Consider the following 144,179-nt stretch of genomic DNA (forward strand, 5'->3'; position numbering starts at 1 on the left):
CTCAAACTCTGGCTGAATTACTGAAGTCCTCAAATCATGGTTTAAAGACAAGTTACAGAGAATTCACCATTTACACTAGTTCAAACCTGCCAATGACCTGTGCCCCATGCTGCAGGGGAAGGCAAAAAAAACCTCATGGTCTTTGCCAATCTGATCTGGGGGAAAATTCCTTCCTGACCCCAAATATGGCTATCTATTATATCCTGAGCATGTGGGCAAAACCCTCCAGGCAGATACCTGGGAAAGAATTATCTGTAGTAACTCACAGCCCTCCCCATCTAATGTTCCATCTCCAGCTCTTGGAGATTTTTGCTTCTGGCAGTCGCCGATGAGTCACATGCCATTGTAGGCAGTTCCATCATACCATCCTCTCCATAAACTTATCAAGCTCAATCTTGGAAGCCAGTTAGTTTTTTGCCCTCATGTTCCCCTTGGAAGACTGTTGGTTAGAAACATTTGCCTAATTTCAAATCTAAACCCACCCCCCCCAATACCTAGCTCTTCACCTCCTTTGAACTCATCTGCACCCTCATAATCCTTCCCCCTTCTTAAAAGCCTGGGAGAACAGGCAAGCCTTGCAGTGCATTCAGAAGGGCATTTAAATTGATACTATTGTACTTTCATAATAAAATGTAATTGAAAAATCTTGCTTAATGAAGTTCTTTGTACAACATCTCAGATGAACTTAGTGTGGGACAATTTTTGCCCAATTCCTATTAAATCCATGAATTATTTGGCCCCACCAGTCAAATCCTGGCCTTTTGAAGTTAATATCAAGATTTCCATTGGCTTCAGTTGAAGCAGGTTTTGGCTCTGATTTTGTTAATTCTGTGTGTGTTTGAGAATCTATCTTGAGGTAGTGGCTGAGGCCAAATGTTCCAGGCCGAGTGTCTATGATTATAATGGTATCAAAGAAGTGTTTCAGTTTTTAAGGTGTTGCAGCCCAGTGATACTTGAGCTGTGATATTCTACAATTGCACGACACTCTTTATGGGGCCTGATCCAAAGGCCACTGAAGTAAAAAGAAAGCTTCCCTTTGGGTTGGTCTGCACTCGTGGCAGTTGTAGAGTATGGACATTGTATGTCCAGTTAGCATGGGTATAAATATCAGTGTAGATATTGTGAGGCAGTCCTTAGGTGAGTAGACATGCCAGAACCCATGGGTATGTACCCTACATGGCTCTCTAAACGCCCAGCCAATGTATCCCACATCTATACTGCGACCTTTAGCAGTGTAGTGTCCTGCTGTCCCTCCACTGCCAGAGCCTTTCCTCGCTGCACAGAAAGACTCTGGCAGCAGAGAAAGGCTTTTGCAGGAGGAAGGCACCAGGAAAAGGCACCGGCAGCTTCCCACTGCCGGAGCCTTTCCCGGCTGCTTCTTCTCTACTGGAGTCTTTCCCTGCAGCTTGTAGCTACACATCACAGTGTAATTAATTCATCTTAATTAATTAGCCTCTTACCTTTTCATGTTCTCTGTATATATATCTCTTTATTATATGTTCCATTCTATGTGCCGGGGATCTCTCTTATCCCGGACGGCTTAGGTTTCGTTGTCCCACCACAAAGAGACAGGCAACGACCAGCAAGGATCCAACTATCAAGTTCTTTATTGTAGCATGCCACACAACAGAGAACTGCCCATCTCACTCCATACAGAACCAGCCCCCCTTTACAAATTCAGACTGCTTTTTATTAGCTACTCCGTCGCATCATCACTTACGTCGTGTCATCACTGTACCTTCCCAGTTATACTTTCCCAGCATATGTTCCCAGCATACAAGAGAGGAACAAAGAATAACTGTTATGTCCTGATAACTTCATGGTTAGTACAAAAAAAAATACATGTTACTTCAAAAAGTGTCTGCAAGCATTTTTTCCAGCATCTACAAGCATTCTCTTATCTAACAAGGTCACACAGCTGGCCTGTCTACCGCAGCCAGTAAATTTTTCAGTAGGCCTTGATCTGTTGCTAAGCTGAACTGGGTTGCTAAGCAGAACTAGGCCAAAACCACACTCATCATATGAATCCAATGAAGTGGGCTGTAGCCCACAAAAGCTTGTGCTCAAATAAATTTGTTAGTCTCTAAGGTGCCACAAGTACTCCTGTTCTTATCACAGAAAGTGTGGATACAAGCAGCCTTTCACTGTGGCGTGTACCCTATACGGTGCCACAAGTGCAGACAAGGCCTTTGACTTCAGTGGGAATCAGATCAAGCCCCTGTGTAGACTCCTCTTCCATGTAAGTGCCTTAAAGTGTCATGTGATGCTATGATCAGCTGTGATCACAATATGGTGGCTGCCCTAGGAAAAACAATGACAATTTGAAACAGGTAGAAAGAGGCGGAAAGAAATACATACATATGGGTGGCAGGGAACCAACAGAGGCAGAGTTCTCATGCTTGATCTGTCAAGCAGCCCTGGACAATAGGGTTCCTATCGCAACCTTTACTCATCTCTTTTGGTGGCTATATATTGAAGTGGATTGTCTTAGTGATTGGAGCAGGACCCTGGTTGCTACACTGGCTAACTCAGGTTGTGAACAGCTACAACACGAGTTTGTCTTCCTCTTTGGATATTTATGGTATAACCAAGTTAAGGAATTACATAGCCTAAATATCCACCACGTTTAAAACAAAACACCTGCCAACATATAACTCGTATTTTATCAAGAAAGACATCTGCACCTGAATACAATTCTGAAATGCAGATAGAGGCCAGAGTCTGCTATGCTAGTGGATGAGATTGAGAACCAGAAACTATTAACAAAGGTGGAAGTGAGGAGTCTGTTTTTATTTTCCAGACTGAGTAAAACACAAAGACCATAAACAGTGAGAATAAAATGCCATGTTTAAATGTGTTACCAGTTTAATAGAACAGAAGGTATGGTCACTAACAGAATAACAGTTATGAAATCTGTAACACAGAACATTAAATACAGACACTCACTTAGGTCCCCAAGCTGGCAAACACTTTCACACGTGCTTCATTTTTATTATCCCTCCCTGAGTATCAGTGGCACTATTCAGATCGCTCCAGATGCACATTTGTTCCTGCAAACGCCTTTACTTTTTGCTAGTCTTGCCCGCCAGTTTTTCAGAAATGTGTACCCGGGCTTCAGCAGAGGAATCCTTCCCGCGGCAACTCTCGAGAGCCCAACCAAAGGCTTGTGAGTGGCAGACGGACACGCCGGCCGGGATACAGCGGATGCAGAAAGCTCCCCGGGTATCCAGGGAGCTGGGGCTGTCCGAGAAGCAGAGGCTGACACCGGGTCCCGCCTCCAGCCGGGCGGGCTGGTTCTCAGGGCTGCAAGGCAGGAAGGGTTACGCCCGGCCGGGCGGGCTGGGAGCTGCTGCCTGCTCCATGCTGATGCTCACGTAGCCCCGGGAGGGGGAGCTGTCCTGCTGCTGCTGGGCTCGGCACCCCCGGGACCCGGCGGGGGAGAGGAGGAGCCTGGCGCGATCAGAGCCAGCCCCAAAGGGACTGTCCCGGGCGCTGCGCAGACTCCGGAGCCTGTCAACAGAGCGATTGTCCCCTCTAGGTGTCCCTGCCGAGCGGCTCGTCCTCCGGGGCAGGGTAGGGCTCTCTTCCCCGCTAGCTGTGCGGGGGTCAGCAGCCCCCTCTAGCATGATCCGCGGAGACCCCCTCTGCAGGCACAGGCTGAGCCATTTCCTGGCGCTGAGGCTGCCGCGGCCGCGGCCGGGGCTGGACACAATGGGAGAGGAAGCGGCGGAGTGAAGGGCTGAACCCCACCGTGCAGGGAGGCTCCCCTAATGACCTGCCAGCGCGACCCAGGAGACGCGCAGCGGCCGATCCCGGGAGGTGAGACCCGGGGAAGGGACGGGCATGGGCGTAGCTCTCGGTGGGACTCCCCCGCCCCAACCCCCACCCCCGCACGGTACCCTGACTCTGATCCCGGCCCCCACCTCGGTCCCCGAGATGTCTGACTTGGGGCAGCCGCTCCCCGGCCCCCAGAGCCGGTGATTTGGTTACTTGTGGAGTTAGTTGCCAGCCCATCACATGATCGCCCTCCCTTTTGTTTCCGAAATGAAAACGAAAGAGGGATGGTGGAGTCGCCGCCTGCCTTGCTCCTGCCCTCTGCCCCTCACGCCTGGTCATTTTGTGGGTGCTGAATCCAGCATCCAGGCAGAAGTTACCCATCGGGGGCTCAGAGTCTGCTTCCAACATAAGGGCCTGGGAACCTGGGGGGTGGGCGGGAAGGCAGGGAGAGGAAACCGTGGCCCAGCTGTGTTCACACTGGGATCCACAGTCAAACTCTCCTCTCCCCTTCCTTCTGGTGCCTTTGCGGCATTACAAAAATGAGAGAGAGAGAGAACAGACAACTCCAGGGAACCAGGATTTTTTGCTCCCATCTCAGCTCTACAAGGGAGATAAAGCACAATGAGAAGTCAAGTGAAGAAAGGGCCTAAGGGCACCTCTGGCACCAGATCAAAATCATGGACAGTCCAGGGGTTTCACCCAGTTACAGGGAGCCCTCCTCCACCCTACATCTTAACACTCCGTGACATCCAGCCCCCAAGTGGCTTGTCATAGAAATGGGGCTTCAGGCCAATATGTGACAGAGGGGGGAATGGGCAGGGGCGAGCAAACAGATGTGCTTTGTGGGATGTATTCCCACCCTTCCCACAGACTGATATCCAAGTTAAAACTGGTGGGGGAGAGTATTAATTCTTCTCTGAAGCTATCCCTGCTCTGAGTGTTTTCGGAGGGAGAGGGTAGCACTGTACAGGCAGTGGCTGCTAGCCATGTCAACACAACCTGAGGCCCACAGCTGGAGACTGAAAGGATTATGGAGGTATCTCCCTCCAGACCTTGGCTAGGCTCACAAATGTTTAGAGAGATGAGAATTTCCTACGGGTGCTAATTTCTTCAATCTTCACCCCGTCACCCATCCTTCCCTCTATCATGTAAATCTCCCACTGCTTCCATCTTCAGTAAGTAAAACTTACCTTATTACTGCTGCTTCGAGATCCAAGGTTTAGTCCACTGAGGGAATGGGGCACCACGTGTGACAGCATATCCCTGTGAGTGGCTCTACCCCATCAGGGTGCCTGGGGATCCACGGTTGTGACCAGGGATTCCTGACCTATATGGCCTACCCTGGCCCCATCATCCTGCTGTCAGCCCTGTGCAGAGGATGGTGTGTCTGAAATGTAGCTCCCTTATTCTCATGCACCACTTGGGTAAATGTTGCCAGCTGCACCTCTTTGTGGGAACAAAGGAGCCAGAGACAAGAGAAGGAAATGAACTGTTGAATCATTTGGTCCATTCTCCGGCTGTGGCAGGATTACTCTGTGCCATGTAATTTTAAAGAATGCGGTGCTTCAAGACAGAAGATTGGAAATGGATTTCAGTAAGAATCATTTGTAAATGTAATAGGTGAGAGAGAGAGAGCTGTTCTGTTAATCACTTGGAGTGCCAAGTTTGCACATACAGTATTTTGGGAAGTATAGTTACTTTTATTGCCAATATTCATTTTTCTGTATTAAGAATTGCTTCTATTTAATTTTAAATTGTTTTTATTTTATTCTTTAAACAAGGAGCAGGGATATGTCAGCGTATATCAGAAAGTGGCCTGACCATTTCCCTTTGGTTACATTGGCATCAGTTCTAGTTTCAAACACTCCCTTTGGTTAACTGTTGGGGCTTTCAGTTCTGATGCTCTTTTATACCCAGTACCAATTAAAGCCAAAGTCATGTGCATTATTTTTGCCTTTAGCGGGGGAGGGGAAAAACATTTCATGGCATTTCAGCTTTGGAAATGTAGAGTAGTTTCCAGAAGATTAATGGAGGGTTAGAATACTTAACTGAGCTGCTGAAAATAGTGATGAGAGCTTCTGGGAAGCCAGGAGGAGGAAGCCACAGTCCACAGGTCTTTATAATAAAGAAAAGAAGTAGAGAACTTAAAATTTGTCAAAATCAACCCTGGGTTCTGTTTCACAGGTGAAACACTATTTCCATGTTCATGCTCTTTTCTTTCAGCTTCTCAAGTGGCACTGAAATGTAAGCATTAAAATCTTTAATTTCAGCTTGTCAATGAAGTTCACATTTCTTGATACCCAAGTGTAAGTAAGTGTTTTGACTGGTTAGAGGTGATTTTTCTAAAGCAATGTTATTAGTTTAAAATTTTATTTTTAACAATCAAATTTCCTTACCTGTGTTACTAATAGCATCCAAGATTAAAACAACAAACGGAATTTTTTAAATCTAGTTTATTTTTCATTAGCTTGGCTGTTTGCATCTTTGCATTGCTTTCTGTTTGACTAATGGAAACAGACTCACCAGTGTCATTTCTGGTTCTCAGGTCTTGGCTACACTGGCGCTTTACAGCGCTGCAACTTTCTCGCTCAGGGCTGTGGAAAAACACACCCCTGAGCGCAGCAAGTTACAGTGCTGCAAAGCGCCAGTGTAAACACTGCCCCAGCGCTGGGAGCACGGCTCCCAGCGCTGTAAGCTAATCCCCAAGGGAGGTGGAGTACGTGCAGCGCTGCGACCACACTCGCACTTCAAAGCGCTGCCACGGGAGCGCTCCCACAGCAGCGCTGTATGGCTGCAAGTGTAGCTATACCCTCAGTCACTAGCACTAGACTGTAAAGTTTAGATTCCAAACACTGCAATCGAAGTTTTATCTTGGTTTAAGCAAAACTTTTCCCCCTGGAATTATAAAACCTCATTAAAAACAATTTTATTCACCTTAGGTTTTGTGGACAACAAAGCAAACAAGGATGTTGAACCTGTTTACCTTAAACTAGAACTCCAGGCCTCTGTTTTCCAAAACCTTTAATGTAGCAGTTAATAGATTTTTTGTTTTAAAAGCTAGTTAGGAACCTAATTTTATTTAAAGAGCGTGTGAGCCCAGTAGTAGGTAGTCCTCCATTAGAAGGCTACTGCAAGTATTTATGCAGCTTGTGAAGAAAAGCTCTTGGCTGCATAGTTGTTCAGTTGTCTGAGGTTCTTTCATCATGGATCTGCTTCTGCTTTCGTGGAAGTTAATGGCAAAATCGTCATGAACTGGCATGAAAGCAAGACTTGGTCCTACCTCTTAACATCTTTGGACAACAGACAAGTAGCAAGGACATTCTCTAGGTAGTTCTCAACATTTTAAAGTTGAAGAAGCCACTATGAAAAAAATCCTCATATAGTTTTCAGGAGTTGTGATGTTTTATAATGCTTCCGTTTTCCTTGGTTTAGATAGCTGTGCCTACCTGGGAAACTGGCCCAGCCACTCGTTGCTATGAAGTGTACCGGATCTTCTGAGAGTCAGAGATTTCCGTTCCTACTAGAGAATGCCCTAACAAGAGAGGCCAGGAATTGGAAGGTGCCAGTTTTTTGGAATTTCACACTGAAGGTATTCTTTCCTCTTTTCTTTGGAAATGCATTAGGATTCCAGAAGTTTTTCTGCAAAATACAGCCCCAATTCTGCTATCTAATCCATGTGTCCACATCGCATATGACTAGATACCAGGATTGGGATGTGTGTCTGTCCAGGTTTCAATTTAGTTTAACAAGATGCACAATGTCTAAAACACAATTGATCCAAAAGGAAAATCCAGAGAATATCCTTGCACAAATGGGAACCTGGGAGTGGCAATCGGATGACAGGGGAGTGTGTTTATTTGGGTTAAATCAACGGTCCTATATGTAAGTAATCCTAAAATCTACAGTGCTTTGTCACTTTTTATTCCCCACCCCCCACTTTCACTCAGATGAGAGTAAGCGGGGATGAACTGTGATCTAACGGTTAGGAGTCAGGAAACTAAATTCTGTTCTTGGCTCTGCCATTGGCTCACTCTGTTACCTTGGGAAGCCACTTAACCTTGCTCAGTTTTTCTGATTGTAATATGGGGATAATAATGCTTACCACATCTGTAAAGTGCTTTGAGATCAAAGTGCAAAATTGCCCTTGAAAAGCATTTCAGGCTATGTCCCTTCTCTTCACAATCTAATGGAGTGCTATACAAGTGCAAGGTATTATTATTTATTTTATTAATGAACCGGCACTATCATCTGAATGCATAATTTGAGATCAATACAATACAAGTTAATGGTGGATGTTATTATCTGAATCATCCCCTAATTTAGACTGTGGGCCTATCTCACAGCTCTAGTTGCTTTTACATTAACATTTAAATGCATTCCATAAATCATTTACAATAATACAATGTCAACAAGACTTATAGTCTGTCCTGTCCTCGGAACACATCCTCCCAAGAAAAGCCTGAGTAGACAGGTAGGTTTTGCAGCATGTGCTGCATGGTAGCAAACTTGGCTTCTATCCAGTCTAGGGGTAGCGCAAATCTGAGAGACAAGGAGCTGCACAAAGAACCTGTAGATGTAAAAAATCAGCTCCAGCCCTCAAGATGATCTCTACTGTTGGACTAAGAGTATAACTGAGCTGTTGATTAGAGCATTTAAATAGATGGATTTTTAAATTCTATTCCTCAAAGGTAAGTGTGTTGTTTAACAAGCCACCAATTATGTTTTAACTTTCTTCCTCCATCTCAGGGCACAGATATCTCTCCATCACACTATGAGAAAGCAGTTATCTGGATTGCAGAATTAAGCTCCCAGTTCCAATTTTACTCTGAAACGTTTGCCTTGGCTACCAACATTCTTAACCGGTTATTGGCATCAGTAAAGGTAGAGATTCTGTTTGGAAGCTTTCTTTTATGATTTTATTATTAACTACGGCTGCTGCGAATGTCGAATTAGGATTCAGTTACAAATCTAGCTGGACTGGAGGTATTTTGGAATCACTCCGATAGTGAACCTCTAGAAAGCACAGAACTCAGATAGCAATCAAGGCTCTGGCACGTGCTAAACTTTAAGTCAGTAGGACATAAGCAGGAGCTTCATTTAAGCACATACTTGAGTGCTGTCCTAAATAGGGATTTCCCCTGAATTATAGTCCAAATGTAGTTATAAACATGAAGGCTTTGGGTTCGTGCAACCACTTTTCACTGCTATTTTACACAAACTATGGGCCTGATTGCTCTTCCCTTGAAATCAATGGCAAAACTTCCCATTGGCTTTGGTGTGAGCAGGACAGGACCCTCTCTTACGTATTATTACTCAGATTCATAATCGGCATCAGGCAAAAGTTCAAGGCTAGTATTCAGTACCCACCAATTTACAATAAATAAATGGAATCATCACATTCTGACTGGTAACACTGCAGCTTAGGGCTGACGGTATTGCATGACCTAAGTATGGAATGCTGTGATATCTGCGCTCAGGAGGGGATTCCTTCCATTGTAATTTTCCTGTTTTTGCTTTGTTTGAGTATAAAATGATCTTTTACTAATAGAAACTACAATGTAGGTCAAAGCAGGTTTAATGCAAACGAAAGGTGAAGATTTGGGCCTCTATCTGAATGATCATTGTTTATTTTAAGCTAGAACGTTGTCTTCTATGGTCAGTGTTTTGCTCTTTCCCCTTCAGGCACAAGTAAAATACCTTCGGTGCATAGCAATTACCTGCCTCATCCTTGCAGCAAAAACCAACGAAGAAGATGAGGTCTGTATGTTTTATTTAAATACAGTAAATCAACTTCTGGTCATTCTTGGAAGTCATTCGTGTTTCCAGGCTTTTACCAATGTATCCTCTCTGTCTTTCGGTTAGCTAATAACAACAACATTTGTCTTGTCTTGATATTGCTTAACCATCATTTGGAAAGTGTCATGAGTCCCTTAAATGAAATATGTATATTATTAAAGCTCTGCCCTTCACTTGTGCTGCTGTGATGGGAAATTGGGAGATTAAAGAAGCCAAGACAGGGTAATAGTTCTTCAAAGGAAGGTTAGAAGTATGTATTTTCCTGAGGGTAGGAGATGTGGCTCGACTTCCATCCAATTAAATCCCAGTGGTTTGGGGCAGATAACTTAAACATGGGTTGGTTCCCAGTCCATTCATTAAAACACTTAAATCAGCAACTGCTCACCTGGATATGAGATAATCTCTGAGAGATAATTACCCAGTTATAATCATGTGGCTAAAACCTCTTGCATCATTTTGAAAGCACACCTCAAAAATCACGTAAATCATTTTGGACTAGTTGCATTTCAAATTTAGAGTTAAAAAAAAATCAAAGGCTTGTAATAATAGCTCAAAATTGCCTTTGAAGAGCATAGACTGTATCCTCTCCTCTTCATTATCTAAATGTGGCCAAAGCTTTTCTTTTTCAAACTGTAATGAAAGGAGAAGAGCTCTGGGCTCAAGGCCTTTCTAAAGGTCATGAAATAGAAGAACTCAGTATTGTAAAAACTAGAGTCAGAAGTGTGTTTCTCCTTGAACATGTCAGCATCCTTGAAATGCTCTGCAGGGATGCACACAAGCCTTCACACAGTACATACTGTAAGGTTGTGCTTTGCAGTATTTTCCCAGTAGACAGGAGAAGTTGAGTCATAGGCCACCGGAAATAAGAGAACCACAAATAAAGAAAAAGCACCGAGAAACAGGCTAGCAGGAGGCTTCAGAGAGACCGTCACAACAGCAAAATAATAAGGTTGGGGAAGCAGTGCTCTTGAATCTCTAATTTCATATGCAACAGGGTCACATTCCCTCTTGGTGTTGTCAGGAGGTATTTAGAAATCGGGTAACCTGAATTTAAACAATTCTTGGCTCCTCACGGCACCCGTGTGTTAAATCAGTTCCCTTTGCACGCACAGACAAAAAAGGTAGCACACAACGTTGTGTAGTAAGGTGGCTTCTTTATTATTAATTATTATTATTATTTTCAAATTTCACAGGTAATACCATCAGTGAAGAAGCTTGCAGTGCAGAGTGGTTGTAAATGCTCTCCAGCTGAGATTTTGAGAATGGAAAGAATTATACTAGATAAGCTTCACTGGGATCTTTACACAGCGACACCTATGGATTTCTTAAACATTGTAAGCACTAAGAATTTTGCAAAAGTCTAAACTAGTTTTGTTTCTTGTTTAAGGAAACAGCTCTTTTACCAAATAAGACTATAAAACACAAATGCACGTGCGCTCACACCTCCCTCTCCACAGTAACTTTTAAGCCACACATTCTTAGCTATCTGCAAGTCTTCTGAAGAATGTTACAGTGAAAAATGTCGACTCTTTTAAACACACTGCTATTAAAAACCTTCCATTTTTGTTTTAAAATTATTCAAGCAGGCCCCCATTTTTAAAGGACAACTAAAATGGACTTGAAAAAGATTCCTGTACTGCACAACTAAACTCCATTTTTATTTTTTTAAATACACACTGCAAAAATATTTCTAACTATTTCCATTCTATTAATACTGTACATAGAAAGCGGTCGGAATTTTTGCTACATTTCACACACAGGTTCTCTCAAACCATCTCTTGCCCCTACTGAACCTGGACCCCAGTTTTGGGCAATTAGACCATACTGATCTGGCACTTAGTCACATAATTTGCTAAACACTTCATAAAAACAATCACACTTTTCTTAATAAATGATCATGTGTTTATAAGGCAAAAATCACGTGATCTGAACATACCCTGGGCTCTCTTTTTATGGTAACGGGTGGATATTTAAACCATATTAAGCTGCTGATTGTTTGAAAACCACCTACCATAGCCAGGTGCTTGGACTATGAAATTACTGAGGAAACAGAAGCATTACAACTGAATTTACTCCTATCTGCTGGCCTGAATATCACTTGGCTTTTGTTGGCAATCAGGATAATGCAGTGACTTCAGAATTTGTTAGAAAACACAGACCTTTTACATTCATTATAAGCTTTAAAACAGTTTGATGGTTGGCAAGTACAACACAAACCAAGTAACACATGGTAACAGGGAAAATATTTCTACACTTCCTGATGTGGATTGAAATTAGTTTGCACTTCTGGTCAATAACATATGAAACGTACAAAGTTCACTGTTGACCTCTGCTATTTTTGTTTATATATATATATATATATGTGTATGTATATATTTATCTTCTCTCCAGTTCCATGCCATGGTGATGTCCAACTGGCCTCATCTACTAAATGGGCTGCCTCAGATGAATCCTTCCCGCCATGTTGCATTCTTGACCAGACAGCTACAGCACTGTATGGCATGCCACCAACTACTGCAGTTTAAGGGCTCCACATTGGCTTTGGTGATCATCACCTTAGAGTTGGAGAGGCTGACTCCTGACTGGTTTCCTGTTATTACTGATCTGCTAAAAAAAGCACAGGTAGGAGTCAACATGGCCTCACACCACAAATTTGAGGCCAGTGCACAGATAAATGAGTAAAGCTTGCGGCATATTTACAACAACATTGCACGTTTTTAATGTACTTCTCAGGAGTGCACGTATGTGTCAGGGTCTGTTCTCCCTTTGATACCAAGCCCCTTAATGTTAATGGGAGTTAGGTACTCCTGGAGGAGAGAGTGCACTGCATTTTGTTATGGGGGTCTTTTATTGTGAAAGGTGGGTTGATAACATTAGACCCAATTTTCGAGACATCTCAGTGCTCATTTGCTCTCAAAGAGGAAGAGGTTCTCCATAGTTCTTAGTGGGAACTGCTGGATGCTGAGCAGGATTGAAAATCTGCCCATTTATATGATTTAGGAATGCCAGGATCTTTCAGTGCATTTACTTTAGCTAAAAACAGTCTTTTGAAGATATGGATAGAGGAAGGCCAAACCCTACCTCCTGGGCATTTCTGTTTGTCTTGAAATGGAGACATTTTCTCTGATTTACAGAACACACATGTGCAGTGAGTATGGAGGTAGTCTGGGAGTCAAAAAACCTAGAATCTGTTCTTAACTTTGCCATTTGCTCATCAAGTGACCTTGGGCTCGCCAGTGACTGAACCCCCTACATCCTAGTTTCCCCGTCAGTAACATTGGGATAATAATGTTCACCCACCTTTTGTAAAATGCTTTGAAAGCTACTGATGAGAAGCTCTATAAATGCTCAGCTATTATTATAAGCCTTGTATACTGGAAAATTTGATATGGGTTTTTTTCCTTTCACTGAGCTTACTTAGAATTGCACTTCAATTAAAGCTTTCACCAGAGGACAGAATCATTTACAAACTAGAGAAAAACGGTTCTGTATCTTTCCTTACAGGTTAGTAGCACCAAATTCATCCATTGTAAAGAGCTTGTGGATCAGCAGCTAATACATTTACAACCATCCAATGCTGTTTATATCTTTAATCCTGCCAACCAAGCCATCCGAGCTCATCCCAAGGAAAAGTTACCCTACTGTTATTCTGAATGGAAGAATTCAAGTCAAATTAGTTCAAGGGTCATTGTGAGTCAGCCAGTTCCAGCAACTTTCACACCTACTTCCGTCAAAATTCAAGAAGACAGCATGGAGACAGATGAATTCTATGATGGATTTAGGCACCTATACAATGAGGAGGGTGTCCCAGAAGGTGGAAGGGTCAGCATCACTGGCTCATGTAATAATCTGAGGCAAGGAGAAAGTAGTTCCCCTTGTCCTCCATTACAGCCACCTGAAATTAACTAGAGGAGGCCATAATTGTGTAGGAACTAGCAAATGTAGTTGCCAACAGGTCAGATGAATGGAATGCTAGATGCTGTCAAATGAAGGCATTCCTTGTTTTGGATAGAGCAATGCCAAAAACATTAACTTGCTGCCTTTTAAGTGTGTCCTAAAACAATGTTTGCTACTTCCCCACCATTTGTGTGTGATCTGAGCATAAAGCTGGGTAAAAACCTCAACAGCTATGGATAGCTGAAGTCATACAACTCAGGGATCCAAAATCAGCAGATGGGCTTCACACTGCACTTGGAGGAACTGATGGGACCACATTCCTTGGGCAGCTATTATTTAGGCTCTCTCCCAGCACGCATTGTGACTTCAGCCCTTCCAGACTATAACATTGTTCTCCTCTACAAGCTGTTTCCATAATTTGAACAGCTGTAGGTGAGTTGCCTTGTGGGGAAGGGAGGTCCGATTGCATGGACCATTAGGTCTACTAATATATTCCTAGGTGGGACCAAACTTCTGATTTAACAGTGAACAAAAATGTGTCATGAGAACAGCCTAAGCCTCTGTGTAAGAAATTCCAGTTTTACTTAAGGGCTGATCCTGAACTCAAAAGATGCTCTGAGTGCTTTGGCACCTTTCAGAATCAAGCTTTTAGGGACTGATTCAGAGTCCATTGCAACCAATGGGAAGACCCAGTGGGTTTTGCATCAGACCACAGATTATGTGGTGCAACTGAATTTTGTTCATATTGTAGCTTGCAAACGGTGTCTTTTTTTTTTAACTAACTTTTACAATTTATATATTTTTAAAAACATTTGGTTATTTGCCTTAACTACTAATTCCCACAGTGAGGCAGCGAAACTGACTTCTGTAATGTGTACCCGTTTTAAAGCAGCCTGGCAAATGTTTTAAAGGATGAGTCCTGAAAGGGTGATTGTTACTTTTTTATTTAAAATGGGGGCCAGCACTTAAGTGAACTTTTTTTTTGTATACTAATTTGAAAGTGTAATCAGACCAATACTGTAGGGAAAACAGATTAGGCCTTGATCCTGCAAGTTGTGGCCCAGTATGAAAGCTAGTTGCGAGCCTTTGTATGAGCGCAGGTAAGGCTGAGCATCAGGCATAACTCATCAGAGTGAGAGCCCCGGCCCATTCATTCTCAGTTGCGCAAGGGTAAAAATTGGGTGGGGCTATGCAGAGACCTGGATGTAAGTGCCATCCTCATACTACGAGAGGGTTTACCCAAGCCTCACACAAGCCTTGCAGCAGCATTCTTCTTAATGAAGGATGAGGTTTCCTGGCAATCCTTGTCCTGCTCATCTCTTTTTACCTTGTGCTTATGTGAAGCATCTCCCACAGCTACGCTGTGCAGGCTTAAAGCTGTTAGTGGCTGAATGAACAGATTTAGTTTTAGAAATGTTCTGTTAAAATGTTGACTGCGTAAGCACTGTGCTAAGGTCGGCTTTGTGTGTGTGCGCGTGTGCACATGCGCGGATGTGTAAGCCAAATTTCTTTTAAACTGCAAAAAATAGGGTGCTAAATGTACCAAAAAAATGTTATAGCAAGGTAGCGAATTAATGCAAGTGAGAGATGTGAGTATGAGTGCATTTGGACACCCATTGGAACACATGATGGAGTTGTATGGCAAGGCAAAGGCTACCACAAACTGTGAATGTTGCGCTTTATACTAGTTTAAACCACAGCCCTCCTTACAGATTGAACAGGGTGGTTTGCCAGTGTGTCTGATTGCAAAGCTGTAGTGAATAAGTTTTGAAATGGGAATGAAAAAACGATGCACTGTACCAGAAGAGAAAACTGTTTACAAGCCTTTCCATGCATCTCGAGGGCTAGTTTATGGAGGGACTTGGAATGTTTATTTATTAATCCTGCCTAAGTAGCATAAGGAAGGTTTTCATTTTGTGGCAGGACCAAAAAAAAGAAAAAAAATGAAAAGAAAAAAAAAAGCAGCACCTTCCTTTTCTATCACAAACTGTGACTTGACTGCCTGACTTTTAAAGAGGCAAGTTATCTTTTGTAGTTTTCATTAAATAAACTGTAATCTACGTTCTAGTTTTCTGAGTGTGTTCCTTAAGGTTAAGAATGTAATAAAATTGGAATAGGGCCAGAATCTGCCCTGATGCGAATCCATGCAATCCCCTTAAAGGCAACAGGATTCAGGGGGTGTTTGTCAAGGGACCGTTTGGTCCCAGGGCCATTTCATTTTCTATGCTGTTTCTTATGCATCCTCAGCAGCAGTGGCACAGCTGTAACTGGGCCTAAAACACTCAGACACATTGCACATCTGCCCTCCTGTCTAGCTTTGAGCTTGTGGGTAGTTTCCTGCCGCTCAGCTGCACAATTCATCCTACACTACTGAACAAAGCCAAATTTTAACCTCTCTGTATTCTGGTCCAAGTGGGGCTAAGCAGAGACCTGGTATACTTATCCCACTTTGTATACGGTTTCTTCATTCTGAAAGGCAAACTCACACTGAAAAACCTATTCAGAGATGTCACCATTTCCCCAGTTAGGAACATGACTTGACACTAAAAGTGAACAGCAAAATCTACAAAGAGTGCCCATTGCAACGAAGGTATTCTGGCAGCTCTGTACCTTTGGGAGCATGCATCACCTCTCAAACACGTATTCTAAGGTTACAGCTGTATCATAAATGTACTTGTTAGACTTCTGCGCAGCCTCAACAGAAACAAAATGTCACGTCAGCTAGCCACGGCTATGTTATCTACGTAAAGATCATCCATTAGAACTTGTAAAACTCCACGATATATCGCTCAGACATACTTCCTGTTCTTTTAAGGACAGAAGAGCTGCTGCAATGGTCTGACTCGAGCTCTAAGGAAGACAGTATTATCTTTGGTGTTATGCGATACATGTAAATTTCCACACCTGTAAGAGAATACAGCCTGAGCTTGTTAGCACCGGTTCCCTTATTGACTGAGCAACTAATCAGCATGGGAAGGTTGTGTATACTGTTTAGTCAAGCATCCTAAGGATCAGTAATACCAGAATTTAGAATCATGTTGCCAAGTTCAATTTCATGGATCAGTATTTTCCTTTTGCCGCCCTTCCCGCCCCCCCCTTTTTTTTAGGTACAAGTCATCAATCACAGATTACTCTCATTCCAAGCAAGATTTGCACTGGTCTCTCTTCACAGCATTATGAAGGACTTCAGCGTATTCTGTTGCCAAGTCATTGCGGCAATAGCAGCTATGGCTAAACTGTTGTGTATCATTATCAGATTAAAGAACCACTTTATTATAGAGGTTCTACCTGCCATTGCTCCTGGGCAGAGTTGTACCGATTCAGCCAGCTTTGCACTGGCTTGTGAAGGCCTGGTGTGGTTAGAGCTGGTTTTGGCAGGACCACTATTTTGCCAGAGGCTTGGCGTGTGCATATTTATACCTGTGTAAAGCCAGGCATAGGTCTCTCATAACCTATGGGGAAAATGTATATTCAGTGGTGCTTACCCAAGACTATCAAAGCTTCTGCTAACCAAACCCAGCCAGTAACACGTTTCTAGCAGAGAAGCAGCTTGGGCTATAAGACTGAGCATAGGACAGAGAATCAGGAACGCCTCATGTCTAATCCTGGCTCTGCTACTGACTGACCATGTGATCTTGGGAAAGTTATTGAACTTTTGTGTCTGTTTCCTTATTTGGAAGATGGGGATAAAATACTGATTTCTCTCTCTCACAGAGCGCTGTGAGGATCATAATTAATGACACTCATTTGTGGAGGGAGTGGTTTGTTCTTTAGTGGAATGTTCTCCTATGCCAATGTGTCACACCAGGAGAGATCTGGATGCAGAATATTATTGCAACATAAGATATGAGAGAAGGGCCTGCTTTTCTTCTCTCCTACGCCACTGCAGCTCTATTGACTTCAGCAGAGTTACTCCTGATTTACACTGGGATAACAGAGCAGAACCTGGCTTCAGGGTTTTTTTTTTCTATATTTTAATACAAGGTGAAGTTTTGGTAGTGGAAAAAACTCTTCCTGAGCCCTTACTCGATTATTATACTTAATTCTGTAATTAGGGAAATGGAGAATTTGGGGGAGGGGGGTGGGGGGGGGGAGTATACCACAGTTGATTCTGGATCCCTTTGCTGATAGTCTGTATGGATGGCCTAGCCTGGGTTTCCACATTGACAGTCCTCGTAAAGAAATGCCAGAGACTAATTAAAGAATATTCCCAAAGAGCAACATAGCTCAGCAAGACAGAGCACCTTGTCCAGTATGGTGAAAAGGCTTAGGTCTGCTCTCACCCCTCAATTCTGAGCAAAAACACAAATTATTTTGGATTTAGCCTCCTTCAAATGTTCAAACCAAGGCTCGGCAGCTTTATCCTGCCCTGGACAAGGGAAAGGCAGTTTGGGATTTTGGACATTGAGCTGCTTTCCATTCACACTCAGACATTAATGCATCATTGTGGCATGAGCTTGGCCACTGGTCATTCACATTAAGGTTCAATCCCTCAGCTAACATCAAATCACAACAACTGAGTCATATGGGAAAATGAGCCAAAACACTTTCACTATGTGATCAGAAAGGGGTCCTGTTTCCACCTGGTTTTAGGAGAGAGACAGAATGGAGTTTTTCAGTCCTGTGGACACACCCTCTTCTTTTGAATGGTGTATTTAGCAGGCAATTTTTCCTGGTGTGAAACAGCATTTAATGGCACACTAAGGGCTTCTCTACACTAAACAGCTATTAGGGACAAGCGACACAGCCTTGTCACTAAAAGTCAGCATGTGTAAACGCTGTTGGTATTTTGCCGACAAAATACTTCCACCTTGTGAGCAGCACTCCTGCCGACAAAGCTGCGTTCACACTACCACTTGCATCGGCAAAACTTTTGTCTTTTGCGGGGGGGGGGGAGGGAGAAGGGGCTTTTTTAAGTACCCATGAAAGACAAAAGTTTTGTCAACAACATCGCAGTGTAGACAAGCCCTAAGAACTAAACCATGGCCGTTCTCCAGCAGATTGAGAAAGCAGAAAGCATAACAAGGATAGCATTCAACTGGAGGGGTGAGGTTTGTTTTTGTTGTAAGCCTTCAATGCACAACTAATGACACGTCCCAACTTCTGCACACTGCAAAATAGGTCAGCGTCTGAAGGTCTGATAAAGGCCTATCGCAAACCTTTCTAAGCTGATTTTTGCATTAGGTATCTCATTTAATTCTGAAATTTCTTGTATTAGGAAAATTATTTTTTTAATACTAAAATATTCAAATATGCACACCTCCACATCAGTTAAAAACAAGTAACTGTCCAGAGTGCATCTGGACAGTTCTAAGTGAGCTCCACAGTGATGGATATGGGCAGTACCTATGCCAAGGCAGCCTGGTGGTCAATTAAAATCCTGGATAATCAACATCAACTATCAGAGATGGGGTCGTCTCTGCCTCTTGCCTTACCCTGGTCAGACCTCCCACACACCAGAACATACAATGCAAGTACCTTTTACACAGACGTGCCATAATATAGGAAATCATCTACTATAAGTAATTTGTGGGACTGCTTAGCCTGTAAGCTGTTTTCTGATAAATCCTTCAGATACTGTTGCCTTCCAAGCAGCTTGAGATTCTGAATCAGAATCAAAACATGAACATGAACTGAATGTAGAAGCACATGCATACAGAGTGAAATAGTTTCCCATCAATGTGGTTGTGTTTCTCCTTCATTAAATGTGTGCCACAGAGATTGGCTGTATACCGCAGTTAACATAGTATATTACAAACAATCAGATCTAAATGTAAAGATGCTTTGCTATGGACCTGTATCCACTAGCATCAGGGCATTTCATATAATAGTCCAACCTTTGATCACTACTTGCTGCACACGTTGTGCAGTTAATCTAAAAGAGAAGGTAATTTACACAGTTACACATATTTGGAAACTCCTGTGGTCAGACCAAGAAGAGATCCAGAAGCAGAGCAATAAAGAAGAAAGATTTGAGATTCAAAATTCTTTTGCCCTTACACAGGTTTCTGAGAGGAACAGATGTGCTGAAACTTGAAGCAAAAGTACATGGCTACAATGGGCTAAAACTTCTCCCCTTTAATAACAGTAACATAAGAACACTCATAACATTTAGTCCCATATCCCGTCTACAGCTGTGAACAATACCAATGCTTCAAGAGAAGATGAAAAACCTCTAAGTAGAAAATTATGCAGCAATGTACCTGTGGAAACAGTCTTCTCTCAAACGCCACAGAGTTAGTGGCTGGCTTATGTTTTGAAGCATGGTTGATATTACTTATAAATTTTACCCTACTTAGTGTAATTGACAATATCATATAAACACCTAATCCTTTTTTGAACCCTGCTATGCTCTTTTGTCTTAATAGACAGCACGTTCCATATGGTAATTATATTTTATATAAAATGTTTCCTTCTACATCAGTTTTAGATTAGTTTTGTTGGCTTGTCTATGCAATTCTTTCTAACCTGTCTTCACTGCTTTTTAGTTCAGTAACGTAATGGTGCACATGGTTCAATGTTCTGTACTCTAACAATGCAGAAGAGGACCCCTTCATCGTCTGCTTTTGGTACTGCAGCACCCTCTAGGAGTTTTCAGCAGGTCTCCCATAATCTTTTCTCTGCTAGGCTTGTGGTTATTATAACTGCATTCTTCTTCTTGAAAGATGTAGTCATGGCCTCCCAACAAGAATTACACAGACTTTCCGATAGTATTCACTTTCAATCCATCTGTCCAGCTATGAGACTATCAGGATTAATTTACCTTTGCAAGACGCCATCTTTATTTCAAGACTTGTCTATGGAGTTAGTCTGTCTTAAAAAACCAACAACCCATCCACTTATATTTAAAATATAGTAAAAGGCCAGGTAAAACTTGTTCCGTTGGAGGCAGGGACACAGACTGTCACCCCCAGGGTACCCAAAGGAGACAGTGAGAGGGGCAATCTTAGACAGGCTGCCAGCTCTGAATTCACCATCAGTGAAAAATAAATAAATACTCAGAACCTGGCCTCTTCTTGGCCCCAATCCCACTTCCATTGGCATGCGTGGGCATTTTGCTATTGACTTATGTGAGCAGGAGCAGACAATGGCGGGCAATGCAAGAGGCATGCACTTGCCTAAGGTTTTTTCCTTCTTGTTCTTTACTGACTGTAGGAGTTGAGATTCACCTTACAGTAAGTCTCCCAGCAGGTACTGCCCAGGATCTGGTACCTCAGGGAGTTTGCTTTGGTCATTGCTGGGGAGTTGCAGGGTGTGTGCCTGAGACTTTCAGTAAATGTATCTCTGTGATCGAGTGTATGTAAAAGGCACCAATGCTCTGGTGATGGGAGCATTCAGTGCATGTTGTGATAACAAGAACTTTGAGCCCTCTCTGGAGCAGGCAGCACACACGCACTACCCGTCTCAATATGCACACACGTTTGCTCATTCATGCAAATTCTGGGCACATTCTGTTCAATGGGCGCTTCGTGACAGACTCTAAGATTTGGCACATTGTGGAGATCACAGAAAGCTACGTTTCTTTCCATCCTGTGGGCCAGCTCACTGGCTCCACTTGGCTCTTTGCACCATTTAAGCACTACAAAGAGAGTAGAAACCTCCCTCAAGACACTTGCCAGGGTCTGCCCTCAGATGAAGGGAGCCCCCAGCAGACATAGCTAGCTCCTGCTCCCACCTCCTCACAGGCCTACCGCAAGGCACGTGTTGGGGCAGGGATAGTGGCCAGAACAGGATGTGCTCTGGCTATCTCCATCTGGTGTATAGGTAAGAAAGTTTAGAGCAGCACCAATGTTGCTGAAAACCTGCACCCCAGAGAGAGAGGGAGAATCAGGGAGCTGTAACCAGCTCCTTATTAGCCCCGACTCTGCTTCTATCAGGTTTTTATTCTTATCTATTTTGAAAGAGACAAACAGGGTAAAGGGAACTAGATTTATGGCTAGGGTTATGAATTGGGACACATAGCTTCATTTTTTCACTGAACATATTTAGGTTTACTAGAAAGTACACTTTTAAAGTATATATTCATTTCACAATTCAGCTTTTTATTAAACCTACCTTTGGTGCAGTGAAGATTATTCCTGTAACTAGTTTATGCATGTTTTTAAACAAAAATAAAAAATGGGCTTCTGCGTATTTCTATACATTTGGTTTGGTGCAGAGAAAGTGTAGTCTTTTAACAGTATTTGCTTTTAGGGGAAGTGGCCCTCTGGCAGAAACATATAACCTACAATCCTGAACCCTACAATGTTCAGATTTCTAGCTTTAGGCCCTAGTGCAGAAAACTAATCCCCGTCATTAACTACTGTAATTACATTTAGTTGTCCTTTAAAATGGTTCCATTATCACTCAACACATCAACAGATAATTTGCAGATAGAGAAGAATTCTGGAATTGCAATCCAATATTACCTGGAACTGAAGAATCGGGTGCAAGCACAGAAATTGGGGACAGAGGAAGTTTTAGGAGAGGATTTTTAAATATGAGGCACATGTATTATCATTGGGAAAATTGAACAAATAAAGGGGTTCTTTTGGCTATAAAAGTTTTCACTGATAAGCTACATTAAAAAAATTATACAAAGTAGTTATTGCTAAGAAATATTAGAATCCGGCTGATATGTTAAGGACATTAGAAAGGTCTCTAATTACAATCGAAAAATCAAATTAAGAGGAACATATCAAAATCCCATTACTGTACAATGGCTGCTTAAGCAGCAAGCTGAAAATCCGATTCATGCTAACAGACCAAGTCGGTTCCTCTGCTACTTGGAAACTTTAACAGTGTAAATGCTTATGACTACTTTGTATAGGCTCTTAACCCAGAGATGATTAGTATCTTGGTTTTAGTGCACGTCATGCATTAGCCGTAATTAGCAATTTATCTTTTAGTGAGTATCTTAGATTTCATTTATCAAGAAACCTGTTCAAGAGAACTTGTCCAAATCAAAAGATACAGTATGTCTTAGTCCTTGCTATATACTCTCTTCTGTGCAATATATTGCAAGCATAAAGGTGAAAGCACCAATTAATTTCTTCTGCATGAGATGTTTTGGCCTTAACAAATCTTCTAATTAACATGTCTTCCTGATGTTATGGAGCAGGCACTGGGAAGACTAAAAAAGCTACAGAAAGAACAAGAGAGAGTCAATATTTAAGTTGCAGGTAAATTGCATCAAGTGTAGAGAGCATAAAAGGTCAAAGTAGCACAAAACCTACAGTTGCACATAGGCTGGTAACATGCAGCGCTAGCCATGCACAAGGCACACCTGACTTGAATGGTGGTGTATTTGCGGAAGATTTCATGTTGGAACTGGGATTTTTAAATCAACTGGAGAAATGTGACCATCATCACACTGAAAAAAATCTCTAAAATAAAAGATATTCCACAGAGACAGTAGGAAAGTGGAGCCCGTCTCCCTTGTACTCAAGTTTAACCATAATGGAGGACCTCTGGAGACTAGCTAGTTCAATGAAAACACAATTTTCTAAGATTAAGTGCCAAGAGGCCAAACCTGTCTGTGCCTTAGAGACTCTATAAACTTAACCACTACACAATCCTCCCTCTTAAATATCACAGAACTAGGAGGCAAGAAATCTGGGTTTTGCTGCAGAGCCAGATATAGGTTTGCTGTGTGACCCAGTTGTTTGATCTCTTGTTTTCTATCTTCCCCAGCTGTAAACTGCAGATAATACTTACCTCATCTGGGTGTAGTGAGGCTTAACATCCACTAATGTTTATAAAAAAAGCTTTGAGATCCTTCGAAGATGGTACAGAAATGCAAAATATTATTATAAAGGTTACTTCTGTGGGAGAGAGAAGCCACCCTGAGAACTATTTTACCAGGTCACAAAGTGTTCACCATTAATTATTACCAGTGCAGCTACTAAAGAACTATGTACACTCTTCCATCACCTTCTTTACACAGAGACTTTAGAGGCCAATGTTTCTTTAAATTCCAGTTTAGGATGTGATTAAGTCACATCTGCTGCTTGGGATTCTGTGGGAAGTGTACTCATCTAATAACTCCAACATTTAACAATTCCTAACTCTGTGATCCAGGCTGGGCTCCCAGGCCGGGTTGCGATAGTATCGTCAAGGCCATCAAAGGTCGGTCAATGGTCATCTGCACACTGCACATGCCTTCCTTCTTTCACTCATATCCATTCAAATCCCCAAAGCACCAACTATTATGGAACACTTTTTATTTTTAAAGGTCAGAACAGCTTTGGCCAAAAACACAACTGGAGCAAGTGTGGCATGTTAAGGTCAAATTCTGCCTGGGGCTGGAATTAAGGTTGTTACTTATTAAGTGCAACTGTAATTTCTGAGTCCAGTAGCTTAGGCCAAACAGACAGAGACACTAATTCCTCAAGTTATACTTGATTTAAGAGTTAGCAGGGCCCCATGGAAGATGCATTCAGAAACAGACTCCAGTTAGATTTTTAATTAGCAAGTCTCTGCAAAATAATTTTGTGCATTTGTTTTCTAGGGTTGCTGAGTGAACTAAGGGCACGTTGTGCCCCTGCCTAAATGTATGTAGCTTCCATTAACATTGAGAGGAAGTGTTCAGAAGAAGACTAAATCCCCCATCTTTTCATGGAGATCCTGTAATGAGAGTCTGGCCAACGTTATATCAGAGAAACATCTGATAGACCTATTCTTAGAGAATTACACAGTGAAAGACTGCTTATAAGCATCTTGAAAAGCATCATTTGCCTAACAGGAGAGAAACTTAAGTTAATACTTAAGAATTTTCCCCAAGATAGAAAAGCATCTTTTTGTACACCATATGATACATTTACTAGTTAGTTATTTTTATTTCATCAAGAGCCCAATTCAGGAGGGGAGGGATAGCTCAGTGGTTTGAGCACTGGCCTGCTAAACCCAGGGTTATGAGTTCAATCCTTGTGGCAGACATTTAAGAAATTGGGTTAAAAATCTATCTGGGGATTGGTCCTGCTTTGAGCAGGGGGGTTGGATTAGATGAGGTCCCTTCCAACCCTGATATTCTATGATTCAAAGTCATAACAGAAAACAAATACTGTATTTGGGTAAGCTTGCAATAATTACACTGTTATTTCATTAGGATGCTATTAGAGGACTGAAGTTTTAGAAAAGTACTGTCAAATAAACGACACCACAAAACTCAAAATAAATGTGAGATTTAATAAAAGAAATAAGTACAAAGTGAACAGAAAGAATTGAAAGTCAAAAAACCAGTATGAATGACAAAGTGAATGAATGCAACACTTTCCGAGAAGCATGTTAACTTTACAAAAGAGCAGTTCCACAAATATCTCCATATTCTTGCCAAATTAAAAACAAAAAAACCCAGTACCCACTTCTGTGTAGAATCTGCTTCATGCACACATAAAAAGTTTATAAAATTTAGAGACATCCAAAATACATTTTAACTTAAAAAGCAGAAACAATACATGGTAATGGGTGTTTAAATGACAGAAAATGAATAACTTTTCCATTAATGCCAACATTTTAGAGATGTATGTTAAAAAAATAACCAGGAAAGATATTCTAATTGGATTGCTCATTCTGAGTATAATTTCTGAAGCAATCTTTATTTTCTTCTAACCTACAACACAAGAGGTAAATCTTCAGCTTGGAGTGAGATTAGTGTCACATTACATTGATAACTTGTTAAATAAAAAGTAAGTACATAACTAGCTTAATGCACCAAACATTTAAATTTGGTCTCAGGCAAAAATGAAAAATCAAGTACTAACAAAAGAAGAAGCATATACTGACTTCTGTTGGGGGAGAATATTATGGTCTATCAATTCAAGAGGTTAATAATGACCAGGGGAGTTGAGGTCAGTATTTAACTAAAAGGACAAGGATGTTTACCACAACATGAAGTCAATGTATATGTAATAATAATAATTAATAATTAATATATTGTTACATACATTCTGAATGTCTTCAGAAATATCTGGAAATCTCTCTTATGGCCACGGATATTAAGCTTTTATTTTTATCATTATTATTATTATTTTTAACTAACATACTAAGAAAACAATAGTTACAGCTCTAGGAATAAAAGTATTCTGATCGCTGATGAGTCAATCAGGAAGAAAATATTTGCATAGATGATCTTGTTGGCTGCAGCATGAGATCAGGAGAAAACTACTGACTGAAATCCAATCATAATGCATTTATTTGCATGTGTGATCTAATTAGCTAACTTTATTCCAACTCTCAGTACTGTTGGCCTTTGAGAAAGTAAAATAATATAAACCAGAAGCTATTGCTTTATTCATGTGATTAGTCCACTGATCTTTATGGAACTTCTCACATTCACATGAGTAAGAATACCATGATTTGCTACTAATTTGCCACATGATTATTTTCAGCCAATCATTGTTAGGATTGTCATGTATGTAACAATATGCTATATTCTTTGAGCATCTATTCTAAAAAACATATTAACCCTCAACTTTTGACAGTTATTCTTTACAATATATTTAGTTTAAAGAGGCACAGCCTTAAAATTAAATGGTCAGATCTCAGCGAAGTCCTCAATAAATGTTAATACTCACTATTAACTCTTTCTTTTTAAAATGGCCTGTCTTCAAAAGTACCTGTATAATTTTCATGAGGTTCTTACTTACAAATATCAAGTAATACTGTGACATGATTTTCAATATATTCATATAAAAGGCCAACATCTGTAAGAAAATATTTCAACACCTGAGCATGTATTAAAAAAACTGCTTTATCAAGACATGCAAGTTGAAGAACCTCAGTATACAATACAGCTAAATGCTACCTCTGAACAGACCTGCTAAAGGCTCAGCTTACAAGGCTATAACATCATCATTTAAAAGTCAGATAAGGAATTTGCCAGCATGTTTGTTTAAAGACTAAGAGATCTCTAAAAATGATTAGAAGAAATGAATGCTAAATAAAATGGACATGCTCACAATCAACACCTAATTAGCCAGTGTTTGCTGAACCAGTTAACCAAAACTCTAAAGGCACTAAGTGGGAGCTAGTATAAAATATTTGTTTTCTTTTAGACCAGTATCTGATGAAATTTTTGAGTCTACTTATTTTTAGCAAACACAACCACGTCTAAATGAAAAAGATACAATCTACCTAACACACCCATATTCACCAATTGCCTTGCCTACATCATGCAAAGGGTGGGGCCACTGGCCACTGCCTGAAATAGTATTGTTCCCTATACAGCCCTGTGGGCTAAACAATGGTTTCCAAATATCAAAACAATGCTGAAGAGAAAAAATTGTGAGAGGAGGGGACTAATGGGGCTTGGAGGTCCGTAGCCCTGCTTAGGATCAGGCTACTTGTATTCATTACACATCTGTTTGTGCCTTCATTTTTTTACATTGGAAACAATTTAAAAGTACAAGATGAATGATCAAACATCTTGACAGCAAAACGCACTGGTTAAGTTACAAGTGGAGTTACAAAAATTCTATCATTCCACATAATATAACAAACCCTAAGGAAAGGAAAATCTTCCTATTTAAATGTTCCATGTTAGCAGTAAAAAAAAATCAAAACGTTGTCGTAGGACTTGTATTGCCACTCTCTTTATATTATGCACAGCACAAAGTGTTTAGAGAAATTAGGGTGTTTTTTTTTAAATGACCTGAGAGTAGGTTACTCAGCCTAGAGCACTGAGGCCGTGTTAGGAAATTCAAAGTGTTTTTTTCAATTCTAAACTTATTCAAGTTGTGACTTTTCTTAGAAAAATAAAAGTGTGTTCTTCACACTACTTATAACTGTAGAAAAAAAATCAAATCAGGAGTCCCATTAAGCATTAAAAATTAATGTAATCTGTAAAGTAACTATCAATTAGTAACATTAATTCTGATAAAACAATTATGGTCACTTCACAAGTGGATGTTTGCCCATCAGGTCTGAAACAAAACAAGCCTGCTCATTTTCAGGATTAGTTGACTGTGTGTCAGAAAATTTACACAGTATGACATTTACTTCCTTAAAAAACTATTCATAAGTCCTGTACAGATAACAATAAATTGTTACACTGTAAACACTGAAGAGGCTCATTTTCTCTTTCACTTTGGTCCACTCACACAATGTTATGACAGAAGTAACACAAGGTAGGAAACTCAAGCAACTTAACACATGAAAGTACAAAGTCCACTCTTGGCCTGTGTGCGATTAACTGAAAGAAACAAAAACATAAACAAAAACAGCATGGATTAATGTTATGGAAATTAAACAAAAGCAAACTCTAGTGAAGATATATACAATGAAGAAGACCTGGCATTTCAGGACTCGCTAACTGCATTCTAAACTAAAGGTGGTGCGAAAGCATAATCTGGTTAACAATTGCATTTGTGAAAGCCAACCTCCCTGTCGAAAAATTTTATCTGATTATCTGCAATCCTTAATCCCCGATTTTACTAATCAAAGCTATGAAAAAAATTAACTCTATCAAAATTTAAAACCAAATGTCAGATTTAACGAGCCATCGTACAAGAACTTCAATGAAACAGAATTAGTAAAGCATTTCTGCCAAGGATTCCTACTCTATCTCCCCCATTCCTTCTCCCTGGGCTTACTTATCTCCCACTCCCAGAGGCCCACAGAATATCTATCTGTTCAAGAACAGGCGGATGGTCCTCTGTTCAGATGCCATTCCTACATCCACCAAATGGGCTGAGGAAGCATCCTTCAGGGCTACCTTTGTGGCATTCTCGGGTCCTGATTTCCCAACGCCTGCACCTTGGGTAGTCGGTGAGTGTAAAACACTACCATTATGAGTTGGTGGCATTTCACTCTCTCTTTTCACTGGTGTAAATGACTGCACAAGTGCAGCATAACAGAACTGGACCGTCAGCCTTTGCCAGTTAAGAGAGCAGGAATCAAGACTCCACAAATCCAACCCAGGTCTCTTGTGTGACAGTGCTCTGTACTAACTACAGAGTCAGCTTTATAGAGTGTTAGCCTGACTGAAGTGTTCCACACACAACCCAACCGCACAATCTGGAAGAGGCATCAAAACATGTTTTCAGTAGTATCCACCAGAGGTCACTGCTTGCACACCTAAAACCTATCAGGATTCCGGCACTTTGCTAGTTGAGCTTTTGGTGAAACAGCCCAAATTAAAGACACTGGATAATCAGGCATTTAAACATACAGCTTCCATTAATTTCAATGAGCCTTGTGTGGCTAAATCTCCTAGTCCTCTTGGGAAAAGTTTGCTTAGTTTACTACTAAGCATATTATAACTTGGGCTGGGCAGGACAATGTTTTTTCCATTCCAGGAGATCCTGAAAATTTTTCCCATCCTAAATCAGGATGGAACAAACAAACAAAAAAATCAAATCACAAATTTTCATGAACTGACAAATAAAAAAATTGTTTTTGTTTGGGTCAATCAAAATATTTCATTTCAACTTTTTTTCTTTTTTAAAAAAACCTGTTCAGCATAAATTAAGTTAAATTTTGAAAGGAAAAAAGTCATTTTGACCCAAAAACACAAAAAAACCCTTTTCATTTAAATAACGTCAAAAGGGGATGTTTCAACGATTTCAAAATGTTTTTCCCAACATTTTTTAAGTCAGGAAACTCATCAAACCGACCCTTTCTTGCAAGCAGCTTTGGTTTTGACAAATCAGCATTTTTTGGTGAAAAAATGTTTTGTCAAAAAATTGCTGACCAGCTGTAATTATAACATTCCCTATAAGGGCAGAGCTGGGTGGGATGGATTGAGACATATGACTACATTAATGCTCTCCCATACTCCCTCCTGTCTCCACATGGATATGCAATAATGGTATTTTAAAAAAAAAGAAAAAAAGAAAAAAAAGGATGGAAATACCATTCCAGACAAAATATTAAAAAAGTCAGAGTATTGGCACCCAATGGAGGGAGAATGCAACCTTTTCCAGCTCGAAATTCTTACGTTCTCTACCACACAATCCTGCTTGAGCAGAAAACATTTTGCTATTCTGTACAAACAGCATTCTGGAACTTGCCCCCATATTTATTGCCTCACAATGACTTCTGTAGCAGGCGTAAAGTAAAAAGAGGTGATATTTCTCAAAATGCCAAACTGAACCCAGAATCTGAGATTCAAGACAGAATCTTTCTGGTTTTTCAGTCACAGTTAGTACTAAAGACCCCACAACTGGAACTTATTTAACAAACCTCTCGATGCACAAACCACAAAAGAATCCAGCTCAGTCTCCCATCAGTGCATTCAGAAGTACTTACGTCAGCCCGAATAAATAGTCTGTAATTTTTTCAGTTAGATTCTTACTCTGTTAATCTGTCGTCATTTTTCCACAGTCTCATTTCTGACTGTAACCACCTTGTAATGACAGTGGCAAAACTCAGACTATACAGTCATGGGTTAGTGACGACGGTGTTTCAAATCACATCTCAGATAGACTGTTAAATAATGATTTGACATCTATTTCTAAATGAAGAGCTAGATAATGCATCATGGCTGAGATGCGAACCGTCTGGCTTCTGCTCGCCCAGACTATAGCCACCAATACTACTGCTGATGAGGAATGCAATTCGCGCACATCCCATATTCAAATAAATTAAGTCATAAAATATATGTAAATTAGCACATTTGTGTTTTTTTAACAAAATATTAAACACTGCAAAATTATTAGAGAGAGAAACTGAGGCAGCAAGTGCCAAGTCACCCAGGGATTTAAATGTTCATTTTAAATTCACCCATGAATTTGGGTGCTTGTTAAACAGTAGGCAGGCCTGCAAACTCCCCTTCACAGTTTAATGTACCTCCCTCTTTATCCGCAGCATCCTCTTCAATTGCATTGACTCACACAATCAGGACAAGATGCAACTCAACCTGTTATTCCTGTCTCAGTACAGCTCTTGAGCAGAGGTGGTCAACAAGGCCACACTATGTACTGCTAATGATGATTAATTATAACTCCCAGGTACTGAAGACTATGTCATCAAATCAACACACTAAGCTGTGACGGCCTGAACTACATTTAGTAGCATCCTCCAGTCACAAGATGTACAGAACATTATGCAACATTCAGAGCCGCAACAAAGGCAGCTATTCAGCCATGGACTATATTCACTATATCCAAGGGCAGAGTATCAAGTCATTCTAGTCTTTAAAGATTCTTTATCCTGTAAGGGCAGGGCCAGATTCTGATCTCTCTTATGTTAGTTTCAGTTTACACATGCGTAACTGAGAACAGAATTAGGCCCATTGTCTTTTGTCTAAAAAGCCCCATGACATTATTCAAATCATTTTCATGCAAAATCATTGCTGACATTTGAAGGCTTGAAATAAATTTAGCCCAAAGATCTCAGAGGGCCTTAATTTGCACTACATTTGAATGGATGATCCTTTCATTATAATGTAATATTTTATAACCAGCGCTTGGATTCTAGCTGCAGGCAGCATGTGCACAAAGCATGCGGGACAGAACCAGAATTGGTTTTTACTACATCAGGAAAATGTTAATACAAAGTAAATGCATTAAATAATAGAAACAGTCTTCCCTGGGAGGAAACAAACTACCAACTGAAGTGTTAGTGTACACTGTACTGAAGTTAGCATCACAGAGATAATATATTGGCTTGTAGTACAATATTTCATAGGCAATCTCAAACCTGAAAGCCTGTTGTCAAGAGTAAACTTCAATTATGATTGCTACACCTGATCTTTTTTTTTCTTTCCATTGTCAAAAGCTTGCTCTGGATCTTATGGAACATAAAGAGACTATTTAAGTTTCTCTGTGCAGGAGAAAACAACGTAAGATGTTAGAACAGCGGAGAAGTATAGCAGTTTGTAGGGTGACCCCTTTTCCATTTTGTTCCCAATCCTGCACTCATAGAACACGGAATTCAATGGGAGCAGGAGCAGACCATTTGTTTCACTGTTTTCTCTTTTCCCCTGTCACTTGCATAGGGCTATATTCTGAAAACCATTATTCTCACTGATGAGCACTCTTACTGCAGAAGCATTACTGTTGAACTCAGTGGGAATGCCTAAGAGGCCAGTCACAGAGATACCAGAGTCTGGCCCATAGGGTAGAAGAAAAATCTTCCTCATATCTAAAGGTCAGTGATTCCAAAATAGGCAGGAACAAGACCCAGGGGACCATGATGAATTCATACCTTCCCTTCATTTTTAGGTTCCCTTTTTTTAAAAAAAATTCTTTACTGTCCAGCAAAACCAACAGCCCATCAGCATCCTACAGACACAGCCCCAAACCCTGCAGCTCACAATAATGCTATTGCACTGCCTGAGGCCAGGCCTGAAGAACACTGCACTATTTGATTGTTCTGGAATCCTCCTCTTCTCTCTCCTGGGAAAGAGAGACAACTCGTTTCCCCAGGCTAAACAAGCTAAGCCAGTCCTTGAATCGGCCATCAAGGAGGTGGGCATAAATGTCACCTGACTCTCTCATTCATAAAAAGAACAGGAGTACTTGTGGCACCTTAGAGACTAACCAATTTATTCGAGCGTAAGCTTTCATAGGCTACAGCCCACTTCATCAGATGCATGTAGTGGAAAATACAGTACAAAGTTGTATATATATATACACCCACACAGAGAACATGAAACAATGGGTGTTACCATACACACTCTAATGAGAGTGACCAGTTAAGGTGAGCTATTACCGGCAGGAAAGAAAAAAACCTTTTTGTAGTGGTAATCAAAATGGTCCATTTGCAGCAGTTAACAATAAGTTGTGAGGAACGGGGGGGGCAGGGGGAATAAACACGGGGAAATAGTTTTACTTTGTGTAATGACCCATCCACTCCCAGTCTTTATTCAAGCCTAATTTAATGGTGTCCATTTTGCAAATAAATTCCGATTCAGCAGTCTCTCATTGGAGTCTGTTTTTGAAGTTTTTTTGTTGTAATATTGCGACTTTTAGGCCTGTAATCGAATGACCAGGGAGACTGAAGTGTTCTCCGACTGGTTTTTGAATGTTATAATTCTTGACGTCTGATTTGTATCCATTTATTCTTTTACATAGAGACGTATGTCGTATGCTCAAATAAATTTGTTAGTCTCTAAGGTGCCACAAGTACTCTTGTTCTTTTTGCAGATACAGACCTACACGGCTGCTGCTCTGAAACCTCTCGTTCTTAACAGGCCTGAAAAGGGACAAGTCCATTTTCTCTCCACTCACCCAGGCTTCTATAGGGGGCAGATATAACCGGACCATTTCAGGAGGATTGGAAGGATGTTGGCTTAAGATTTAAAATCCCCTTTAATTTACTAGCTTTACAGCTTCCTTCGTGTGGCGTTTTATTGTGTTTGTTTCTGTCTCAAATGACCACGCTGTTGAAAGAATAAAATGTTTTGAATGGCTGGAAAAGGTTCAAGTTAAACTGCTTACTTTTTCTTGTCTTTATCCTTCTTCAGCGACTGTTGCGAAGTAGCTTGCAAGGACTGAGATTGCAGGGTTTCAACTGCTAGTTTCCGCTTGTTGAAGGCATTCATCTCCTCCTCCAGCTCTCTCCTCTTCTCCTCCACCTTCCTCTTTTCTTCCTGATGTATCCTCTTTAAATGCTCAAACTTTTCGTGTAGCTAGTAGAAGACAGACTCCATTAGCATTGCCTCCATGACTGTCTGCTGGGCTACTGCCCCAAGCCCCACTTCTCCCCAAGGAGCAGCAATCACAGGCTCTTGCTGCTGTGCAGAGTCCCACTGAGGTCACAGAGCTTCACCAAAGGACTGAGGGGCTGAAATTGCTGCTCTCTCTGCAAGACAGGAGCCTAAACTACCTGCTCTGTGCATATTACTAGCCTTTGTATGTAAAGTGCAAGACATGACAAACTCAACATTGTCTGTCTCAATCTCTCTCTCTAGCTCAGGGGTAGGCAACCTATGGCACGGGTGCCGAAGGCAGCATGTGAGCTGATTTTCAGTGGCACTCCCACTGCCTGGGTCCTGGCCAATGGTCTGGGGGGGCTCTGCATTTTAATTTAATTTTAAATGAAGCTTCTTAAACATTTTAAAAGCCTTATTTACTTTACATACAACAATAGTTTAGTTATATATTATAGACTTCTAGAAAGAGACCTTCTAAAAACGTTAAAATGTATTACTGGCACGCAAAACCTTAAATTAGAGTGAATAAATGAAGACTCGGCACACCACTTCTGAAAAGTTGCCGACCCCTGCTCTAGCTGCTCATTCTAATGTAGAACAGCAAGAGGGGAAGGAGGTCTCAGGGCCAGGGCACTGGATTAGGACTCAAAAGATCACGATTCAGTTCCCAGCTTTATCACAGGCTTCCTCTGGGATCTCAGTCATGATACTACGTGCCTGATTTTCATAGCCCCCGTTGGTACCAACTGGAGTTGGGGGTGCCCAGCTCCTCTCAGAAGCCTTAATTTTCAGAAGCATCAAAGTGGCTTAGGAGCCTATGACCTCACTGAGACTTAAGCAATTATTCCCATTGTACAGAATGGGGAGGAGGGAGGCACAGAGAATAACATTTCCAGAAGAATCTGAGCCCCCGCTGACATTCAATGGGACTTACGCTTTTAAGTCACTTAGGGTATGTCTACACAGCATTTTGGAGTGAGCCCCCGCAGTCTGGGTCAACAGGCTCCGGCTAGCCGCACTTGCACTAGTGTCTAGACAGCACTGTGCAGCTGCAGCTTGAGCTGGAGCTTGGGCAATGAAGTCCACCTACTCCAGCAGTTCTCCGAGTTTTCTGTCGGTGACCCCTTTCAAGCAGCAAGCCTCTGAGTGAGACCCCCCTTATAAATCAAAACCACATTTGTAACTACTGAACACTATTATAAATACTGGAGGTGAAGCGGGGTTTGTGGGTAGAGGTTGAAAGCTCAGGACCCTCACATAATAACGTCACGACTTCCTGAGCGACCCCCAGTTTGAGAATCTCTGGCCTACTCCCTAGGTTTCAGAGCCTGAGCGTCCACTCACTCCCGCTTGCTCCAAAATGCTGTGTGGACATAACCTTAGGTAGTTTTCAAAATGTCATCCTCTGTGCATCCCTCTCTGATCTGTACAGGAGAAATAATTTCCTATCATGCCAGGCTACTTCAGGGAGAAATTCATTAACGTTTGTGAGGTGTCCAGATCCCACGGCGATGGGGCCCATGTGAGCATCTAGCTAGATACCACTGCGTACATTTGAGACTCATCCTCAGGTGCTGGGACATGCTACTTGGGGAGACTGTTACGTTACTCTGCTCACAGTATTCAGCTCACAGCTTTCAAGTGCTCACACTTCATCCACATCTGGACCTCAGAGCTGAACGTGTGGCTTGGGCTCATCTCACAGGTCTGATATACTCACCTCTCTTTCCTTCTCTTTCAGTTCTGATTCAGTCTCCTTGACTTTGTTCACAAACATTTGCCTCATTTCTTCCTCTTTCTTCTGCAGTTCACCAAGGAACTCTTTTCTTTTGGTCTCATAGGTTTCTTGAAGGCTGGATAAAAAGCAAATGAGACACTATGGTATTATTCAATAGTGACTAGCAAGGCTACGCCCATCTAAATTGCTTGAAGGCAGAGGCGACAGAGAAGAGAAAAGTATCTCAATCAGCAGAGAGGTTCAAAATCAGTGTTAGCAGGTCTCAGTCTAGTGGCCTGATGTTGCAAGCTCTCTGCCCAAGGGGATTCCAGCTGATGGAAGGTTTGCAGGATCACTATTGGAAATGGATTGGGAAGATAAGGGTCACTCACCTGAATGGCTGACTGTCAGGATCTGTGTCCTTGAACCCCATCTCCTCCAGCTTGCACCGTCTGTACAGCTCATAGTGGCGGGTGTGAGTCTGTTCCCGAAGATCTTCCATATTGACTCGAATCAGCATTTCTCGCAGTTTCACAAAGTCACAATGACTTTCATTCTCGACTAATTAAACAGAAGGGAAGAAATTTCAGCAAACACTGGGTGAGGGGGATTGAGGGGCGGGGAGGATTGCAAGAATACGGGCAGGACAGATTAACCCCAGCGAGATCTCTCAGGGAATGTGTACCTCTGGTGCAATGAGCGAAGCTTTCCAACAGGAGAGCATCGCAGAAGCAGGGCCTTTCCATTTCAGAAGCATCTGCCTAGGCAAGAGACTGCTCTTTACCAGGGTTCAAGGGTCTAGGGCTAGGACAGCATTTCCAAGAGCAAGGGTCATGAGCACAAAAGGAATTAATGGCAGACCTATGAGAGGACCTATGGGACTTGGTGCCTTCCATACACTGCTGGCCAAGGCCATGGGTGTCATAAAAGGATGATGGGGCATGTGCACAAAGGTGGGTGGGAGTGGTTCTGTCACCAGGACTCTGCCTCACTCAAGGAAAAGAGGAAATAAAATCCAGGAAAAATACATTTCCCTTCAACCCAGTTCTATGTGCCGTTCTGAGCTGTTACTTCGACAGTGTGGGGCTCAGGTGAAAGATCCTGCCCAGACTGCAGCACACGCGTTTTGAGAGGGGCTCCAAAAGGAGGAGCAGCACTCGAGGGAGGGCACTTGTACTGCATTAAACATCCCAGCACAGCACAGAGTGAACGCCTCCGAAGCACCTGAACAAGCTAGGAAGGGTTACAGTCCCCCACCTAGACATTCAGCACAGAGCCAGCATTGCTGGGAGGGTCACTGGAAGAGAGAGAGAAGCAGAAAGACCCTCAGGAGCAGCTGAAGTTCCCACCCTGCTCTGAGAAGAGTTCTCGCACACTGTATAAAGCCAACTCTCCTTCCAAGGCTTGAGTTGCATTGGTTACAAAGGCTCTTCATAAACTTCAGTCTAAGCTTTCACCCTAAAATTGGCTGCTCCTAGGATCTTCCCTGCTGGAACCTCTCTGACCCAGAGCTTAGCTCTCTCTGTTCAGAACCCTGCTCCAGCCTGGTTGGAGCAAAGGGAATGCACCTGCCGGTATGACCCAACCGTAACCACACTGCACCTTCAGGCACCTGATGACTTGATTCAACAAAGGAGCCATGAATGGTGATAGAGTCCTCGGGTCTCTTGCCCTGGCACCCACACACTGACATGGCGGTAGAAGGAAGATGTGCAGGAGAGAGCGTGAGCACACACACATGCTGAGAGGCTTCACAGCTCTGAAATGTGCCCTGCTGTTGACTTCCTTACCTTGCACCACCCCCCATGGGTACTGCCGAGCTCTCACCAGCTTGTTTCCAACTTTCACCTCCTCTGTGCTGCCAACAACGGCAAAGGGCAGATGAGCCTGAAACAGAATCAGCCCAGGGATTCAGTGCACATGCTAGAATCTCTCACAGGCATCAGTCTTACAAAGCGACCATGAGCTGCTTCTAGCCAGGCACAAAATCTGTTTCAAAATCATTTATCTCAAGCACAGAATCTTCATTACTCAGCGTGAAAACAATCTCCACTCTGAAACGGCATAGGGCATCCTGCATCGTGCCCAACACCTGCTTGCCATGGAGCGGTGCAGTGCGGCTTGGAGCCAGAGCATGGCACAGCAGGTTCAGGTACCGGCTTTGGCACTGAGTCAGTTAGAGAGAGATTTTGTTAATGCCCTGGACAGTTACTTCCAAACTACAGCTGTTCCCAACACATAAAGCATCACTGGCTTCCATGGCCAGCAAGTAGAGAACCCTCCCTAACAGACTGTTTTTATTGCTGTAGCATCCCCAGTGTGCTAAGCCCTGTCTGCACACAGAGGGTGGGACAAGGCCTTCCTTGAAGAACATACAAACAAAGACACTTGTTAGTGGTGATCTGCACAGCAGCTCACATGAAGGCACAGGATGGGGCGTTTGCAGGACATGTCACATGCTGGTTTAGTTATTAGAGACATAGTGTCCAAGAGTGAGGGCGGAGGGGAAATCACAACACATTTAGGGAACGTGGTATCAAGATGACGTCATCAGCTTTATAAGTGCTGTAAAGTAGGGCGTTGGTTGGACACAGCCCTTACATAGAGAGCTACAGGCACTGTCAGTCGCTCTGTTCCATCCCAAGGCAAATATCAATTAGAGAACGTGTGTTACATTCTCACTACCCTCCTCACATCACCGCTTCTCCCCTCTGTCGTGGCACTAATGCTGGAGCTTGGAAAGCCACGCTGCAATAAGTGTTATGGCAATTACCAGTACAGAATGACCACCCAGCCACACACTAAGCACCAGACAGCTGATCTTCCCCAAACACCAGCACGTGCAGGGTTTTACTATTATAGATACAAAACTGGTCCAATTACCTGCTGGTCAGCCGGCAAAGCTCTCAATAGTCAATGGGAACTTTGCTGGAACAAGGAGCACAGAAAACACTAGGAGGTAGGTATTACAGTGGTAACCAGATGTGGATAGGTATTATGCTCCCTGTTACAGCCAGTATCCAGAGTTCACCACACTGTTACACGTACTGCAATCTTGTTCTGCTTCCCAGGGATTTCAATGGGGAGAGGTTAACAGAGGTCCTTAATTAATAGGAGGAAGTAGACTCAAAAGTAGAACCCATGGAGAAATGTTCCCTCTTCCTCTCACCATGAACAATTTTAACAAAAGCAAAAGAATTTTCATTTTAAACTTTTTTCTGCCTTTTTCAGTTTTTTTATAAAAAAAAAAAAAAAAAAAAAACAAAAAACCAGCAACCAAAACCCAAAATATTTCAGCCAATAGGGCAAAAACATTTTTTGTTTATATTGCAAAATTTTGCCCAATTTTTTCAGTTTTTGGTTGCCAGAACACACCCTCACCCCATTTCCATATTTGTGTTTTTTTGGTTAGAGACAAACACATTTAATCAAAAATGGAAATTTACTGTGGAAAAAGCCAATTTTAGTTTAAAAACCACGAACATCCTACTTCAGATGAAAAATGTCAACCAACTCTACTCAAAAGCACAATTCAGATTCCAGATAGCCCAGTTCATGGAAATAAGCAAGACTCACACTCACTTAAACCAGGGCTGAATTTGGCCTTAAAAAAACCCAACAATACAGCAGAGCACAATCATCTCTATTTTTATTTTATGTCGAGCTCAATCTATTTGGCTTCCTTGGCTTAGGAGACTCTAAACTAGAGCTGGTTGAAATTCTTCATTCAAAGCTTCCCCTCCCCGCCATGAAAAATGACTTTTTTTAAAAAAAGAAAGACGAACAATTTCGGCGCAAAGTTTCCTGTTTCAAAATCTATTAAGTCTTCAACAAAAAATTAAAACTCAAAAATGTTTCAGTTTTTCTCCTCTCCCTCCAACTCTTCTCCATTTTCTCCTTTTTTCCACTTTGCTTCTGAAAAAGGATGGGGAAAAACCCCAAACTTCAAAAACTGAACACTTTTCTGTTTTCTCACCCCTAAAGTCAGAAAATGTCTAATTTTTTCTAAACATTTAAAAAACAAGAAAAAATTTGCAAAAAACGTGTTACGACTTGCTGCAAACCCAGCCTTGAAATATCAGCATGCAATCTATTTTAGAGCAGAACATGGCCTCTCATAAGAACTGTATGAGGTAAGTAACTGTCACACTTTAATTAAATTCCTGTACAGTGAGGTTGAAAGGCACAAACAAAATAATGTCTCTTCCTCTCTTTAGCAATAGCCGAAGGCCTCTGTCAGATGCACTGCTCATCTTTAAAACACATCTAGTATCCACACAACCCCCTTGAGGACCCACTTTGAAATGCGTCATTGTCCAGCAGTTTCCTTTGTTACAATATTCAGAGGAAAGGCAATAAGCAGCATTACTCACATTCATTACGGAGTTGATCTCTGCGACAGCTTCATCATCCGTGGGGAACTGATAGATCTGCACTCCGTTACTGACCAGCTCACTCATTATCTTTATCTTAAACTTGTGCAGCTCGCTCTTGGAAATGGTGTCTGCTTTGGCGATGATGGGGATAATATTCACCTACAATGGAAGCAGGGGAGAAACCAGGGGAACTATTATAGGGCAGATCCGGGAGCAGCAGCCAATCATTGTCCCTGGCTGAGCATCATATTGATGGGTTTAGAGCCGCTATGACACGGACCCTCTTAGAATAGCTGCGCCACCTGGACGGCCCCTTTAAATTTCTTAACATCCCATACATGTTATACTTTGCATGTAATAAGTCAGGCAGCAGCACCAGTACAGCTAAGCACTGGATGGTGTAGGATGCCACCATCTAACTACGTTTTCTGCAACAGTAACTCCTGGAGAAGCTAAACGACAAATGCCCCGTGATTAATGTGGACAATGAGTAGATCAAACTTTCTGCAACACACAGAAAAATCAGCCAAGATGTTATCTTCAGAAATTCTTTTCCTGGTTTTCACCTCAGCCCAGCGAGCAAAGGGACAAGACTTCAGTAGTTCGCTAGTTCCTGTAGGTACAGCTATGATCAATAAAGCTCATACTTTTGTGCTTCACTATTGTCTTGTTTAGGCCATTTCATCCCTGAAATGTTACAGATAGTGTGAAATAAGACAGCGTGATTCAATGGGGGAAGAGCAGAGACTTGCTGTCAGAATCTTTGCAGCAATTTATTTTAACGCTTGTTAAAACGCCCCTTGAGTGCCACACTATGTGTGTGTCCTGCAGATTAAGTGAGCGACTGGGAAATGACACCCAGCTGGGAAGTGCCCGTGTTCTTACTCTTGGCATTACTTAACAGTGTTTTCACATCAGCAACTCAGACCCAAAACAAACACTGTACAGTTATCTCCCTCCAGGTTCTGCAAAGCCATTTCCCACAGCTACGCTAACCTCCACAGGGAGAGAAAGTCATTCATATTCACTGCGTAGCACAGTCTAGCAAAACCTAGGGCCGTTTTGACATTTCTCAGGCAGGAAGCCATTTCACTATCATCTAACACTGTACAGAGCTGGGAAGCCTGGTACACAAGGCAGTGTTGGAGTTAGGGTGGAAAGTCTTCTCTTGTCCTCCCTCTGGAGGGTTCGTGAAGGAGAAAGCACGACGGGGGAGGAAGGGGAGTCTTGGGGGAAGTAAGGAAACAGGCTTTGCTTTCTCTCTGGGGGACCTGACACAAGGAAAGGCAGCAAGTTGTGAATGATTTGTGATGTCTGGGGCTTTTATAGGCCACCCTTGGAGGTGCTGTGTGTCTGATGCTAGACCACACGAAGTCTGAAGACAGCTGGAGTCGTGGGAGTAAGGAAAAATCAGTTTACAGATCTGTCTGGGTCCTCTGGGATACAGGAGGTGACAGCTGATGGTGGTGAATGGCAAGTGCTTCCTGGGGAGCAGGACCCTTTTCAGCAAGTGCTTTTAAATAATTTCCCTCAGCCCAGAAAAGTTACAAACGACCACTGAAAACTTCTGTACTGGTTCCATACTCCAAACAGGGGAACACCAGACTTCAGACAAATTAAGGGAAAGTCTGATCTGTCACCCAATGTTTTTCTATTTCCCGTATTTTTGACCTGCAGAGGTTGGAATTCAAAACTGTCGCTTGGTCTGTCTATTGACACCCATTAAAATAAACAAGGCTGCTCTCCCAGCTCTGAATCTCTTTGTAACTCGCTAGGTGGATTTCCCCAGCTTTCATGCCATCCCCTGCTTAGCTCTCTGGTAGAAGGGAGACCACTTATTGGATAAAAAAAAGTGACCCAATTCGCTAGCTGCCCCATCATGATATTTTCCCATATTAGGCTTTTGTGAGTGACATATCTACTCATGAAAGTAAACAACAAACAGCTGGACTCTGGCAAATGTTCCTGCCCAGCTCCCATGACATACCTCAGTCCTGTCCTATGAGATCTTTGCAACTCAGTCCCAAGCTTCTCCTGACTAGAACCAGAGGTTAGGCAGGACAGTCCAGTGGTTAGGCTGATGAACCTGATTCTCCCAAGCCCCAGGTTAATTCTCTGCTCTACTACAGATTTCCTGCATGACCCCAGGAAACTCACTTAGGGCTTGTCTACACTAAGGCCAGGTCAACACTAAATACTTAGGTTGAGCCAGCTACGTCACTCAAGAATATGACGTAGTTAAGCCAAACTAAACCCCAGTGTAGACGGCACTAGGCTGGTGGAAGAATTCTCTTGGTGAGATGGATTAACTATAGCAACAGGAGAACCTGTTCCTGAAGCAGCACTTCTAGTGAAGACATAGCTGCAGGAAAGTTAATCTGAATTAACTGCCAAGGTGAGTTAGTTAAACCACATTAAACCCTTGTGGGGACACGCTGATTCAGAATTAGAGTGCCTTTAGCTCAACGGAGCTTAATTCATTTCCAAAGGTTTAACTAATCCACTTTAAATTCATACCATTAGTTAATAAAGATTAACTTCCCTGAGTGTCCTTGTATAGACAAGCCCTTATTCTTTCTGGGCCTCGGAGCCCCCTCTACAGAATGGGAGAATAGCACTTCCCCACTTCGCAGCGGTGTTAAAGGATAAACATATCATTCAGAAACTATGGCAACAGAGGCCATACAAGTACCTAAGACAGACAGACAGCCTAGAATGCAGTCTGGCTGTCTTGTTCCAGTTGCCAGGGGCCAAATGTCCCTCTTGTGAAAAAAACCATCACCACAATGGGCTATCTGGTTAACCATCTGAGCAGAGACAGAAAGGACTGAGTAGACCCAGAACTCCCAGTGCTGGTCTCTCCAGGTCTGGTATAAGGCCCATTTACCTGTGTGGAAGAAAGCATGACCTTGGGAGGAAAGCCCAGGACAGAGTGTATGCAGTGTTGCACCCTCCAGCATTTCCGGAAGTTTGTGCTGACAATTCAGCAGGGCTTGTGCTTTTAGAAACATTGTTTAGTCATTCCATTTTTCGACAAATTAATCATCCTGTTTCCTAACATACCCTCTTCTCAACAACCCAAATCCACCAGAGAAACGATCGGAACCTGGGGCTCTCTCTGACAATATGTCCCATAGCAGCTAATGAAGGATTAGAACACTGAAACTCAAAACAGGGATCAATTTGGCTCAATTGTCTTTATTAGTATTAAATAGTATAATCTGACCACGCAGTCAGGTCCTCCTCCTTAGAATTAGCTAAGCTCAGCCTTCTACCTATAACAATGCAGGAGGCAAAGGGCCCCACACAGTTTGGTATGCCCTTCCAGTGGGAATGAGGAAGCAGAGATTGTGTTAACAGCTGTTTCCCCTGGTATTTTCCTGGGCCCCTGCACTGCTCAGATAAAGTGCAGGCCAAGGCTCCTAGGATTTGGTTCTAATCCCCGCTGATCAGATTCTGTTTGCCTTGAAAAGGCATTTCAAGGAGAATCCTCTGCTCCACAATTTGAGATCCAAGAGGCTTTTTAAATAGATGATACGTCCAACAATCAGTAGCCAATACAAATATGAATGCCAGCAATTAGCTAACAGCAAAAAATAATGGTGCTTCAGTTGAATTAGTCCTGGATTATTCCACCTTTTCCTGACATCTGGCAAAAATATGAATAGCTGTTTAAAAAAAAAAAAAAAAAAAAAAAAACTGCATCAGGAAGGTATCAGAAAGTGTCCTGTTACAATGATTATGTCATCTCCTTCAAACCAAGTTTCACTTTCCAAGAACTTGTCAACTAACGATCTATACAGGAGGCCTGGATGAAAAGCAGGAGGTAACCCCGCCACACACACTCTCCCTATCCCCATTCCTCTCTGTCTACTACTCCCTTCCTCTACTCTTTTCCCTCCTGACTTTGATTTCCTTCATTTTATTATTTGTTTGTTTTGATACGTGTCATAAGAACCCCTGTCCCGGGAATATTGCTGTTAATGCACAGAAGAATCCATGGCTGTGTAAAACATCTTGGTCTTTTCTGATGGATTTCCTTTCGTACTTGCTTTATATGTTGGCTTCTAGAATTTGTTTGGTTTGTTGTACCAAAAAAAAAAAAAAAAAAAAATTGAAAAAGTCTAATAAATCAAAAACAACAACAAAACAAATGGGGTTTCAAGTGCTGTGGAGCTTGATCTACCCACCAATGTACATCACTCCTCTTACAATGGCCTTCGTGTATCTACTTGCAGTGTGAAGGACACAGCCCCAATCGACTGATATATAGTTTAGGGAGGAGTCAGAGCCAGTCTCATCTCACTCCTGACTACGTTTATAAAGCCAGAACAAGCCCATCTCAACAAAGCGAACATGGTTGAAAGAGGTTTATCCTTCCACTACCTGAGTAGACCCTAACAACACAACACTAATAATGCTTTGCATGTACACAGCGTTTTCATTCTAGGATTCCACAGTGATTTACAAACAATAATTGAGCCTCATAGAACCTATACGGGGCAGGTGTTATCCCCATTTTAAAGACAGAGAAACTGATGCACAGGAGTTTACCATCTGGTTTTCAGCTCCCAACAAAATCGATGGGCGCTCAGCACCTCGGTAAAATCAGGTTACAAGTGTCTGAAGTCAATGGCCTAGCTGGGAATAGGATCCAAGGATCCCTGTGTTCTCACGCTGCTGCTCTAACCTCTGCACAGTCTGGGAGAGGAGTGATTATATGTAAGGGTAGCGCTTACTGATTCGTTCTGCTCAGACCCCTACTTGCCAGGCCTCAGAAGTAAAGCTTTCTGAGATCTAATGGTAATCACATTCATGCCCCTTTCTGATGTGATCCAGGTATTTGCTGTGTATTCAGAATTCCTAAAAACGATGCAGCCTTTACTCAAATATCATTGGCTCATTCCACAATGTTAAAGCTTAGGAATAAAAGGGCTATAAAGCACTCCATTTAGAAACCTTGCAATAGGGGGAAAGCCCTTGGTCAAATAGGATCCCAGAGCGAAGCAGTAATTGTTGCCTCTCTCCTCGCCCCCAACAAGAAAAGGGAGGTGAATATTCTTCTCCAGCTCCAACAGCATCTCACTTTATTCTGTACCCTGGAGGTGACCCGAATGATCCCACTCACTTTGCCCTTCCACAGCACTGGGTTGCTCCAGTGTAAAAAAACCAAGGCCTAGGAGGCCATAAAGTATAGTACTGAATAAGCAGCAATAAACTACCAGGACACCAAACAGGGCTGGCTAGTGAGGGTTGCTTCAAACACGTTCTGCAGAAAGCAAAACTCCTGCACCTTTGAATTTAGTTTTCATTAAAGTGCCATTGCGCCCTGAAAAAGGACTGTGGAAAACTGCACCTTCTTACTCCTCCGTTCTGTAAATCAATACAAATTAATAGGTTTTAATTTTTTCACACTCCTGTTAGCACCGTAGAGTTAACACAGCTGGATTCTATTTTAGCTTGTGCACCATCAATCAAACTGTTCCCCGAGTTCCAGTTACACCTGTGGATCCTCACTGACGGCAACGGAGTGGTACAGGTGTCACTGAAAGCAGAGTCTGGAAATGCACAGAAACAATTAAGGGCATAAATTGGCCTGCAGAACCTCTCTGACTGGTGATGACATGCAAGTAGTAAAAAGTCCATCTGGGATCTCTGAACTCAGGTAGGGCAAGCAGTTAGCTTTATCTTGTAAATGGAGCACGTTGATTGGGAAATCATGGAGAGATGATAAACATGGAGCCCCAGGATGCCAGTTTTACAGAGTAACTTTCTAGGACAGAACGGCACTTTAAATGAATAACTCAGCGTGTTTACCTGTGCCACAGGGAGATGATTTTTTTTAAGTTCTTTTCTTATTTCTCTACTCGCACCAAGGGAAAAGCTAAACACATTTCAATTCAAATATGCCTCTTCTTATTTAACAGACATCCAGTCATCTATTATTAACCTAAAATCCAGCTTTGAAGATGTTTCTGGCTGCCTGGAAGTAATTAGATACAGCAGACAACAGCTGGCCGTGAGCTCAGCTGCAGAACAAATGCGGTATTACGGCATGATGGAAGACTTCACGCAAAAAAGCCTTAGCCCTAGAGGAATCTTGAAAATTCAGTACTTAGAGCAAGACATATTATTAAAATCAACATAGGGAATCAAACTGTATACCCAAGACCTGATCTCAGACTGTTAATATGGTACAGCAGAGGTATAACAATCAGATTCCTACCAAAAAAACCCAAGTCCCTTGCGAAACAAGTCTTAGAACTCAAGCCAACGCAGGAACCAACCTGTATGAGAGAGAGGACGATGGTCCAGTGGGTAAGGGGCAGGACTAGGACTCAGTAGCCCTGAGCTTTGATTCCTAGGTCTGCCATAGATTTCTGACCTTGAACTTGATCCTCAGAAGATCTCACTGACATCAACACCTGTTGTGATTAAACCCTTAGGCTTTGCTCTGCTGGAACTTCATTGGCAAACTTTTATTGTTCAGGGGTGTTAAAAAAACAAAAAAAACCACACCCCGAATGATAAAAGTTCTACCAACAAAAAACACTAATGTGAACAGCACTTTGGCAGCAGGAGCGCTCTCCAGCTGACAAAGCTGCTGCCGCTTGTTGGGGGTGGAATTTTTTTTGCCGTGTTGCTCAAACCTGCATAGTGTAAGCATCACCTTAATCTTTCTGATTCCTCAACTGCAAATGGGGATGACAACATTTACCAGCCTATCAGGAGAGTGTTGAGAGGCTAAATTAATGAAAGCTTGTAAAGCGCTTTGAGATCCTGGGATGGACGGTGGTGGTGAAATGCAAAATATCTATACAGGCCTGGATTCAACAGAAGAAAGATCACCAGTCTCCCCTTTCCTAGTTGTCTAAAGACACTGCATAAGTCTAGGTAATCATTCCATGAAATACAATCACTGTCTGAAGGCTTTGGGAGGGGATGCAATGGAACCATGTCAGTGTGGTTTAGTCAAGTGGCTTAGCCAACTTGAAAAAAATACTTCTCATATATGCCCAATTACAAATGATTAATTTTTGCTTGATCCTAGCGGAAGCAGGGGAAGAGTCCCGCTATAATTTTTCCTGGCTTCTATACTACCCCACTGGAATCTCCGGCTCAGCTCCCTTTACCCAGATGCCTGCCTGACCGCGAGAACTCCTCTTTCTCTCTCCCATGCAGCAGAGTCCAATAAGGCTGGGCCCAGGATCCGTGGGGGGATTAATCCGCAGTTTCATCATGGAAAATTCAGGACAGAGCCTCGGGTAGCTCCACTCTGGAGTACTCCCTCCGCACTGTCCACTTCTCTGCCCAGTGATCACTACGATTGAGTTCTAACCAAATACAATTTATTAAACAGCAACTGTAAACAAATAAGGACCTGCCTACGTGGCCAGCTGGCTGACTTGGGAGGGACGGCCTCTCCCCATTGGCCCTGAGGATCTGTCAGTCCCAGGATTCTGACTCCTCTTTGGCCCTTCCCCTTTCTCCTGGTATTAGGAGAGGGCCAACAAAAAAAGCACTACATTTTAGTAAGGGGATGTTAAGGGAAAGGAATGCAGGAGGAAAGGAATGTAAAAGCTTGGTGGGACCGCCACCACAAACAATGCCAGGGAAATCACACATGGGCATTCTTGCAAACATACTTTAGAGAACACGCAATGCTGGCATCACACCAGGAGGCAGAGTTTATTAGGGGAAAGTTTTCAGATGCCCTGTGATGTTAATGTAACAGCAACTCTGGGGTGCTGGAACAATTCGTATAGCGGGGGAGCTGAGAACCATTGAACCAAACCGTAAGCCCCGTATATGATGAAAACCATCTCAAGCCAGCAAGTACAGGAGCACCCCCAGCACCCCTCATTCCAGCACCTATGCAGCAACTACAGTTACAAGCAAGGCGATTACAAGGTGGAAGCCAGTAAGCGGTGCCAAATAAAATGGAGCTAGCTGCTGGGGCTAGCGTGGGACACAGACATCTGCAATCTTCTTCCAGTAAATGTCTGCCCTTAAGGAAAGTGCATCAGAGCCAGCTTTGGACAGAGGTTGGGTTGGAGAGTGAATCTTAAAAGTGATTCAGAGAGTCCCTGGTTACTGCAGAGTCCATGCTCTAGTTTACTCCTGTGCAATGCAGAATTTTGCAGAAATTAATGTTGTGCGAACAGAATTTCCTCCACTCCCCCACCCCCGCCACAATGAAATGGGCTGCAGAGATGTTGGCTGCTAGTAGGGGCCGCTGGCCCCAGCAGAGCCCAGCTCGCAAATAGAACACCCTGAAGGAAGGAGGCAGCGCATGCAGGAAACTCTGTGCAAGCCCGGGGCACAGCATCAGGCTGTTTCTCCCTCTGGATCCCTGTGTCTGGAGTGGAGAGGGGTGGGTGAGTGTCTGGGCAAGGGAGGGCCCCATTCAAGGTAAAGGGACCTCTGCAATCATAGGACAAAAAAGTGTGGTTAGTGGGTTACAGATTGTTGTAATAAGCCATGAATCCAGTGATTATCTGTTCAGGCCATGATTTTTAGTGTCTAGCACAATTATGAATTTCAGCTCCTGGGCTCCTCTTTTGAAAGTGTTGTGCAGGTTTCCTTTGAGGATGAGGACTGGTAGGACTTAGAGTGATTGCTTTGTGAAAAGTTGTTCGCCCACAGGTGCAGGGGTGGGTTTTTTGTGCATCTTTTATCATTTTCCTATGTAAGTATATTTGAGAGCGCAGTGACTGTCTGGTTTCACCCACATAGTTGTTACTGGGGCATTTAGTGCACTAGATGAGGTATGCCACACATTGTGATAAGTGTGTGTAAGACCCATGGATCTTAAAAAGTGTCTTGTGGGGGTGCTGATCATTGTAGCAGCAGAGATATGTTTGCAGAGTTTGTATCTGTTGTTCTGGCATGGTCTGGTGCTGCTTTGAGTTGGTGAGTCAGTCTGTGGGGAGCTTGCTTCTGATGATGCTTTGGAAAGGTTGCGGGGGGTATTTGAAGACCAGAAGTGGGGGTTCAGGAAAGATTTCTTTCAGGACAAAGTCCCCAGCAAGTATGGGTTGTAGTTTGATGATACCCCATGTAGATTCCACTGTGGGGTGACAGGGGTGTGGTGTGCTGTCAGAGGACGGGTTATTTCTATATTGAAGCAAGTTGTCTCACGGTATTTGGGTGGCCCATTTCAGAATGCGAACTCCTTCTCTGGTGAAGTGTCCCTCTTTGGTGAACGCAGTTTCGTGTGTGAAAGTGTATATCCCGGACTTTCTCCTTGGCTTATATTCTGTGGTATCTGAGAGTTTGGCTGTAAATAACAGATTTCTTGGTGTGTGCGGGGTGGTTACTGGATCTATGAATGTACATGCAGTGATCTGTGGGTTTCTTGCATACGGCTCTCTGTTGGGTTCCATTATTAAAGCTGACTACAGTGTCCAGGAAGTTGATGATTGTGTGGGAGTCTTCCAGAGAGCGTTTAATGGAGGGGTGGAAGTTGTTGAAGTTCTGGTGGAAATCTATGAGAGTGTTTAAGTTGTCTGTCCAGATGACGAAAACATCATCAATGGATCTCAGGTATATCACTGGTTTTGCGATATATTTGTCCAGAAATTCTTCTTCAAGGTGGCCCATGAGGAGGCTGGCATCCTAGTACCCACAGTTGTTGCCATGATTCAGATAAAGCATTTGTTGCTATTATGGATGAGGATGAAATGGGTGAGCCTGACTATGTGTTTGGGGTGGATCTCTGAGGGCTGTCTATTGTCTTGTAGATATCTGAGGCAAGCAGCTATTGTGAGGGATGTTAGTGTTTAGCAAAGTGACATCCACGGTGGCGAGGATGGCGTTCTGAGGGAGGTTGTTAATGTAGCAGAGTTTATGGAGGAAGTCAGTTGTGTTCTGAAGGTCCATTAAAAGATATTACCTCACCCATCTTGTCATTCTAATATCCTGAGGCCGACACTACAACTACACTGTATACAGGTAGCTATAGACATTTAGCTAGTGATGGAGAAAAAGGACTGGCAACCTAAGTGTTAAATATTCTTCAAGACAAGGAAATCACTTTTATTAAAAAAGCAAGATGAAGAAGACATCAATGACCTTTCGAGCCTGCCTCCAATTCCCTCACAGCATGCTGACCAAGTAGAAAGTGTGTCAAGAAGACCTACTTTAAGCTGCATGAATGTCATGTGACAAATCACATGACCAGTTGCCACCTAAGGGAGTGACTGCTTGAAGACCTATGTAACAAAATATAGACGTAACCACTAGCTAGACTATAAACAGACCTACTTTTTAGAATTTCTATGATCTTGCTAGGTTATTGCCCTGGCCATGCTTTGAGAAGGCAACGTGATACAGGAGTTAGACCATTGAGACACGTAGGTTCTGTTCCTGCCTCTGATTTGTTATTTGATCTAGAGCAAGTCACTTATCCTCTTTGACTTACTTTTCCAATGTGAATATAAGGACAACAATTCTAAAGTGCAGCTGTGGTAAGTCAAGTCCATATGTAAAAACATTTTTCATCGACAACTGCTTCATCCGTATATCCAAGGGCAAAATCTGTTACCTTTAGCAAGAAGTCTCCATTTTTACAGCTTTTTGCCCGTTATCACTACTGATAGGACAATACAGGCAGCACTGCAGTTCCTGCAACACAGCTGTGGGACAGCGAGCTGGAGCTCATCGTGGCTTGCATGTCAGCAAACCGCCTCTCTCCCTCCTTCCCCCAAAAACAATAGTTAACTAAGTTTCAGCTGGAGACTCCTTTGTTTTCACAAGAGATGATGAGCCAGAAACAGCCCAGTTTGACTTTCAGATCCCAAGCAAAGTTATTACAATGACGGGTGCTGCAGAAAAGCTTGAGAGAAACAAACAAATGTCTAGTTTTTCTTGCAAAAGGAGCAAATTTTTTTATGGACGCCACCGAGAAGAAATGAACACAGAACCCCATGAAACCATCTATATGAAGTCACTGATCAGGCAGATCTGTGCTTTAACCAGCCTAGCTCACAGAGCTGTTACGAGAATTCATCAGTTGATGCCTGTGAAGTGGTTTGAGACCCATGTATGGAAGATGCTATGCATTAATATTGCCTTACATCTAACTGAAAGCATACATTACTTTTGAAGAGTGGATGCTTGCCTTAAATGCCTTACCTTGCTATCCAGCTTCTTCATCGTTACCAGATCTAAGGATTTGAGTGAGTGCCCAGTTGGAGTGATGAAGTAAAGGCAGACATGGATTCTTGTGTCATGATAATTGAAGAGAGAACGACGGATTTTCAGCTCTTCTTGCAAGTAGTTTTCAAACTGTGTGTCAATGTAATCAACTACTGGCCTGTAACTAAAAACAGATACCATTAGCAACCAGAATGCTGAAGTTTAAATAAAGTTGACAGTTTAAAGCTATTATGCATTCTCTCAGGCCTATTATTTAAAAACCATTTACAAAGAGGCATAACATTTTTTAGCCCTCCACTGGCAACACGCAGAATGTTACGTTCACACACGCAACTTCTAATCAAAAGGCGTATTGCAGCATAAAAGGGATTAATGCTGGTGGAACTGAAATATGGAAAGCAGACAACTTCCACACATCAAGCTTTGACCAGATTTCAGGTGTAAAGTATCTCAATATAGTAGCATGGGAATAAAAAGAATCCTGAAGAGCCTTTACCACTGGATAGCCATGGCAGATTATAACCACTTTGAAAGGAGGCCAATTGAAATTATTGCAAGACGTCTTACAGGGACTGAGACTCATAGACTTTAAGGCAAGAAGGGACCATCATAATTATCTTGTCTGACCTCCTGCAAAGGTCACTTGATCCAAACAAGATGCAGGAGCAGTTAAATGGGAGGGGTGGGAGGAACCAATATCACAAACTGATCATTGTCATCACGGACAATTCCAACTATTCCACAGTTGGTTTGTTTTTTTAACTAGATTTGTAACAGTTTACAGGATAGCCAACCAAGCCATCTGAAAGGGAAGAAACTATTATTCCCTGCTAAAGACAATGGGACGAAACCTGAGATGTGCTGAGCATCTGCAATTCCCATTGACTTCAAAAGGAGCTGCAGATCGTCAGCATCCCTCAGAATTTGGCTCAGTGAGTTTTGAGTGAGTTAACTAGATCTTTGATTTAAGACACAGTTCTGTAGGTTCCCCACTAATCCAGTATCTTTCTGACTCATGATGTGAGTGAGCTCCCCTGGGTAATAGTTTTGGATGGATGGAGTGATAACACAACAAACCCCTCACCGTCACTAATAAAAGAACAGATTCTGCACACAACGGTACTCCTCATAGAGAAGAAGACTACTCAGCCTGAGTAAGGGTGGCAGAATCTGGCCCAACGCTGTGAAAGAAGAAGAGGTTTACAGCTTCTTCAACAAGCCTGGAGGAAAGAATTGGTCCTCAGCAGATCTCCTAAGAGAGCCATGTGTGTCTGTTGGTGTGTCTTTCACTGATTTAAGCAAACAAGTCAGCAGGATTACACTGGATTGTTTAAGACAACTCACAACACGTTAGTTTGCAGTGCCTCAGTAACCTCACCCTCTCTCCTTAGCCAAACTCCCTCCAGCATTCTCCCATACTTATTACAGCAACTCATCCCTGCCCTCTTCAGTCTAATGTGGCCATAATCAAGACTCCTCAAAATCCAAGTGGGAAAATTGGGTGCCCAGGAACAGAGGCTCTGTCTGTAACATTGCAGGGAGAATCACATATAGCTACAGGTTAGAACACTAGAGGCTGGTGCAGAAATGGCGACTAGATGGCATGTGACCTGCCTTTCATCTTTATTTATCTGGTCTCCAAACCCCACTGCATCCACGATTGTCAATTTCAGGTGCACGTTGCTCTCCTGCAGGTCATAGGTACGCGGTCGTAAGCGAACTGCATTCTCGTAATGACTGGCCTCCTCCGTCTCAAAGGTGGTATTGAAAAGTGTGTTCATTAGTGTGGATTTCCCGATGCCTGTTTCACCTAGGAAGGAAGGGTCACCCGTTCATTGCAGAGTGGAATTCATAAAGGGACTTCAGAGAAAATTAATTATAGAGCAGAACAAAAATTAAACTGTGAGAGGTTACTGCAGCTCCCCCAAGTTCAGAGAGGTATAATCATTGTGATGTTCCTACTGCCCTATTCCCAAAGACCTTTGATTCTTAATCTTATTTAGCATGTTGCTTCTGCATCACTGTTCATCCAAAGATCTCAAAGCACATGCAAACTAAATCAAACCAAACGTAACCAGAACCCTCCACTGCCTCCAACCCAGATTTAGAGCCCAAAATGATGAAAGTTAGGGAGAACATAACACAACTTACAGGACATTCAGTTCTGATTGATTCTTCAACTCAAATGCTTTTGTTCACAAGTTACAGTGTACTTGGCTCAATTTTTGCACACCTTTTAGGATCTACTCACAAAGCAATAGCTCCAGGTACTTAAAACAGTTAACAATGCAAGTCAGTGCAGTGTGATCTAGGGCCACGTCTACACTACAGCATAAAATTGAAATTATTAAAACTGGTTTTATAAAACTGGTTTTATAAAATCGATTTTACGCGTCCACACTAGGGCACATTAATTCGGTGGTGTGCGTCCATGGTCCTAGGCTACCATCGATTTCCGGAGCGGTGCACTCTGGGTAGCTCAGTAAAAGAATGAGACCAATAACTTCGATTTCCGTCCACACTAACCCTAAATCGATATAGTAATATCAATTTTAGGGTTACTCCTCTCATTGGGGAGGAGTACAGAAATCGATTTTAAGAGCCCTTAAAATCGATTTAAAGTGCCTTGTAGTGTGGACGGGTACAGCGTTAAATCGATTTAACGCTGTTTAAATCAATTTAATGCAGTAGTGTGGACCAGGCCTACGTTTCGTGGATCTGTGGCAGAACTACATGAAATGTCTGCTTAAGTCTTCGGATTCTCTTTTTCTCACAGTGAGGTTTTTTGTGTGTGTTTCAGCAGTGACCAATGTATTTGGCTTTCAGCTTCCTTTGTTTGGCCTTGTCACTTGTCCCTCTTTGGGGATTTGCACAAGCGGGGCAGGCATGTTCTCCCTCTGTGAGACAAAAGACTATTTCCACCCATCCAGGATTTCAGATTTTGATCACTTATGAAACAATGGAATATGTAATTTTTTTTTTTAGCAGACAGGGCAAAATCCCTTGTTAGAGTAACGGCATATGAGTCCCAAGTGGTGAATCTGGCCCAGAATGTGGGAGGAAGAGGTCAGGATTGAGAATCTGGGGTGGTCAGAGCAACCTCAGTTGCTTTTATTTAGTCCTGTACTGCCTGTTTGTCAATGGACACTTCCTGAGCGTGCCTGTGGAAATGGAGAGTTTGTGAGCGCACACAATGAGCTAAGCGACTGTCTTGCCAAGTGCATGCCTAATTCCCCAACCGACATGTGCATGCAGTGAGTGTGTGCACAGAAGGAGCCTGGGAGCTCAGGTTTCTATGGGTATATCCTCATTCAACGGAGGTATAATTTCCAACTCAGGTGGACATACACGTGCTAGCTTTCATCCAGCTAACATGCTAAAAATAGAAGCGTAGCCATGGTGGCACAAGTGGTAGGACAGGCCAGACGCCCCGAGGACAACTCTGCCTGGGACCCTAGGTACTCACTTAGGCCACTAGCCCCTCCTCCCTCAGCAGCTACAGTTCTATTTTTAGCAAACTAGCTTGATCAAAGCTAATGTGTGTATGGCTACCAGAGCTGAAATTTACGCCTGAAGCTCAAGTGCAGACATACCCTAAGTATGAAAACCAGGCCTGTTGGTACTAGAGATGGTTCTGGTCATTTTACATTAGTAAATGCTGCTAGCTAAGTAATAAGAAATCTTACTATACAACCACTCTACAAACCCTTTAAGTCTCCAATCAAAGCCAGATCAACCTAACAAATGCCCAGAGGCTTTAAAACTGCTTGTTCCTCAACTATACTCTTAATCCTTTCATCCCCAATGTGCCATTAATAAGGGTCAAAGGTTTGTAGGGCTCCCACTGCACAGAAACCCTCAGCCCCCTTCCCTTCACAGAAATGGACCTGCTAAGTCAGCTTAACCTGTCAGCCAACACATCTGTTCCTCTGTTGTGCATGGCTGGCCTACTGGCTGAAGGTCTGCCCTTGCCCAGCCAGAATGCATATCAGACAGCTGCTCCTCATGGCCCCTCTGCCTGCTCTGCTCTCCTAGCAGCTGCTGCGCCCCATCGAGCCATCTTGAAGGTGAAAATTAGAGGCACCATGAGTTCTTCATCAGGGGTGTGATGAACAAAAGTGTGGGTGTGAGCACGACATGCTGGAAAATGCCCCATTCTGACACACAGGGTATCAGTACATGCTGATCAGCCGGCAAATGCATGCAGCATTGAAACAAGGAAATAGGGAAACACGGCTTGGGTGTTTTATTTATTGAGAACCCAATGCAAATCCCATTCAAAAGGCTTAAAACACTCCTTAGATCTGGCTTGGTATAAATAAATCTTCCAAAATATTCCCAGGCTGCACGTTACAGAGACCAGGAAATGGTGCTGCATGGCACAAGAGTGGCTGCGAGGCGACACATCAAGCAGAACCAGCCAGGTAGGAATCACAAGGAGATAAGCATAAGAAAAGTTGCCTCAGACGCCAATCTGAAGCCACCCAGGCAAACTTTTGAAGGAGAGATGAGCTGCTCAAAGGCAAAGAGGGGTTGGAATGTTTTGAAATATAGTTAACAAAAGCCTCAGCTGGCTGGGGAGATCTGGTGATAGAATCTGGAGAGGGAGGAATGCCTAAGCTGAAGAGATGGGTTCCTCCTATAGATCTCCTGATGTACAGAGCTTACTTAGTCATTTTCCCCTCCCCCAACATTGCATTATTGCCCTTAGTCACATGCTCCAATCCACATCAGCATGGTCTGTGGCAAAGGTAAAGCAAGACTAACAGACGTTTGTTTGAGGCTGGGGGTGGAGGTAGTTAAACCAGTCACATATTTTGGTCTTGCAGGCCACATACCAAGTGCCATATTGCTGTACAGTCTTGGCAGAGCATTACCCAGGAGCAAGGCAGCAGGGATCCGTTGGTTTAGCATCATCCCCCTCTCCTAATGCATCATCTGTGCAGGAAGAGCTAGAAGAAATTTTTGCCAAGTTGAATAATTTAGACAAGCAGAGGGATGGAATGTGGAGTCAAATGGGGACACCAGAGTCAGGCTCAGTGGGAAGAAGACTACAAAACTAAGAAAATCAATAAAGGAAAGTTGAGGGTCTCTCCCAGGCCAGCTTCCCCAGGTGAATAATGATCACATGCACAGCCCAGACACCGAGGCAAACTGTAAAAGATAGAATGGATAAACCATACTGCTACATTTTCGGCATTGATGGGCCACCATTTTAACTTTACTAGGCATGCCCCTTCCTGGCCATCGTCTTTTGGAACCGATAAAGACAGTCTAAGGTGCACCAATCTGCTGAGCTGAACCAACATGTTTACGGGAGAATGGGATAACTGGCAAGCTGCTAGACTACACAGGTACCTAAGCCTAATACTAGGTTTTTATTTTAGACATAGCAGGTTCTGGAAGCCTTCTGCTCCCACCTTGGAGAACAAATATTGCGTGGAATATTTGTACTGTAGATAGAACGATGCAGAGTCAAATATTGGATCCCACAACAATGGCTAAATGCCATGCAAAGGAGACAAAAAACAGCTGATGATCCAAGCCCATGTGGCAGGGAAGACATTTGGAAAGCTCAGGGCTGACCTACCCAAAGTCTGTCAGGAAGCACTGACTTCTTCCAGCATTCTCCTGTCCAGGTTGGGTCAGGACTGGGAGGAAGAATTTGTAATGGCAGTCAACAACTGTAACTGGGTTCTTCTCCTTTTTCCAGGGAACTATAGGAAATCTGATGATCCCTCCCACTGTTTCATAGATTTAAAGGCCAGAAGGGACCATTGAATCATCTACTCTGACCTCTTCCCCCCTCAAAAAATAAATGTGGCGATTACAAATGCATGGTCTTCTGCTGCTGACACACTGCTTTTGAAGAATGATGTTACAAAGCCCAGGGTAACATCCTTGCTTAACGTTATGCTCTGGGTACAAGCAATGCTGCTTACTTGGGGTTTGGATGTAAAAAAAAAAAAAGGTGTAGGTAGGGAGTTCCTAAAGGGATGAGGATCAGAATAAAGGAAGTATTCCACTGCCCACTCTATGTAAAACTGTATCCAGTCTGGGCAGGAAGAGATCTTGGAACACATTTCAGATATTGAAAATATCACTTCCCCTGCCTTGATCACTGGTCCAGAGCCAGTGCTGGGAAGAATTCTCTGCCCACAAAAGCATTTCAACTGTTATTGCGGGTTGCTGTACTTTAAACCTAAAACAAAAGCATGCCAAGCAAACAAACAAACAAAAATCATCTGCAAGCCAGCATCCCCAGGCATCACCAGAAAGGACAGGCTTCAAGCAATCTGTGTGGCATCAGCTGCTAGAATCATGCACAAACTGAAAGGGAAAAAGCAAAATTATTATGAGATTATTGTAAGATCTGTTCTCTAGCAACCAGACAGCATGCTTAGAGATAAATGTTTTACGCTGAAGGCAAACAGGAAATTCCATCTTTCTCTGGGGATATAAATGGACCCAATTCAAAATCCTGGATTCACCCACCCCCAAATTCTGCCGAAGTTCCAATCTGGACCCAGCTCAGCAATAAAGCATTACTATTTCTAGCTGTAGTGATAGTGATTCTTAAGCCTATCATCAGCCACTTCATTTCCTCATCCTCAATCCATATGTCTAAGGCCCTACCAAATTCACGGTCCATTTTGTTCAATTTCACGGTCATAGGATTTAAAAACATCATAAATGTTATTATTTCAGATATTTAAATGTGAAATTTCATGGTGTTGTAATTGTAGGGGTCCTGACCCAAAAAGGAGTTGTGGGGGGTCATAAGTTATTGTAGGGGGTTGCGGTATTGCTACACTTATTTCTGCGCTGCTGCTAGCAGAGGCACTGCCTTCAGAGCTGGGCAGCTGGAGAGTGGTGGCTGCTGGCCGGGGGCACAGCTCTGAAGGCAGAAGTAAGGATGACATGGTATGGTACTGCCACCTGCACTTCTGTGCTGCTGCTGGTGGAGCGCTGCCTTCAGAGCTGGGTGCCTGGCCAACAGCCGCCAGCTGCCCAGCTCTGAAGGCAGCATAGAAATAAGGGTGGCAATACCATGACCCCCCTAAAATAACCTTGTGACTCCTCACCCTTTTTTGGGTCAGGACCCCAAGTTTGAAAACCACCAGTCTCCCCGCTGTGAAATCTGTATGGGATAGGGTAAAAGACCAGATTTCACAGTGAGAGACCAGATTTCACAGTCCATGACACATTTTTTATGGCCACGAATTTGGTAGGGCCTTACATATATCCCACAGCAGCTCAGGTACAGAAGCTAATTCTGTTTGTCCTCCCATCATGATCTGACTGCAGTAAAGCAACCCATGCGTAGGGATGGGCAGGAAATGTCTTTTTTTCATCTTTTGAACATTTTTGAGAATTTGAAAGGTCAAAGTATCAAAAACTTTTGTAGACCAACAATCCAAAAAAATCCCCAAAAACAAAACCCCAGTTTTGGCCAATTGAAACATTTTGTTTTGATTTTTAAAAAAATATTTCATGTCAATTTCAACCACTTTTAAAAATCTAATTAGCTTAAATTTCAAAACAAAAGGTTGCTTTGAACCAGAAAACTGGAATTCTTCATTTGAAAAAAATGTTGACATTTTTGGAACTTTTGAAAAAAAAAAGTGTTTTGAGTTGAAAAATTCATCAAAACCTTTCCCACAAAAAGTTGCAGGTTAGATGAACTGACATTTATTGAACAAAAAAGTTTAACAGAAATAAAATTATTATTAATAATTATAAATAAATAATAATAATCCCTGCCCAGCTCTATACATGTGGAATATTTCAACAGAAAAAAACCCTTCAACTATCTTTACGAAGAGGAACACGGTTTCCCTCATAAAACAATAAAACACAACATTATGTTAATGGCAGTCTGGACTTCTGAGTGCTATTGTAATGGCTGGCACCTTGGCCAACACACTCGGGACTGAATTAGGAATCTCCAGAGCTGCTACAACTACAACTAAAGAGGATGAGAGTCCATTTCAGCTCCAGCTAGAGAACTTTAACTCTGGAGATCTATTCTGAGGGGAACCTGTAACACACACTTACCAGTGGTTTACACTTTACACTATTCCCAGATCTACTTTAGACTCATTGTTACACCTTCACAAAGTCATTTAAGGACAAAACTTTCCAAAAGTGCCCATTAATTTTGAGTGCCTAGTGCATGATAGGCTATTGGCAGAACACCCACAACTCCAACTGATATTGAACACAGCTGAGGGTGCTCAGAGCTTATGAAAAGCAGACCAGAAGCATCCAAATTTAGGCCTACAAAATAAGCTAGCACTTGTGAAAATTTAGGCCTATGTGGTTTGCCCAAGGTCAAACAGAGAGTTTGTGACAGAGCAGGGAATTGAACAAATTTTGGCCTTAACTTCTCTGCATTTTCCATGTAAAATATCAGCAATGGTACTTATCTGTCTTTGTGACATGTTCTGACATCCATGGATCTGATGTGCTACTAGATTATTATTTATTGTATTACTATTACTAAGAATTTCCCTAGTCTGTGGTAAACTCTGCTTACCCACACAGAGGATGTTGAAGCTGAATCCTTGTGTTACAGATTTGCTGACAAGCTGATCTGGGAGACTATCAAATCCAACATGGCCCCCCAGGGAAAGATTCCGCTTCTCTTCATTCTGTTAAAGCAAACAGAGTCAATTTAGTGAGAGCATGTTAAAAGAGAGTCAATAGCGCAAGGGCCAAGGAATAAAATCACAAGAAACGTTACCATCGTACTCAAGGCAGCGCGTGTTTCCGAGTCACTGAGGGAATCCTACCGCTACCCGCACAGAGGTTTATTATGTTTTGATATCCACATTCCGGACATACTGGTAATTATAGCCAAGCATCAGTAGAAAAAAATCTAATCTTAACAGGGAATTATCTTAAAGAGACAGCACACTAAAGTGCTGAGCCGCTCTGGAAGAAAAATTCAGGGCAAGATTCAGCTGCATCCAGCTTGTGGAGAATAAAGCAGGAAAAAAACACATCTTCCCATGTTTTAATCAATCACTTCCCTCCCCCTTTAATGTTCTGAGAAGTTCCTGCACTGAATGATGTCAGAGCTAGTCTAGAGCTCCTTCAGAGCCCTTGATCTTTTTTCTTTGGCTTTGCCTTAGCAGCTTTGTTCAATCATACTTCCAGGGGTACGTGTTATAAGGGGAGGCAAATGAACCCTCTCACCTCACCATCTGTGACCACACCAGTTCCTCTTCTTCTTCAGCTGTTTCTATCTCTCTCACCCTCCCCCCACGCATACACTTTACAATCCCATCTGTCGCCTTCCTCCCCAAGTGGAAGAAGAAGCTGGTCACTTCTACTGGAAGCTTTGTTTAGAAATAAATAAATAGGATTGACACTGGAGGAAATAACTCAAGAGTAATAAAATGTCTCTCTTAATAAATCACAGACACACAGAAAGGCATGGAGCCTCCAGTCTGCTCCAGCAGGGATGCACATTCTACTCCCAGGATTTTATGCTACTGTGCCTGGGTTCTGAGTAAATACACACATATAAGAAAGTAATCAGCCCAGCAGAAGACACAGGCCAAACATCTGATGGTATAACCAATCAGCTCCAGGCTTCAATAAACTAGCATTTGTTTATACAGGGATTGAATTTGGCCCACGGACTCTACAGGATTATTATCTTTCCTTGTAGCTTAAGCCTCGGTCCCAGAAATTGACAAACATGCCTGCAGTTCTAGTCACCTTGCAAAGTTTACCTCTCTGCCTGCCAAAGGCAATCAATGGAATGCATAACAAGGGCACAGAGACTTAGCACAGACACTGCCTGCCACTGCACACGGAAAAGGGAAAAAGAAAATTGTCTCAATTGAAAATCCAGAATCACTGTTACTAGTTAGGAAAGTAAATAAAAAGGCTGAACTCAGCCCTGGGATAAGCAGACTAGTTACTGGGCTCAATACAGGAGTAAAGGGGCGCAGTTCTGTGCCCTGTGTTACACAGGAGGTCAGTTTAGATGATCTAATGGTGCCTTCTGCCTTAAAATCTATGGGACATTGATTTCACTAGAATCAATGGACAAGAGAAATTGCGTCCAGTATCCTTAGTTCAAGTGATTCAGAATAGAACTGTTGCAGTGTTTATTTTTCTATATGTATGTTTAGATTTACAATCAACTTTCACCTTGTCTCCACACAGCCAAATAATACCATCAAAACCAACTGAGCAGACCACTGAATTTACAAACTGTTTTTTTCTTTTCATTTTCAAGTTGCCTCTAAATGCAGTTAGACCTAATGGAGAAACAAATGTCCAGATATGTTAGAGTACTGCTTATTCAGTTTCATCTTAACATTTCCTTTGTGGAATTACAAATTTGCTGTTGTAATTAAAAAAAAAAAAAAAGCTCCATTTAAATATGTCACAAGCACAGGGAGGTAAAGATAAGTGTCAATTTATCTGATCAGGTTTTCCTGCTCCTGTTCCAATCCCCCACTACTCTGCCCTGATGTTCCAGTGTGTAACACAGCCAGACTACAGAAGCCATGCACTTAGGATAAAGTTAATAGGCTATCATATTTTAAAATATATTCCCATGGGGGAGGGGAAAGTTCTAAAAGCAGTAACTTGAATTTCATTCTCTTTGTGAGAGCAAGATTCCTAAACAAAAGATTAACTTGTTTAATTTCATCTCAAGTCAAAGCTGTATTCAGTCCTGCCTTGGGAAGAATAAATAAGTATTTTCTTTATTTTAAAAAGACTTTTAATTACAAAAGGAACTTATAAATGGCTGAGGCAGCTACCACATTTGAAATAAGACTGAACCTTCTTTTCTGTGGGTGTTGATCTGTTTTTATTATCTTTCAGATGAAAATTATCACAATGCTCTCCCTGAGCAGAAAGACAAGCTGACCATAATTGTTTGTTCTCTTGCAATCAATTCCTGTTTAATCTATCAGTATTGACTGTTCTCACCAAACAAGGAAGAAGCCATCACCAAAAAAATCCGCTTCAAGAGCCTATTCAGGCTCAAATGTGGTCAAGTGCTTAGACACCAAAAGTATTTCCCATTGTTTATCAACTAAACTAGGACCTGCATTCAGAAATAAATCATGTTCTCCCTAAGCCATGGTCACTTGACCTATAAACACACTGTATTCAGGTGTTGAAATTCCCTTGCTTTCCTCCACTAATTGGCCAGGCTAGTCAGAGATGACACTAGTGTAATCTTTCAGGCTTTTGGCTTATTTTTCAGTTCTTACTTCGCATCTCTTTCCATGGCGACATGTTTCAGAGTGGTAGCCATGTTAGTCTGTATCAGCAAAAACAATGAAGAGTCCTTGCGGCACCTTAGAGACTAACAAATTTATTTGGGCACAAGCTTTCGAGAGCTAGAGCATGGAGCATCAGATGCATGGAGTGGCAAATACAGGAGCAGGTATAAATACATGAAAGGATGGGAGTTGTCTAACCAAGTGTGAGGTCAGTCTAATGAGACAATTCAATTGACAGCAGGATGCCAAGGGAAGAAAAATAACTTTTGAAGTGGTAATGAGAGTGGCCCATCTCACACCTCTTTCAGACACATCTTGTCTACTGTCTGAAATGGGCCACTCTCATTACCACTGGGTACTGCAGTACATTAGCATACTCAGCTCTCACTCCAGAAGATACTGGTTCAACTCCTAACAGCGGGAGTAAGTCAACCTTCTCATCGCATTTTGGCATGATTTGTAGTCTTGCACCAAAGCCGGTCTAGTGAGCATACATCCATACCTGAGAACCCCCTGCCTGCCAATGTCAGGGCCTTGTCTACACTATGGAATTAAGTCAATGTAAGGCGGCTTACTTCGACCTAACTCTGTGTCTACCCTATGACACCAGCTGAAGAGCAGTGGGTCTCCAGCTGTGAGCAGGGCTGACAGCCAACAGGCGATGTAAGTAACACAGTGTCTACACAGATACTGCGTCACCCTTACTATGTCAACCTAAGCGCTACACCTCTCGTGGAGGTGGAGTTATTAGGGTCGGTGTAGTGGGTGACTTACATCAGTGGGAGCAATGTTGTAGGTAGACCCTTACATCAACCTAACTCTGTAGTGTAGACCAAGCCCTAGACAGGCGCCTCAAGCCTGAAATGCATTGGCAGGCAGGGGCCCCCTGTTCCCAGGCATAGGATGTATTGAGAGTCTGGAGCTTGCCTACCACCTGACTGCACTGTGCTTGGCCAGTTGTTCTTGGTCCATTTTCATAAGCACAAAATTAATGCACAAAATTTTTCAAGAAAAATGAAACATTTCCTCTCCCCTGCCCCCTTTCTGCGCCTTACTCAAATTGCTGTTTACGTTTTGTCCCAGTGTTTGCTCTTTCTCTCTTCCTCTTGCTTCTTACAAGGAACACACTGTGACAGGGACTAGCAAAAGCACCATCTGGACAGCTAAAGAACTCCTTGCGGCTTCCGCCCACATTCACTCCAGCCTCTCAAAGCTGGCTTCCCTTTCCCCCTACCCACATCCCTTAGAGAGAATCCTCCCCCGACATGGTCACACAGGTTAAGATATTATCAGGTAGAGTCATTCTGATGCAGAAACAATGTGGCAGGAAAGAATATTGCTTCCACAGAAAATGGACTGTTACGGTTATGTGTGCGTGTGTGTGGGGCGGGGTCGAGGGTCAACCAAGTCTAACCAAAAACATACACCAGAAGTCTACGGTGCTTTCCATAATCACCACTGTCTGGAAAGGAAATAAACAAGGCTGCCTGAGAGCTATGATTAGAATAAGAATGCCCCCAAAAGACTTGAGAGATGTTCCTAGGCAACAGCCGGCATCACTATGACTGATTTTAAAGCAGGCTCTAGCGAGGCCAAGCTAAATCAAAAACTAAAACGTGATCAGGAAAGGGAAGAAGAAAAGCCAAATCCTCAACAGCTCTTCTTTTGCTTCTCTTTGCAATGTTTAGTTACAGGGTAGTATGTGTCAAGAAAGGAGGTGAATTGCAAATGCCCTGTTAAAACACCGAATCTCTAAACTGGTGGTGAGGTTAAAAATACAGTGAATGGCAAAAATGTGTCCAGTATTGTTGTGATGATGTTGTTTTTCTCTTTTATTTTTCTCAATGGTGACATAATTTGATCCAAATCCAAGACCCCGTTGCCACTTTAGGCAAAGCAGAAATCAGCTGAATCTACTGAAAGGAAAGAAAACAACCATTGCATTGCCGATGAAGACTAACACGGCTACCACTCTGAAACATTGCATTACTGTTATCCTACCATAGTCCCACTGCTGCAGCTACCTAGGAGGCATTAAAAGTATGGCAAGGGCAGCTGATTTGTTCAATTTTTCTACGGGAAGCCTCCAGTGGCTTTGATTGGAAAGGTAACTCAACCACCAGTTTAAAAAAGAAAATTAAAAAAATCACACTTCAGCTGAAATATATTTAGTGTGTGCGTGTGAGAGACAGAGAGAGGGAGAAGTACCAACAAAAATTAATATAAAGTACAGAGATTAGAGAAAAAGGTATATTTTTCTGTATTTTTTCCAGTTTGCTAACTTTGTGCTCTTCACAGCTCTTTGTGTAGAATCAGTTTCCCTGTATAGCCAGTTCCTCTTGTTGTTTGGATAGATCTTTCATATAAACAACCAAGGAGAGGAAGACTTTTTTTAAAAATATAGGAAACTGATTATCAAAGTACCATGACTAGTGTAGGGCTGGTGGAGTACCTGAAACTTTTGTATCTCTTTTTTAAGATGGTTAGACTTCAAATGTACAGTCTTCAACACATCTGCTTTCACCACACTACCAGGTTATCTCAATGACACATTAACGCAGTTCTAACAGTAATAAAGGTGGGTCCCATCAGCTTGAAAGTGACACAGATTATCAAACAGTGACCAAAGGTGTCTAGGTGCTTCACAGAAGAAATACACAACCCCTACCCCAAAGAGTTTACAGTCTAAATTGTAGGTGTGACAACTAATAGCGGTGACAAATAGTAAGGAGGCAATAGAGCTTTTACAGAAGCCAAAAAGACAAATAAAAATGTTTCCTTGGCCGTTTTTAAACCCAGTGGAAACCGTATTTTATTTGATCCCCCTGCCAGGTCTGCAAACCAGACAATGCAGAATTGAGCTAATGCAGAAGAGCCGGGACGTGAAACTGACTAGCCTGTTTTCACTGCATTGGAAAATGGAAATAGACTGTATAAAAGAGTAAATCAGATATTTAAACTGTAATAGCTACGGTGTCATTGGTACCCCACAAGGAAGGAAATCAGGCCCTGATCCCGCAGCTCTTACTTAAATCGTTAGTCCCTTTTGACTAGTCCACAGCAGCCGCATCTTCTGTAATGCTTCTGTTCTTTGGTACTAACAGCAAATAAGAAGACTTTCATTCACAAACATACGGAAGAGGCTCTGCAGGGAGAGGTCCAGATAAGTTTTTCCACTTCTGACAAGCCAGGCCTTCCAGGGGCTATGGAGACCCTTCCTCCAGTTTATTCACATCCCAGTCAGCTTGCAGCCAGTCTGTGAATAATTCTGAGGCTTTAGCCTGTTCCTCTTAGATGAGAAAAAAAATACTTTTTATAAACTTTGCAACATAGTAATTATTCGCTTACTACAGATCTGTGATACACAGATTCCCACAATGAAATGCCTTGCAGTGTTAAATAATATCTTCCCAGTCACTTAGTGCCATCCAATGACAGGGTGCCATCAGGATTTTACTCAGAGCCTTCCAATGTGCTCTTTGAAGATTTTCTATGCCATGAGATATTATCTGGAGTTTTAACTGGGACACTAAAGGCTTATTTGTATTAAGAACCTATGATTTGGTGGGGAACAAAAGAATTATCAGAAAATCGGAATCAAATTCATTAACAGCTCTAAAGTGCTTTAAATATTTTAACTACGTCAATCATGCCAGAGAATCTCCGAGTGAGCTGTACCGTAAACCATTTAAATTGCACAAACGGGCAGCATTAGTTAGATCACGCTGTGGCTGAGGATGCCAGAGGAAACTTCATGACACCAACCATTGGCCAGAAGGAAATGGATTTCTTCCTATGTTTTGATTGTTTGGTCGTCAGGACAAGGACCCCATAGGTGAAGTACCAAGCAAACTTTTGGCAGTATAAATAAAACCATTAACAACAATAAATTTGCAAAAACACTAGGGATAACTGATCAAGACAGGCCGAGAAATATACCATTTCAAACCAGTATCCACTCGCCCAGTCATCTGAGCAGTTATATGCCTCACATACACACTGTGGGTGAGGTAATACCTTTTATTGGACCAGCTTCTGTTGCTGCTAGAAAAGCTTTTGAGCTCCCCAGAGCTCTTCTTCAGGTCTGATGATATACAAACTGACATTCATACCTTTGCGTTGATTATAACATATCCTCCCCCAGCACCTCTTGCAGCTAGAAGATTGCACCTACTGACTTTTGAAGGTTACAAAAAGGGACACGGGGACAAGGAGGAATAGAGTCACAATTTTCACTACTACTTTAGGTGCATCCATGTCCTCAACAACAAGACATCAAAGCCTTAATCCAATAGATTCAAAATAGTCTTTGAGGGCTTGTCTACACCACGCAGCTTTTATTGTCACTAAATGTCAGCATGTGTAAATGTTCTTTGTCCGTCCTTTGTCGAAACTTTTGTCAACAAAATACTTTCAGCCCCGCAAGAGATGTTAGCTTTGTCAGCAGGAGAGCGCTCCTGCCAACAAAGCTGCGTTCACACTGCCACTTGCATCAGCAAAACTTATGTCTTTCACCGGGGGCGGGCCCGGGGGGATTAAGTACCCATGAAAGACAAAAGTTTGTCGACAACTTCACAGTGTAGACATCCCCTAAGAGAGCTAAGATTTCATTAAGAATAGAGTGGAAAAGGTGATAAGTATTTTACTACAAAACAGAGACTACAGTAAATACAGTTGGGTTTGGGGAGGTGTAGTGTATCAGAATTAAGCAGTTTTCCCTTAAATAGTTTGCAAGCTGTCTACTGGTCCCCACTGTCTTCTATGTCTCAGAAGCCACCAGAGCAGCAGCGTGCATGTGTAACCAGGCCTTTTACACTGTATACAGTCATCTTACACAGCTATTTGGACCCCATTTTGCCTGTGTGGTTCCTTCCTGTTATGTTTGTGGTGTGATTTGCTCTTTACACCCAGAAGGAACAGTAAGGAGGGACAAACCACCAACAACAGAAAGCAGGTGTTGCTATAAGGCAGTAACTCCTTACGTTTTCCTGTCACAGCCTCTTCATACTCACGTCCTGGATGCCGTTCCCTTGGACATCTGCCATCATCTCTCCTTTTGCCTGCCACCCAACCATTGCTCTCTTTTTCCCCTCATATATTTTTTCTTGCATTTTCCCTCCTCTTTTCCCTGCTCACCTAAAATCTTCCTGCTTCTCAGGAGGTTCGAGGCATCCACCAGCAACTTCCTCAGACTGAGACGCATGCATCTTGCGCTGAGAGAAGTATCACGGAAGCCAAGCAAATGCAAGATTGGGTTGATGTGCAGCTACCTGAGCCTGCACTGCCATACAGGTGAGCTGCATGCATGTGACCAGCTGCATTCAGGGGCCTATGGAGAAGCAAGGAGCGTAGGAAGGTGGCCTTCAAGGAACAACCTCAGCAGGACTATTTTCAAAGCCCAAAGTGTCCAATTCTATGAGGTGTTGATTTCCACTACCATTTTAGGAGCTGAGGGCCGTCAGCACCTTGTAGGATGTAGCCTCTGCTCTCTACAGTCACCAACTAGCCAGAAACCATATCATTAATGGAAGGTGAACATTTTGTCCTTCTTTTTCAAAACAGAAAGTGCCCAAGGAGAGGCTGCACCAGAAAAAGGTCAGAGGGACCAAACCAGGAAGCTTTTGAAAGAAGGGGTGGGCATCAGGCACTTTACATACTAACAAGCCTCAGCTAGCAGGAAAAGGTGGTAAAGGAACAAAGAGAAAAAATAGCAGCAGCCAGTTTGGTCATGGTCCTTTAATGAAGTCTGTCATAAACAGATAGCTAAGGGTTAACGTCTCTTTCACCTGGAAAAAAGTAATCTGAAACACCTGACCAGAGGACCAATCAGGAAACCAGACTTTTTCAGGTCTGGGTGGAGGGAAGTTTGTGTCTGAGTCCTTTGTTGTTGGTCTTCTGCCTGTCTCTCTCTCGGCTATGGGAAGGATTTCTGTTTCCTGCCTTTTTAATCTTCTGTTTCCAAGCTGTGAGTACAGAGATCATAATACAATAGGGGTTATTGTTTTTTCTTTTGTATTTACATGGTATAGTTGCTGGAGTGCTTTGAATTGTATTCTTTTTGAATAAGGCTGTTTATTCATATTTCTTTTAAGCAATTGACCCTGTATTTGTCACCTTAATACAGAGAGACCATTTTTTATGTATTTTTCTTTCTTTTTACATAAAGCTTTCTCTTTAAGACCTGTTGGAGTTTTTCTTTAGTGGGGAACTCCAGGGAATTGAGTCTGTGCTCACCAGGGAACTGGTGGGAGGAAGAAGTCAGGGGGAAATCTGTGTGTATTAGATTTACTAGCCTGACTTTGCATTCCCTCTGGGTGAGGGGGAAGAAAGATTAGCTCTCGGTACTTTTGTTTTCCAAGGCTGGAAACAGGGAGGGTGGAATCCCTCTGTTTAAATTCACGGAGCTTGCTTCTGTGTGTCTCTCCAGGAACACCTGGAGGGGGGAAGGGAAAAGGTTTATTTCCCTTTGTTGTGAGACTCAAGGGATTTGGGTCTTGGGGTCCCCAGGGAAGGTTTGGGGGGACCAGAGTGTCCCAAAACACTAATTTTTTGGGTGGTGGCAGCTTTACCAGGTCCAAGCTGGTAACTAAGCTTGGATGTTTTCATGCTAACCCCCATATTTTGGACGCTAAGGTCCAAATCTGGGACTAGGTTATGATAAAGTCAGATGTAGTTTTCCTGCTCCCGAACTCTTCCTGTTTTCATCCCCAAATTAGCATCAATTTCAAACTATATCATCCCATTTTCCAGCCCCTACTCCCAAGAAGATTCTTTTCACTGCAACATGTGCACTTTACAGAGAACGCCACCATCAGACTAACTCTGCTTCCTCTCGCGTGTACCATTCCCCCAGCAGGCCTCTGGTGAAGAAAGGAGTTGTGCTGTCTTATGCCTGCTGCGGATCTGACCCCTGTGGGTTCTCAGAAATGCAGGTGGCAGTGTGAGCAGGGCAGTCCTCAAAAGGGACTATCAGCAGAGACTCACCTGAAAAAGTCCTCCTGCTTTATTTCACCTAAAAATCTGGTCTTTGCCAACTGCCAGTTTTCTCATTTTAATGAGAAATGCTGTTTGACAACTGACACTTGTGTTTTTAACAGGCAACAACACTAACACTTCTAAATGATTTTGTTTTTTTTTTTAATGCGGCAGCTCAAAGCAAAAAATAAGCAAGTGCCACATGCCCAATTTATCTGGTTAAGGCTGATGCTCAATATGTTCATTAAAATCTTAGACCCTACTCTGGCAAACACTTAAGCACACAAGCAACTTGCAAGTAAAGTTTTGAGGATCAAGACCTAATATGTAAATCCTGCAGCTATTACTCAGGCAAAACACCACAGGAATGAGAACTGTTGGGCTTGGACCCTAAGGGATTATATAAACGCAGCACTTTCTTGTTTCTAAAACTCCCCCCAACCCTCCCCTTCTATGGCAAACTAAAGCATGTGAAACAAAAGATAAATAGCAGGCAGTTTTCCCAGGCAAAGGCTTAACAGAAAAAAAATGTTCTTTTTCATAAAAAATAAAAATGGCTTTATTTTAAGAAAGTCATAAATTGTAAAATTAACAGGTACAGGGTTCCCTACCAATGAGCCCAGCCCTTGAGAACACTCCCTGAAGTGTCGTCATGGCTTGGAAGAATAAAAATCGGAATAAAATTGCTGACCACCTTAACTCCAGCCAAGGTGTCTAATTAGAACTAAGGTTGCCAATTTTGGTTGGATGTTTTCCTGGAGATTTAATCCCATGACATAATATTTAATTAAAGATTAATCTTTAATTCCTGGAGACTCCAGGCCAATACTGGAGGGCTGGCAACCCTAATTAGAACACGGTTGAGTTCTAGCATTCCAAGAGCTAATCTGATAATTGGGAGGACGAATGGTTGGACTGGAACCGAGTCCTCTAGTTTCAATGCCAGGAAACTGTGACAAGTCACACTGACAGCCATGTTTAAAGCTTGCATCTCTGAGCCTTTCTGTTTACTGCTTTCTTCAATAAAACAATGGAAGCCAACCCCACACAGTCACTGCGCAGTGCGTTGCATCGAAGGGCTTTTCCAGCTTGGAAACTCTCATGGACAGAATATGTTTTCATTTACACAGCACCCTCAGTCCTAGGGAAGTAGGTAAGAGTCACATGTGCATAGTGCAGAATTTGGCTCTTAGAGCCAGGAAGCAGCCCACGAACTATAGCCTGGATTCAAACACCATCACACCAGGAGCTGAATTTTGTAGCTTGGGTAAGCTATAAAATTGGCATCGTTAGCCCAGCACCCATCAGTACCCTGTAACATTAAATGTATTATGAGATTTGTTCTTCTGTATTATAGTAGCACCGGGGGAGGGGGAAGGGGCAGTCAGGGATCATGGCCCCTTGTTGCAAGCACTGTACAAAACACATAGCGAACAGATGAAGCAAAGAGTTTACAGTCTAACCAAACTACAGTGTGAACGGGATACAAGGAGAAACTAATGTTAAGGAGACAGATTGCAGTTCCCAGCCCTCAGTTATTCAAAAAAGTGAGATGAAAAGAAGGAGGGAAGTTATATTTTTATATACAAAATATCCCTTAGGTGCCATTTCTGGGCCCAAACCTGTGAGGTTCTGAATACCCTCAGCACAACTGGTCCTCGCTGGGAGTGGAGGATGCTCAGCAGATAGCAGGATCGGGCCTCTTATTAATCACAAAGAAAATGACTTTACGTCAGAGGTGGACAATCTACAGCCTGCAGGCCACATCCGGCCCACGGGACCATCCTGCCCGGCCCCCAAGCTCCTAGCCTGGGAGGCTAGCCCCGGCCCCCCCACACTGTTCCCCCTCTCCCGCAGCCTCAGCTTGCTTGCTCCACCGCCGGCACAATGCTCTGGGTGGCGGGGCTGTGAGTTCCTGGGGCAGTGCAGCTGCGGAACCTGGCCTGACCCGGTGCTCTGTGCTGCACTGTGGTGGTGGCGTCGTCGTGGCCCAGCTTCAGCCAGGCAGCGCAGCTATAGCGCAGCCAGCCACCGGTGCTCCAGGCAGTGCGGTAAGGGGGCAGAGAGTAGGGGGACTGGACAGAGGGTAGGGGAGTTCAGGGAGTGGTCAGGGGGCGGGGGTGTGGATAGGGGTTGGGGTGATCAGGGGGGGAACAGGGGTCAGGGGGGCAGTCAGGAAGGAGGTGGGGGTTGAATGGGGTGGTAGGGGGCAGTCAGGGGCAGGGATTCTGGGGGCAGTCAAGGGACAAGGAGAATGGGTGGTTGGATGAGGCCGGAGTTCCAAGGGGCAGTCAGGAATGAGAGGAGGGGTTGGATGGGCGGGGAGTCCAGGGGCGGTCAGGGGATAGAGAGTGGAGTGTGTGTCAGGGAACAGTGGGGGTTGGATGCGGCAGAAGTCCCTGGGTGGGGCAGATAGGAGGTGGTGGCCGGGCCACAACCTCCTCCCCTAACTGGCCCTCCATACAATTTACGAAACCCGATGTGTCCCTCAGGCCAAAAAGTTTGCCCACTCTTCTTTACCTTCTCGTTCTCTGCTCCCTGGCACAAGGGTACATGCATCAAACACTCTAATGCAAAAGTCAATGGCATTGATTAAGATACTATTCACTTGCCTCCCAAATGAAAAATGAATGGCACGGGGAAATTACTCATTCATATTGCAGCTCTGCAGTAATTCATGGCCCTCCAAAGGAATCATAATTATGACTAAGGTGGGGTGGAGGGAGGAAGATTACGCAGAATAACTTGGTTAACCTTTTGACAGGTAAGTGGGCAGTCTCAGAGGCTTACTCATTCTGTAACGCCTTACTTTTGTCTGTCTGTCCTTCCCACCACCCACAATGTGTGTCTTAACCACACAGCTCCCTGCTGGTTTGGATGTCAGACCTGTGCAAGAGCGAGAGATCATGTTGTCCTCTAATGGCTGCAGCCTACACAGGACACAAACTCTAATATAACTACGACAATACTACCGTACATGGAAGGCATGATCCTGGGAGGCACCGAGAACCCACAACCAGATCAGACCGTCCATCACATAGGGCCCTTCCTCTGACTATCTCCAAGACCTTTACAGAGACAGAGATGTTATTGTTCTCACTTTAGAGATGAGGAATCCGAGGCACAGGTCGGTTGAGTGATTTGTCTAATGTCGCACAAGGAGTTAGTGTCAGAAATAAAACACAGGTCTCCTGACGCCAGCCCCTGGCTCCAACCAGGAATGTTTCAAAGTCAATAATATGCCAGATGATTTTCCTTCAAGTTCCCACCCTTCTGATCTTATATCTTTTACTTTACTAAATCCTTTCTTTTGTTATTAAATAGACCACCCACCATCTGACACTTTTCAGGGGCTGAGCAGCAGGTACCGCAGACTTTCATGGAGTAAAGTTTCTTTATCTGGGCCTGGCAGATTAGGAGGAGTAATGGCAAAGCCACTGTCTGACCTTTCAGGAGCACTTTTATGATCCTGGCAATGCTCAGTCTAAAATTCACAACAGACCCAGGATTTTTTTACAGATTAAATGATATCTTCCCTGAACCCATGTGCTGAGCACTATTAAATAATATATTACTGCTCTGTCAAGCAAGTTTGACATTATGCAAAAATGCTGGTTAAAGAATAATAGCATCAAAGAGGTAGTAAATTCATAGCTCGAGATAGGTTAATGATGGCTAAGAGGTGCTGAGGCAGACAGCACAGCAAGTATCCACAGAGGGTTTAGGTAAACTATCCATTCTCTTATAGAGGCAGTTGATAATCCTAACACGGTTATCTGTGGCCTGATGCAGAGTGCTCAGTATTAAAATTCACCATATGATGAGATATTGATGGTACAAAGCGAGACAGAAGAGAGGAGACTCCCTGACCTTTCTGACGCTAAAAAACTAACGTCTAAAAGCAATGTAGGTGATACTGAGGCTACGTCTTCACTACCCGCCATATCGGCGGGTAGCAATCGATTTCTCGGGGATCGATATATCACATCTCATCTAGACGCGACATATCGATCCCCGAACGAGCTCCTATCGATCCTGGAACTCCACCAGCCCGAACGGCGGTAGCAGAGTCGACAGGGGGAGCCACGGACACCGATCCCATGCCGTGAGGACGGTGAGTAATTCGATCTTAGATACTTCGACTTCAGCTATGTTATTCGCATAGCTGAAGTTGCGTATCTTAGATCGATTTCCCCCTGTAGTGTAGACCAGCCCTGTGTCTCAACTGGACCCCAAGTCAGCTAAGCAGTTAAGCACCCATTTAAGAGTCACTGAAGTCAGTAGGACATAAGCATAACATATTGTTAAGTGTTTTGTTCACTCAGGGCCTAGTATTTCAAAGCAAAGGTAAAAGTTTAATGGATCAATAAGAGCATTTAAACGTGGGGTTTGTATTCATTATTTGTATTATGATTGCAGTCTGCCGCATTTGAGCTTCTCTCTTTTGCCTCAGCACAGAGTTGGCTGGGTTATTATGTGGCTAGCAGAGAGGAAAGCATGTCTTTGTATCGGCTGTTCTCTGCTCTTTACGTTTTCAGGGTGCGCCTGTGCTGAAGGTTCAGTGACACTCTCCCATCAGGGGAGGTACCAGTGTTTTATAAATTGTGGTACCAGAGTTCTATAAATTGTGCTGTCTAGCCCTGAACAGATCTAGTTGACATGGTGGTAAAATACGTCAGCCAAGGCAAGGCACCATCGGCTCATCATCAGGTTAATTCTGGGAGCCCTCCTTAACAGAGCTACTCACATAAGCAGTATCCTCGACCACAAACGTTTGAAAATTAGGAGTCAGGCCCTACAAATCAGGACATTGGCTAAAACAGTGATGTTCTGAAAATAATAAATTTGGGTTTCCTTCCTTGGATTTGTCTTCTGACTTTTGAACCTGACGGGGGTCAAAATTTCAAGCTTTTTTCTGCAACCATGAAGGTTAGAAGCTTACTTTTCATTCAAATAAAAACAGAGATTCTCACCTAAATCATCTGGCTCCAGAAGCTGGCGATTTATGAACCACCACCAAATATCATGGGACATGATAAAAATCACCAGAGCTGGCATACTGCAGAAAGGCTCTACCAGGTTTCCTAACAGGGACTTTTTCTTTCTTTCTTCTTTTTTTGTTTTGGTCCAAACAGGCCAGAAACCATGTTCTTAAACAGCTGGCCCACAACAATGAAAGAGCTGCTCAACACTAGGTATCCCTCTCAAGTGCACCTCATTTGACAGGATGTCATGCATTTCACTCCCAAATTGCCTATGGCACACACAAATTGAGTGCCCCCTTTCATTGTGAAAAATTATCGACATCAGAAATGAAGGATCATGACACAGAAGCCAAGGAGAGAGCCAGTTATACTAAAGGAAAGGATCTGGCTGAATTTTAAGATTCCTGGATTAATAATTTATTGGTGCCGCTCCTTTTTGGCCTCTCTCATAAATGGCCTTGGCAAGGCGAGAGGTATGAAACCATCCACTCCTGGACATCCTCCACAGGACAGGGGAAGAGAGGATGTAAACCCTTCCCCCCTTCTGCTTACCCAATTATGTCCCTCTGCCCTCACAAGGCCCCCAGACAGTGACAAGAGCCCTCCACAGGGTAAAGAAAAGAGAGACAAGGGACTCCTGCCATGGAGGCACTGATTCCCACTCCCTTCCACAGAGAGGGGCTCAGAACCACACATGGAGACATTCAGCGAGGGCAGGGGTGATCTGGTCCTATATTAACAGCTGGCTACTCTAGGCAGCTCTGTGAGACCTCTTCCTTACCAGTTCAGTATTGCTGTTACCCTGGTGATATTACTATCCTGCATCTAAGTTCTCAGCATTGCACAGCATATTTGCATTTCCTTCTCCACTGAGTCCCACAAACACGCTCCAAACTAAGCACCGCAGATTTCACATTTGAGTTTTGACATTGCAGCCATGGCATTTCTTCGTACAAAGGAGACTATCTTGGCTACACTGGCGCTTTACAAAGCTGCAACTTTCTCGCTCAGGGGTGTGAAAAAACACCCCCTTGAGCGCAGCAAGTTACAGCCAGTGTAAACACTGCCCCAGCGCTGGGAGTGCGGCTCCCAGCACTTCATAGAGCTGCCGCAGGAGCACTGCTGCAGCAGCGCTGTACAGCTGCAAGTGTAGCCATACCCCCAAAGTTGCTTGATTCCCATTGCGTAGAACTCATGACAACAAAACCTGCAACAAAGTTCTGGGCCTGCACTGCACTCTCCAGAATTAAAAATCCACACACAGGAAAAACAATCCCTACCCAGCCCCACCCTTCCTTTTTAACCCTTTTCTTAAGAATGTCAAGAATTTTCACAGAACACTCATGCTATTATTCAATGTCTCTCCCAGCTTCAAAATGCCAAGACTTGGCCCCAAATGTCATTAAAGAAACCAAACACAGAATAACAAAATCTGTGCTAATTTCATTTAACATGGTGACTTAAAATTGCAGAGGCAAGAAAAGTTTGGATCCTCTTCTGTTCATAAAGTGACACTAGCAAAAGATGAAAACAAACTGCACCCACGCTGAAAGTTTGTAGGCTGATTTTCAGAGGTTCATAGCAACCCCAAAGCCCATAGAAGTCATTGGGAGCTACAGGTGTTCAACATCTTTGCAAATCAGTCCGTTGTTGTTTGTTTTTCACACTGCCTTTCCTATACCATGGGTCCCTGATCCTGGACTACTCTAGCCAGGCACCTCCCAGGAAATAAAGTGCTCTGTTTTCTGTATGTTTAAATCCAGGCTCTTGGGTCTGATTTCTAGGGTCAGCCAGCTATGTAAGTGTTGTTATCAGACTCATTTAACAAACAGAACTCCATTTAAGGACTAATTTTGCACTGCTTACACAAACAAAACTCCCAAATTGCTCCCCTTTGCCTAAATGGTTCTGAGATTGCTCAGCTTTTGGTTTGCTTTGTAAATATCGTTACAAGGTGGTGTGAGAAATCACACCACCAATCTAGAAGCCTGGATTTCTATATGCCTGCACATCAGAGCGCTTTCCTCAGCTCTTGCAAGCACTTCTACCTTTTCCCACTGCGCTTACTCAGCCTTTCACCTCCAGGGCAGCTCTTCACAGAATTATGTGGATTGCTATTTGCTTTACACCAGCATCTTGCGGGAGCGGGGGGCGAGGAGGATTTTTTTTTTATAAGCAACATTTATTGTGCCAGGTAAAACTTCAGCTAGGTAATACATTGCTGTCCATCTCAGCTTATATACCGTAGATCCATCTAAGAACAAATACTACCAGAAATACAGCAACAGTTCAGCCTTCTGCAGATGAACTGACCAGCTCTGGCTTATATTCTCCTTTAAGCCTTTAACTGATAAAAAAATGTATGGAAATTTGCTTTCTAATCTCTTAGCCATTCAGTTTCAATGTCTGCAAGGTCTAATCACATTAAACAAATGAGGATTAGACATAAGTTTTGTCATTGCCACTGAACACCCAAAAGTCTATGCCACATGTAAGCTTCGAAAAAAATGCCATATCTGGGCTGCCAGTCAGTGATGCTAGAGAGACAAGGTGGTGAGAACAGAAGTTGGTCCAATAAAAGATATTACCTCACTCACTGTGTGTCTCTCTAATATCCTAGGCTACACGGCTACAACACTGCATACAATATCTACTATGACATATAAAGCTGCGCTCAGATGCCTCTCCCATCTTTTACTGAATCAACTATAAATAGCAAGAATACCCAGTTTCAGGAACACAACATTTAAACATGCTAAGAAAACTCCTCCACAATATTCAGTTTAAGATTTAAAGACAAAACCATGGAGAGCAACACAATCTATAGAATACAGTCAGCTCAAGCTTCAGGTACTGGGGCAAAAATGAGTTTTGCAAAACCTCATCTGAATAGATATGTTCTCATGAAGGCTTCTTTTCTTTTCTAAATAGTTATCAAAAAGGCGGGGGCTTTGGTTTTTAGTTTAAACTTTCCCATACAATGGGCACAATCCTAGTTCTGCTAAATCAGTGGCAGAATTCTAATGGTCTTCAGTGGGGGCACAAGCAGGCCCAGAGCCCCAGAACACCAACTCAGGAAAGCAAGAACCATGGAACATATTGTCTCCCCTCAGAGGGCCTGACCCAAAGCTTACTGAAGTCAATGGAAAGATGCCCATTGACCCAAAAGACCTTGGCTCAGTCCCAAAGTACACCTGTAACTCCAATTATTAGAAACATCTATCTTGAAGAGAGAAGATGCCTCATGATAGATATTTGTGGATAATATATTTTTTTGGACTAACTTCTGTTGGTGAGAGAGACATGCTTTTGAGCTCTGTGTAAGCTTGAAAGTGTGTCTCTCTCTGTCATAAACAGATAGCTAAGGGTTAATGTCTCTTTCACCTGAAGCACCTGACCAGAGGACCAATCAGGAAACCGGATTTTTTCAACTTTGGGTGGAGGGAATTGTGTCTCTGTGTCTTTGTTTTCCGTCTGCCTGCCTTCTCTGAGCTTTGGAGAAGTAGCTCTACTTTCTAGTCTTCTGTTTCCAAGTGTAAGGACAAAGAGATCAGATAGTAAGTTCTATGGTTTTCTTTTCTTTGGTATTTGCATGAATATAAGTGCTGGAGTGCTTTGATTTGTATTCTTTTGGAATAAGGCTGTTTATTCAATATTCTTTTAAGCAATTGACCCTGTGTTGTATCATCTAATACAGAGAGAACATTTGTACTTATTTTTCTTTCTTTTTATATAAAGCTTTCTTTTAAGACCTGTTGGAGTTTTTCTTTACTTCAGGGAAATTGAGTCTGTACTCACCAGGGAATTGGTGGGAGGAAGGAATCGGGGAGATTTGTGTGTTGGATTGCTAGCCTGACTTTGCATTCCCTCTGGGGGAATAGGAAAGTACTTTTTGTTTCCAGGATTGGGAACAGAGAGGGAGATTCACTCTGTTTGAATTCACAGAGCTTGTGTCTGTGTATCTCTCCAGGAGCACCTGGAGGGGGGAAGGGAAAAAGGATTATTTCCCTTTGTTGTGAGACTCAAGGGATTTGGGTCTTGGGGTCCCCAGGGAAGGTTTTTCAGAGGGACCAGAGTGCCCCAAAACACTCTAATTTTTTGGGTGGTGGCAGCAGGTACCAGGTCCAAGCTGGTAACTAAGCTTGGAGGTTTTCATGCTAACCCCCATATTTTGGACGCTAAGGTCCAAATCTGGGACTAAGGTTATTACATGAGTGGCAGCTGGTGGGAGATAGACAGAACCCAGAAGCCAGTAGAAATATTATATTTTTCTTTTCTCTGCTAAGGGCTTTTTAGCAGAGAGAAACAGTTTGGTTTTAAAAGGGAACCAGAGAGAAATTTTTTTTTCTGCTCTCTCTGGCAGTTTGTGGCTTGCATGTTAAGCAGAAGTCGTTAAGGACTATTAACAGTCTTTTGTCACACAATAGCACTCCCATTGAGAGTCGTACCAGCACTTATAGGCATGCAAATAAAGTGGTTTTTCTGGTTTCCCTTCATTGAACATTAGCTAGAGAGAGAAAAGGAAAATTAGCTAAAGGCACTGTTGCTAGGCAGACTTCAGGAGGCAACAGAGAACCTGCAGTTCAGAAGATAAACACCGGAGGGCACCCCAACACCAGAAAACAGGAATCATGACTTCTAAGGCAAAAATTGCGGCCGAAGAACAAATCAAAGAAGCTGAACACAGGCGACAGATGGAGATGAAAGAGAAGAACAAATCAAACAGGCAGCACACAAAAGAAAACTAGAAGAAGAGTTCGCCCACCGAAGGAAACAAGAAGAAGAAGAGTTGGCCCACCGCCGAGAAATGGAAAAGCAACAAAAAGAGAATGAAAAGAAGGAAAAACAGAGAAAACATGAACTGGAGTTGGCAAAAGCTGGGCTGCCTGTGCCAGCCAACCCTAACAACCCAGCGCCAAATATTGCTCCACAGCACAGGAAATTTCCCACCTACAAGGCAGGTGATGACACCGAGGCCTTCTTGGAAAATTTTGAAAGAGCCTGTCTTGGGTACAACATTCCCGAAGACCAGTACATGGTAGAATTGAGGTCACAGCTCAGTGGACCTTTAGCAGAGGTGGCAGCTGAAATGCCTAAGCACCAAATGAATGACTATAAACTTTTTCTAACCAAGGCCAGATACAGGATGGGGATAACCCCAGATCATGCCCGTCGGCGCTTCAGAACCCAAAAGTGGAAACCAGAGGTGTCATTTCCCAAACACGCCTACTACATTGCAAAAAACTATGAGGCCTGGCTAACAGGAAACAACATTCAAACCTTGGAAGAACTGAACCTCCTCATACAAATGGAGCAGTTCTTGGATGGTGTTCCTGAAGACATCACGCGGTACATACAAGATGGAAACCCCAAGAATATCGCTGAGGCGGGGGAGATTGGAGCCAAATGGATGGAACTGGCAGAAAGCAAGAAAGCTACTGTCAAGGGGAACGATTACCCCAGGGGGCACACAGACCATAAACCCTACAACCGAGGACAGCCAAAGACCCCACATACCACCCAAGTAAAGCCACATATACCCTACCCTTCAACCTCACCAGTCTCCAGTAACTCACCTCGGCCCAGTGACCCATCAGATGGAAGATGCTTTAAGTGTAATGAACTGGGACATATCAAGGCCAAGTGTCCCAAGAACACCATGCGAGTGCAATTCATTACACCACCATCACACCAAAGATCCCCAGGCCCGGATGCCTCTCAAATACCCTTGGAGCGAAGGGAAAATTTGAGAGAGGGCGGAAAGAAGGTTACTGCGTGGAGAGACACGGGGGCACAAGTGTCAGCTATCCACCAATCCTTCGTTGACCCCAAATTCATCAACCCAAAGGCCAAAGTTAAAATTTACCCCTTCATGTCACAAGCTGTAGACTTGCCTACAGCTCAACTGCCTGTCCAGTACAAAGGCTGGTCAGGAATGTGGACTTTTGCAGTCTATGACAATTATCCTATCCCCATGCTACTGGGGGAAGACTTGGCCAACCAGGTGAGGCGGGCCAAGAGAGTGGGAATGGTTACACGTAGCCAAACCAGGCAAGCTTCCAGACCCATTCCTGTTCCTGAACCGTCCACAGAGGCCCCGTCTGTGTTACCAGAGACCCAGACAGAGGTAGAGGACCCGGATTCCATGCCTACCACTGAAACAGCCACAGCATCTCCAGTCCCAGGCCCGGAACTGGAACAGCAACCAGCACCAGCAAGTGCAACCCCATCTTCAAACTCAACGCCAGAGGGCGCCAGCGAGCCAGAACTGGCAGAAGCACAAGACAGCCATACCCAAAAGGCTCAGCCAGAGCCTGAAATACCCTCAGGTGCACCAGCGGAGAGCGGTACACCAGCAACGGAAACAACCCCATCACCTACATCGCTTCCAGAGGGACCAAGCCCAAGTCCACAGTCTGAGGAAGAACTGGTGACCCCAGCCTCAAGGGAACAGTTCCAGACTGAGCAGGAAGCAGATGACAGCCTTCAGAAAGCTTGGGCGGCGGCACGGAGCACCCCACCGCCTCTCAGCTCTTCTAATCGATCCCGGTTTGTTATAGACCAAGGACTTTTATACAAGGAAATTCTTTCTGGTGGACACCGGGAAGAATGGCAGCCGCAAAAACAGTTGGTGGTTCCAACTAAGTACCGGGAGAAGCTCTTAAGCTTAGCCCATGATCATCCCAGTGGCCATGCTGGGGTAAACAGAACCAAAGACCGGTTGGGGAAGTCCTTCCACTGGGAGGGGATGGGCAAGGATGTTGCCAAGTATGTCCGGTCTTGTGAGGTATGCCAAAGAGTGGGAAAGCCTCAAGACCAGGTCAAGGCCCCTCTCCAGCCACTCCCCATAATTGAGGTCCCATTTCAGCGAGTAGCTGTGGATATTCTGGGCCCTTTCCCAAAAAAGACGACCAGAGGAAAGCAGTACGTACTGACTTTAGTGGACTTTGCTACCCGATGGCCGGAAGCAGTAGCTCTAGGCAACACCAGGGCTAACACTGTGTGCCTGGCCCTAACAGACATCTTTGCCAGGGTAGGTTGGCCCTCTGACATCCTTACAGATTCAGGGTCTAATTTCCTGGCAGGGACCATGGAAAAACTGTGGGAAACTCATGGGGTGAATCACTTGGTTGCCACCCCGTACCACCATCAAACCAATGGCCTGGTGGAAAGGTTCAATGGAACTTTGGGGGCCATGATACGAAAATTCATCACCGAATTCTCCAATAATTGGGACCTAGTGTTGCAGCAGTTGCTGTTTGCCTACAGGGCTGTACCACATCCCAGTTTAGGGTTTTCACCATTTGAACTTGTGTATGGTCACGAGGTTAAGGGGCCATTACAGTTGGTAAAGCAGCAATGGGAGGGGTTTACGCCTTCTCCAGGAACTAACATTCTGGACTTTGTAAGCAACCTACAAAGCACCCTCCGACACTCTTTAGCCCTTGCTAGACAGAATCTAAAGGATGCTCGAAATTCAACACATCACAGGAGCTTCTAACAAAGTTGCTGATGCACTCTCCCGTGAGAGTTTCCCAGAATCCAGTAGTTAAAAAGTGTTCTTAAAATGTAAAAGTCTGTTAGTTATATACTTAGGGGTATATGTAACGGTGCATGTGTTGTATTAATCTGTTTATTTTCAAGTTCTAGAAGGAAATCGCCGCCAGTGAGATTCCCCACTGTCTGCAATTTGGGGGGCGTGTCATAAACAGATAGCTAAGGGTTAATGTCTCTTTCACCTGAAGCACCTGACCAGAGGACCAATCAGGAAACCGGATTTTTTCAACTTTGGGTGGAGGGAATTGTGTCTCTGTGTCTTTGTTTTCCGTCTGCCTGCCTTCTCTGAGCTTTGGAGAAGTAGCTCTACTTTCTAGTCTTCTGTTTCCAAGTGTAAGGACAAAGAGATCAGATAGTAAGATCTATGGTTTTCTTTTCTTTGGTATTTGCATGAATATAAGTGCTGGAGTGCTTTGATTTGTATTCTTTTGGAATAAGGCTGTTTATTCAATATTCTTTTAAGCAATTGACCCTGTGTTGTATCATCTAATACAGAGAGAACATTTGTACTTATTTTTCTTTCTTTTTATATAAAGCTTTCTTTTAAGACCTGTTGGAGTTTTTCTTTACTTCAGGGAAATTGAGTCTGTACTCACCAGGGAATTGGTGGGAGGAAGGAATCGGGGAGATTTGTGTGTTGGATTGCTAGCCTGACTTTGCATTCCCTCTGGGGGAATAGGAAAGTACTTTTTGTTTCCAGGATTGGGAACAGAGAGGGAGATTCACTCTGTTTGAATTCACAGAGCTTGTGTCTGTGTATCTCTCCAGGAGCACCTGGAGGGGGGAAGGGAAAAAGGATTATTTCCCTTTGTTGTGAGACTCAAGGGATTTGGGTCTTGGGGTCCCCAGGGAAGGTTTTTCAGAGGGACCAGAGTGCCCCAAAACACTCTAATTTTTTGGGTGGTGGCAGCAGGTACCAGGTCCAAGCTGGTAACTAAGCTTGGAGGTTTTCATGCTAACCCCCATATTTTGGACGCTAAGGTCCAAATCTGGGACTAAGGTTATTACACTCTCACCAACAGAATTTGGTCCAATCAAATATATTACCTCACCCACCATCTCTCTCTAATAGTCTGCAACCAACACAGCTACATCACACTGCATACAATATCTATCATTTCATACAGAGCTGTGCTCAAATGCCTCTCCCATGTTAAAGGCAAAATTAAAAAAAAAATCACTCTGTTTTCCCGTTTTATCTGGTATTTGGACCCATAAGCTACATATTCAGGCTCTGAATGAGCAAGCCAGGCGTGCCACATAGGAAGTCTTTTGCAAATACAAACTTTGCCTTTGAGAATGAAGAACATCAGTGGAAACAGAAGGAAACTATGGAACCAAAAATGAAAGACATTTCCTTGAAGGGATGAGAAAGTTCAGCACTTCAGCGGCATAAGAATTCCATTCCCCCACGAATAACCTCTTACTGAGGAGGCAAAAGTTAGAACAGATACTTCTTCCTCACTTCCTTATTTAAAAAAATATCCAAGCCAAGCCAACTAGTAAATTACCCTCTGTTTTTGTCTTTTAGATAGTATTTACACAGCTCCTTAGTTAATTAAACCTCACAACCCTATGCAAGGGGATAAGCATTATTTCTGCCCTCCCCCTCAAGTTAGACACAGTAAGTGACTTTCCCAAAGTCACACAACAGGGCAGTGGCAGTGCTGGCTTGCAGTCCCCTGGTCTAACCACATTTCCCTCCCAACCATCCTTTCTTCTTACTTTGAGTAATGGGTCTGCAAGTGAATGAGACACACTGCCAAGTTCCACCCAGAGCAACATGAATGACTCTTGGAGAAACCAAAAGCAGAAGTTTGCCCCACAACCTCAAAGAGATATTAATGGGCAATTCTACACCACATAATGGTTTGGTAAAGGTTAATGGCATTTTTTAGGAAGTGTCATCGAAAGAGGAGACCATAACTCTGATTCATACTATGTAATTATCCAGCTGCTCTACTCTGTATGCTGGATATTTGCCACCAAGATTATTTGTTTTAGTTACTATTTAAAATAAACATGGTTAATTCCTGCATATGTTTCCAGAATTCCTTGCCTATTTATAATGAATTCCATCATTCAATACTTTTTTTTAGGCAAGGCAGAAAGGGATTTTGGTAGGGGATTACTCTTAAGAGAGTCAATGAATTCTGGTCATCGCTGGGTTTAGTTTCCAGTTCTCATGACACAACAATCCAACACACAGTATCTCCAAGAAATTTCCATTTCCAGCCAATGGAAAATTCTCTGTATGTGAATGAGTTTCATTTTCTATCGATTTTTATAGAGAAAGACAATGAAAAGGTATGAAAAGGTAAATTATTTACAGTTTGTATGTGTTTCGAAATACCTCATTTTTCATATGTTATCCCAATAGAATTATGCAATGACAGCTTATCAAAGCTGCGAGACCAGACAATACAAAGTCAGACAATACTACACAAATGTAACACATTAGGGTGGAATTAACAGAGATAAAATAGGAGAAGACATCCAGGAATGGGCAGAAGAAGAAAGGAGATGGCTGTGGTGGCAGAAGGAGGAGAGAAAAAGCAAAGAGGTTATATGGAATGGAAGTCTGGAACTGTTTTAGCCACGTCAACATTTTGTACCTAAACATATCTAGAAATTGGGCCCAAATTTCTCTGAATTCATATAATTGTTCTCTCGGGTGATAAGCTATTCTTTCCTTGGCTGCTAACTCAGGCAGTCCAAATACCACTACTGTATGCTGTGTTCTGGTGCTTAATGGCAAATATCAGGAAGACGACAAGTAACTTAACCTTTAAGGCAAGGCTGTACATATGCACCATAACCACTTGGCTCCAAGAGCTACATAAAATCATCAGGCTAATAAGCTGACTACTATATATCCTATTAACTGAGACCTTTAGAAAGCTGAAAAATACCATTAATCTGAAGAGTCAATACAATTCAAAAAGCATCTAACTGCAAAACTGAAACAGAATAAGAGAAATTCAACATAGTCCTTTCAGCTGTGATACTGCAGAATAAACCCTTATGCTACAATGCCTACGGAAGATGAAGAAAGCAGAAGTAGTTCTCTCAGGGCCCATTCTGGCAGTCCTTATTCAAGCAAAACTCCCACTAAACCCATACTGTATGCCAGGGCGGGCAAACTATGGTCCAGGGACCGCAGCCAGCCCTCCAGAAGTTTTAATCTGGCCCTCGAGCTCCCGCCGAAGAGCTGGATCCAGGGCTTGCCCCGCTCCATGTGGCTCCCGGAAGCAGCAGCATGTCCCCACTCCAGCTCCTATGCACAGGGGCAGTCAGGGGGCTCCACACGCTGCCCCCGCCCCGAGCACCACCCTCAGAGCTCCCATTGGCAGGGAATCACAGCCAATGGAAGCTGCAAGGGTGGCACCTGTGGACAGGGCATAGCGCAGAGCTGCGGGGCTGAGCCTCCATATAGGAGCCCGAGGGGGGGGACATGCCGCTGCTTCTGGGAGCTGCTCGAGGTAAGCGCCCCCCAGAGCCTGCACCCCGGGCCCCCTCCCATGCCCCAACCCCCTGCCCCAGCCCTTATCCCTCTCCCACCCTCTGAACCCCTCGGTCCCAGCCCAGAGCACCCTCTGGCACCCCAACCCCCTCATCCCCAGCCCCATCCCAGAGCCCACACCCTTAGCTGGAGCCCTTACCCTGCTGCACCCCAACCCCCAATTTCGTGAGCATTCATGGCCAGCCATATAATTTTCATACCCAGATGTGGCCCTCGGGCCAAAAAGTTTGCCCACCCTGCTGTATGCTAATTGAAGTGAGCTGGGAGAAAGGGTGGGATTAGAGTCCAAAAATTTTCCACCCTCATTCACCGGGGCCTTTGGTTGGAATACACATCATTTAACAACCTTCTAAAAGGGCCTTTTTCTAGGGACTGATTTGATCTCTCTCTTTTATTGCTATTGAACGGTTCGGCTTGAGTACAAACTTCCAAGGCAGCATATGAGTTCCTTGCACACCCTAGGGCAAATCAAATTAAGTTGTGGGGAAAATGTCACACTGAATTCAGTTTCAAGTTTCCTGGGTCACATAATGCAGTGGTAATGGAGCAGAGGCTTATTGCGACATGTCATTTAGTAATTGTTCCATCAGAACTCAGGACAGGATGGGAACAGGCCCATGTACCGAGGAGCACCTTCCGTACAAACTCTCTCATCTTTCCCTGCGTCTCCAACCGCTCCCAAGTAAGTTAGTGCAGAGCCGGATGGGTGGGAGAGAGCAGGGGTGTTATGTTTCTGGTTCTAAGGCACGACAGTTCATGGGAACTTCTACTGTAGCTGTTTGACATATCTGAAATTTCATGTGTGTGAGAGACACACTTTTTGGCTACAATAAGGAATTTTAACTTCTAAACAAAGTCACCCATCCAAGTACTGACAAAACTGCCCGTCCCCGGATCCTATTTAGCTTGGGAGTCTAAGAGAGTTCATAGCACAACAGGGAATATATTTGGCAGAAACTTGACATATCCCATTGTTGGGACAGGCCTGTACCCAGATTTTTCTCAGAAAATAATGTTTCCCTATAACCTCTTTTCAAATAACATTTGCCACCCCTTCCCCTTCACCCTTTGCTCCACCCCAAAAATGTCTGTCATGTTTCAGAGACTACATAGCTATTTATGCCAGCTAGCAAGCTTCTGAAAGGGAGACTTCAAGGCCTAGATCAAAGACTTGAGCGATTCTGTTCTTCTGAACCTTCTCCTCAAGTTCTTTAGCTCTCAAGCTGTTCTACAAGTTAGCATGGGGCGCTCCTGCTATCCAACATCCCATTGTTTCAGGGTCCCTTTGCCTCAGACTTTATTGGTTTTATTTAAGATGGGCCCAGCTCAAGTTCTGCAAGCACGTATGCATTTTATCAGTCAAAAATCAATACAAATGTCTTTGACCAATGTCCAAATTAAAAGCCCCCAAATCTCACCACCAGCCTCCCAAATCAACATTTTCTCACTCCCCCCTCGCACACTTGATGAAGTTGGAAGTGATATGCTGCAGATATCCTGGCCCTGAACGAACGGGGCACTATTCTCCCTGTTTCATGAGACTCGATTCCTTCAATTTACTGCACAATCAGAAGGAATCAATCTGGTTTTTCACATACTGTGTCCCATTTCCTCCTCTCCCACTCCAAACAAAGAGGCACACAGGAAAAGGATAGGGAGATCATCAGGCAGAAATATTGCAAGAGCACAAGAACAGGCATGATGGAGAAAGTTCCACAGACACCAGTGACTGATCCTGAGAGGTGGGAGGCAGCCACAGTTCCCACTGGGGTACATCAAACCTTGAGATGAAGGAAACAGGAACAGCAGGTACACTGGGAAGAAAAGACCGAGGGCAAATTTTCCTGATTGTAGCTGGAAATAACATTGGCATAATCTTCCCAAAGATAGTGTAGTTCCCAAAATGTTACCACTCCCCACATGCTGGAGATTCACTGACATCTCACAGCCACAAACCAAAAAAGAGGCCCTGTCATCTCACTGTATCCCAGAAAGAGAGAGTTGTTCTTCAGGCTGCATGTGTTATTGCTTCTCTAGAGGGCACGCTGGGGTCAGGTGGCTCTAGGATTCTCTAGTTTGTGTGTTCTTACTCCCACTGCCTCAGAGCTCGCAGTGATCACACATATTTAAAAAGAAACCCTGAACTCCCACTTGGAGTAATGTATCTATATTACGGGAGGAAGAGACGCATTGGATTTGCACTGCCAGAAACAGCAATGCCTTTGGAAGAGCTGATGCTTTTCCAGTAGACACTTGTTCCGCACATAGAGTTAAAACACTCTTCTCTGTAGCCCGACAGATTGTGGGTCAGAGAAGGATAAAACAGGTCACTTGGGGATAGATTGTGGCTCAGAAATGCAGCCAGCAGTGCCAACCTCACTGGGTGGAGAACAGTGAGGGAGATCATTTCCCATCCACCCTCCTCAGGCAAGTACACACCCCAGCTAGAAGATCTAGCCACTGCATGGAAGGGAATACGATGCACACTCCGATTCAGAATAGCAGATCTGCAGCTGCACTTGCCTCCTGATCTGTTACCAATTTTAAAACTCACTTCTTTTTGAAGTTCCTGTTTGAATAATCTCACTCATCCAAACTGAGCACAAGGTCAAAGGTAAACACTCAGGCTGGACAATAAGAACAGACTATTCAGTTTCTCTCTAGGGCTCGCAAATTCTAGCAAAATGCTGCAGTGGGCTGGGTTATAAAATCTGCAGGAGAATGTTTGTATCCAAATAAAAATTATTTTCACTGGAATTGTTTAAGTCATGGGAATATTTCTGAAATGTTATTTTCAAAAATATCCAGTCTAAGTTTGGGGCCTGCATTGCCCCAACAGTGGCCTTTTCATTGGCAATTGTTCAGTCCCAAATTGGATACATGTGGCTTTCTCTCTTCTATGCTCAGCCTGTTCCTCATGCCCAAATCATTCTGTGAGGCCACACAAGACAGTGTTTGACAGCAGAATCCTTTTCATGGAGAGGAACTGTGATATCTCAAACACCAGACTGTGAAGCGACTACATGCAATAGGCAGGAGGATACCAGCTGTTAAGGAGAAAACTCCTGTTTAAACAAAACCAGCAGTGAAGGCAATGTAGAAAGTCCCACAAGACTCATCCAATACTGGTGAAACCTTAGAGATATTTTAAAAGGTTTCTCCTGGTGGTTCCTCATGGTCATTAGCTACACAAATGAACAGGTGACAACAATACAACAGCACTCACAGTTCTTCAAACAAGCAACAATCGTTGGACTCTCTTAAATGTCTGCCAAAATCAAACAGGCACATGAGGTTATCAGCAAAAATTCCACCATCCCTTCTGCATATACAACCAGGGCCGCCCAGAGGATTCAGGGGGCCTGGGGTCTTCGGCGGCGGGGGGCTCCCATCACCGAATTGCCACCGAAGACCTGGCACTTCGGCGGTGGGTCCTGGGGTGGAAGGACCCCCCACTGTGGGTCTTCAGTGCACTTCAGTGGCGGTTCCCGGAGCAGAAGGACCCCTCGCCACCGACTTGCCGCTGAAGACTCGGAGCAGAAGAAGCTTCGGGGGCCCGGGCCCCGCAAGAGTTTTCCAGGGCCCCCGGAGCCAGTGAAGGACCCTGCTCCAAGGGCCTCGAAAAACTCTTGTGGGGGCCCCTACAGGGCCCAGGGCAAACTGCCCCACTTGCCCCCCCTCCGGGTGGCCCTGTATACAACTCAGGTATACCTATGCACAAATCACCAGTTATTATTCCAACTGGTCTCCAGCATACATAAATCCCCAATCTGTGCAGTCACAGTAGTTGCACATATAGATTAGGGATGACATTTGCAAAATCCAGGGTCTAGGGGACTGACAAGACAACAGCTGCCCGAATAGTCACTGTTAAGGCTGAATATTAGGCCTGACACATTGGCTCTAACTCATACTAATGCGCCATTCTGAGGGCACATGACTGCCTGAGTTAAGCTCAAAGTGACTTACTGCATTTGCACCTATCAATTAATGTATTAGTGGGTTAATCGGACTCTTAATTATGTTACTTGTTGAAATGAAATTAGCCAGACTCTTTGGACTATTTTTAATTGTGGGTCTCCAAATTTTGTCCCATTTTAAGCTCCATTTACTCTACCTCTTTTCTTCAGTGCCTGCTCTCCCACTTCTTCCCCTCCCACATGTTTTAACTCTCTCCAGACCCATTGCATTTCCCTGCCACTGTTATCCTTCTTCTGCTTTGCTTCTCACATTTCCTGCACATGGTGATTGGCTGTTGCACAGCAGATATACCAACATCCTTTTACTACTGTACGCTGGCACAGCACTGGCAATGAATCACATGCGTCACCTCTTAAGCACAGGATGGCTTGGGGGATTGATAATGAAATTAATATTTTTCATGTATAGGATGTTGGTTCAAGTGCATCCCAGCTCAGTAACATCTGATGGATATTTGGTAATTTATATGAAATGAACTGCTGGTTTCAGTCCAATTCTCAGGGGAGAGATATCTGCATCACAAACCAGCCGGGTGGTTTTTATTTGTTAACCATGTCAATAGACACACCAGGGTAGTAATGGGTACAGAGACTGAACCATCCTCCCCTATGCATGACTTCCAAGTCAGAGCTGGAGCACATTGATGGAAAGCTACTGCTGCCAATGCCTGTGCTGTAACTGTTGTGTGGATCAACAGAGGACTACAGTCTCCAGGACTGTGAAGCCAACATCTCTTACAAGCACTATATTTACAAGAACAAAAGCACTCTTGAGCACTGATGGTGTGATTCTGCAGCCTAGAATGAAGGCAGTCTTAAATGCAGCTTTCTGTCGGTGAATTTTCTTTTCACTTGTTTTTGTTGATTATTTCTAATAGTACCACTTCACAGGAACTTCGTTGTGTTGGAGGGGGCTGTTAAGACATGGTGGAGAACTATATTGGAGAAGTAAGCAATTGGGGAGTTTTAAAATACAGATTCTTAATTTGAAGAGTCATAACACAATAAGGTGTCAGTGTCAACTAACTGATGGCACCATTACACTATACAATCCCTAAGTCAACCCCAATATAACGCGACCCGATATAACACAAATTTGGATATAACACGGTAAAGCAGTGCTCTGGGGGGCAGGACTGCGCGCTCCAGCAGATCAAAGCAAGTTCGATGTAACGTGGTTTCACCTAACGCGGTAAGATGTTTTGGCTCCTGAGGACAGCGTTATATCGGGGTAGAGGTGTATAAATTAGAAACCACATGAGATTTTTCGTTCTCCCCTCCCTGTTTCTTTCAAGTATAAAATTCTCTCTCCTGCTACTTGGGCAATACTGAGACCACCTGATGTAGCATCCCTGGCCTTTAGATAGGGCCAGATTTTCAAAAGAGCTCAGTTACCATTCAGGCACCTAAAGGAAATGAACCAATTTTCAATGGCAGCTGCTGGGCACTGATCTCTTCTGAAAATCCAGCCACTTCACATAGGTGCCTAAATGGGAGCTGAGCTCTTTTGAAAGTCTGGCTCTACCTAAAGGTCAGTTATTTATTATTATTGAAAGGCTCAGCCCACAAGGCGCAGGTATGGACCCTGTTTTCTCACAAGTTCAGTGAGTGCTGCATCTGTTGTTCCAGCTTAATCCTATCTGCAATTATTATTGATTCGTTTTAAACCAGGTCAGTGTTAATGTCACACACACAGAGCAAACTAATGTTCTAGAAATTCTTACATAAATATCAAACAGGAAAAAATTACATCCCCATTCCACGTAAATGATTCTGTTTCCATTCTCCACTTCCACCCCATCCCTCCAAAAATAAATAAATAAATAAATAAATAAATCTTGAAACATCTAATTTTAAAAAACAAAGCTGTACTTGCATTATGTGAACTTTAAACAATTTACAGTTTTTCAATTACATTGAAAGGGAATTTCTCTCCCTGTGGCCCAAGTATCACTTTTAAAAATTCACTCTCCAGCTGAGAAATTTTATGCTAGGTTGCCGAGCAATGAAGCAGAGCTGAAGACTCTTGGTAGAAAGAATTATACATACAAAACAGTAGAAGGAACTTATCTGCGTTAGCACAACTGACATGTCTATAATTCAAGTGACCGTTGCTTACAGCTCCATTTACTTAGCAACATCAAAATGCAAAACAGTGCGTTTAGGGGACTATGCTATGTAATGTGGTGAAGACATTTTCCATTCTCAAAAGGTAGAAAGATACATCATCAGCCTGTTTATTTAGGGTACCCTTCCAACACAATTTTAAGTCTTTGACAAAAAACAGCTTTAAGCCAACAGATTTCTGTCAGATCAACTTCTGGAAGCAATTATCCAGCATGTATTGCCACCCTTCTATTCCTCACCTAAGTCACGTTTCAGATTTATTATACAATATTCTTTGAACATTGACTCAAGAACAAAGATAAAATATAAGTACTCTTTAAAAAAGCACCTTCAAGCACAAGGCTAATTTTTCTTTGTGCCAATTACTCTTTATGGTAACATATGGGGGGCGAGGAATAGCTCAGTGGTTTGAGCATTGGCCTGCTAAACCTAGGGTTGTGCGTTCAATCCTTGAGGGAGCCATTTGGGGATTGGTCCTGCTTTGAGCAGGGGGTTGGACTAGATGATCTCTTGAGGTCCCTTCCAACCCTAATAATCTATGATAGTATTAGCTATGGAGAGTAAGCCTTTGGCAGTGTTTCAAGACATCTATATACAACTGGTATCCAAACAATTCTTCTTATTGTAAACAAGGCCTTAACTCACTTTATTTATTTTTCTCATCCCTATATAAATGCATACCTATGAACACATGAATATTCAACTTCCTCTGCAAGCATATTTGGCATCACAATGATATTCACAAACTATAAACATCTTTATGAAACATTTAAGCATCAAACCACACATTGAAACTATACAATAGGCTGGATGGAAATTTTCTTCTGAAATGTATAGTGTATCCTTAAATCCATTGCAGAGTGACCATTTATTTGCTGGAAGCATATTTCTGCATCTATGAAATGAAGCTTCAATACCAACATCTGCCATTTGGCTCTGAGCCTACACCCACACTTTATATTGTGATTTTATGTATGTGACATCCCACCTGTTCCCTACAGGTCTATAATCTGTTCTTTCAAAACAAGCGTATCAAAACATTTCAGTTGTATTTGTAGAAATGTTGCAATGTTCCTCTAAAATTTCCAACCTAACATTAAGACACACACTAAATCATAGCTGATATTGTTTATAAAAGTGCAGGTCAAACTGTAAATTAATTTGATCATCCAGAAGCACCCACAAGATTGGTTATAGAAATATCCTTTGCTTCTTTCTTGTTTAGATGCCAACGTTTACACAATTAAGGATTTGCAAGGGCCAAACACATCTGCCAACTAAACAAACGTTTGCTATATTCTAGATAAGATAATGGCATGCACAGGAGTTCAACAATCAGCTTTTTTCTTTTATTCTGAAGAAAACAATTATTTGTTGTAGAAAACACTGAGTAGGATTTATAGCTGTACAAAACAGCAACATCTCATGGGGCTAGAGAAACAGAGATTTAACTTTTTTTTTATTGGGATAAATGAAAAGTAACACAGAGAAAGAATGAATCAGCACTTCAATATACAACCCAAGTTAAAAGCCAGATTTTGTCTTCCTTAGGTCGATTTAAATGGAACTGCCCAAGAAGCAGTGTGGTGCTTAATGTGAATTACAGAATATAGTATTTACAAATATTATGCCCCAGGACAAGTTCAAACAGGGCATGATTCTGCCACCCTTAATCATGCCAAGCTGTACTTTACACCATGAGCAGAATAACAAAGGTTATTTAGCTGTCTCCAGCCCCCTGAGATTGTATCAGTGACTCACCCCCAGAGCCTGAGCGTGCTCAGGGTAAACTGGCAGGATTGGGCCCAGAATGATCTGACTGCCTTTCTAGTCTGCTGGTGTCTGGCTCTTCATTACTGGAAGGAGACTCTCCACCTACATTCAGCAGGACTGTCCCTTTGTTGTGTCAGAACTTGCGAAATGGAACAGGAGAACCTTTCGGGTTTGTAGAGTTAAACATTGCAACACGTCTGCAAATACCCAGCTCTGTACAGACCCAGGTTCACCTTCCCGCCCCGGATCATCTCTTTCAGCTCAGCACTCCCCACTCCCGGCGAAAGCCCAACGGGAGATCAGTTCCCGATCCCCGCGTACTAGCAACGCCAGGCGCCCCGCTGTCACCGCCCCTCTCCCCTTGTCCCTCCTGCAGCCGGAGTCCCCGAGCATCCTACTGCAGCAGAGCCCAGCCCAGCCCGGGGAGGGCGCGGGTCCGGGCTTCACACCCAACTGGGGCTCAACCCTCCAGCCCGCAGGGCCTGGGCTCGCTGGCAGAACCGCTGCTGGGCACTGGAGAGAGGGACCGTCCCTGCGCGCTGGGCTGGGCTGTGCGCCCCGGGGCTGCCGGAGAGCCGGGACCCCCGGCCGCAAGCTCGCTGCAGCGGAGGCTGCGCCCCCCTCCTCCGCCCTCGGAGCCAGAGGCGGGCAGCGGCTGCCGGTGCGGCCCCAGGGGGGGAGCTGCCTCCAGCGCGTCTTCCCCAAACTTCCCGTGCGCCTTGCCACAACGCGGCGAGTGACACATCATCTCCCGCCCCGCCTGCAGCCCGGGCTTGGGGGCGACCTGCCCGGAGCCCCAGCGCCCAGCGCGGCTTCGCACTCACACAGAAGCGCTCCAGGTCCGTGGCAGCCATGGCTGGAGCGGGCGGTCCTGGTGCGGGTCTCTGGCCGGGAAACTGCCTTGCCGGAGCCCCGCTCTGCTCCCCGGATCGATGCGGCTGAATGAATCCAATATGGCCACTTCCTGGAAACTCCCCTTTGCAGGCTGGAGAGGCCAAGGGGAGCCGCCCTCAGCGCCCCCAGCCTGGGGGGGAGCCAGCGAGGGAGGGGGGGCTCAGGGCCACCGCAAAGACACCCTCCCCCGCGCCCCTTCAGCCCGAGCTCCTCTGCAAAAGGGGTCGGGGGGCACCCGGGCTGTGGTGGCCGCGGCTGTGCTGGGATGCTGGGAGTTGTAGTCCCGCGTCTTAGCGGACCCTGTGCCCGAGACGGGTTAATTTTTGTACCGGGCGCAGCCAGTGGCATCAGTACACGGGCTTCGAGGGCCCAGAGCCACCTTCCCCTGGGGAGCCGCCGAGAACCCCAGCGAGCCTGAGCAGAACGGGGAGTCCTGCCCGCCTCCCTCCTTGCTGGAAAGTGCGGGGCTGCACCAGAGGGTTGGCTCCGCCCGGGCATGCCAGGAGAGAACGTGCTCCTGCCACAGGCCGCTGGAGGCGCGAAGGAGGTCCTGGCAATTTAGCTGTAATAGTGAAGCAAGCAGGTGAGTAACCAGGCCTGCCAGGAGGCGAAGGAGTCCAGTCACATCACAGAGAGGGGAAGTGCTCTAGAGTAAGGCTTTCTGCTGGGTTCTCCCATTGCATCTTGTCTTGCCAGCTTGTAAGTTGTTTGGAGCATGGAGAGTGGTGACTTGCAGCAGGCTAAAACTTAACAAATAATGCATTGTAATTATATTATTAGCAGAACTGGTACTATAACACCGACAGACCCCAGTTGTCAGCCACGGGATCAAACCGGGGACCTCCGGAGCTTAATGCATGGCCAAGGGGCTCTTAGCAAAGGCTGTAGAGCAGACTCATTTAACGCCCTCTCTCGAAGTGGTCTCAGTGCCACGAGATGGGACTGAACACCACACCCAGAAGGTGTGTGGGTTACAGTAGCATGACCTGTATTGAGATTGCCCAGCACATCCCATTATAAGACCCTGTTTTCAGTTGCTTATAACTTTGCCAAACTTTAACCATTGAGGCTGACATTTTTCATTCCTCATTTACTTCCCACCTTCCACTTTCTGCCACAAAGGAGGCAGGTTTCGGACAGTTCTCCCCCTCCCCATTTGTAGCAGATGCCTAATTTTTTTAAACATTCTATTTCATGTATTTTGTTACCTGTTTCTGTGGCATGCCTAGCATGCTTTTTGGTGTTTGAGAATAAATAATGATATACCCACAAAAACACACTGGTTTCAGCGGTGTCTTTTAAAAGAAGCTAAAACAATAATAACTTTCCTAGTGCCTTCCATTAGAGGATCTAAAACGCTTTAGAACATTATTGAATTAAACCTCACAAACCTCTCCAACTCCCGCAGGTAAGTATGTAAGTATCACCACTAGTGAAACTTTCGAAGAGCTGAGCACTCAACCAATGAACAAATTAAACAAATTAAAACTGAGACCATTGTTAGTTCCGTCGCTGTCTATCTCACAGTAAGCTTGTACTCCACCGGTCTATTTGTTGTATGCACCTGTTACCTCTCATTTTATACTTGGATTGTACACTCTTTGTGTTATGTGTATTTTACATGTGTTAACTTATCCCTGACTGGCAGGGCCGGCACTTCCATTTAGGCGACCTAGGCAATCACCTAGGGCGCCAGGATTATTGGAGAGTGGCATTTTGCCAGGGGGGCGGCAGGCAGCTCCGGTTGACCTGCCACAGGCGTGCCTGCGGAGGGTCCGCTGGTCCCGCGGCTCTGGTGCACCTGCCGCTGGCGTTCCTGTGGACGGTCCGCTGGTCCCACGGCTCCGGTGGACCTCCCGCAGGGACACCTGCGGCAGCTCCACCGGAGCCGCGGGACCAGCGAACCCTCCGCAGGGGCGGCAAAATGGCCATGCGCCTAGGCACCAAAAACACTGGCGCCGGTCCTGCTGACTGGAGCCTCATAAATAATAATAATGAAGTAGTGTTACATTAAACAGTAATGAGCTGGTTTGCTGTGGTACAGTAGGTGTATAAAATCATGAGTTAATCCATATGATCTTTTATTCTTCCCATTGTTCCTGAATCATTTTGCAGGAGATCAGAGGAGCATGTGACTGTGCTTAAACTGGAGAAATAAAACCTCAGGATATGAAAATCAGAGGTAGCTGAGATAACTGGAGTGACTGGGGCAAGGGTCATCAGGAATAAGCTTTCTAGTCTCTATTACAGAAACCAGGTCCTGTGATGAAAGTGCTAGGATGTATTTTCCCTGCAGCAATTGGGAGGTATTTTCTAATTAGGTATCGTCTGAGTGAGCTGCACTGTGGATTACATCAAAGAAGGATGATAAGCCCAGTGCTCTTTGGCAGATATATTCCTTTGTCTTTCCTGAGCCCATCTCCCGTTTGTACATTCACTTCCAAGCGGTTTCCTGCTCTGTTAATCTGCACTCTGACAGCGAGGCTGTCAAGATGTCATTTTTACAGGTTCTTTCCTGAATATGAGCTTTATCAAACACATTTATGGCCTGATCCTGAATACCCTCTACCAGGTTCATAATTTATGCCTGTCAGTAGTTCCTTTCACTTTAATGGGACTAACCGTGGGCCTGATCCAATGTAGTCAATGGGAGTTATTCCACTGACTTCAATGGGTGTTGGATTAAGTCCAAAATTGCTTACATACAAGACCAGTGTTTCATTTGTCTTTTTAAATGTAAACTGAAAAAAAAAAAGGTGCCAATGCCCTTTTTTGCTTTTTTTATGCTGTATAAAGTAGGCCTGCTTAGTCTATTTTCTCTCCCCTGCCTTTCCCCCCTCCAAAAAACAAAAAATTCTGTTCTATAATTTTAGTACCTTAGAACTAACAAGGATACAAAGTCTTGTCTTCCTGGTGTTGGTAGAGGCTTTGAGAACTGGAGTGGGAACTTTCTCAGATCTCGACCAATGGCTTAGGCTTGCTGAGTCCTTCGCCAACAAAGCTTTCCCCTCCCATTTGTTTGTCAGGAGTTTGAATTAAATAAATGTTAGCACAAACCAGCAAAAATCCCACTAAAAGTTCCCTCCTCTCACAGATGCTCAGGCTGTCGTCTCCACTTTCTTCGGGTGTCTTGTTCCCACAAGTTCTCCAGTCCTCCAAGGAATCCTCCTGCAAAAACAGGGAAATCAGGATCTGATACTTCTAATGTGCACAAAAGGCAGATTTCTTAAAAAGGCAAAGAAAACCTTGCAAACCTTCTTTATTACATCACAAAGAAGCAAAATAAATTAATGAAAAAAACCACAAACTTTTCTTTTCTTTTCTTTGCAGGTGATCTTTAAGGCCCCAATTTAGCAAAGCCCTTAAAGTACCTGCTTAACTTTAAGTATATGCTTAATTCCCACTGAAGCCAATGTCTGTGCTTAAAGCACATACATAAGTGCTTTGCTGAATAGGGATGCACTTAGTAAGTCAATTAAGATTCTTTCCCCCGGTAAAACGAGCATGGTCCGAGGCCCATTAAAGGCAGTGGAAAGACTCTATTGACTTCAGTGGGCTTTGGATCAGGCCCAAAGAAAGTAAAGATTGAGAGAAAAGGAGAGGAAGGAAAGGGAAAAATCCAGAGACATGGTAACTGGGTCAAGGGACCACTCTGTTGTAACTGGGTCCTGTGACCTGATTGTATTTGTAGTGAAGGTGGTGCCTGATTGTTGAAACATTTTCCCTTTCTGAGGTTGATGCCTCTTCTCATGTTCTTTGGCAGCACCACAAGGGGTGTCGTTGATACGTGCTTTGCCCCAGGATCAGCACTGGATAAATGCCTAGAGAGACAGATAGACAGCATGAGGATTTTATTTTTAACACCGTATTATTTCAGAGGACACGTTGTTCCTAAGGATAGGGAGCCTGATTCTTTATTCCTGTAATGCTTTACAGCAGTGCAACTCTGTTAATTTCAATGGCTTTGTGTTGGTGTAGAACTGGTGTAACAGACAGGATATTCAGACCCATTAGGTTTCAAGACACCTATCATTCTGCAGATTGTTCTTAAGCACTCTGGAATTAAATGTATATTATTATTGAGTTGGGTGGGCGTTCCTTCCAGGATCTTTAACTCTGGTGGAGTATTTCTGCCTACTGAATGTTATGCTTACTTAGGGCTAGAAGATTGTGGATTTGTCACAAGCCCTAAGTATGCTCAGCTGCCCCATGAACAGAAGAGGGAGCCACTAGTGAGCCAAAGACAGGGGCGGCTCCAGGCCCCAGCATGCCAAGTGCATGCTTGGGGCGGCAAGCCGCTGGGGGCGCTCTGCCGGCGCCGCGAGGGCGGCAGGCAGGCTGCCTTCGGCGGCTTGCCTGTGGGTCCACTGGTCCCGTGGCTTCGGTGGACCTCCCGCAGGCGTGTCTGCGGAGGGTCCGCTGGTCCTGCAGCTTCGGAGGACCTCCCGCAGGCAAACCACCGGAGGCAGTCTGCCTGCCGTGCTTGGGGCGGCAAAATCCCTAGAGCTGCCCCTGGCCAAAGATTCACCTTTGGGTCCCTGGTTCCCTCCTTGCCCTGGGAGAGGGGGAAGGAATCTGCACCAGCTCTTTCCTTGGGGCAGATTTCCTCTTTGCTCCAATGAATGTGCTGGCAGAGGCATTGGGAGTAAGAGGGACTGGACTGCACCCACAGAAACAAAGGAGTAGCAGCAGCCCCACTGGGACAGAGAAAAGAGAGAAAAGGGTGCAAGAGAGAAAAGGAAGCACCGTATGGCCTTTTACTCCCCTGTGCAGGCGAATTGAGCAAGTGACTGTCCTGCCCCTAATTTCCTAGCTTTCACTTATGCCATACCAAAGCCACCTGCAGCCCTTTTGTACCTGGTTACGTATTTTTCAGGGCTGCATAAAACCCTTGATCTTCCTGTATCATCTGCGCAGGCCAAGATGGGGGCTGGATTTGATTCCTTCCACATTATTCAACACAGGCCAAACAAGTAAACATTCTGTGGACCTTAAATGGTTCCTTCTGCCTTTGTTTTACTGCAAGATGGCTTGAACTGGAGTGGCTTCACAGTCGTCGCTTTAGCTTCAAGACCACTCAGGAGCTGATTGGCTTTGAATATCATTAGTAATAGTGTAAATACTTTGCGTTTATAAGGCCTGATTGTTCAGAGGTGCTGAGCACTCATAGCTCCAGTTAAAGTCAATGGGAGCCGCAGGTGCTCAGCTCTTCTGAAAACCAGGCCCATTCTTCCCTCCTCACACTCCCTGAGTTGTACTTTACTCCTTGGAGCAGTCCCAGCGAATTGCCCAAGGTCTGAAAGCATGTAACCAGCACAGCTGGCAGGGGCGGCTCCAGGCACCAGCGCTCCAAGTGCGTGCCTGGGGCGGCAAGCTGCGGGGGCGGGCTGCCAGTCGCCGTGAGGGCGGCAGTCAGGCAGCCTTCGGTATTCGCAGTAATGCGGATTTGGCAGCATGCCTGCGGGAGGTCTGCCAGTCCCACGGCTTTGGAGGCAATTTGGCAGCGGGGATGCCGAATCCGCATTACCAGCGGACCTCCTGCAGGTGCACCATGGAAAGCTGCCTGACTGCTATGCTTGGGGCAGCAAAATACGTAGAGCTGCCCCGATAGCTGGGAACAGAACCCAATCCCCTGACTCCTAATCATAAAGGGCCACGTTCTCCCACCCTCACTGAAGCTGATGCTGTGAGTAATCCCAACAATTTCAATGAGTTGCACTCATGACTAAAGGGCTATTTACTGTGGGAAGAGGAGCTGGGGAGAGAATCAGGAGATTAATCTGTGTGGAACAACAGGCAATAATATGAATAAATAGAAACTTTTGGTAACATGGAAAATGTCATGTAAATGCTGTCTGCTGTTGTCCATTTAGTAATGTTCTTTTTAATTGGCCCTTGAGTTGCAGTGGAGCCTTACTCCTCCATCAGATAATGCCTTTTATCTCTAGATGTTTTGCCTCCTTCCCAGACTTTTGTTTGATTGTGTATTCGGTGAAAGTTACTGCATTTCTCTCTGGAACAAAGGAAGAGCTCTTTGCCTTCACATAACTCACCCTTTGCTTCACAGGGAAATATCAACAAGGAAACTGGAAAATTGTGGCTTCGGTCATTCTTGTTGGATTTCATATAGGAGAAAAATCTGCCTTTCCCCACTGAAGGTACAAATTTCATCAGTGTCCAGTGCCATACAGATCAAAGGGAAATCTGCAATCTTCTCTAAAGCAGGATTCTCCTGTCCAACACTCCTTAGGCTGGAAGAAGATTGGAATCTTCCCTGCCCATTCATCCTTGCATTTTTCCAGCCTCTTCTCCTCTGTATTGTAATATGATGCCTCACCTTTCTTACAGTTCAGAGCAAAGTCATGTGGCTTCTTTGTTAAACAGCTTTATAGTTCCTGTGTCAAGGAGCAGGAGTATTGGACTGGCAAGGCATCCACCTTAACCCTGAAGATTCAACAGATAGTACTGTGATCGCACAGCCTGGATGTGGATGCTGGATTTCCCACTTCATTTTCGGGTGCTGCATCATTTGAATTGTTGCAACCATGCAATACTGTCCTCCTTCCACTGAGGATAATGGCAAAATGCCCACTGTTAGGTGTGTTTGCTAAATTGGCAATACTGATGAGTCCCTAAGGCTGCAATGTTTCACAAACACCCACAACACTTCCCAGTCAAACATGTTAAAAGGGAGACAGTTCCCTAATGTTTGCAATATAGAGTTAGCAAGCTGTAAAGTTTGGTTTAAAATATAAGTAGCAGAAAATTAAAAGATTTTTTTCTGTTTTCTGTACTTTTCTTTTGTCCTAGCTGATGAACTGGAAGCACCAAGACAGTTGGCTAGAAGTCATCTGAGAGGCAGCCTGCAGTGTTCCATAAATAACCAATCCAAAAATATGCACTTTTAAGGTTTTTGGCAAAAGGAAAAAGAGAGAGGCAAAATTTCCCCTTAAGGCTGGAATTTTCAAAGGCGTTAGGTACCACATCACCAATGTGGTTCAAGCCTGATTATTCTCTGTATTAAAAAATTTTGCCTGAATATATTTATAGTGGTATTCAAAGACATCATCAGTCAGCATCATTTCTGTAACTCAATCTACTTCTTAATCAGTTATGGAGAAATAAACTAAACACCAAACAGATAGAAAAGCCCAGGGGATTTGTCTATAAATGGATAACCTTCACCAGGTCTGAACCATGTATCAGGGAGCAAGACGAAGCCAAGCGTTTGCCATCCTACAATACTAATTCATAATGCCCAGCTCTTATATAGAGCTTTTCATCTGTAGGCCTCAGAGTGCTTTGGAAAAGAGATCAGTATTATCATCTCCCTTTAATAAATGGGGAAACCGAGGCACAGAACTGTGCAGTGACTAGCCCAGGATCACCCAGCAAGCCACAAATGGACATTATTTTTTTTAAATCCAATTAAAACTGGAAATAGCAGCATAAACCCAAAAATAGTGTAGGAGGATTCCCCACATGACTACACAATTTTCCACCACCTCAGGATTATTATTATTAAATATTTATATTATAGTAGTATCCAGAAGGCCCCCAACTGGGCTGGGGGGGGCCTATTGTGGGGCATGTACAAATACAGAAATGAGACAACTCCTGCCCTGAAGAGTTTAAAGTCTAAAGACACTGAACACACAACCAGACAAAGGGTGAGGGCTGGGGACACAAACAAATGAGCAAAGTTCTGAAATGGTACCACTTAGTTAGTCAGGTGTATTGTATTTTGTTTTAATTGGTGCAAGGCGTAAGTACCAACCTTCTAATAGACACTCAATCAATGAGAGCAGTGGCGGATTAACAAATTTGCCTACAAAAAACTGCCACTCGCCCGCCATGCCCCAGCTCACCTCCGCTCCCTCGTGGCAAGCCTGGGAGGGAGGGGGGACAAGGGGAGTTGCAGCACACTCGGGAAATAGCCGTGGTGGTGTGGCGGTGAGCTGGGGCAGGGAGTGGTTCCCAGCCCCCCCGAGTTACTCCCCATGCCCGTGAGCCCCAGCTCACCTCTGCCTCCTCCAATTGCGCCGCTACTCACTTCTCCCTCCCTCCCAGCACTTTCATGCGGCAAGCCTGGGAGGAAGGAGGGAAGTGCGGCACACCTGGGGGAGGAGGCAGGCCAGGGATTTGGGGAAGGGGCAAAGTTGGGGAGGGAGTGTGAGCAAATTTGCTGCCCTAGGCCTAGGCCTTGTTGGCCTAGGTGATAATACGCCGCTGAATGAGAGGCTGTGAAGGGAAACACGCCCATTAACATAATGATAACCGGGGCAGGAGGGAACGAGTATGTGTAACAGGCTTGATCTACACTACTGACTTATGTTGCATTAATACATCGCGCAGGGTGTGGAAAAATCCCCCCTCCCCAAACAATGTAGTAGGACCAACCTGACCTCCAGTGTAGACAGGAGAGCTTCTCCTGTCGACCCAGCTACATACTCTGACAGGAGACGCTCTCCTGTTAGCATAGGTAGCTTCTTCATTAAGCAGTATGGCAGGACTGTACGTGTAGACAAGCCCTTAGAGTGCAGAAGAGAGTAACTTGTGGAAAGAGTTTATAGGACAGAGTAGTTAAAGTGAGGAAAGCAATTCACGTCCATCACAATGCAAGACACATTTCCGCCCATTTTTCCAGTGCTTTTATTGTCATCATATGGCCCTATGCTCCCCTCCACTTCTGTGGGTAAAGGAGACACCACATCCACTGATCCCAGCTGAGGAACATGGGCAGGAGATGTATCACCTCTGTAGCACATTTTCCCCATCCCACAAGATGACAGGTCTGTGTGTGGAGAGAAGATGGGGTGGAATGAGACTACAGTGCTGGTCAAATGTGGAGCGTTTGCCCCCCTGAGCTCAGTAGTAAACCTTTACAAGCTACTGCAGATGGTGTCTGATGGTCAGGGGACAACCACTTGCTGGGTGAGGGGAACAATGCAGAGACAGTGTGCAAAGATCCAACAGCATCCATATGGATCTCTAGGTATCCATGGCTTTTAAGATCCAACCTGCTGTCACTTTCACGGGAGCTGTCCAGACAGCAGGTCAGCCTACAGGCATGCTCACGCAGTAGTCAGCACTGGTGAATTGCATTGATTTCCAGAGAGACTGGCAGAGATTTTCAGAGCTCTCTGTGTAGAGACAGCCTGAGCACAGATGCACCCTGCTTGACTTTAACCGGTGCCAACAGTGTCTCCTTGGAATGCCACCAAATTCTCCACAAATGTTTGTAAAATAAGGCAAGTGATTCCAGAAACCCTGTCATCCTTAGTTCTTCTCCCTTAGCATATTCCTCTTGTTCATTCTCTGCGAGACAGAACATAAGAAGTGAAGGATAGGCACAAGCTAAGAGGAAAGATTTGCAACACAAAGGATGCAGAATGAATTCTGAGGCTTTCATATGTCTGTACTAGATTCTAATAACCAATCTCTAAAGCAAGACATAGCAATTAGTTTTGGATGCTTGTTTATTATTAGCTCTCTGTGGTAAGCCAGCCAGCATCTAGAGGCTGCTACAAACAAAAAGGCATGGCCAATGCAGGGGTGGCATTAGTAAAATACCATACACAAGAGACAACACCAGCAAAGTATGTGGTTACTGTGTGAACAGTAGGATAAGCATGGTGAGGCAGTGTTAGGCTTCTTGGAATATTGCAGAGCGACAGGCTGTGATAAAATAACACGGAATTAAGTGAGAGAACATTAGTACAGTACAGCACAGACACTTTGAGAAACTGGTTCAGTGCCAGCTGTTATCAAGGGATGAAATGTTTTCAGATGAGATTTGAAGAAACGGAGAGAGAAGGTGAAGAGATACAAAAAGGATATTCCATGCAGCCAGTGGGAGTTGCAGAAGAAGGCTCTTGCACCAAGAGTAATGAGGGTGGAGGAAAAGAAAGGAAGACACTGCCAGGTGGGTAGAGAAATGGGGAGCACAGAAAGATGAAGACCATGAGGAAGGCTGCACCATGAATGGTAATAATATGCAGGGTTTAGCAATGGCTTATCCTACATTGTTTCCAAGTTTAAGACACTGAAAGTTAAACAAATTTATTTTCCTTTTCCCATTCATTCTTGCACAAGCAGTTACTTTTATATCTCTGCCTTCCCAACATACTGACTCCACTTATTTTATGTTCAGTCTCTTTTGTTGTTTTCCAGTCAAACTGGTGGGTCATTCAAAAATCAATTTCATGAGCTGGTTGGGAACAGAGTGATCAAAAGAAAATAAGCCTTGAGGAATGGGTGTCATTTATTCCTTTCTTCCCAAAAGGCCTTTGGGCCCAATTCTGCACCCAATGATGTCAGGGGAACATTGCTTGAAGTCTTCTGAACCACTTACAAAAAATTAATAATTTTAGATATTAAAAATGCAATTAGAAATAACATGTGGCAACGTATTTATAAAGCTTCCTTCTGAAATATTAATGTGAATGGGTTACAGAGATTGTTTAGCTATATAATATAGTTTAATTCATACGTTTTTTCTTGTTTGCAGAGAAGAGAGTCTATAACTCACAAGAATCACAATTGATCAGCTGTTCAAATATCAATGGAAGCTTCTTCAGAAATATAAAGATCTGACTTTATGAAGCGAAGTAATTATATTTAAAGCTGTGTCATCGATTTGATAATAACTGAGACAAAAATCATTATTTTAGAAAGTTGGGGCAGAAGCAAATTAATGAAACCTTTAAATCAGTCCAAGCAATTTCCACATGGCTGGAACTAATGTTCTGTGAGACACAACTTTGTTCAATTACCTTCCAAAGTTAATGGAGTGAATGAAATTGGAGTTGTGTTTACATAGGTTAGATGGCGGCAATTATAGCTGCTCAGCATCTCTCAGGACTAAGCCCTTAAATCTCTACATTTTATCTCAACCATTATGTAGTTTAGCTGGCACAGGCACGGCACAGGCAAAACAATGTGTGGGATTGTATTCCTCAGGTAGCTGCATTCCCCTGGGGAATGAAGCATTTTTTAAAAAATACTGAAAATTGGTTCTCCACTGTATCCTCCTTCCCCCCTCCACCCCCCTGCTTGGGTAACTCAGACAGCTGAACTGATTGCTCAAAATTTCCAAAATAGGATACATTTCCCCTTGGGGGGGAGAGTCAGGCCCTGCAGGTAAAGAGTCAGCCCCAAAAGGATTAATTTCTTTTCAGTGACAAGCAACCCAGAACAGAGAGTTAGAATCCAGGCCCAGCTCCTGGTGCTGGTGCCAGCGCAGGGCTCTGCCCTTGTGGAGCCACTTGCAGGACTGGCCCCAACTGTGGGACTTTAGGTGAGTCACTCGGTTTCATCCTGGAGGAGTCAATGGGAGCTGCCAGTGTTTGCTACCTACCCTATTCCTGCGTGCCTCAATTTCCCTACCTATGAGATAGTGATGATATTTTTCTGACAGTGCAGGGGGTGGGAAGGGCGTCACCAGGCTGAACTCTGTCAAGCTGTTGATCTTCGGCACAGGCTGCTTATTGGCCGCAGTTAGGCGGTGCTCAGAGACGACGGTGATGGGCGCATTTAACGATGCAGAGAGCAGACCCGGGGGTGGGGGCTCCCAGCGGAGTCTCCGCGCAGGCTGCCGGATTGCACAAGCCCCGCAGGGTGCCACCCACACGGTGCGATGCGCTGTGCTCATGCTGCGGCCAAACCCTTCCGCTGCCAAGCGCAGCCCAGGAGGCTGGGGAGCGCGCCAAGCCCCGCGGCTGGCGGCCTCTGCTCCGCGGCGTGAACTGCGGGCCGGAGCCAGCGCTCCCCGGGGCAGGCACAGGGGGGCGCCGCAGGGGTCACACTCAGGTGCCCCGCTCGCCTACAACTCCCAGACACCTCCGCTCGCGGTGCCTCCGCCACCCCCCAGCGGGGAGCGGCTGCCGAGCAGAGCCGCGCCCGGGGAGGCAGCGCTCGCAGGTGCAGGGCATGGCCGAGCCGGAGCCGGAGCCCAGCCGGGCGGCCCTGCTGGGCTTCCTGCGGGAGCACGGCGGGCAGGTGCGGAGCGCGGAGCTGCGGGGCCGCTTCAAGCCGCTGCTGGAGGCCGGCGAGCCCGGGGAGCGAGCCGCCCGCCGCGAGCGCTTCACGGCGCTGGTGAACAGCGTGGCCGTGGTGAAGGAGCTGGACGGGGCCAAGTTCGTGGTGCTGCGGAAGAAGCTCCGAGCCCAGGCTGGGGGGGAGCCGGGCGAGGGAGCGCAGCCCCCCGAGGCGCCTCCGGAGGGCACTGGGCGGAGCGGGGCAGGGGGGCAGGGGCGCGCCTCCCCCCCGCTGGCAGCCGAGGAGAGCCGGTCCCCGAAGCCTGTGTCCGAGCTGAGGGGGCTGTTCCAGAGCCAGGACGGAGAGACGCCTGGGCCCCCGCCGGGGGTGGCCGGGCCCCCCAGGAGAGAGGCCCCCCAGAAGCCCTGCATGTTGCCAGTGCGCTGCCCGCAGCCGGCTAGAGAGGCTGAGGAGCTGCCAAGGCAGCAGGAGCAGCTTGAGGACAGAGCCAGGCTGCAAGTGGGGACCCGGCTGGACCTCCCTGAGCTGGCCTCCCCCAGATCCCCGCACATGAAGAGGAGGCAGGTGGACGAGGCGGGTGCCAGGTCGCCCCGCCTGCGAAGGGTGTCAAAGACTCAGAAGGTGAGCGAAGAAACCGGCTGCACTGCTGCTGTTCCCCTGGAATCTCTGGAGCACGAATGGCTGGTGAAAGCCACCGCCGGCCAGTGGTCCCAGCGGCTTCATGGCCTCTTGCTGACCGATGCCAATCTGGCAGGGAAAAGGGACTTCATGTCTGGGTTCACAGCTCTGCACTGGGCAGCTAAGAGTGGGAACTGTGACATGGTGGGGAAGATCATTGAGGTGGCCAAGAAAGGTGGCACTGAAATCGATGTGAATGCCAAGTCCTATGGAGGGTACACTCCCCTCCACATCGCTGCCATACATGGCCAAGAAGATGTCATTACCACATTGGTCAAGACATACAATGTCAAGGTTAATCTGAGAGACTACAGTGGGAAAAAGCCACACCACTACTTAAAGGAAGGGTCCTCTTATGCCGTCAGGCATTTGCTGGGTGATCCCGACCTTCACAACAGTATCGGACATGCCTTTCCAATCAAGAAAAACCCAAAAATTGCTGCTTCCATCTTGAGCTCCACCAGCACCTTCCTTGGAGTCTTATCTGACGACATGCCCTTCTATGATCTAAGCTGGGGTTTGAAGAAGACTTCTTCCTTAAGTAAGCTCCTTAATGCATCTGCAGGCTCAAGGAAGAAGCCTAAGACTAGGGGGACTTTCTCATCTTACTCTTCTCTTGTCGAAGCAGTGGAGGAAGAGCAGGAGGAGGAGGAAGCCACAGTGAAACACAGACCAGCTTCTGAGCTGTTCTTCAGTCACTAGTGTCTGTCTTCTTGAAATCAAAGTAATGCAAATAATGTATAGAAGTTTTCTTGGGCCCAGATCCTCATGGATATTTAGGCTCCTAACTCCCACAGAAATCAATGAATTAGGTGCCTAAATACCTTTGAGGATCTAGGCCCTGGTCATCTTTCACAGAAGCAGTCTGTTTCTCACCCCTCCCTCCAACTCCCCTCTCCAAGCTGTTTAACAGTCAACTATATAGGGTCTGATTTCGAAATTCATTGAAGACAGTGGCAGTCTTTCCACTGATTTCAACAAAGCTGGATCAGATTCTCTTAAAAATACTGTACCTACCGATGTACTGATGTGTTAATTTAATCCACAAAGACTCCCTAACTCTATGCTTAATGGCTGCAATATTTAAAAAAAAAATACTGTGTGGACAGGTTACAATGCTTAACATACGATCTTCTTAATCTACAAATTCCTCCAGTGAGTTTGTAATTCTTTGAGGTGAAAAGTAGGACTAGGATAAGGGATTGTTGCACATTTTATTTACACCTTGGTTTTAAGATCAATCAAACCTACTGTACTTTAAAATGGCTTTTTATCCTGCAGGTTTAAATAACAAGTTAAATAATAAGGAAGATGGATAATTCTGTATGACATTTCCAATTAATTTGGTAACAAATAGATAATGACAAAGAAAATCTGTTTTTTAAATGATTATTTAGTGCTAACTTTTTAAAAACAAACTTCTCTGCTAGAAATGTTAACTAGCAATTGTTCTAATTGTTGTCTAATGTATTTTACTATGTGTAGAATACAAAACCATTTATGCAATGAGAAAAAGCATCCCTAGCCAATCGAAACACTAACCTGTCTACCTCAATTTAAATGCTAGATTACCATTGTTGACTTCAGCATTTTTTTAGAACTTTCTGACCACAAAACAAATGATACCAACCAGCTATTTTGATAATACTGTGAACTTTTAAGTGTAATGGTAATTTAACAAATGCACCTTTAAAAGAATCTAACAGACTTTTAAAATGTATGATCGTGGGACATTCAGGTGAAAGTCTAACTACAGGGAAATTTTCCACAGGCTATAGATTTTTATATATGGATAGCCAACTGGAAATACAAGTTTAGGTGACTATTTTTGTGTTGCTTGTCCTATAAATGTTAAGTATTGTGTTTGACCCAATTACAATAAAGAGTTATAAAACCAAGATTTAATAATGTTAGTTATTTCATAACAAAATGCCTGCATGACCTGTACTAAAACAAAGTGTATCTGAACACTGTGTTCCTCTTCCTTCTTCTTTCTGTCTGGATGTTCACACAGTTCAACATATAATTCCAAAGAGCATGTGAATTTTGTGTTTAGTGCCATGTGATATTTCCAATGAATGTATTAAAGTTGGTTAAAAGTAAAACTAACCTAAATAAAATTTCTTAATGTGTCTGGTTCTGTATATGCAATCGTGCATTTTAACGTAGGCCTGGTCTACGCTGAAGTCGACGTACTTAGATCTACTTATCGCGGTGTCTTCACTACGGTGAGTCGAGTGCTGCTGCTCCTCCATGGACTCCACCTGTGCCTCTCGCGGACCTGGAGTATAGGAGTTGACAGGAAAGCACTCGGGGATTGATTTATCATCTCTAGACTAGACACGATAAATTAATCCCCACTGGATCAATCGCTGCCCACCGATCCAGCCGGTATCGAAAACATACCCTCAGTTTCAAAGTTTATGATGAGCCTAAAGGACCAATTAGTCCCCCCCTGTTAAGTCCCTTTGATGATTTGTATTTATGTAGTACTTTTTCCTCTGCAGATTTCAAGGCTCTTTGCTACAGTAGGTAGATATTATCCTATATTATAAATGGAGGAGAAGATATTCAGCAGGTGTAAATTAGCTTAGGTCCACTGACTTTAGAGTGATTTGGAGTCATACCAGCTCAGGAGCTGGCCCAGTGTAACAAGCACAGTGAGGTCAGCTGACTTGCCTAAGGTCAGAGATAGTTAAGGGGCAGAGTTGGGAACGGAATCCAGGTTTGACTCCTGTGACCAGTCTACTGAACCATCATCATTTTCTCTTTAAAACTGGAAGCTATTTAAAAACCAGCATACAGTTCAACCATACAAGGACAAAGCTGATTGTATAATTATGTTTGCTCTGCTTGTTAAATCCTCATTAGGTGGTCAAGTTTCTGCAGTGCCCCACTACTTGCACACTCTGCAATTCTTTGCAAGTCAGTAACTTTCGGAATGTTTTTGATTTCAGCCTTGAATTAAACCCAATACTTCCTCTTTCTGTCTGCATAACAGGCTTTGTTGAAACATTCCACAAACTGTACTGCACTACCAGTGCAGACTGGAAAAGGCATCTTGCTCTCCTCCCCACCTCCTTTTGTTCCCCTCGTTAAAAATACTACATGGAGTGAGCCACATTCATCCCAAGAGGAACTCTTGATTCCAGGGACAGCTTGGCCCTGTTTATCTCAGAAGATAATGGATTGTTCTGGATGGGCCCTGCTCATGTATTGAGCTAATCAAGTGAATAAGCAAGTGTTAATGACCAAGCACCTCATGATTTCTATACTTGGCATTGGTGGAGTTAAAAAAAAATAGCCAGTTGGTTCTGTAGTTGATGTCAACATGATCAATATGATAGATACTAACCTTGGCATAGTGCAAATGCAAATCAAACCCTTGTTGCTCTAGAAGAAAAACCTATGCAGTTAATACAGCATAACCCTATATGAATTTCTTAAGATTTACTTGTAGACCACCTAACAGTATATACCTCATTCTGTTCCTTCAGCCTAAATGGGCACACTGCAAAGCCTGAGATATTGCAGCCATGTTGCAAAATAAAGGCACTTTAGCTAGTAAAAATATTCAGTGGCTACATACATGAAAACTATCACTTGAGTGACTCAGCCCTTTATCATTCTGAGATGACATGATAAAATATGGATAGGTTCAATCCATGTTCATATTTTATTTTGGAATCTTTTATACTGTTTTTGAGAGAGTGTCCTTTCGTGTTCTCCTGCAGATAAAAAGCGTACTTGCAGTAAGTGTTTCTTAGAACAACAAACTGTGGCTATATCTTCAGTGCAAAAAAAGGAAAAGGGTGTGTGTGTTTTTTTACATCAACATAGCTGTCTTGATGTAAAATCCAAGTGGAGACAAGGCACCCCAAGTGGAGGCTATAGAGTTGACCTTGACTATCTACATCTAGGTAAAAGCTACCTGTGCCTTGTCTCCACTAGGATTTTACACTGACTGAGCTAGTTCAGTGTAAAAAACATGCTTTATTTCTGCAGTGAAGACAAAGCCTGTGTGTCGTTATTATAATTCATTTGGACCATGTTCGAGGGTGTGTTAAGCACCTTGCAAAACAAACAGGGAAGAGTTTGCAATCTATAAAATAGGTGCGGCTGACCATCAACAAGTTTATATGGTGACTCAGTTCATGCCTACCTTCTTAGTAAACAATTTTTTCAAAAACCTAGATATTAATTACTGAGGCCCTCGTTAGTGTTCCCAATACCATTTCACTTCCACAAGTACAGACAATACTCAGAGGTATTGAGAATGAATCCATTGTAATTCTATGGAAATGAATTCTAGTGAACTATAACTTGAATTCAAACCAAGGCTCTATTGTTCTGCATTTCTTTTTCATACGCTACAGTTGTGATTGTAAAGGAGACATAGTATTTAATTCCCAACAAATCAGAAAGGCACATTTCTTGGCAATGATCAAGGTTATATCAGTTTTATTCTATTTGAGGACTGAATCTTGCCCTTTGAAGTTACAAGCAGATGGATTTTATAGCTCTCCATTATTTCAAACTACACTGGGGTCAAATTTAACAACCTCTATTTAGGCAAAATCCCCAGTGAACTCAATAGGAGTTTCACCTGAATGAATGGCTGTGAGATTTGGTCATTGATGCATTAATAAATGCATCATAATACAGCACATACTACACAATAAGGGAAGGCAGGTAGCTGGCTATCCCCTAGTATCCAATGATACAATTAATTACATAGTGATATCCTTACTGTAAATATAAATCAGAATCTAGCGCAGGGATCGACAACCTTTCAGAAGCGCTGTGCCGAGTCTTCATTCATTCACTCTAATTTAAGGTTTCGGGTGGCAGTGATACATTTTAACGTTCTTAGCAGGTCTCTTTCTATAAGTCTATAATATATAACTAAACTATTGTTGTATGTAAAGTAAATAAGGTTTTTTAAATGTTTAAGAAGCTTCATTTAAAATTAAATAAAATGCAGAGCCCCCCCAGACCGGTGGCCAGGACCCGGGTAGCGTGAGTGCCACTGAAAATCAGCTCATATGCCGCCTTCGGCACCCGTGCCATTGGTTGCCTACCCCTTATCTAGCGTAACATTTTATAAACATGTAGTCACATTGAGCTGATTTACCCAAAGTCTACAAGATCTATCATGCAACACCCACATCAGGTGGGTTAAAGCTAGATTATGTTTTAGTTGAATTGTACTCAGGGTCAGAAAGAAGTAACATTGGGCTTATATTGCTTAGTTTATTTTCCCCCCTCGACATAGGTATTTCAGCCTTTTCCAAAGAATCTCAGTAGCTCAGAAAGCCGGTGCTCAGATAGGATACTGAGAGTTGCTGTTACGAAAAAAATAAAATAAACAAACCCAGAAGATAGATAGCTCCACCCAATAGTAACTACCCAGAGTGAGCGCAGAAAGGCTGGACTTTGGCCTCCAAGACAAGCTGTGTGATAGCAACACAATGACATGCTCCCAGTCTCAGGTCCCTAACGACCTTTTTGTGGGATGCTGAACATCCCTCTCAAAACTAGCACGGTTCTCTGTAAATCTCAAGAGTTTGCCTTGGAAAAGAACCTCTTAAGGAAGATTTTTAGCTTCAGGCTAGTGACTGTACTATAAGCAAGGAATTCTTCTCACTAGTCTCAGCTTTGGTGTCATTTCACAAGGCATTTAGGCTAAACATTTTTTAAAGTATCTCCCTTTAGAGTGTCTCCTTTTTAAAAAAAACAACATGCTGACCTTGAAACACACAGGGCCAGATTTGGAGCATTGCTGGATTCCCCCACATCTCTAGCTGGAGTCAGTGGGAGCTGTAGGTGGGAACAAGGAAAGAGTGGACCCTTTTGAAAATGTTGACCTCAACCTGTCTGCCTTTGTTTCCCCATTGGTCAAATGGGATAATCCCTGACTCACAAAGGCAGTGAGGGAAGAGCGCGTACTTTATAGTCAAGTGCTAATCACTGTTATTGAACTGTTTCTTTACCAAGTGTGTTTATATACGTACTGTACAAACATACCATGAGTAAGTGCCTCCTCCCTGTCCTGCCCTCTCCTTTCTGCTCCTCCTCTCCTTCCTGCTCTGTCTACTGCCACCCTGGGACCTACATTCCTTTGCCTTCTGATTTACATATGAATCAAATTAAAACTGCACCATGACAGTTATTGATGTTTCCAATGATTTGTGCTAATGAAGAACTCTCCAAATTAAGATTGCACTAGCATGCCTTTGGCACAGATGCAGTTTAGGCACAAAGAGCGTGTTTGTTTAAGAGGGGGAAATAGAGCATGTGTTCTGTACCATACTGAGGAACGTTCATTTACTATTAGTTCATTAATGATAAAAAAAAAGGCAAAACCCGAGTGCGCCTTGTGTTGGGGACTGCTGCAGAGACAGCATCTTAGTTAATGTTTGTACATCTCTTGGAAAATGCCATTACATGACGGCTGGGTATTATCATTCATCCCCAGCAGGGGGAGCTAGAGTCACATGTTCCTCAAAATGATACCCATTACCCTTTAAAGGGCAGCAGTGCCTGGCTGCGAAGGGACCCCAATCCTTGGCGGGGTAACTGCAAATGTGGGGTTTTGAGTGTGGCATGAAATCTGAGGGAAGAAGGGAGCAAATTGTTGGGAGGTCTGACAAATAAGCCACTCCTGTCCCTTTCTCTCACTCCCTCTGTATGACCTTCCTGTACTGGGCCTGGATGTGGGGGAAGTTAAGGTTGAAGTGGGCCCAGACCCACCACACATTTCTGGAAGGGTCCTCCCCACACTCATCCTGCCTGGCTTCCTCTACTTCCCGCTTCACACAACTATTCCTCTCAGCCTAAACTTCCATCCTAGCTCCCCAAAGAGCAGAGGAGAGTAAAAAAGCAAGAAGACCGAGCAAGATTTCCACCACTGATGCTCTACACCACCTCCCTTGTTGCTTCAATCAGTTACAGGCCAGCTGTCAACTAGCAGTGAAAGCCTTTACAACTGTGACATTTTAAATGGTCATCACTAGACTTCAGCTTCTCCAGGCCCTTGAGGCAAATGGCGGCAGCCCACAACTTTCAGCTCTCTTGTTTCTGCCAGGCTGCAGACTCAGGCAGACTTCACTGCATTGATTTACACAGGCTGGAAACTTATGAAAGCCTGGATACTGGAACACAAGATGGCAACTTCTGAGGGGAAAGCGCTGCTTTGCTGAGCTACCACAAACCAACCCACTAGTCAGTACCTGCCTGTACCCTGAATGAAGCAGGGATAAGCTTGGGGATGGGCAGTCCCAAAGATCAGTCCATGCCTCTTGGACTGTACTGGAGCTACTCTCTGGCTGTGTGCACTGTTCAGAAAGGTGACGTTAGCTGGGCAGAACACAGTGGTTTACATTCCAGGGATGTGGGCTTGATTCTCCACTCCCTGGTGCTCCTGTAGTTACCTAAGCCTGTGCACAGCGGTTTTCAAACGCTACCAACTCAGGGGCTCAGGATTCAAACCCAGGGGAGGAGAGCCTTTATGCTTCCTTAGTGCCTTCCAGATTCTGGGCTTCTCTGGGGACTGAAATGGCTCTGGGGTTGCACTCTGGGCTGCAAAGCAATGCTCAGGTCACTACAGGCCCACCTTCTGCCAATCCCACCCCTGGTACTTCCTTTACGTTGGGGCTTCTGAGGGGGACAGCACACTGCAGTGGCCCTACACTGTGTGTGTGATGGGAGAAATTCTCCTTTGCCAGCTGCAGCTTCTATCCGCTGCCAGAGGAGCATGCAGGGGATAGAATCTGTCCCTGGTGTTTTCCTCCCACCGTGCTCTCATGTGGCAGAGCTGTAAATGATAACACAGGACCCTAGGCAGGGGAGAATCAGGTCCATAATCTTTAAACCAAAAGGGGCTAGAAAATGTGAGTGAAATCTTAGCTGCTGCAGGAAGAAACAAAACAGCAGAGACCCTGCACTAGTGATGAGGCACAGGAGGAGTCTATCTGTGGAAGAATTCTTACTGCCTCTCTGCTCAGACAATCCTGAAAGCTGTAAGATTCCCACATACAGTTTATAAAAACTAAAGGCTTAATATTCAAACTGGATCCACATAAGGTTTTCCCATGCAGGCACATTTTATATAACAGCACATTGTATTCCTAGCCCTGTGCTTGAGGGAGAGATTTTAGGCATTGCTTTTAAAAATATAATCAAACAAAGAAGGTTTTAGTGGCAATAAAGCACAGATGAAATTAAACTTCAACCAGCATGTGATCAGCTTTGGCCCTTAGGTATTTTAGGTGTGTTTCATGTTATTAGTTTAGCTTTCTGAGCCTAGTTTTGTTTATACAAGTCTGAGATGGTTTTCCCCCCACACAGGGCCTATATACTAGCACAGGCTCTTAGGCCCTTCTATAAGACTCAGGGGCCCACTGGCACCAAGGTTCCTAGCAGGGAACAAAATGGTGCTGAAGCTACTGTACCCGGGAGATTCCCACATCACAACCAAGCACATCATCTAGTCTCACAACAAGAAACTAACAGGGAAGAAGCAGAAGCCAGTAGAGTCCAACTTTAGCCCAGCATTTATCTTTCCTCTGTCCTCCATGCCCTCACCCATCCCAACATACAGACTCACCTTCTCCCCGTCCACCCCCCCACTTTCTGCTGTATGGAAAACCGTGACCCTTTCTTATGGTCCACTGCAACCATCATGCGATGTGTCAGAAACCCCAGCCCCCCCATACCTAACCTCAACATAACAGGCAGGGTCTTCTCCTACCATAGACCCCTACACACACACACACACACACACACACACACACACACACACACACACACACACTCCTCATTCATACCAGAGACCTCTCCTTCCTCCCATTCACTCATTGTCTACAAGTGACAGTACCCATATGGAGACTAGAGGAGAAAATATAAGCCACAGGTGTAAGTCACATGAGCATTTCCCTGTGGGGAAATGACTTGGGGGCTAATGCTATCTAGCTTTGATACTTAGATGAGCCCCATTACTGGGATATTTGAGCACCTCTCAATCGTTAATGTATTTAACCTCATGTACCCCTGTGAGATGGAGAAATGTTATTATCCCTATTATACAGCTCGGGAACTGGAGCCCAGAGAAGTTAAGTGACTTGCCCATGGACGTGTAGAAAGTCTGTGGCAAAGCAGGGAATAGAAGCCCTGTCTCTTGAGTCTCAGCCTAGCACCCCCAATTATTGGACTAGCCTTCCAGTGATAGGTGTTGAGCATTTCCTGGGATTTACCTCCCATTGACCTGAGGGCACACAGGTCTGAGCCATAGAAAAATGATCATATGAGAAACTAAAGGCCTTCTGCTCTCAGGATCATGACTTGTTAGTCCCCATCATTGTTAACACCCTCTGTCTGCCTTTGTAGGCAGCTCTGAATTCCTCCAGCAATAATCTTCCTTTCTGGATTTTGCTCTTTTTCTGAGAAGATTTACTTGTTGCATAGAAAAGCTACCCAGCAGCTTCACTAGGGTCTTTAAAAGCGACTTTACCCTACTGGAATTCATTTAAAGAGATTTTTCATCATAGTCTCCTCATCCTGTTTAATTTGGCACCTGCAGTATCCTTCCTTCTGCTAGCTGACTTGAGAGACAGCCATATCTAAGAGCTAGCAATGTCTGTGGATTATCAAGCTTTACACAAAGCACAGATTTAAAGGGCCTGCATCACTAATCATGCTGTGATGGGCACATGTAAGTGAAGTTACTTTTTGTCCAAGAGGAAGGCTGTAGCCATACTAATTTGTGTTGTGATTCTTAGTAGATTCCACAAGCCAGACCAGGTCAGATCTGGAATGGGAGCCCTTTGAAGGTGTCAGCCTCTCCCCAGTCAGGGTTTTGAGGCATATTGGCAAGAGTGGGGGGGAGTTTGCACTGCCATAGTCCACGCTGTACTTGTCCTGCCGTTAGAGGACTTGAACCCTCAGGGCTGTTAGCCTGATCCCTTTCAGTTCACTAAGTTCAGCTTTGTAATTATTACTGCGATGAAGAAATGTACTGCTTTTAGATTAGAACATTAAGGTGCCCTTGAACCAAACTAGATACCCTCTGTTAATATCAGCATTATGTTAGTAAATCCTTTTCCTGTGGGCAGAAAAGAGCTATGTGTGTGAGCAGGAGAATGAGTACATGTAGTATTAAGGGAATGCTGCACGTCAGCTGCTTTCCCTGCTTGAGACAGCTACCCAAAACATGACTGTCTGGAAGGCTCAGCATTCCCTCCCCGCTCCTTTTGTCCTACTCCCCTCTTATATTAAAAAATAAAAGTCTCTGGATTGTCTAAGAACATAGCTGAGGTTGGATCCAGTCCAGGAATTTAGCGTATGAACATAATGAAGAATCCATTCAGCTTTGCTGTGGTAAATCATGTATTTATGTATTTAAACCAGGCCGGCTTTCTAGTTTTTGAGAATAAACAGTCAACAAAAGAGAATCAAAAATGTTATGAGACTTGAGCTCAAGTCTGAGCTAGACTGTGAACCCGCTAGAGATACGGGGCCACGCCCTGGACTTCAGATCCCAGCTCAACCTCTCCAGTTTGGATCAGTGCTTTGATCAGGTTCAGGCCCATAGTGAGAATTGCCTCTTAGGGCCCAAACCTGAGAATAGCTGAGTGGCCTCAATTTGCATTGACTTCAGTGGGAGACGATAGTGCTCAGCATTCTTCAGGAGATTCTCAGCATTTCAGAGGATTGGGGCTTTGCTCTGTAGCCAGTGAGCACATGGAATCTGTCTGTGTGGCTTGTGTTTGCATTTTGCTCAACCTGCCTTATGCATCAGGGTGACACTTCTGAGCATAGTAACAAGTGATCGCTCTCCTCATGGCTTTTCAGTCCCGGAGTAGCTGGAACACCATGAGGAGACCAGCTTGCATGATATTTTGTCCCATAAATAGCACCCCAAAGAGTGTGCAGGGGGACCCTGTAGAGAAAACACTTACAATTGTTGCAGAGTTACCAAGACATTCGGGTTCCCGTGGAATTCAAATGAACAGTCCTGGTATGTAATGTGCTGTGTGGACGGGGTGGGGACGATATGGGATGCTATCACTCACTCTTTAAATGACAAAGCTATTACCCTATTTCTTCTTAGTAAAGCAGGTGGTCTTAGCATGGCCACTCCCTCAATATTTACCATACAATGATGATGCAAAAACAGAGCAATATGTGCAAGTATCCAAGATTATTGCTACATGATGGTTTGTTATGGGTTCCTCACCCCTCCCACATGCTTTTCCTTGGGCAGTTTCTTCCAGTCTCTGCAAGTCCTGGTGTGTGTATCATTAGTAGCCATATACCAGATTCATGCTTAGATAACCTAATGATGGAGAGTGCATTATAAATACATAGAATAGCAAGGACTCATTTGCCTCCCAAGGACATTGACTCAAAGCATTTGATTACCACTTAACCCCACCACCAGCCCCATCCTTGATTAGCAAATGAGCCTCACCTCCAGAGCAGGAAGCAGCAGCTGGTGCCATTTTCCACTTCACAGCAGGAGTCGCCATGGGACAGGGAAAGGGGAAGTGATAAACTAGAAGTTGCTCTTAAAGTGATATCTTCTGTGAGGTAGCTTGGGATAGGGAGAAGTCATGGCCAGAAAGCTTGTTAGAAACCCCCCTCACATTAATATTTGTGAAAGAGGAGCCTTGTTATTCTCTAAACCAAGCCTATAATTCACACAGTATTTTAGTACATGGCTTCAGCCACAAATTGGCTCAGCTTCAGGGGACTTGTGACATTTTAGCTGTCTCTGTTACAATGACAAGTCATATACATTCAGGGGCAAACGGTAAAGTTCAGTTGTTGCGTCTTGAGTGGTTTTTGGGATTCCTCTGGTGCTAATCCATGAGGTTGTATAACTCCAACTGCCTGCTCAGTCTTTCATGTCTAATACATGGGCTCCCTTCTGGGCACTGAGGACTAGTTGTGTTCTACTCTTGGCTTAGAATTCATTTACAGTCAGAATGTTGCCAGGAGTTCCCAAAGCAGAGGGCATCATTGCACTTAATAATTACTGTAGAACCTCATTAATTCACACTAGTGCCTAGGACTGGGAGACCCATTGCAGATCCTGCAAAGAACTCTAGACGGACAGATGACTGAAAGTGTCTTAAGTGGGGCTCCAGGCAATGAGGCTTGGCCAAAAGGAGTCCATTGCTGCCTTTGTGCATCCAGGCTTGATCTAGCACCCACTGAAGTCAATTGAAAGATTCCCAGTCACTTCAATAGGTCTGAATTCAGCTCGTAAGTGAACACAAGTTTTTTTTAGAAGTCCCATGTTTATTCCCATGTCACCAGCATAACCCTGACTCCCATCGCTAGGCTCATGCCGATACAGTGATGGTTCTATCCTGCAGTGGTCACCAACACTCCTTGCCCTCCCTCCCCAACCTGCTCTCCTAAGGAGAGAAGGCTTTTCCCACCTAACATTATGCCTGCCCTTCCTCCTCCCCTCACATCACTCTCTGCAACCAGTACTTTGTATCCCACTTGATTTAGCTGTAATTAGTTCCTGCCCACTATGGTAGTAGTACCTATTATGTTTATTTTATGCATGTAACAGAACCTTACTAAGGCAAGCTCTCACTACAGGGCACTACTAACGACTTTTTCTTGGGCAGTGGGCTGAAGCCACTCTTTTGTTTGGGTTTTGTGGGAAAAACCAGGCCTGCAGATTAATCAAGTGAGAGGTAGCAGGCTTCAGCTGGAGTTTGATTATTCTGTCACTTTGCAAATTCTGTAGGACTGCACTGGGGATTTGCTGCAGTGCCTCGCTCAGCCCTCTGGCAGTGAGTGGATTCATTCTTGATATTTTTCCCTATCTAACTTCCTCTTTGGGTAAGAAGCAGTCCAGCAGGTCTAGCAGTGGTGAGGTGCCAATACCCTGCAACTCTGCAAACCAGTAATTTTCCAGTGCTTTGAACAGGAGTTGGAATGAAGATCAGAGGCACTGGGACTTCCTTAATCTACTTGGCAGAGAGAAAGTCACTATCTTTGCTGAAGAAGGAGAAAATGCATGTAAAGCAATCCATGGCCGCCACCCAAATCAGAGGTTACAGGTGGAAGGTTATCATATGTGGTAACACCACTAGGAATGTGTGGGGGAGGCGTATTTATCTGACTGCACAGAGCTTTAGTTGTGTGCTGGTTTTGGGCAGAACACCTACTAACTTCAGGGGAAAGGCTTGCACAATTGGGACCATGTTCAGCATCTACAGTTTCAGAGAACTGTTGGACCCTGAAAGCAGAAATGCTGGGTCTTTTTATGACATTGTTTCTTCCTGCTCCCAGCTTTTATCTAAGCAGAGCCAGAGTGAAAAAGATGGATGTATATGGAAACACTGGAAGGTCACAGTTTTCACAGTAAAAGGCTTCCTTACTTAGAGCTAACTGGTACCTCGCACAGGTAATGCTTGTGAACAAATAAGAGGCTGTGGACTGCCATTGGGTCAGTGGGTGGGGAGAATCTTTCCTACCTCTTCTGAAAATGTCTATTTTCAATATTCCCTCCCTCCTTCCCTTTTGTTGGTTGTGGAGACTTTCCTGACACACATTGGAACTCTCGATACCTTAGAAGAGCAAGGCCAGTGAGACTCAGGGGCATAGCACTGTTGGGATGAGGTGGTATTTGTATTTATCTTGTTTACTTGAAAGGCAAAGCATGGTGAGTGCAAGCAGCTGATTGCTCTTTGTGGAAAGGTTAATAGGCCTTTAAAACACTGTTAGAATTATTCAGGGCTGGGCCAAGCAGGTTTTAAAAAAGAATCCCTGTACCTCTCAATGAGGTCAGACTAAATGTATATCCCCAGCTGTACCCCTAACCCTAACTTTAAAGCAAAACACCCCAGCCCACAGTGGGAATTTTAGATGTACAAGGAATGTAGGACTAGCCTCATATGTGCAGTCTGAACTACCCCACCGCTATCATGGTGCTTAGGGCACTAACCTAAGAACAACTGACCTCCACACCTGCTAATGCTCCTCAGAGGCAGTTTCCTCTTTGTCTACTTAGAAGTTGTTCCCATATTTCATCAACACTTGCACTTTTACACTTTCCTGAGACCTAGACAGAGACATGACAGAGGAATTTGGAGAAATAAAAATAGCCATACATGGCACTGCCACTGTAACTACTTTTTAGACAACAGATCAGTTGTGGTGTTTGTTCATTAAGGCCTTGTCATATCAAAAAGTTTGGTAGTTGTAAAGACAGGTCTATCAAGCATTATGTGCAAATACCAAAATATTAAGAGTGAGCGAGAATTTGCCTAGTACCCAAGCCAACTGCACGTCTGCTATGAAAGACCAGAAGAATACCCTTTTAATTTCTGGTAGTTTTAAAGCTACATCATTGCCTCAGGATGCCTTGGGAGGGAGGGATTGATTGAGGTGTTGTTATTTATACCAAGCAAGTTCCAGCTTTTAATATCAGGCAGACAGCTTACATCTTATAAACAGCCCTCTACAGTTATATTCTTGGACCGGGAAAGAGACTATACGTTTAATTTCCATTTAACAGAGAGATCACCCATGTGGTAGCGTTGCCAATTGACAGGCAAGGCATTGTTCTTCACCACTTCCAGTGGTTTAAAACTTTTATTCATTCTAATAAAGTTAAACTTGAACTACAGTGGTCATCCAGGCAAACATCTCTGTAAAAGGAGCAGCTGTGGAAAGAAAAAAAGCATTGCACCTTCAAATCAAACTTCCTGATATATATTCATACGAACAATTCAATAGGTTTAACAAGAACATACGTAATGATCTTTCAGAACTGTCCATTCCTTGAACATTTAATTTGTAGATGTTTTTTAAAGTCGACTTCTGAAGGGGAACTGTCATGTTAAATCTTTAGATAGTAAAAGGTTTCTTTGGGTTATTAATACCTTAGACTAATGAGACCAAGGCCCGGATCCTGCAAATACCAATGCATATGCTTAACTTTGAGTAGTCTCACTGAGTTAATGTACACAATTGTGTGCAGAATTAGGGCCTAATTTACTTATTACCATTTCTACTGTTTATTTTATGTCCTTCCTTCATCCTAGACAGTGGAACTAACCTAATGAGTTAATTTCAGTCTCATGTTCTGATTCCAGGGCTATAGTACCTGAGTTGCAAACAATGCAAGAGAAATGTTTCAATCCAAACCCAAAACTGATTTAGTTAGAATTTTAAAATACTTACAATATTTGTATTACTGCTTAGGTTTGTTTTTACTGAACCTAAATGTATGGCATGAATCACCTGATAGCGGAGAGGTGGAGAGCTTTAAGGTACCTTGAACTTCATGTTGTTGGTAAATCATACACTCCTTTTGAAATGCCTTTCAGGAGAGGTCATTTAACCACGAAGGGTCTAGTTTTCCTCACATACTGGCTTCATCCTGGTGGAACTCCATTGACTTAAGTGGAGTTACCTCTGATTGTGTGAGAGGAGAATCAGGACCAAAATGCTTTTGAAAATAATCTACATCAGATGTATTTTCTGCTATGTCTGTCACATTATCTATTGCACTGAAATACTCCTGTATGAAGACCTTCCATCTATCTAGAAGAGCAGCATCAGACAGGAAGGCATTTTCTTATTGATGCCTATTCTTCCATTGTATAAAGATGTACATACAATAATGTACAAGGATCTCTGTGAATGATGATGGGTGTTTGCTACTGATAGGTAATGAAACAATAATGAAGCAGAAAGTTGGAAAAAATGTGTTATTTCTCTGTCCATAATTCTATATTTCAACATAACCAACATTCCAAAGTACTAACATGGCTTAATAAATGTTTAAATGCATAGAAATATCATCTGCATTTAATTTACACTAAACTAGTTTTTGGGAAGGGGGAGGAAAGAAACATTTAAAAATACCACAGTCAGTTTTGATAAATTGTGCTAAAATATTCAGTTGAAATACATAACATCTCTTTAAAAAATTCATATGGAGTCTAAACAAAACTACTGACTTTTCAAATTCTGCTAATACCAGTACTGAGTTCACTAAAATTAGTCCCATGACTAAGGCAGACACAATTTGGACTGGACATAAGACCAGAATAGTATTTTGGGGGCAGATTGTACTACTTGCCATGTCACCAGCTTTCACAATTTTATCACAAGTCTCATGCTACTTGGTGGTTTTCTTCAAGCCCCAGCTCTTGGAATCCTGTGAATATGTGAGAATCTGCTTTCATTTATTAAAAAGAAGGTCTGGGGGGGTGGGGTTACAAAGAAAAATGATTGCAGATGAAAGTTTGAAAATGTGGCTTGAGTGTATCCTAATACTAAAGTATGGCAAATTTAAAAAAAAAACAAAACAAAATTATTACCAGTTAGAACATGATTTTAAGCCAGTTTCATGACTGCGGAGAGCCTGATGCATTATTATTTTTGAATGCTTGGTGTTGGCGATATTGCACTTGTCTGCTCATGCAAAGGAGGCCCTCATGTGGATGGGGCTTTGTGGATTGCAAGGGTAAGGCTAGGATGGGCCCCATTCCCAATTCTGCAAGAGATCCATTGCAAAGTCCATAGAACCTGAAGCTTTCACAGTTTTCTGCTAAGCTCCTTCTGTGCTGTGGAACACTCCTTTAGAAGATTGCAGGGGAAGAGCTGCAGGAAGATGGGCAGTATTAAGTTTTTGTACAGATGGCCCTGGCCTCTAGTGGATTCCCATCGCTCCATGTAGGTCATCTGGATCTGAGCCACCTGACTGTTTTGGGAGGGAGGCTCAAAACCCACCCCAGCTCCCATGTTGGAAGTATGAGTAAAACTCCTCAGGGGTCCTCGCTGACCTTTCCTTGCCCAGGCCCTCTCCTGGTTGTGCATGTTTCTGTAAGATGGAGATATCAAGCTCTCTTGACTGTTAAATAACTATTTCTGTTGTAAACTTTAAGTTATTTGGTTTCAACTCACTGCTGTCTGCTTCCTAGGCTGAGCAATTCTGTGCCTCATAGCAAATACACTTAAAAGACAGGCAGCACACAGTACTTTCAAGAATTGAACGCAAGGCTTATTATAGCAGCAAAGACTCTTCGTAGCGTCACTGACAGTATTTTTCGCTCTGTGTTGTGAAACCTGCCAGCTGAGCTTTAGAAGCAATTCCCTCTGAGAAAATGTGAGAGTTAAAGTTCTACAGCCAGAGACCAGTGCCTCTTTGAGCACAATTTCATTGGTGCCTGGGCTGTACCGAACCACAGTTCCGTTTATTGTACAGCTGCATACTGAGTAACCAGACATCCTCCACATTCAGCAAGCGATGTGACAAGGCAAGAACTGAAAAATAATGAGAACATGTCTTTTTAATTACTCATCTCACCTCATAGACTCATAGATCAGAAGGGACCAATATGATCATCTAGTCTGACCTCCTGCAAAAGGCAGGCCACAGAACCCTACCTATCCACTTTTATAACAACCCCTAACCCAGGACTGAGTTATTGAAATCCTCAAAATTGGTTTGAAGACCTCAAGCTGCAGAGAATCCACCAGCAAGCGACCTCTGAGTCTGGAGGACTTTTGTTCAAGATTAGCCAAGAAGAACAGAGTTTTTTTACTAATATCAATTATACAAAATAAAGATTAACCTGCTAACAAAGGCAGGTGGGGGGGACATGAGGAATCATCTTGTTTGCAGGGCTATCCCACATAATTTGTGCTTAGTATGCCCTTACTGAAGTGCCAACATAGAAGAATGCCACCACACTGCAGCTGATCCCAGAAAAGCAGATAAAGCTAGAGCAAATCAGGAAAGGGGGATGGGTGGCAGGGTCTTTGCGGCAGTGTAATATGGAGGATCAGAAATCAGACCCTCTAGGAGTGGGAACTTGCTAGAGGGGGTATCTTGTTCTCATGCTTTAGTAACCTCTGCTGACAGATATGAGGGTTGGCCAGTCCCACGGAGCCATCTCCACATGTGATTGGATGAAGTATTTAATGGTAGAGAGCAGTATGTATAGTTGAAGAAGGAAATCTCAAAACTCTGAAGGACCCCCCCCCCACAATATTTGTAGGGGAAATAAAGAATGATAATTAATAGTGAGTTTTATTTGCACCATGGGTCTATGAACACTGGCTGTGCGTGTCTGAAAGTTCCATGAGCAGGGGCGGCTCCAGGCACCAGCACAGCAAGCACATGCCTGGGGTGGCAAGCCGGGAGGTTGGGGCGGGCGGCGTGTCCATCGTCATGAGGGCAGCAGTCAAGGAGCCTTCTGCGGCATTTCTGCGGGAGGTCCGCTGGTCCCACAGGCTTGGCGGCAATTCGGCGGTGGGTACGCTGAAGGCGCAGGACCAGTAGATCACCCACAGAACCACTGCCTAGTCTGCGTGACCAGTGGACCTCCCGCAGGCACGCTACCGAAAGCTCCCTTACTGCCGTGCTTGGGGTGGAAAAAAACAGAGCCGCCCCATCCATGAGCATCAACCATGAAAATTTTCTATGCTGCATCAGACCCAAGGAGCCTTCTTTTCTGATGCAAGGGATAACATTGTCTCCCTTTCTCAATATAACAAATGTTAGTGACTTTTGTCACTTGTGAAAATATCAAGACCTGCCTTCCCCTCCAGTTAGATTCTCATTTGATGTTCAGGGAACCTACCTCTGATACACCTAGTGATAAAGGAGTATTAAATGAAACAATTTCAATACAATAATATCACTTGAAAGACCTTCAATACATATTATTTTAATAAAAGGACATTGTCAAGCAACTTTTCCCGTCTTTTTTTTTTTTTAAACTCATGGTTTACAAAAACTCTTCGAAATTCAGCCACTTTGTATCACAGCACGGTGATTTTTCATGGCAGGGTCCATAATAATGCTGGGTGACTGGCACTAAGTGAAGAAATACAAATAAACCATGTAGCAATCATTTGAAAAATAGTCACCTAGGAAGCATTGCATGGACTTTGCAGATAGCTCGGGTAGGTGCAATTTTTAGATTTACCATCTTTGAGAGCATCCGTTTATGTCAACTTCACCCCTAAATACTTCCCTGTGGCCTGCAGGAACCCATGCCCACAGCTCTCAGGAGTTTTCTGTTGAGCATCTCACCCAGATTCAGATGAAATAACCATTACATTCTACAGCTGCAAAGTCACAAAGGGCCAGGGGGATTAGTGCTGATGAAAAGAGCTCAGTGTGTTTCCCGTGACAGTATGTTCCCTTATTACATGTCACTCCTAGGTATTAACCAGGGACAGCTATCATTACATTGTCAGAGGAATTTCAGTAAGTGGCCCATAGCAGTGTGCTTTGGAGTTGTTTATCCTGTGTTTAATTCACAATTCAAACACCCACGTAATTTCTTATTTTGAATATTCAACCCACCCACAAAGAGGAAATATTTTTATGATTCTTTTATTGAGAGGATGTCAGTCTGGAAACAGATGGGCAGATGACAGGGAGAAGGGAAAATGTCAAATTAATAAGGGTGACATGTCTCATCAGTCATTTTCAAGATGCAATCTGCTACATACTGTAAGATTTTGTCATTCAGCTCATCCAAAGAGAAAAACCCTTCCAAGCACTTATCGACACTAATATGAATTCATCAAACTGATCCATGTTCATATCTTAGCAGCAATGCAGTGAATATGTACAGAGTTCCAACACAATGCCCAAATCCTCCATTCCTGAAAGCGGGTGGCCTGTTGCTGTGCATCAGAGCAAGATGCTCTTCTCGAGGCTCTCCAGCTGCTCCTCAAGAAATTTAATCTGCTCCTCAAGGTCTTTCTGTTCAATCAGTAAAGAGGTCTTCACCTGAACAAAGTGTTTGTAATCCTGGAGTTGCTTGTCAGTCAGGTATTTGGAAAGGATACCAGAAACCACTCTTTCCCTGCGATCCAAGTTTTCTTTCAGATCTTTTGCATCTTCCCGCTGTCTAGACAGGAGGTTGTGCCGTTCATTTAACGATTGCTAGTAGGGAAAAAGCAAAAGCAGCATACACCATGAAAACGAATAATTTCTGACAGACTCTACATCTTCATTCAGGAGCCACAGTGTATTAAATTTAATTACTTCCCCTTGTGGCTTTAGAGTCTGGATGGCTTCTCCTAGACTGAATTACTTTCCCTTGTGGCTTGCAAGGTAAAGGTGGCTGGCAATTCCCATCAAGATTCACTTCTTTCATGTTGTCCACAGGAAGCAAGTCAAAGGTAGTAATAATAATATATTTAAAATCCTAATCATCTCAGTATGTCCTGTCTACCCTGCATCTGTCTTGTGTAGATTGCAAAACCTTTAGGGCATAAAGTGTTTGTATTTGCAGCCTCAACAGAGCCAAACAGTGTCAGTGCATAACAAATTATTGTTTATTATTAGTAATAATATAAAAGAATAAACTATTAATGTACCTGGAAGAGAGTAACCTGCTAAAGAAGAGTAGCTACTAAGTGAGGGTGGCTTTTAAAACAGTTTATATTAATTTGCTTAAGTCTGGCCTACATTAGGGAATTTTAACATTTCCCACCATTGCTAACATTAGTTCAGCCGGACCCGTTCTAGTAAGGTTAGCAATGTGGGAAGTTCTCAGTTTTCTGTATCATATCAATTAAACCTGCTCAGAACAAGTCTAATCAACTCCATGCTAAACAGGGCTGTTTGAGCCTGAGAGGCAAGGGTTCCCAAAATTGCTAAAGCTTGTGCAGCTGAATGATTGGAGATTTTTGTAAAAATTCCATAATGTAGAGAAGGCTTTAAAACACTTTATCCAAAGTCCTGAGTAAAGTACCCTAACTAATGTGAAGAGCACTCAGTGTAGCTGGTTTAGGGGCACTACCCCACTAGAAATTAACTGTTCACTGGGAACATCTACAACCAGTTCAGCTAACAGCTTAAATGTGCTTTGGTTGAAGAGCAGAGGCCAGGTGTCACCTTGTTTTAAGCTGTGTTAGCCAAAACCAATTTAAAATATTGTCTAAAACCACTTTTGCTACTATGAGCTCAGTTCCAGGGCAGACTGATCCTGAATCTCCAGGAGGCATCACATGATAAGATTCTGGTGGTGAGTTTCTGAATATGGATTGATCGTAGGCATTTGATAATGTAAAGGAAAATGATCCACAAGAATACAAAGCTCTGCAGAAAAGGAGCAGTGCTGCTCATGGGGTTAAGATCACAGAGGAACTGTGTTCAACTTGGGAAAGAGTCCTGTGGCACCTTATAGACTAACAAACGTATTGCAGCATGAGTTTTCGTGGGTGAATACCCACTTTGTCAGATGCACGTGTTCAACTTGTTCCTCATTTGGAAATCAGCAATGTGGGTGATATTGTGGAAAGGGGCATGTCTTTATATAAGAAGGACAGCAGAAAAAATATCATTCTTAGGACATAATGGCTTTGTCTATGCTATGAAAAAAAGCTGTGTTCCTAACTCGAGTTAGCTAATGTAAGTTAAATTCCTACTGAAGACAAGGCAATTTGTGGCATTCACATGAGTTAGCAGGTTGACTTTGGGGGATTTCACCTCCAGTTAGGAACACACTTTCCCCCCTAGTGAAGACAAGGCCATTGTGTTAAATAGGCTTTCCAATCTCAGAAGAAATGCTCCTCAGTGGAAAATATCTGGAATACAGGTTTTTGTTCTACACCAACAGGAGACATTTAAGTGGCTTCTCAGATTATCAGTCCCATCTACTGACAGTTTCAAAAGCTACAACTGTAGTTCAGCATCTACACAGTGCTCACCTGTTCCTATTGCCACCTTGCGCTCCTGCTGAAGGTAGAAGCCTAATTTTTCCTCCACTGAGCAATTATTGTTCGTGTGAGGCTCACTCTTTTTCTGCTAACTACTACTGGCAAAGCCAGCCATGGTTCAGATCTGGGTCTAATTTTATGCAGAACTCTACAGTTCTGAGACAGAAATGGGTCCCGTGAAGGTCTATCTTGAAAGATAAGTGTGAAAGAAATAAAGCAGCTAAATCTCCAAGCCTCTTGTGACTCACCTTCTCCTCAGCATCTGTAGTCTCATTGATTTTCCTCATGGCATTTTGGACTCGAGCGAGACGGCTGGACAAACAGAGCAGCAGGCTCACTACTTTTTCCAGATCACCAATGAACATCAGGTAGCGCTCATACTCATTGGGCTTGCAGACATCTTGTACCATTGCCTCTAGCTCTTTACCACACAGAGCGTACTCCTTGATTTCGGATAGGACAAGTGTCCTTTCTCCCCAGAGGGTCTGCAGTTTTGATTGAATGCTAGAAATAAGTTCCTTCTGCAGGGGAAATAAAAAAAATTGGAAACTTTGTTACTAACTCCCAGAATCCAAACCGCTTATAGACACTGGCTTTTTCCACAGATTGTCTCCTCCAGATTTTAAACTTTTTTTTAATACTTTCAAGCCTATACAGAAGACAGTTACAAACAAGTTCCAATGACTTTATAAACTATATTATTAGTATTATTATTTTCACCCCCAAGAGTGAATGTCTGGTAGTTGCCTCAGTAAAGCCAAAGAGTTTGCATAACATACCTGGCAAGGGTAATTAACTGGCAAAAAAGGGAAGGGGGAGGAGAAGGAGGAGGAGAAGGATTATAGTATTAAGATCATGTGGTTACTCAGTAAGACATGGACATGGTGCGATGGTTCCATTAAAAGCTAATACAACTCACTTCCTCTTGTCAATATAGCAGAACTGAATTCTGGGGGTGGAGGGGCTTTGAATGAAGCAAGGGAGATAGTTTGGTTAACAGATTTGGGGAAGGTGTTCCATGCATAGTGGGCAGCAAGAAAGGAGGCTCAGAGATGAGAGTGGGAGAAGGATCACATCTCCTTTCACTGAAATGCAGCCAACTCTGACATAGAAGGGAGCAGTTGCCAAACAGTGCAGAGGGAAGAATACCATCACATCCACTGTAGGAAGAATTTTAAGTAGGCAGATTATAATTAATTTGGCCATGTTTCTACAACTAACAAGCTTAATTCTTTTGAAGAGCGATGTGGGTTATTTTTAAAGAAGCACAGTATTTAGGAATCATAGTCTAAGCTTATCTTTTTCTCTCTGCACATGTGAAAGCCAATAGGTCGATGCTATCAACAGAAACTGCTGCCAGTTCTCTGAATATAAAGATCATCTTTCACTTAGACTGCCAGATGTCATCATTGGAAGGTTCGGATCTGGTCTCAAATACTGTACAATTGTGAATCAGCTAGTGCACAGAAGCTAGTTTTGCAAGGAAGCGTTCAGCTCAGAGTCTATTCCTCCCACAGTGGATGTCTTTAGCAGATGAATAAAACAGGACAGAATTTAGATAACACCAGTTACAATCAATATACCAAATTCATCATGACTTTAAATGGAGTTATAATAAAGATGAATTTCGCCCAGAAAGTCTCAATGCACTTTGAAGTAACGATATAGTGTTAAAGTACATTGATAAAAGTGCTTTCCTCTAACACTACACCTACCAAATGTATGATGTTATCTTAGTTACTGTAAAGAAACCCACACAGTCCTTTTCACATTCATAGACCTACTTTCTTGGAAGTGATGTCATCAAGGTCATTTGAGCCATCTCTGTTCTTCAGGATTTGGTTCATGTTAGAACTGGGATCTTCTGTACTCTGACCTGCACTGTGTTCAGCTTCAGCACATGGTTCTGTTGGACCGTCAATACTTTTCCTGCTACTGAAGCAGAAAATAAATATTCTAACAATTGTTTAGAGCCTAGTTCATGAACAATGTGAATCCTATTCACATGTGTTTCTAGACTATCCAGAATCATTTCCCCCCCACAAGCAGGGATGTGTCTAACCTTTGAAAATATCTGGAGCATAAGATTTCTGACAGCCAAGAATTATCATGTTCCCTTCTGATAACTCCAGAACTACTTTGGGATCTCGAATGAAAACATTTCAGTCTGGCACATTGCATGTGATACACAAAAGAAAGCCAACCAGGGCACCAGCATAGCTATTCGGGCCCTAATTCCCAGTCAGAATTCTACCTCCCTTCTTACTATTTTCTTAGACGTTCCTTGGTGTGCCAACCAGAAGATGGGCCACAGAATTTGTTGCTTATTTAAAAAAACAGAATCCACAGGCGTTCTTAGCTCCAGAGAATGCATGAGACAAATAGACATTGAGACAGAAAGGAATATGTAATCTCCAACGACTTACTCATTTTCCAGGACAGGCTGCACCTCTTCTCTCATCCTAGCTCCCTTTTTCCTGTGTGATCTGTCAGACACTGAAATGTTAACAGGAAAAAGGCCCTCCAGGAGGTCTAGAGCAGTTTTCCTGGTAGGATGAGGGATGAGGATATCAGCCAGAGAATTGTCTTTGGCAATGATCTCCATAGCAAGTTCTTCATATCTCTGGTCTTCAGGGGATTTCTGTCTCCTTTTAGTAAAGTCTGTCTCCTTTTCTGGCAGGACACGATTCTGGCTGTTGTATGCTGCTTTTTCATTTAAGGATGAACTACTGAGTTTATCTCCTTGCTCAGACTGAGCTGATGATGCTGTGTGGCAATTTATTTTTTCCTGGGAAAATGCAATATCATTTGCTTCTGGTTGCTGCTGGGAGGATCCCTTTGAAGCATTGCCAGGCAGAGATTTTACTCTGCATTCTTTTTCCACTTGAGTCTCTTCATTGCCTCCTCTTCTGGGGAACAGAATAGGGATTTCAGGAGTTAGTTCCTTGACATCTGGACAACATGAATTCACAACTGCACTACTGGCTTTATTCTCCTCATTCCTGCCTCCAAGACTGGATTCATCTTTCTCAGGAATCTGGAGTCTACAGGAAAGAAGAAAGAAGTTGCATTCACTGTGGACATTCACTGCTTCATCAGAAGTTCTGCCAGTTCAAGACATTGACATTTTCATGGCTGCCTTTTTCAAAGTCTCAGAGCTTCTGAATCTGTGATAAGTGCTCACTTTACTTGGGGGCCGGAGGGCAGAGCTAATGCTAGATATGAGCTAAATGTGCAACTGCACAGGCCCTCACATTTCTGGGGTCCTCACTTAATCTGCAGTCTCCCATTTCCAGCTCCATCCCTTTGAATTAGTCTACTTTGAAAACATTTAAAAACCCCGTTGCACACTGACACCTTGAGATGAAGGCATAATACACAAGTAAGCAGAGCCATTGCCACACTGCTTGCTATCATATTGTGCCAGACGCCACAGGAAGACAGACAAAATACCAGGAATGTGGTTGAACTAGGTCAAAACTTTGTTGAGTAACACATCTGGGAATCATCTGTAATAACTTGGCCAGTGCAGGTCATTTTTAATTAGCACCACCTGGTGGAGGGCTGCTATCAGCCACCACAACTCCTTTAACTTTGTCCCAGCAGTATTACTGGGATTTCATTGCCCTCCCCTAATATGAGGGTTAAGGAGGTAGAGAAGAAGGGGTTGTCTCTTCACTGTACCATATGTAGAATAATAGAATATCAGGGATGGAAGGGACCTCAGGTGATCATTTAGTCCAACCCCCTGCTTAAAGTAGGGCAATTTTTTTTTAACCTCAGTTCCCTAAATGGCCCCCCTCAAGGATTGAACTCACAACCCAGAGTTTAGCAGGCCAATGCTCAAACCACTGAGCTATCCCTCCCCCCACATTAGGAGCCCAACCCCATTCCTCACTTTTCTTAGGAGTTCAACGAGGGTGTACATTCCCAACAGATATATTGATGATACATTTAGTTGAGTGGTTTTTCCTTCAGAGCAATTTTGTTGCTTTGTTCTCACTGAATGTCATCAGCTAGAAATTTGGTCCATTCAGAATAGTTTTGCAGGCACATGTAAAACACCCCCAATTTTGCTAATGTCTTTGAGAAATCTGAAAGCTTTGTAAAACTTGATATTTAAATATCTGAGAGCTGCAGTTCAGCTGAGTGACGAGCACCACAGGGTTGGAAATAAATTCTTGCTGTCCTCTTAGGCTCTGTAGTGCTGTTGCTTTGCTCAGCTCCTAAATGCCACAGGAACTGACTGGGAATGGAGATCTGATCTTGTAATTGGAACAGCCCTTCAAACAGTGCAGCCTCAAGAGACATAACTGAACTTATCCAGAGATTTGATTCACCAGAGTTCAGAAAATCAGGATTAGACTTTGCCCTCTGTAGTGAAGGGAACCTCCCCCCAACCCCGAAGTATTTTTTCCAAAACAGTTTTTGTGACCCAGCTATATTGTGAATGGAAGAAACTTTACTGTGTACCTTCTGTTTATTTCTACAGCGAGTGCCCTCTAACTGAGGAAACAGGTTTCAGAGTGGTAGCTGTGTTAGTCTTTATCAACAAAAACAATGAGGAGTCCTTGTGGCACCTTAAAGACTAACAGATTTATTTGGGCATAACCCAGGAAGTATCATCTGAGTTTAGGTAGCCACTCTCTCATTCTGTTTTTCACAAATAACATTCATTTTTAAATCTTTATTAAAAGAAAGGTATAACAGCTGACAGTTTAATATTTTTCTCTTTTTAAATTGGCAAAATACAGATATGGAATTGTTCAGTGTAGCTGAGCATGCTGGCCCTTTAAACCTGAAAGGGGCAAGAAAACCCTGTTCCAGAAACAATGAAACAAAGGCTCAGGAAATGGTCAAAGCAGTAATGGGGAATTAGTAGTTGGATGGAAGGAAAAACCCAGGACACTGTCCCTTTAAGGGCCTGGGACCAGGAGCCCTGTAGCGTAGGGTGGGGCAGGGCTCCCCTCCCTCCCAGCCAACTAGGAGGATCTCTCTGAAAGCCAGGCGTGGCTCCAGGCACCAGCCCAGCAAGCAGGTGCTTGGGGCAGCCAACAGAGAGGGGTGGCACATCTGGCTCTTTGGCGGCAATTCGGCAGCAGGTCCCTCACTCCCTGACAGAGCGAAGGACCGCCTGCCGAATTGCTGCCGAAGACTGGAGCAGCGGCGGTAGAGTTGATCGCAATCGACTTTTTTTTTTTTTTTTTTTTGCTGCTTGGGGCAGCAAAAGCTCTGGAGCCAGCCCTGCCGAAAGCAGGCAGTATATATGCTGCCTTCTCCCTCAGAACAGGGGAGATGCTGACAGAAGAAGGACTCCAGGGCCAGAAGGCTGTGCTCCTGCTGAGAAGGGCCAAGAATGAGGACTTCATGAGGGGCAGAGTGGGATATAATAGGAAAAGAGCTCTGTGTGATAGAAGGGCCAGAGCTGAGTATAAATGTTTGGGTTGGGGAGATGGGCTTTATTTTGAGGATTATTTTGAACACTATTATATACTAAACCTCAGCCTAGGGGGAGGAGGGTGTGTGGGAGTTTTAAGGGGACTGAAGAGGGAAACCAGAGATAAGCTTCCGTAGATCCTGGTACATTCAGCTATTGAGGTTTTGTGGGTGGCTGCTGCTTTTTTGGGGGGGTTGTGTGGAGATAAAAGCGAAACATTTATTTAATCCATTCAGTCAGTAGTCTCAGGTGTCAAGGCTTCTCCTTTTGTGCTGGTTTCCTCCTAAAATTTTGGGCTTTGATGCAGCACTTCAAACAGAAGCTTTGGTGGCAGAGGCTACTGACTACAGGGAATAAATCATTTTAGTCATACTGCATTTGCTCTATAGAATAACCACAGCCATCTTTTTAAAGTACCTTTAAATCCAGATTTGGTAGCAACTTAAAGTGCACGGATGAACACACAAAACCTGTCTAGTTTATGCAGCCAGTTTGCTTGTGCAATTACGGTGTGTGTTTTGTGTATGCATGTTATTGTACATCCAAGTGATCATGATATCTGCACGTGGAATTACCAAATTCATGGTTGCATTATTGCACAAATTACTAAGTGTGGAAATGGCCAAACTATCTGGGATCTCTAGCCATTCAGATTTCTTAATGAGTTTATTATATACAGTGGCTTTTTCACAGTGACTATTTTTTCCTCTATCTAAAAATCAGTGATAACTGAATGGAGTCTTATGAAGAGGGAGCACAGAGGAAGGCTGTAGAGATAGGACAGGAGGCAATATCTCTATGCCTTTCTGCTTGGTATGGTTTTTGTACCTGTGATTATTTTGAAGATCACATGTCAAATTATGCACACAGAGCAATAATTCAGGAATAGAAAAGTTACCTGGCTTTTTGTTCTGCTTTACTTTGCTTTCCCTCCAAGGCAACTTGCAAAGACAACGCAGTTGGGAGAGATTCTGTCATGTCTGTCCTTGAAACTAAAGTATCATTTTGATCATAGAGACAAGAAGGCTTTGACGTTATTTCTAAGCCATTAGTGACGGAGTCATTGAAGAAAACATTGTCTTCTTCCACAGAAGACAGGGCCAGTGGAGAGTGAAGAGGAGACTCTGAATGTAATAGTGGAGATTGCAATGTGCCCAGGGAGGATACACACCATGGGGGTAGATTTTCAGTACTTAAGGAAATGCCATAGGGCTTTGTTGTGCTAGGAAGCCTTTCAAGTGTTTGGAACATTGTATCTGATCTCTCGAGCCCCACAGTGTCTTCAGTATTTGTTTGTCTGGGCAGATTTCCTGATACAGACTTGGTGCTGTGCAGATCACTTTGATGGTTTGCAGCTGAGCTGTTTTTACCACGTTCAAGTCCAGGCACTGGCAAGATGTGCAGGCTTTTCACGTGATGAAGCTGATCTGTGCTTTGGCTCAACAATGAAAGCCTTACAGTTTCTGAAATTCCAATTTCTTCCATAGACTTTCCCCTTCCTCTGGCTGTGCAGACTCGCTGCTTTTCATCTCTCACACAGTCTTTTTCCTCTGCCAAGTCAACTTCATTCTTTGATGGGAAGCTAAAATTTCAAATCATATTTCACATTAGCTAATTGCTAATGCCACCATTCGGAGGCATTTTATTTATTATATGGAACTATTTAGTGCAGGTGAAATACAAACCTCACATGACCTTGAGCTGGTAGTTGTAGTCTAGGCCCACCAATGATACTCAATTGCTGGAAAAATCATTTTGTCAATCAGGGTTGAAGAGTCTGCCACAAAATAGTGACAGCCTGACGTTGTATTGTAAAGTTTGAGTCATGGCATTGTATCAGTGTGATGCTGTTGTATTGTGACTCAGGGCTTGTCTACATCACAAAGTTGCAGCGCTGGTGAGGGGGTTACAGCGCTGCAACTTAGGAGGTGTACACATCTGCAGGGCATCACCAGCGCTGCAACTCCCTGTTTGCAGCGCTGGCCGTACTCCCGTTTTGTCTCGGGTGTAGAGGATCCAGCGCTGGTGATCCAGCGCTGGTAATCAAGTGTAGACACTTACCAGCGCTTTTCTTGACCTCCGTGGAATAAGCAGGTATCCCAGCATACCTGAGGAAGCCTCTGGTAATCAAGCAGGTCTCCTTCCCCGGTTTGCTCTCGCGTTCCCCGAACCCCCGAGCAAGCAGGTCTCCTTCCCTGCGGTTTGCAGGGGGGGTTGGGGAACGCGAGAGCAAACCGCGGCGAAGCTGGTCTCCTTCCCCGGTTTGCTCTCGCGTTCCCCGAACCCCCGAGCAAGCAGGTCTCCTTCCCTGCGGTTTGCAGGGGGGTTCGGGGAACGCGAGAGCAAACCGCGGCGAAGCTGGTCTCCTTCCCCGGTTTGCTCTCGCGTTCCCCGAACCCCCGAGCAAGCAGGTCTCCTTCCCTGCGGTTTGCAGGGGGGTTCGGGGAACGCGAGAGCAAACCGCGGCGAAGCTGGTCTCCTTCCCCGGTTTGCTCTCGCGTACCCCGAACCCTGAGCAAGCAGGTCTCCTTCCCTGCGGTTTGCAGGGGGGTTCGGGGAACGCGAGAGCAAACCGCGGGGAAGCTGGTCTCCTTCCCCGGTTTGCTCTCGCGTTCCCCGAACCCCCCTTGAAGCCGCCCAACAGCGCTGCAGTGTGGCCACATCTAACACCACTTGCAGCGCTGGTTGCTGTAAGTGTGGCCACTCTGCAGCGCTGGCCCTATACAGCTGTACTAATACAGCTGTAACAACCAGCGCTGCAAAATTGTAGATGTAGACATACCCTCAGCATGATCTCCTATTGAGACAGCATCATGAGAGATGGCACAATTCCTTCATTCCTTTTGTCCACAACCTAAGAGTGTGTTTACATGGAGACGTAGCAAACAGCAAGCTGGGGTGTAAATTTACAGCTATGTAGACCCTGCTGGCACACACTGAAAATTCCACCATGCACTTTGATGTACTCCATGTAGTGTGCAGCAGAGTAGTGCACTGTATTTTCACAGCTTGGGTTGCCGTGCACTAAGTCTCTGTGGAGACAAGCCCTAAGAAAAGCACTGTAGACATGTCAGAGACTCTTTGGGCCTGACCAACAAAATGCCAGAGTGAGACCTGGACTGCAGGGTAAATGCAGCAACTGTAGTTATTACGAGGAGAAAGTGATAGGTAATGAGTAACAATACTTGGGGAAAAAACAACTTCAAATTAGATTACAGAATAGAATGGTTACCAGAACCTGGGTAACTTCTGGGTAAATGCCTTGAAGTTAGCCAGTTCCTGTCTGGGGGAATGAGATCCTTCTTGCCAGCAGGGTCGGTGTTACATTAACACAATACACACGTTGGGACAACTGGAACTCTCCAACCAATAGTAAAGGCACATATGTGCGGCCTGCAAGATACTCTGCTCCCATATTTTGGAGCAATTAATATCCAAACATAGTAAATCTGCACCAATTTCACTGACAGGTTTGGATTTGCCACCAGAGTTCAGAGGGACACAGTTACAGTATTATGTTGCACAGTAGCAGAACTTGGTGGGTTGGGAGGTAGAGGGAGAGATTATTGTACAATAGGAGCCTATGGCTTCTTCTATAAATGTAGGACAATGAAACCTGAACTTACAGTCACCTGCATTAATAGCCAGCAAAATCGGTCCCTACAGGATTTCCCTTCTTTCCCATATTCACTTGCCCTGTATTAAGAGGTCACCTGTGAAATGTTTGTGACCATACGTGGACTCACCCACACTTCTAGTTGCATCAAAAATGACCTGCTAACGTGAAGCTGCTCCACCTGAATCAGGAATCTCAGACAGACCACTGAAGGCTGCTGAGACAGGCTACCCTGTATCAAGCAGCCCTGCTACTTAGAATGGCCAAAACAATGGGAGTCCTAATGGTGGGTGGGTATTAACAAGCAGTTTTCGGTGTCATTTTTTTTTGTTGAAGCAAGAATTGATTGTTCCTTTCCCAATTCTTCTGGGCAAGCGATAAGGGGTTAAAATATTAAGAGCTTTTCTATGTAAAGATTTATTTAAAATTATATATAAACTCCATGCTTTAAGCATTCTGACAGGATCTGTATGTTGTTCTTCTGTGGACAGGTCTAGTCTACCCTTTAGGTGCTGTTTTTGGCAGAGATCAGATGGTGGAGCTATGCGCTCAAGTGAGAAAAGAACTGAAGCTATGGTGGTTTGCAATATGGAGTCTTTTACTGTAAAGAGTTCCAGCCCTTTTCATGCATATTTTGTTGTACATTTTACACCTTTTTTTTTTTGTTCCACAAAGAGGCAAAAATGATTTTTAAAGCTACCTAAAAGGAAAGAAACTGATTTGGGGAATAAATAACCCTATTCTAAGAATGTGGGATTGTAGGGTCACTGAGAAGAACAAGAGAAGTACTGAGCACCTGTGACTCCCACTAAAGCTCCACACCTCTCAGGAGCAGGCCCTGAAGTGATCTCTCTTCAGGGAAAAGCCTTTAGATGTCAGATGCATCTTTGTGGGGAAATGGCTGTATTATGCCTGGCTAACTGACATCATGTGGAGGTTGCAAGTGATTCAGCATTTCAGAGCAGGCTCCAGGGCAACACTGCCTTTTCTGCGCTGCTACAGCAGTCCCTGGTGGCAAAAGCATAGAGTTGCTGCCTTTAACCAACATTTCTTAAAAAGCAACCCCCATCCCTCCCCTTTGGATCTTTGTAGCTTGGAAATAAGATATCATTATTTCAGCCGTCGCCACATAGGCAGCACAAAGGCGAAATAAAGGAAGGGTAAATAAAAAGCAGAATAAAGACAGCTGTTCTGCAGTGTATTTTCCTACAGTCAGATGCATAATAAAAGGCTAAATCCTGTGGTCCTTACTTTGTTTTCACTCAGTTTTTATTCCGATAAAACTCCCCATAACGAGGTTAGGACAGATTGAAAACTGGATTAGGACCTTGGGATTAGCCAATAACAACAACTTGGCATATGCATAGCACTTTGCATCTCTAAAGTATTGTACTATATTAATTAGCTGATCCCCACAGCACCCTTGTGATGCAGGTAGGCATTGTGATCCCTCACAACCTCCACTAAAAAACCTCAGACTGAGGCGTAGTATGGAACGGAGGGATGAGCACAGAGCTGGGGGATCAAACTCCAGATTTCTCTGCCACTGACTTCTTTTGAGGCACTGGTTAAGTCTAACCACCTCTGTGCTTTGGTCTCCCCACTTATAAAACAGAGAGAACATCACTTCTGTACCTCAGAGGTGTTGTAAGGAATAGCTAATATAAGGGGAATGCTTTGAAAATAAGCAGTGCTTTTAATGTCTGCAGTCCTTTTGTCTCTGAACTAAGCATGATTTCGCCTGTGATCTTTATAAAGATTAAAATCTCTAAATAGTATCTTGCACATTTTGGGCCCAAGAAGTGCTGAGGGCCTCTAACCTAACTGGCTTCAGGATCAGACTCTACATTTACAAGTTTTGAGGTAGATTTCCCCCTACTTTGGCAATTATTAAGGCCATGATGATGCTCTCCATTTCTTTTGTGAATATCCACCCTAATATGACAGTGCTTCCTCGCTGAAAATGCAACACTGCATTTTATTTGTATTGGAGAGCCTCCTCGAGTTGATGTGTCAGGTTTCAGTTGAAGCGCTGTGAATTATATGGTACCAGTGTCAGTCTGAGGGCTTACAGAAGTTTATGGATTCATATATCAGACTACTTCACAGGTGACTTAATGAGAAGTCTCTCTACTTAGGCCCTGTCCACACTAGGACTGAAGCCATGCTAGAAACAGCTGTATCTAAACAGGGCTGATGGGCAGAGCCAGCTCCAGCATTTTTGCCACCCCAAGCGGCGGGGAAGAAAAAAAAAAAGCCGCTATCGGCAGCACTGCAGCGGCAGCTCTACTGCCGCCGCTTCATTCTTTGGCAGCAGGTCCTTTCCTCTGAGAGGAACTGAGGGACCCGCCGCCAAAGAGCTGGACGTGCTGCCCCAAGCACCTGCTTGCTGTGCTGGTGCCTGGAACCAGCCCTGATGATGGGATCAGGGTTTCACCAGCTCTTGTCTAACAGAGTGGCTCTGTCTATATTCAGGATTCTCACAAATTCTCCCACTGTTGCTTTAGCACTAGTGCATCTCTATGGTTGTAAATAGCAGGAGGAGCATCCTACCCTGCTCTGAGCTACATTAGCATTCTCAACAGTTGTTAGCACTAGTAGAGCTGCACTGGTTCTACAGCAATAGGGAGAGGTGTTCACCAAAAAAACCCACCAAAAAACGAAAACAAAAAAACAACACTTCATTGTAGACAAGGGCCATATGACCAGGCTTTTTTAAAATTCTATTTTACGCCTGAGAACTAAACTAGAATTCCGTAACAAGGCCATAAGAGAGACGACAGATTAAATATATTTGTTAGTAGCCATGTGGCTATCTGGGGATTAGGCTAAAGCATGGTTTAATAACACCTTTCTAATCCTTGCGCATGCTTGTCAGGGAAACAGTTCTAGAGCCCTGCTAGCAACAACTGTGTTTAAACACTGTTGTTGCTAGCTAGCACATGTTTATTTCCAACATTGGCAGGACCTGTACTTCCAAAAAGATGAGGAAACAACAGACTTCATTAGGAATCAATCACACTGTAGGGCATAAAAATTAATATCACATTGAATTTACTGCATTGCAAAGAAACATAGTTAATGTAGTTGCCCATTAGTGTTTGAAAAAATTTCTAAAACATTGTTCATCTGGGGAGGGTGGAGTAGTTCTCACGATCTTACCTGGGGATGATGGGATAGTTTTCACAACCTTGAACTGATGATGCCGGGAAAGTTGTACATCTATGAAGGTCCTGAAAATGCAGAAGACTTAACCTGAGCAGCATTGTCGAATTCTTATTGCTTTTGTGTACTCAGCACCTCCCCAAGTCTACTAAGGTGGAAACTCAACAACAGCTCATGTAGCAGTTTACTAAGCATTTTACATGTTTGTTTCCTTTCAGGCATGTCATTCCCATCATTCTCTCCCAAGTTAGCATCAGTTTTTTTCCCCTTAGAAAAATATGTTTGTTAGGACTCCTAGATTTACAGACAAAATTGGGATTTTATTAGCACTTCTCCATGACAGGAGAAGTATCAATGAAGGGACATTTTACATGCCTAAGCAGAGACATGTTACACAGTGCTCAACAATCTAATGAAGCCCTGACAGTCAATAATTTTCATGGTTGTTGAATCATAGAATCTTTCAGATTGGAAGGGACTTCTAGTGAGTTGTCCAACTCATCCCAGTATATAATAGTGGTTATTACTGGCACTTGGCCACTACAGTGAGTGGTAGCCTACAGACAGATACATCATAATCAAATTTATTCTATTATCCCTAAACTATCCAAAATAGATGGGGTTCTCCAGGCTAGGAGGCAGTCAATTAGGCACATACTAGACTAATTATCTATAGGTTCTTCTCAACTGTGTATCAATCCCCTCTGCTTATTAGAGAATCTAGTCTATCCTCCAACCCAGAAGTAACCCAGACATTCATGGCTATCACAGGTATTGTTCTGGGTTACTCTTCACAAGGCTAAGCTCTAACATGCTCACGGTTTGAAAAATTCAGAGCTACAGCCATGGGAACATGAGGTTGAATGATCTGATAGATTGTCTATCAGCATGGCAGGTGAATATTAGCAATACAGGAGCAAAATATTGACTCTACCTTTGCTTGTCTACAGTTCTGAAAATAGGCATCATTGGTGAGAGTTTCTTATCTCAGTGGCAGTTCCATTAGCTAGAAGACGCTAATGGGGGAAAAGACTCTCTCTTCTCTTTCCCCTTTGCCTCTGTTTATTTTCCTTATCTTTCTTTTAGAGAAATATTGACATATATTGTCCTCCAAATTCTGGCACTGAAAGGTGCATATTTCTGCCCTGACACTGGGACAATGTTCGCTGTGCATGTAGGAAATAAAGCGAATGGCCAATTTTACCTGTTCCAGCAGGCTTCTAAAGTGTTAGCGTTTCCAGAAGCCACATCATCGTATTATTTAAACTCAAGGCTGTTGTGTCAAGAGCCAGGGCAAAAGGAACCGTTCATAAAGACTCAGCATTGTAGTCTTTTATGGTGTGTGGTGAGCTGACCGTTGGTAGCCAAGCAGTGTTGTTCTATATATGTAAATATCTACATCACATGCTCTTCACAACAGTATCTGAGGTATCAGATGAGAACCACTGTTTTATTTTCCTAATTGTGGTAGCATAAGTAGCCCAGAGACCTTCTTGCTATCCCAGAATGAGTAATTTTGAGATCTAAGTAGTGTGTGGGAAGTTGTATTATGAGAAGAGATAGATCCATGGAAGGTTCTCTCTCTTCTACCAAGTGGAAAGCCACCAACCTAGGAAACAGAAATCTCAGTCCTATAAAACAGATTGCTAAATAAACAGTGATGAACACATATTCATCCTGTGCCAGTCTGCAGTGTCCATGAATTCCTTCTACCTGAGAAAAGCAGGAAATCTAATTTCATCAGGGTAACTATTCAAAAGTATCTGTTTAGCTATTTTCTGTTTTTTAAAGTGGCTGGGTGTGAGATTTGAGAAAATTGAGAAGGATGCACAGTTGCAATGTATAACTAGACAAGGCTCAGTGGTTTCTGCTGAGTTTTACTTTGAAAATCTGGGTCCAATTAAAAAAGTCAAAAGTGAAACTCAGGTATGGGAAGAAAGACTTCATAAGAGCCAAAATAGACAAACAAATACATACATACATAAATAAAATATTTGCACTAATTCTGTCAACTGAAACCCATGGATTTGTATATGGCTTTGCTTTTCAGGCCAAAAACCACTTAAAAGGTGTTCCCTCAAAAGACTTACCTGGGAGAAAAAAGTTTCTTCTGGTTTCCTCATGGACACTTGGGATACAGCAGGTCTGCAGGCTACCCCCTACCTCCTTGGCAGCCCACCCAATTTCCTCTCTCAAAGGTCAAATCAGGCTCAAAATCCAGAAATCTATCCTTGTGGAGTTTTCAGATGAATTTCTACCTGCCCTGTTTGTTTGTCCCTGAAAGAATATGTAATACTTAGCATGTAAAAGCTTTTATCATAGCAATGCACTTAAGTTTTCAACCTCTAGGCATACTTATTAGCAATTTGTTTTCCATTAAAAAATGAAAATCTACAGTTTGTCTGCAAAGCACTATGCATGCCAATAATTAACAACCATTATTGTCATTAATTAAACATAATATTTTAAAACATTTTTGGTAGGATTGCTTTTAGAACTCCAAACAATGAATTGCATGTTCTCTCTTCTAATCTATTCCTCCAACCAAACTCCAAGGGAGGTATGCACATACAGTTTGCAAACAACTGTGATGTTTCCTATAGAATAACAAACACAGCATCCTCATTTTTTTTCTTCCATGTTACAAGAACAGGCTATAGCTCACTAAGGGTCAGATTATTAATTCCTTACTTCCATTGGTGAGCAATGAGACTACTCATGCGAGCAACTACTCACCAGTATAAGAAAAGGGTTCACAGTCTGGCCCCAAACTGTAAATTACCTCATAATATCTTTCTTACCTGTGCAGGAGAAGGAGATGATTTTGATCGTTCTCGATCTTTGCTGGATGCAGAAGCCCCAGATTGAAGATTTTCAGCTGAAGCACATTTGCCGGTGCAGTTTCCATCTGTTTCCCTGACAGCGGACTTGGGTTTTGAATGTACTGTCTCAGTAGCAGAAGAACTAGCACTGTGTCTATTGGTCCTGATCCCTGTGGCAATTAAAGCAGGGGAGGGTTCTGGAATTCTTTCTGGAGAGAGAAATTGGCAGATTATCTCATTCTTTTGTGTCTTTCTGCTAATATCTGGGTTGGAAGTCTTGCCCTCAGGAAGCCTCTTAGCATTGGAAGGCCTCTTCTGCAGGGGTGGTTTGTGCAGAGCGCTAGTGGGCCTTTGTGCAATCTTTCGTTCCATGTATTCAATAAGTGCAATATGCTGGATTTGCTTCAACTCAGTCTTGGAGAGACTGGGACTGGCAAGCACACTTCCGCGGTTTTCCAGAATCTTTCTTCTGCCTGCCATTGCTTCTTGTTCATTAATTTCATCTGACTTCACCTCTGTGCTTTCTTCCCTCCATGATACACCCTGATCTTGCTGATCCTCCAGTTTATTGAGCTTCTCAGGTTCAGAATAGCACAATTTCTTTTGTTCTTCCGTTATCCTTTTTCTTCCTCCTATTCGAGCAGCTTGTGACTTCTTTGTTTCTTCATCTTTGCTGCTATTTTCCAGAGACTTGGGAGGAGGAATCAACTTAGCATCCTCATTTGCACTGGATAAGGACAACGATCTGAGATGTTCAATTGAAGGTCTTTTGGAGGGTTTCTGCTTCAGCCTTATGGGCAAACTCATCTGTAAATCCTTTCTTTTGAAAGATGTTTCTCTCAAGACCTTTCTCTGAGCAACTTTAAGTTTTTCCCTGTAATCATTCTTGAAACTCTCATCCACTGATGAAGCAGAGCTCCCCAGAATTACATCACTAGTCTCATTAATGGTATCATCCTCTGTACACTGAAGGTGGTGTTTGCTCTTTTGAAGCTGGTTAATTTCTTTTTGTATCTCTATAGGTTGTGCAGAAACAGGGCAATTGCTCCTTGGAGAGGTCTTAGGCAAACTCCCTGAGTCTTCATCTTGCTGAGTGTGATTTTTGTGACTCAGAATGTTGGTGTTTTTCCCACCAGAAAGGTAATAAAGGAGTGGTGTTGTCTGCCTGTTTATCTTTTCACTGGCAGAATCATCCTGAGGCTTCCTTTCAAGCTTCTTTTGAAACTGAAGTTGGTGTTTTCTATGATGAACAGGATTTAGGAAGTCCTCTTCCTTTGGGTTCATGCTAAGGTCAGGACCGCTATTGTTAGCTTGTGTTTCTCTCTGGAGTCCATTTAGAAATTGGGATGGGGAGTCATCGTTTGGTC

At 43.7% G+C, this 144,179-nt stretch overlaps 4 protein-coding genes across 7 annotated transcripts in view; 2 read left to right on the forward strand and 2 right to left on the reverse strand.

The window, feature by feature from the left end:
• Positions 1-3,533: 3,533 nt before the first annotated feature.
• On the forward strand, positions 3,534-15,537 carry CCNI2 (cyclin I family member 2). 2 transcript variants are annotated; one of them, XM_050962781.1, is made up of 8 exons: positions 3,534-3,819; positions 5,216-5,397; positions 7,210-7,366; positions 8,524-8,658; positions 9,460-9,534; positions 10,767-10,907; positions 11,965-12,195; positions 13,078-15,537. In XM_050962781.1, exons 3-8 carry the CDS (start codon positions 7,253-7,255, stop codon positions 13,480-13,482), a joined length of 1,101 nt encoding a protein of 366 aa, XP_050818738.1. In that variant the 5' UTR covers positions 3,534-3,819; positions 5,216-5,397; positions 7,210-7,252; the 3' UTR covers positions 13,483-15,537. The 2 variants fall into 2 exon arrangements, with proteins under 2 accessions (XP_050818738.1, XP_050818737.1); XM_050962780.1 differs by lacking the exon at positions 5,216-5,397.
• A 335-nt stretch (positions 15,538-15,872) lies between these two features.
• On the reverse strand, positions 15,873-93,827 carry SEPTIN8 (septin 8). Of its 2 annotated transcripts, none has more exons than XM_050962748.1 (10): positions 93,302-93,827; positions 58,839-58,953; positions 51,914-52,109; positions 50,276-50,462; positions 39,137-39,298; positions 36,554-36,650; positions 35,156-35,324; positions 34,767-34,899; positions 32,832-33,022; positions 15,873-22,591 (listed from the first exon to the last, which is right to left on the reverse strand). In XM_050962748.1, the coding sequence occupies exons 1-10, from the start codon at positions 93,329-93,331 to the stop codon at positions 22,537-22,539; spliced, it is 1,335 nt and encodes a 444-aa protein (XP_050818705.1). In that variant the 5' UTR covers positions 93,332-93,827; the 3' UTR covers positions 15,873-22,536. The 2 variants fall into 2 exon arrangements, with proteins under 2 accessions (XP_050818705.1, XP_050818706.1); XM_050962749.1 differs by lacking the exon at positions 15,873-22,591 and adding an exon at positions 24,617-27,640 and having other exon boundaries at positions 93,302-93,826.
• An 11,475-nt stretch (positions 93,828-105,302) lies between these two features.
• On the forward strand, positions 105,303-106,983 carry SOWAHA (sosondowah ankyrin repeat domain family member A). The gene has a single exon (XM_050961933.1). It carries the CDS (start codon positions 105,303-105,305, stop codon positions 106,749-106,751), a length of 1,449 nt encoding a protein of 482 aa, XP_050817890.1. The 3' UTR covers positions 106,752-106,983.
• A 17,009-nt stretch (positions 106,984-123,992) lies between these two features.
• Positions 123,993-144,179, reverse strand: part of SHROOM1 (shroom family member 1) — a 20,461-nt gene continuing 274 nt past the window's right edge. The window contains exons 1-7 of one of the 2 annotated variants that reach the window (XM_050962533.1): positions 142,792-144,179; positions 139,988-140,058; positions 134,108-134,791; positions 130,199-130,816; positions 129,557-129,704; positions 128,021-128,293; positions 123,993-125,991 (exon numbers count right to left, since the gene is read on the reverse strand). The exon at positions 142,792-144,179 is cut by the window's right edge and continues 274 nt beyond it. In XM_050962533.1, coding sequence (XP_050818490.1) covers positions 125,737-125,991; positions 128,021-128,293; positions 129,557-129,704; positions 130,199-130,816; positions 134,108-134,791; positions 139,988-140,058; positions 142,792-144,179 — 3,437 coding nt within the window. In that variant the 3' untranslated portion in view covers positions 123,993-125,736. Of the gene's footprint in view, positions 125,992-128,020; positions 128,294-129,556; positions 129,708-130,198; positions 130,817-134,107; positions 134,792-139,987; positions 140,059-142,791 lie in introns of both variants that reach the window. The other variant, XM_050962532.1, reaches the window with a different exon arrangement.

Source organism: Gopherus flavomarginatus, chromosome 7 (genome assembly GCF_025201925.1).
Source record: "Gopherus flavomarginatus isolate rGopFla2 chromosome 7, rGopFla2.mat.asm, whole genome shotgun sequence".
NCBI lineage: Eukaryota > Metazoa > Chordata > Testudines > Testudinidae > Gopherus > Gopherus flavomarginatus.

Bases quoted from the DNA above. Each gene is read 5' to 3' on its own strand.
- SOWAHA (XM_050961933.1), top strand. From the start codon at position 105,303: ATGGCCGAGCCGGAGCCGGAGCCCAGCCGGGCGGCCCTGCTGGGCTTC.
- SEPTIN8 (XM_050962748.1), bottom strand. From the start codon at position 93,331: ATGGCTGCCACGGACCTGGAGCGCTTCTGT. The intron at 39,299-50,275 runs GTAAGGCATTTA...CTTCCATTGTAG, and splicing joins TGAAGAAGCTGGATAGCAAG to GTGAATATTATCCCCATCAT. The intron at 35,325-36,553 runs GTAAGGAAGTCA...CTGTTTAATTAG, and splicing joins CCCATGGGGGGTGGTGCAAG to TCGAGAATGAAAGTCATTGT.
- CCNI2 (XM_050962781.1), top strand. From the start codon at position 7,253: ATGAAGTGTACCGGATCTTCTGAGAGTCAGAGATTTCCGTTCCTACTA. The intron at 9,535-10,766 runs GTCTGTATGTTT...CAAATTTCACAG, and splicing joins AAACCAACGAAGAAGATGAG to GTAATACCATCAGTGAAGAA. The intron at 10,908-11,964 runs GTAAGCACTAAG...TCTTCTCTCCAG, and splicing joins CTATGGATTTCTTAAACATT to TTCCATGCCATGGTGATGTC.